We start from the raw sequence: 144,179 nt of genomic DNA, 5'->3' as shown, positions 1-144,179 counted from the left end.
GACAGACTGATGGTATGTAGTAGTACTCAGTCATCATAGCGGATGCAGGGATAAGCTTTTTGAAACCGTACAGATCGAAGGATAATTGGTGGTAAAAAAATAGCATTTGGAAACACACTATAGTTCGGGAGAAATGGGGCAGTAAAAGTTATGGAATAAGAAATATTATTAAAAACAAGAAGACTTACTGGGGCCAGCAGAGAAGCCCTCAGCGGTGTCCTCCTGGTGGTGTTCCTGTCCCGCCGACTGTCCAGTCCCTGTCGGTCTGCCCCTGGGTGCTGATGGACAGGAGAGATATAAGAATTAAGAAAGAGACAAACATTGATGGATGGTGTCAAACAAATACAATATTTTTCAACAACGGTCAAAAAACACTTATGTAAACAACAATTGCAATAACTACATTGACCGATCTCATCTGGTCAACATGTAATATCGTGGGATTCGCAGTTCGACTACTTAAGTTACTATTTATCAACAGTAATCCATTCTTCCATTCTGATTCCAGAAAACTAAGTTACAAGTAAGCCTAAGTATTAGTACAACGTACCACCCAACCTAGCCCACCTATTCCAGGCATGCCAATTGTACATTAAGTATGCATTTCCACTGTATTCCTCAACAATGTGTATGATCCAATCATGGAGGACACATGAACATGACTACATTTTTTGTATACACCAAATTTTGGTTTGATTGATGCTGATCTGCTACTGCTAAGTAACTGCAAGGCCTACCTCCACTCATTGAACAAACTAGAAAAGGTTCTAAAGACTGCCATACTAGCAGCACGTCACGTAACTGAGTGAGGGGGGTCATCACGCATACCACTAACCAATTAGAAGCTCATACAAAGTACCTAAACCTAAGTATCAATCCGCCCCTATCTATTAGTGACAGGACAAAGTAAGGAGTGGACGTGAGTCACTGTAGCATTACGTAACTTAATTTCTCTAAAATAAACTCGTAAAGAATCACGCTAAGCAAGCGCAAACGCAAAGCTGCAAACAAGTAAGATTAGTAGTAGCGCAGAAGAGCACCTGGTTCATAATCACAGAAGACTTTTAAACGTTATTAACCTGGAATGTATTGTAAGCAGCAACATTCTAGCTGGTTGGAAGGAAAAAAAGATATTCGCAATATATAACATAGAGCAGAAGAACAGACACAAAGTTGTAATAATTAAATAGGTACTCACCAAGCCCCGGGACCTCCACTCCTAGCAGGTCCAGCAGGTCCTGCTCACGGTCCAGGATGTCGGACGACCGGTGCGTCAGCTGTGCCTGGGTGCACCGGACCCCAGAGATGCGCGACACTGCCCGGCGCACCTTCCCCCACCGCTGCCGACGCTCCCGGAGGCCGTACCCGGACCCAGGCCTGCCACCTGCTGCCAGGGTTGAGGGGAGGTGGCGCTGCACAAAGAAAATTAGTGCAGCCAACTCCGCCTCCCCAAATAAGGCCCGTGCCTGCACCCCTTGTGGGCGCCGCCTTCCGCAAGGAAGGCGGTCGCGGCTCTGGCTGCGCCGGCGAACAGCCCTGCCCTTGGACATGGTTCTGGGGACGGGGCGGGAAAGAAAAGGTAAAATAAATAAAGGAGTAAAGGAAATAAATAGCGGGCAATACAAAGAGAAAAAGTAGCTAAAAAACAAAAAAAAAGTAGACAAAAACCAAAAATATAGAAGCAGGAAAATAGTTAGAGAAATAATAAGTAATAAAGATCCAAAAAAAGTGGCTATAAACAAAGGATTGAAAAGATTTAGGGAGGATTGAAAATCAGGCCCCAGAACCATGCAATAGAGTGGAAAACAAGATGGCCGCGCCCATTGCGACCACGTGCGCAAGTTCGCGCGATATTTTCTCCCCGAGCAAGCAAAAAGCAATGCGATCAAGTAAAAGCGGTCGCGAACAGGAAATATCGACCGCGAACATGCATTGCGCGACCCGGAACAGGAAGTAAACATCGCGAGAGGGTGGGACAAGTGAAAACAAGATGGCCGCGCCCGTGAGCAACCGCATGGGTAAGTTGGCGACCCGCGATCACGCAAAAAATACCGCAAACAGGCGGCAAAAAACTTCCGCGTCTTCGCGATATTTCCGGCGTGTTTGCGGAGATTTTCTGCATTTTCGCGATAATTTGCGGAAGTTAATTCCGCAAATTCCGCCCACCCCTAATCATAAGCTGCAGAGTAGTGAGTGAACCCTGAAGTGCCGGGGAATGCTGTATCCAGACATCTAGCATGCCTAATTGGTCCGTTATATCTACTATTGCGCCAGCTGCTGCAGAGGGGCTGCAAGGAGGAACCCTAAAGTGATCATAGGCGGGGTCCAAAATGCAATTGAAGTCCCCCACCCCAAATTTGCAGAAGATTCACACCCTAGAGTAGGCGGGAGCCAAGTAAATAGTAGAACTGTGGATCATCGTGGTTGGGACCATATATATTAACTAGTTTCACAGTTAGCCCCTCTTTGTGACATCTAGTGATAAAAAAAACTTCCATTTGGATCTATTTCAATTTCCTGCAGATTAATGCCTGATTTCAAGGTGACCCACTTGAGGACGCATCTGGCGTGTGAAGTAAGCCCAGCTGTACATTGATGGCCCTGTAATTGTCTTGGTGTGAGAATACTATTATTGGGGGTTAGATGTGTCTCTTGTAGTAGTGCAGCATCAACTTGGGGTCTTTTTAGGTATGTGACAACTTTGTGTACCTTTCTATAATCATTTAGGCCTCATACGTTCCATGTCAGGAATCTTACTCTATTGTGTGTATTCTGTTTAGCCTCAGTCAAAACCATTTTGCCTGCAATCTCTGAGATCTGTACCACTGTGTTCATTGCATTGCCATCTAAAGCCTGGTATCACATACCACCCAAAATCGATGTAAAGAACTGCTTCCAAACCCCACGCTATGCATACCCCAACATGGCATAGTTGATAGTCTGCCCTCCACGCCATCAAGCAATCCCTTAACTAAGGAGGTAAACAAAACAACACTGTATGTACACTGTGGGTCACAACCGAGGGCAGGTGCTGCCAGCCTTAAACCCCGTCTGTGGTCTGCCTGTAACTACAGGTATAGAGTATAGTATACCTCCCATGCTATATGACGGATCATGTCTGTTGTGCCTTCCCCAACCTCACCTCCCACCCTGCCAGGCTGCCCTTACCCACCAGCATCTCCCCATTTAGTCAAAAAAGAAGGAAAGGGCACAGTACTACCCCAAACCAGGAGTGTACCAGCTAGTCACTTTGTTCCATGGAGTGCTTTGGGGACGTCATTTCCCAGGCTGACTAATACAAGCCCCATAGAGGGCCCAATGAGACAGATAGATTATCATATTACAGGGGCAAAGTGCAATGGAAATATGAGTCTCAATAGCCTTAGGCCTTACCATGACCAGATAGAAATGGGCTTGTTGTGATACCTCAGCTGAAGGTCTTACAACCGTTCAAAAGCAGCTTGTGTGGCCCTCTGGTCTTTATTGTTTTTCCAAGTTTGGAGCTTCATCCCCTCTGCTAGTGGAAGATCTTGGGGATCCCTTTCAAGACCCAGCACCATCGATTTTTTTAGGAACTGCAGCGCCTGTCTTGGATCGGTGGATACGTGTGATTTTCTGTCCACTTGTATTCGTAGCTTTGCAGGGTACTTCATATTGTATTCCAGATGAAGGTCACGGAGCTTCCTCTTCACTAGTATGAACTGATGGTGAACTTCCTCCACCTGTTGCATAAATTCCAGATTGTGGGAGAGGTCCATGCCCTCGAAGCATTGCGTCTGCAGCTCTCAGGCCTTACAGAGAGTAGCATCTCGATCTCTGTAGTTAGGGAGCTTTGCAATGATAGGATGTGGGGCAGCGCCCAGCACCGGCCTAGGGGCCAGGTTGAGGTGTGCACGCTCAACAATAAACATGGTCGAGAATATGTCTCTGCCCAGAAGAGTAACAAGGAGCTGCTCAACAAAAGTTCTATGTTTGGAATATCAGTAGACTCTGCTAATACCACCATCCTTATGTTATTGCGCCTAGAGCGTGCCTCAAATACTAGGGTTTGGCCTGCACAGAGCGCAGTAGTTTATCCATTTTCGTATGTGGATGTGAACTCAAGTTTAGGTATCTTCCGGATCAGAGGCCCTTTTTTCCATTGTGTCTAGCCTGTCCATATGTTTATCCAGCCGTTTGGCCATCCTGCCAATACGGATGGAAAGTGCGTTGAATTTTCCATTGATTTTAGTCAAGCTATGTTACATGGCAGCCAGGATTTGTTTTAGATCTGAGGCTGCGGATGGAGCACCAGTCTCCGGATTCAGAAGCGTTTTTGCACAGATACTGTTGTGTGGGCATTCTACGCAGCTCAAATTGTAGTTTGGATTGTGACTTTTCAGTTCTCCCCATTGTAAGGTTATTTGAATTTCCACACTGTGAGTGAGCTGCAACTTTTGTAGTGAGGAAGAAGGTCGCAGATCCGCGTAATCAGTGCGCCCATCGATGCACCATAGGGGTTACTTTACAGCATGGTGCCAGTTGTGTGTTATCTCAATTGAACTATGGTAGTGAGGGAAACTATTCCAACAGGAGTTTCCAGTTCCAATAATAGAAGAATTTGGTAAAACCAGGTCTGACTTTGCAGTGAGCAAGTCCCTATAACTCTCACATCTCTTCAGCTGGAAGCCTAAGCAACCACGTCCCAGGGTCTCATTCGTGGAGCTTAAGGGGTTAGCAGATCGGTCACACGATCAACAGGGACAAAGCGACATGCAAGAGTCCTGCTCATTAAGTAGCTGCGAGTTGCATTGCCTGAAATGGGGCCACAAAACACCATTATGCCAAGTTCATGCAGGTTCGCACTACACTGTCTCCTGTTGTGCCTCGCCACCCCTCTCAGCAAGGAGAGACTCAGATTGGGCAAATAAGTTCACAGTGGCCTCATCAGTTTCAGGCACTCACAACACTCAGCACTTCTACACAGCAGTGCCACTCCATTCTACATGTAGACACACTGGTTGTCAAGGCTAATGCAGTGGCAGCCTCCAGTTCAGCAGGGATGGATAAGGTTGCGGTAGATCTCACATCTTCAAGGGCATTCTTCTTTCCATGTTCTTTCAACTGCGGTCACTGCCCTCCTCTCTGGGCTTCACAGAGACAATGCCAACTGCAGTGCACCGGAGTGTGAGCGCTAGGGACAAAACTGCATGCCGGTACTCTTCCCTCCGCGCAGCCGCGGCATGCGTGTTCTAAAGTAGGGGCACTAATGAAGCCATTGTGTCGTGGCTGACACCTTCAACTAGGACCTGCAAAGGCCTCCAGTGCACCCCTCCCTTTCTTCAGCCTAAGGCAGCTGAGATTGAGGTCCAATTTGGGCGTGTAGGAGCGCGGAGAGCCCGGTGGACCCAAGCACCAGTCTCCTACCTTATTTTCTAGCCTCGATCTCGCCACCGACTATGTAGGAGTCCTCCAGCATTTAGCACTAGTGCAGCATCTGCTCCCGGCCCGCCATGAAGAGGTGTGCATTCAGCAGGCACCACAGGCACTGGCATACGCTGCCCCCAATGCAGGGCACCCAGTGGCATGGTAGCATCTGTCGCTGGGGGATCTTAGAGTTGCAGCTGCGACTCTTCTGGTAACACTCGGACACCGCGCAGCCGGGAAAGGGCGCGAGCCCATGGCCCAGCTGAATCGCGGGTCCCCCTCATGGCCACGCATTAAGCCCTTTTATTATCTCACTCCGTCTCCGATATTTTCAAGAAACTGGACGCCAATCCTCGACCATACTCCAGAGCGCAGGGGATGGGGTTTTGTGGTGAGTCTGATAGCAGGGAAGTAGGATCATGAAGGATTTAATGCTGGGCTCGCCGAGCTCTTCGAAAGTGCAGCCATCTTGTAACCAGGCAAGCTCTGATCCCCTTCTGTGGATTAAACCTACTTGCAGTTTGTGGTGGAAGCAGTATGAAACCCATCGTTGATCCCAGAAAGCTACTTGTTTCCGAAAGTAGATAAGATTTTGAATTTATCAAGAGGTTATTTATGTAGCTCCCTCGCACTTTTCCTCAAAGAAACTAACAATTGAAAAAAAAAAAATGGAAATGAGTAGGAAAAAATAGCTTGGTTATGTTTTAATCCGTAATCTTTTGTTACAAAGGTAGACTCAAGAAAGCAATATATCATTTATGTCTAATAGATGCGTCTGGTGGTGGGGATATGTAGAGCTTGTAGGTTCTCAAAAAACATGAAATACCAAAGGCCGACAATTGAGCTGTAGCTTTTAATGATTTCTCATTGTTTTCCATTCATACATCAATTCGTTTGGTAAAATAAAATGATGGAAAAATGGGTATGAAGGGAACCTATGTATTTCTGAAATGCACACAAGGTACTGAGTTTAGGAACAGTGACCATCTGTACACCTCTGAATTTGGAAAATTTCTTTTTTGCACCCTATTTTGAAGCCAAAAATGCAAAGAAATTCAATTAGTGATAACAAATATTCTATTATTCTGTGGTCACACATTTCTCTCACTAAAAACGGAGCCCCATTTGTGAAGTTGGGCCTAGCACCCATGATACAGAACATGATTGGAGACATTATATTTCACCAGCAAAATCAACACTTCTTTTACAATGTATGTACCTGTGGAATTTGAGCCCAGCTTAGCTGCCACCTAGAGAAACCTCCCAAACCCAGACATTTTTGAAAATTAAACACCTCAGAGAGTCCAGATGGGTGTGCAATTTATTGATTCATTGAAGTTTTCTTACCCACACTGCCCTCCAAACCTCAAACTTTGGCAAAAAAAAGACATATTCCTCGCATGAGTGTTACATAAAGTTGCAGTAGCTGGCGATCCACAAAATTCCTTCCACCCAGTGTTCCCACATATCTCCTGATAAAAGTGGCACCACATAGGTTTGCAGGTTGTTCGGGGTAAGAAAACACTGTGAAATATGTGCAAGGCACTCCACTCTGGACTCACCTGGGTGTCTAGCTTTCAGAGATGTTTAGCTTAATTAGGTTTTCCTGGTTGCTGGCTGATCCTATGCTGTAATAGTCCAGCCATTCAATATGGCAAGAGAGAGGAAATTGATATTTATTTATTCTCTGCTGGTTCACATATAAAAAACTATGCATTAAAGAATCAAAAATTTCCTCTTGCTTGCCATGGATGCTTTAGTTCCCAGGGGCAAGGGGGCAAAAAATAGCAGCTGTGCATATCTTGGGGTAACAAAAGGATGCCTGGTAGGGCCAACCACGCCCCCTTCATATATTTTTTGGGACCTTTATTTCTGTAAAACTTCAGTGCCCCAGGAGGAAATTGGGGGACAGATAGACTTAAGTGCCCCTTTTGGGGTGAAGGTATGGCCCGATGCCAGGGTGAGGTACCCCCACCCTTTTTTTGCCCACATGTAAAATCCGTAAATTCTAGTCTGCTTTCTACTCCAGAAATTCTGGGCAAGCCTCCAATTGTGGCAAACCTCCTATTTGCCCCCTGGTGGGTAGAAAACATCTATTTCTCATTCTGGGGTGAGGTTATGGCACCGATACAAGAGTTTATGCCCCCACATTTGTTTGTTTTGGCACCATTTTTTAAATCACTGGTGACTAGTGGGCATTTTTTTTTCCGGGGGTCAAACTTGGGAAATCCCCCAAAATGCCTGGAGCTGCAGAGAGACTTTATTGCACATTTTGGGATGGAAGCAAGGGCCAAGGTCAGGGTGGGCCGTCCCACACTAACACTTTGGTTTTTTTTTAATTTCCCTTGTGTCTAGTGGGCTTTTTGCCCCTATCCCAGCTTAACCCCCAATATGCCTCCCAGGTAACAGAATGACTGTATTGGCCACTTCCTTTTGTGGTGGCTAAATACCAAGATGGACCCCCCCTTCCTTTTTACCCAGTGTAAAATCCCCGGTGTCTAGTGTGCTTCTTTTGCCCAGGGTGTGGATTGTGGGCAAACCCCCAACCTGTCTCTCAGGAGGACATAAAGGCTATACTGCCCATTCAGATTTGGGAGCATAGCCTGATGCTAGGTGGACCTCCACCAACCATTTTTGTTTAGACGTGTGGTAAGGACTGGGTGTCTAGAGGACTTTATTACTGCCCCAGGGGGTAGAATATCTGTATTGTACAACTTTAACCCCTTCAGCGCGGCGCGGATTACCGCGCTGTGCTGAAGGGTTCATGCGCGGGCGGGGCCGTGACGGAGTGGTTCCGTCATCCGCACAGCGCGACCGACGCTCATGACGGAACCACTCCATCACGCGCATCGAAAGGGTTAAGGTAGGGCCATGGCCTTGTGCTGTGGTGGGTTGCCCCATCCCTTTGTTTAATTACATTTAAATCCCTGGTGGAGAGTAGATTTTATACCGCCCCATGGTTAAATTGGGAATATAAAACGCATCTATCCCAGGGGGGGGGGGGTCAGAAAGACTGATATTGCCCATGGCAGGAGCTAAGGCCCATGCCTCGATGAGGCTGGTCCTAGGCAAAAAGAAACCCAGTTAACTAGTGGTCCGGATGTCTTCTTGGTGATCGCCACCTGAGGGTGATTCCCGAGCAGGCATCTATTCATTAGAGGTGCCATTAGAAAGGGGGGTTCTCCACTTTCCAATGATATCCCTCCCATTGAAATAGGTGCTTAGTGGTCTGACATATGTCCCCAAGCATGAATGAGTTTTACTTTCCCTTTGAAGTTCATGAGGTCAGCGTGCCATGAGTGCTGATCGTTATTGAAAAAACAAACTAAAAAACACAGCATTAGGCCTTTAAATGGTAAAAAAAAGAATTCCTGGGAATTACCTGCCCTGGGTGATGTGACCTCAACAGTGCCTGGCAGAGAGTGCTCATGACATCGAGGTCATTTAAATAGCACCTAAGGAGCTAAGTGGGAAGCGGTATCCCTCACTCAAATTGATAGGACCTGAGTCCTTCAGGAGCTATGGGTGATTTTGCAGAGGCTGGTTGTGGCTCTTCATAAGACGAATGTAGTTATGCAGGTGGTCATTGATGGTCCCACATTTTCTGACAATGAAGTGCATGGACCCTCTATGTTGAAGACACTATGTCACACACTGTTAGACCTGACCACCTTTGGAGTTGTATTTCCCCAGACTTTTTGCATTCACAACATTTTTGCTGCACCCATTTTTGTTGGCATTTGGGCTCTGCAAAACAGGAACTAAATGATTGTGCTCTCGCCCTTAAACATGTAACATTGGTGAACACACATTTGGCACATGTACTTTACTTATAAAGTGTGGCATTGGATCGTATAATCTGGTATGAAGTGTTTATAACGTGTTTAAAAGGTGTTGCCTACTGTTTGTTCTGACAAGACCTTTTTGCTTGTTACATTATAGTTACCCCTGACAAAGGGCTTGTCCCAAAATTCATTGGGCCTATACTGTAACAGATGAAATTTGAATCACTACATGAAAGTAGAAATACGTTTGAAGTGGCTTCCTGCATTGTTAGAAATGGGGGTCTCTAGTTGGCAATGGTTTGCACATTTGTCCAAATAGGGGCCCTTCCTTCTCGTCAGGATGAGGGAGATACACTACTGAAATAACTCCTGCTCCCCGACTTGGTAGCTTTGCACAAGCAGTCAGGCTTATCTCAGAGGCAGTGTAGAAAGCATTTGCACATAACCAACAGCAATGCAGTGAAAACACTACAAAAGGACACCACACCAGTTTTAGAAAAATAACCAATACTTTATCTGTGCAAGCAGGACCAAAAACTATAAGAAATCCATCATACCATTCTCAGAAATATCACTATACAAAAATAGACTTGAAATACAGTTCCTTAAAGTGGATAGCTCTGTCCAGGGCTATCACGACATCATGAACAACAAATCCAAACAGTTCTGGCTGACCACGACGTTGCGCCCCAGCTATGGTGTCGGAAAGACCCGCAAAACAGTACTCTCATTGAGCGTTGAAGAGTCGGTGTCTGCAGGCGTCGGTTCTGGAGGTCGGTGGAGGAGTTGTCGGTCCCTTGAAGTCACACTTGTTGCAGATCGAACTCTTTGCGGTTGAAGTCAGGAGTTCTGGCATCGCCAGGCATTGGAGCTGTGATGTAAAGTGCAGCGATTCGGCATATGATGCCCCCATGTCACGGTGCAGGCAGTGGCTTCGTGACAGTCATCCAGTTGCGTCGGTGAGACCAGGGCTGTGGTGCGAAGTGATGCGGTGCTCGTTGCGGTGCTGGGATGTCACAGTGCAAGCAGCAACATAGAAGTTACGGAAGCGCTGTCGTAGGCTGACAAACTGGAGTTGTTGGCGCCGGTGTCAGTAGGCCAAAGCTGCAGAGCGGGATGAGAGTGGTGCATCATATTACCTACGTGCAGTGCCCTTGAACCATGGTGTAAGCAGCGGCGTCAATGTCAGTGTGGAGTGTCATCGTCTCTGATGCCAGGGAGGCAGCATGAAGCGAGGTGGTGCTGAGTGCGGTGCCCACAGGTCGCGGTGCAAGCAGTGGCTTGGTGGCGGCGTCAGGTGGCATCATCGGTGAGACCATGGTTGAGATGAAAAGTGCAGCGGTGCCTTTAGGAAATAGAAAGAGACAAATACAGGAGTAGGACCCGTTAACCCAGGTGAGACTGGGTAAAATTTGCAACAAACAACGTCTCAACTGGAGTTCATTAACCTCTTCTGTGCCCATGACGAGATAGTCTCGTCATGGAGCACGGTCGCGCTGTGCCCATGACGAGACTATCTCGTCATGAACCCCACCCACTAATGAAACGCCCGGCACAGGAGGGGGAAAGGGTGTGGCACTGAAGGGGTTAAGTCAGGACTGTAAAAATGGTGATATACATCCCAAAAAGGGGGAGGGTGGAAACAAACTAAGGGAGACCACAACGAGGAAAGTAAAGTGAAAAGGTTATTATATTGTAAGTAGTTATAACAGCACTACAGAACAATAAATCATACAATGACTATAACACACAAAGTGTTAGTGAACGGCGCAGCGACACAAGGGTGACGAGAGCAGCGTGAATGGTAACAAGGGGTAAGAGGTGTGGTCAAAGTTTACAAAAATTATATACAATGTTTGCTATATTAGGATTCAGACTAAATAGGTTGACCACAACAGTGCCCACGTTCTATGCTGGGTAGTCGACGGCATTTCAACCTGATTAATTTCAGGTCATCATCAGGACAATAGTCAATAGTTTGAAGGTAGTGCTGTATTGAAGGAAGAAGGGAAAGGAGAGTAGATAAGTAACTAAGAGGCTTAAGAGTGAAACATGAAGACGTAAGTACAGGTGTATGATAATTACCTGAACTGGGAAAAAGTCAGTCAGGCATCCGGAAAAGAATGGGTAGGGACCAGTGAATCATAAAAGACCCGTGGGTACACTGAAAGGGGAAAGGATAATGGTGATTGGGGTGCCTAAAAACCTCTGAAGGTACAAAGGTGGCAACCACTGTCAAAGTGTATGCATAATCACCCAAGTAAATTAAATTGCCACAGCGTGATGAGTCTGTGAGGGTTCTGCCGATGCAGGCCGTGTTTAGGAATGCCTGGCGGTCAAGACGATTCTAGAGGATAAGGAAGAGTGAATTAATTTGTTTTAAGGGAAGCATCAAGGCTTGTAAAGTAAATTCTAGGTGAAGGGGTAGGTAGGACTTACTTGAATTGGAAAAGTCAAGCGGGGTCGCCGAATGGCGATTAAATTACTCTGGGGCTGCAATGGTAAACCAAAACCTCTGGGATGCAGCTAGTCAGGACGAATGAAGCGTCTGTGAACACGGGGGGGGTAAAGCTGGCATTTTGTGCAGTTCCAGCCGGTCAGGTGACAACGTCTGAATGGAAGGAAGACTAGACCTGTGGGAAAAAAGGCAGTCATGGTCATTACAGCTCCGTGACCCGTCTAACTTGCCTTTCTCCACATGGCCCCTTGCTGGCCATACCTGTCTTGAGCACAACGTTCTGGATCAACATATGTGATACAGAACACGCAACCTCACAAGTTTAGTGAGACGGGGATGAAGAGGAGGAGGGCTGCCCGGGGACGCCGCATGCCAGGTAAGTGGTTTTAAATGTATTTTTTAATAATGTTTAATTACTTTTTATAATGGGGGTTGGAGGTGGGTGGCATAGTGGAGTTCCACAGAGTTTTTTTCCAACTCCGCGGACCTCCGCGTAGCCCCGCTACGCACACTACGCCTGGGGTTACTAATAAGTAACTCTAAAGCTAAGCCCTAAAGGCTCATAGGGCAGGGTGCATGATGTTTAAAAGTATGGCATGATTACTTATATTTTACATGTCCTGACAGTGAAAAACTCCTAACGTTGTTTTTCACTGTAGAAAGGCTGCCTCTCCTGTTGGACTAGCACTAGGTTACCTAATTACACTTAATAAGTGAAAACGTCAGTTTGGGAACAGATGGAGAAATACTTCCTCCATTCATTTGAAGTATAATTTGAATTCCTCTTACTGGTAAAGTCTGATTATAAGTTACTATTGACACAATGTCACTTCCAGAAAGATGGTATTTTTCTTTCTTAAGCAAATTTGCCTTTCGGACAGTGTCCATGGTCACAAGACTGTGAATGGCACTCTGTGGTGTGATGTGTATTCCTTCCAGACTAGAAACAAAAGGGCCTTGGAAGTAGTCCAGGGTTTTCCTCTCCTGCGTAGGATGGCCTGTGGGGGGTTTACTCAGCCCTGCTTGAGCTTTAAAGGGTAGCCTGATGGTCTTGCCCGCCCCTTCCTGACTTCTAAAGCTAGCAAATACAGGTCACAAATAGGCCTGTCTGCCCTTTGTCACCTTCAACAGCTTACCTTAAACCCAGAATCCCCTGAAGTGACTTTAAGGCCAGTTGACTGACATCCTCTTTAGGGCTACAGGTAGACAATATGATTCCAGAGGCTTCTCTTGCTTCCCAGCTGAGCAGACCCAACTTGAGCTGACCTGGTCCCCTCTGCTGTGGGAGTAAATTCTGACCCTCCAAGTGCTGTCCTTTAGGTCATAGACCCTTGGCTGGAGTCAGAGTGTATTCCTCATTGGTCAACTAAAGGTTTCAAAGAGTCCAACCCTGTGCGATGCAGACCAACACAGGGCCCTGCATTGCAGCACCTCACAGTTCCTGATTGGCAGCTTGATGGACCCAACACAAGATGACAAGACAACAAAAGAGCCTTGCATCGCAGCACCATGCAGCTCCTTATTAGAGACTTGAGGGACCCGATGCAGAGCTTTGCAACATAGCACCACACAACCCCCACACCGAGGACAAAAGGTACAACTCCCATTGGACCACACTGACCCTATATCCTGCCCATGCTCTTTCGCAGTCAGCTTGAACTTGTGACTTTGTCCCAGTCCAGCACGACCAGATACCCACAGTTGGTGCAAATCTTTATCTTAAACTTTAAAAACTCATGACTTCAGATCTACTGTTGCATTGGGTCTTGACTATATTACTGTTTTAGTGTGACATAAATACATGGGTGGTCATGTATGTGTGATAGAAGAGAGAAGACTGGAGTAGCACTTTACTCGAGGTACCTGGGTGTGGGTCGAGGTGTTATATAAAAAAGCATCTGCAGTCTTTTTCCATGAACCCAGGGACTAGCAATCCAGATATGATCCAGATGAGTAATATTGTTACTATCAGGGAAGTGGTGATAAATGTATCACTCAGGATTGGGCCAATGAGATCCTTGTTTTTGGACATGGCTCTCTCTGCAGGATCACTGACAAATATTTTGCCTTTACCCCTCCTGTTTTGCTGAGTTTATTTTTGTTGGCCCAGAACTCTGTGTACTTTACCACTGCTAATCTGTGCTAAAGTGCTTATGCCATCTCTACTTTCTACATGGTAAACTCGGCTTGCACCTAATTGAAACATTTAATTTACTTATAAGCCTTTAGTAAAGAGATAGTACAGGGCCTGTAAATTAAGTGCTACTAGTGGGTCTGTAGCTCTTATTGTGTCAACCACTTCAGTAGCCTTTTTAAATGGCTCTCAGGCCTGCCATTGCACCCTGTGTACAGTTTTAACTGACAATTCAACTCGGCGAAATTAGACCTTTTCCAAGCCAAAAATTCCCTTTTTAATACATATCCGTCACCCCTAGGGTAGGCCCTAAACCACCCAAAGGGCAGGGTGAATTTTATTTAACAAGTTGGACATGCACTTTTAAGTTTTACATATCCTGGTAGTGAAAAACTCACAAAACTCGCACATTCATTTTTTATTACTGTGAGGCCTACCTCTCCTATAGCATAACATTGTGTTTCCTTACTACAGTTAGGAAGTGGTAACTGTGTTTGGGAGCAGTCAGAAATGTCATGTTTGGTATCTAAGGAATTGTAATTTAAAACCCAACGTGATGGCAAATTCAGAAAATGCCTCCTTTAGAAAGTTGCCATTTCCATGTCCTAACCATTTGGTACCTTCAGCCTGTTTCCTCGGCCACATGACTAGGTGTAGTTAGCCTTTGATTATTCCTCTCAAACAGCCACACAATCGATAGATAGATAGATAGATAGATAGATAGATAGATAGATAGATAGATAGATAGATAGATAGATAGATAGATAGATAGAGTATTTTTTAAATTATATTCAATTGTTTCTATTACATAATGCACCCACTAATTTCTGGTGTTGAACATTTCTTTTACATTTATTAAGATATTATTGAATACCAATGTATTTATTTTTTCTGTTGTTTATTTTGTTCATTTTCCAAATACATTTTTCTTACTGTGCTATTTTATCCTAACTTGAAAACATTCTGTCACAGTTTGTGCAAATGGTTTGCATTAATTTAATTCTTTTTAATGTTACCCTTTTTAAATTTAAGAAAAAACTTTCACAGCTCATTTTCTCATTAATGTCAAAATGATAACTTTGTATTTTACACTTTGTATAAAACATTCTTACATTTATTTTTCCTTTTTTAAAATTTAGTCACACACCATGACACTGCCTTTAGCATATAACAGTGGTTAAAGTGTTTACATTATGTAAATAAACACTTTTGAAGCAAGTGGATGTCCAAAGTGCCAGTTCTCATTTTGTGCCTCTTGAAATGTATACTTTCTGTCCTTTAGTATTATGCCTCTTAATGGATCCACGTGCACACCAAAAACAAAAATGAAAGCAAATATTTTTCCAGGTTTGCATGTCTTGTGCAATCACAGAGGCGAGACTTCTGTTTTGATGACCGCAACAGCAATAACGAGATCCGTGAAGCTCGGAAACTTTTTAAAATGTTGTGTATGATATAAAATGAAATGTAATATGTTTGAGGGTAGGGAATATCTAAGTTCAACTAAAACATCACAGACTGAGTGTTACAGGTCAATGTTTTCAGCCTTGAATGATTCATGGGTCTGTGAAGAAAAACAGGACTTCTGGTTGTGCTGGATACACCCATGGCCATTTCCTAGGACCATTTCCTAGGAACCTCTGTAAATGCTTATGGATCATGCAGAGGTTTGATAAATTCTTGAGAATTTATTGTGCTACATTCAAATATTTCTTTATTTTATTGCACATATCATTGCTCCACTTGCTGTAGTAGAGGTCCGGAGCACAGACACAGGAGGGAACATTATTTGGTGTACCTTTGTTTTTGGGGGGACCACACCCTAAACCAGAGCCATAAGGCCTGCAGAACCATTGTAAGGAAATGTTCAGCCATCCCACCATCTGAAAAAGAATTGCCATCAAAATATGTGATTTACACTTTGTTCCACAAGACGCTGAGCAGGAGAGGAGTTGGTAGGGAAAAGAAAATGGAGGTGAGATGAGACACTTCTTGAGAGACTGCATGCCTTCCTTGCTATTTGTTGTGTTGGCTATGTCAATTAGGGGGCATAACATAATTAGAAAGTCACATCAAGGCTCCTACATACACATATCTACTAGTGAATACCATAATTGAACAACAAAATAGCAAATGCTTACTGTTCAGTCTCAGGGACTGGAGGAGGAGATCTCAGGCTGCTGCTCTAGGGTCACGCTGCTCATCCAACAGAGAGAGGTGTCATGTCAGGCTCCATTCAGAGGCCACTGGAGCAGAGTCAGCAAAACCACTGAGACCAGCCAGATGCAAGATGACGTAGAAGCGGAGGAGAAAAAGACAGAAGGAATTGGAGAATTGGGCAGGCAGCATGGGGCAGGCCAGTGGTGAATGTCTATCAAGCTGGGGAGTTCAGAAAGGTGAAGGAGTGCAGGTGGAGCCACTGGCCAGCAAGTAAGTGAAAGTGTATTGTTAAAGCTTGATAAGAATTTACTAAGTGAGAGAAGCAAAGACATTGATAAAAAAGAGCTCTTTAACAAAGTGCAAAGGCTTATAGCATGAGGTGAAACTGATAAGTTTGCAAATTAATTTTCACTTCGCTCTGGGAGAGTAAACAGCTGTCATCCTAAATAACACAAAGAGGTAATTGTAAGGAAAGTCACCAAGACTAACAAACCCTTTAGCAAACCCATAAAAACAAGAAACAAAAGGGTGTTATGAACTGGTAGAAAACGTACCCCCTCCTTAAGATAATTGTTAAGCTGATCTCAGCTAATGATCAACCTCCAGATCTGCCAGTTAAGCAAATATTATCAAGATAGTGAAGTTCAGAAAGAACAACGTGCAAGGTAATATGGATAACTTAAAAAAAGACATGAAGAATTCACAGTCACCTGAGAATATACCAAAATCATTGGAGTAATTGCCTACAGAAATAGAGCCAGATAGGCCTACTAACTCAATACCTGGTACCACAAAAATGTCTAAAGGGTGAGTTGCTAATAGAAGATGAAGATGCCTAACAGCTACTGTACAATGTAAAAAAAACTAGACTTGATGGTCTAATGGGAGCAAGGAAAGCTGAAGACATGGCTGGCACAAACAAATAGCAGAAAGAACTACAGACACCCTAGGAAATATACAGGCTAAGATTCAAGGCACATGGGAGGTCATGAGAAGAGAAAGTCAAGAAAAATCTCCACCGCATTGAGGCAGCTCGATAAAAGTTTGGACGGTAATTTAACCTCCCTGTTTAAGGAATTACTATTTGGGATGAAAAATTTACTTGATAACTCTGAGACGAGTCAAGTAACTAAGGAAGTAGAAAACACACAACATCAATACATTGAAAACCCTGGATAAGGTCTTTACTGAGCCTAAAGAGAGGTTAGAAAATTACACAAGGAGAAACAATGAAAGTATTGAAAACGTTCCTCAGGAGAGTGTGGAAAAGGACTTAACATTTTCGGAGATTTGTCTTATTACGGAAGGAATGTTTAAAGGAGATTATATGACCTGAATTTAGATCAAGAGATCTAAAGAGTTCTCCAAGACCCATTTAGATACAATCCACGGCAGAAAATAAACAGGAAAATAAGTGATCAATTTCTTGACATATACTGACAAAGAACCAATCCTAGCTGTATCACTTAAGGCCAAAGAAAACAGCTAGAAGAACTGTAAATATATCCTCAGATCAAACATTTCCCGAACAACTGAGGATAGGCAATGGGCATTGGAAAGAAGAAAAAGGAATTGCTAGCTCTCGGAGCTAAAGTCCAAATAAGTCTTCCAGCAATGCTGAGAACTATGTGGGACAATTAAATGTACGACATAAGAAGCACGCAAGATGTTGAGGATCTGATTAAATGTATGAAGGGAGGCTAGGAAATAACAGAGAGCAAAATCTATCTCAAGAATGAATTTGGAATAAATAGGGTATACCATAACCAGGTGCCATCTCTAAAATAGGCACTTGAAGAGTGGCAGCATTTGGGAGAAGGGTATCTAATGGGAGGCTCACAGGAGGTGGGGAGCTTTGAGGAGAGAAAAAGAAAAAAAATGGTTCAGTCCTCAAGCTAAGGTATCAACATTTTAGATATCTATAGAGAATAAAGTGATCAATAATGAAAAAGTACATTTTATAATATGGAATTCTAATGAACTTCGGGTAAAAAAGAAGCAGAGACTGGCACTTGCATATTTGAGACAATATGAAGCCCATGTAATACTCCAGGAGACACATCTTCCCAATCAATAATGTAAACTCCTCTTAGAAAAAGTGCAGAGAATATAGCATCTGATTTGATTTGCACCAAACAAACATGCCCTACAAAAGGATAAGCAATTATAATAAAGGGGGATTAAGATTCAAAGTCCTAAATAAATTAGTAAATACATTGGATAGATGGACCATAGAAGAAAATAAGGCATATATTTTCCATTGTTGGTTATACCTGTCTCTTAGGGAACTATTCTTTGAGCTAGCACATTTTGAACTTCCAGTTATAATAGGGGACATCAACATGTTGTTAAATAAGGAGTTTGATAGATTTACAAGATGTCCTAATATGAATACACCCACGGTTTTCAGATTTCAGATGTCTGGAGAAGCCAGGTGGGGAATCAGAGGGGCTACATCTTTCTAAGTAAGATATATGAAAACTTCTCTAGGATAGTTTTTGGCTAGTTGAACTCACATTGAAGGATGGAGTCATAAAGGTAAAGCATATCCAGCCCATATTTCAGACCATGCTGCAGTATGGTTTTAAATCTATTTTCCGGCATCAAATACAAGTTAGAGAGGGACCCTGGGTAGACAAATTATAGCTAAGGAAGAAACGCCTCATTTGATTAGAGGAAACTATAAAGATATTTTCTTAAAACAAATCGAATAGTTGTCATTTGAACATTGTTTGAGAAACATAAGGAGTATCTAAAGAGAATAAGCTCTGAAAAAAATATTAGGTTAATCGAGAGGCAGAACAGTCAATACTACAGAAAATGAGAAACATTGAATTTAAACTAGTAGATACTAAGGTCGATAATTATGACCCGGTTTGCGTTGCTCTTGCAGCACGCAACGAGGTGCAAGAGCGACACAAACCCTAAGTCTGATTTTTGAGCCACACAAAGCCACTTTGCTTGGCTTTGAATGGCTTACAAAATCTGGAGTAATACAATGCAGCACAAATCGCGGTGTTGCTTTACTCTGCAGAAGAGAGGCATTCCATGGGCATTGCGTGGGTGTTCCCACGCAACTTCCATGGTCTGTGATGCATTTACAGATTTACCAAACATGGTAAACCTGGGAACACGTCAAAAAGATTTGCCTCCCCACGAGTGGCATAACAATGCAAAAATATCATTTTTTTCTCCTTGTTACTTCCTCTTTCTGTGTGTGCTGCGTTCTTCAGCACACATAGATAGAGGAATATGTCTCTAAGGATTGTTTTTGTGCATGAAGGCATTAGGTGACTTGCTGCGCTGCTCTGCAGCATCTTGCCATAAATATTGCCTTTAATATTTGGAGTATCAATCCACTTTGATGACAGAACTCAAGTGCATAAAAAATATCTTCAAATTGAGATTAGTGGAGTAGAGTAAAATGGGAAGGGATACATTCCAATATGTGTAATATTAAGAATATGGGGGGGGGGAGAGGTAAATTACAATTGTGATTGAGCAGAATAGAGAGAGTCCGTATTCATATTGGAAGTTGAAAAAATACTGAAACTTACTGAGAGGAAATGCAACATGCATTTTATCCCTTTTCACGTTTTATATAAAGAACAGTGGCTTCATTAACAAACTGTTTGGCAAGTAAGATGTTGCCATCCCTACATGAAATATCTTGATTCGTTATGAGCCAAGCCATTACTGAACTAGAAATGGGGGATATTAGGAAAGATCTTAAGAATGGTAAAACAGCCTTTCTTGGTGGTCTGTCAGGAGAGATATACAAAAAGACAAAGGATGAAATCACCTCAACTTTAAAACAAATATTTAATGCAATTTTAATGTGAAATCTAACTATTCCACCCTCCTGGTAATCGCACAACTTAGACTACATCCCATATAGAAACTTAACCAGATTGATAAAGAAAATAGATAGATTATTAAAAAACTGGTCTAACCTCCTGTTTACTATCTATGGACCAGTAAATCTTACAAAGATGAAGATCCTTCTAAAATTAAACATCTTATTCAATTGTATAACCCTACAATTTGACAACAAAACAATCCTTGAAATCCTTGTAAAATTTGATCTGGCCTTAGAGTATCCGAGAAGAAAATAAGGAAAACATTTAAAACAAAAACAGGGTTAGAACTACCAAAGCTCTTGTTTTATTTTTAGGCCTTCACATTTAAACATTATAGAATGTCATTTCACCTGTATCACACAAGTAGAGGGCAGCTGTTCTTATCTCTTATAAGAAAAATATGTCCAGAAGGAGCAAATTTGTCACACTCAAATATTTTTAATAAGTTTGACTAAAGACTCTTCAAACATATGCTATTATTTGGTATAATATTTAAATTAGATTGGGCATTCCATATTACAGGGTTGAGTCATCTAAATGGGGATCCCCAGAACACTCAACTTTATGGAGGCCTGTATGAATCCCATTTTGAAAAAAGTAGGAATCCTTCATTGGGGAAACTTGATCGATGAATACAAACTCAAAAGTTGGGTCAATTTGGTCCATGACAAAGCTGAGACAATAACAAAATAGAAAATCCTTTCCAATGCAAGCATGGTATGCAACTCAAAAAAAGAGTTATCAGGATCTGACAGGCTTGGAGATAGAATGGGAAAATGTTAACCCAAAAAAAACCGAAAGTAGCAAAATGGTACAACATACTGTGCTGGGCAGATGAAACAAATATGAAGTCACCGGATGCTATTTGGGAATAGTGCTTGCTAAGTTCAGATAAAGAAGAACTATGGCAAGTATCTTTAAGCACTTTGTACACAACTGTTAATTTTGATGCATTGAACAAGAACCCTCAAAAATCAACTAGAAGTCGACGAAATCAAGAGGTGCTATGCAGAAAATGTGGGTCCCAGCTATAAACTACATCCACATGTTTGTAAGTTGTTAGGACCTAAAGATCTACTTGGAAGAAGTAAGTGTGAAATGAACAGCTATTTTTAAATATGAAATAAAGGTACACCAAATCAAATTTAGTTGGAATAGAGGAAAAAGAACAAAAGTATGTCTCTATGAACAAAAGTGAAATGAAATGACTATTCTATTATATGAACTAGTGTGCCATGAGATTGTCAAGAAATTGATTTCACCGAATGCACCTTTAATTGGCTAAGAGGAATTCCTTGGATACGAAGGTGGGACAGCTATACCTCTAGTCAGAATATAATAAGCAAGAAAACACAAATGTGGAGCAAGTATTTTATATGCGTACAAAATAAGGATGATCTTTGCCCCAGTAATAGTCCAAAGATTGCGGCCATATAGATATAAAATGTGGATTGCGTGGAAGGAAAATAAAAACCACTGACATTAGTGCAAAAATGCAATCCTATCTGAGACTGGAGAAAAAAGAGTTAGATACATAAACATTTAGTGGAAATGAGGACTAAAACAGCAAAATGAAGCTGAGCAGGAGTAGCTGAGGAAAGTACACTTTCAAAACATCATTGGTGCACAAGCATCTTACTGCTTGGCAAGAACAGCAAGCAGCTTATTGCTAAGAAAAGGAAGAGCGATGCCGAAGTGAATACATCTTCAACATGGCAGCAAAATATTGTTATGTCCATTTTTGTGTATAGTTTCTCCCATGTTGTATTGTTCTTTTCATTTTTCATTTAAAAGGAGGGGGATATGTTATATCCTGCTTATTTGAATATATGTATCCCAGTTTGGTTTATAAGGATTACCAGGCTGAAGAGCAGATGTACATTATTACCACCCTGCAACCTGAACTTAATAAAGAAATACTTAAAATACAACTCGGCTACGTCTGGCAAAATACAACATATTTTGGGCAAAAAGGATGGGATACTACACTGCTACATTGAATGTTATGTCTTTGCATGTGAGATTACGTATTTGGTTGTTTAGCATAGGTACTCTTACGTGTGGGAGGTCCTATATCTTAGCTGTTCTTTTCGTTTCATTGTCTCACTTCCTTGCATGATGGAAAGGTATGGAGTTTGGTTCCATTTTAATACTACACACTCCCTTGGTGGGTGTTTTCCCACCTTGCTGTTTCTGAGTTACACTACTTTAATTGTGGGTTTTTTAATGGTGTGTAAGTCGCCATGCGCTACATGTCTTGTCTGTTCTGTGTGTAAGTCATCATGCGCTTCACGTCTTGTCTATACAGTGTGTAAGTCACCAAGTGCCACACGTGTACATTGTTTTCTCACCCTATCGTCAGGGGTAGGTTGTGGGTGTTTGTACCATTTACACGTTTCATGTCAAAAACCCTTACAGGAGGGATGACTTTTTCGGTTACATTACCAAGTGTTTTACCCTTTTCATGAGGGGTGTCTCAATGGGTTTCTTAGTCCCATTGTCAGGGTGTATATCTTGTTTCTGACATAAGGAATCCTGTTTACTCTTTTTGTTCCCTTGTTGTTGGCATAGTAATCTCGGGCTGCAGTCCACCCTTTGCTACATGTTACATATTATTCTAAATTGCTTTATTGGGGAGGATGGGTTATATTGCTTGTCAATTTATATTATATTGCTTGTCAATTTATGTATCCTTCCATTCAGGTAGCTTAAGTGGTCAGACTCTCTTGTGATGTTGTATTTTAATTTGCATCCTGGAGTTTTGAACTAATTTCTGCTTATGTAAATTTTTGTGTATAGTTTCTCCCATGTTGTATTGTTCTTTTCATTTTTAATTCTAAAGGAGGGGGATATGTTATATCCTGCTTATTTATTTATATGTATCCCAGTTTACCTATCTCCCAGCTGCTCAGCTTGTGTGAGTGTTGACAGTGGAATGTTGGTGTGACTGTGATGCTTAAAATGTTTGGGTGCCTGTGTGGATGAGTGGTGACAGTTGGAAGATGGCTAAGCAGCAGGCAGGCTGTTCCTGGTGGGGCTGGTGTATAAGAATTACCAGGCTGAAGAGCAGATGTACATTATTACCATCCAGCAACCTGAACTTAATAAATAAATACTTAAAATACAACTTGGCTATGTCTGGTAAGATACAAAAAATATCCCTCCTGGACAGAGGTCAGTTAAAGTGATCATGCAGAAGGACCAAGAAACATTTGATCCCCTTTTACAACTTTAGGCTTGCCTTGTTGTTAGGTGTGCAAAAATGTAATCTTTTCAGAAGAGCAAAGTGGAAGAGCGAGAACAATTCAAGTGCTCCCTTATCAGAAGATGAGAAAAAAATATATATATATTTTTTTTAACCAAGTGTTTCTCCACAGGTCATGTTGTACCTTTGTTTTAGCTTCACCCAAAAAGTAAAAATAGGCTTTGCCTCAGGGCCTGACATCAGAAAGGTTTTGCACCGATGTAAGAAACTGCGTTACTGGTTGAGAGGGGTGAACCCCTACTCAAGCAGAAACCACAATCCTTGTAAGGGTGAATTCACGGGCAAACCCAAAATTAACCTGTGCTCAATCCTCTGGTAGCTTGACACAGAGCAGTCAGGATTCACTAAGAGGCAATGTGTAAAGTATTTTTTTGCAGCATTTCAAACAGTGTTAAAGTGAAAACACAAGAAAATTCCCACATCAATTTAGAAAAATAGAGTACATTTGATGAATAAATCAAGACCAAAAATACAAAAATACAACTGGTAGAACCGGAAATGTGCAAGTTTAATGATTTAATTAAAAATAGCACCAAAAAGCACAAAGTGCCAACTGTGGTTATCTGGATGCAGCAGACCAGGACAAAGTCACTAGTTCCAGCCGTCCGCGATAGAGTGAAGGCCGGCTACAGGGACCCAGTAAGGCTTGCTGAACAAGACTACTATAGATCCTGGTTGCGAAGAGATGTGGAGTCCCTTCTAAAGGTTGTGTTGTGCAGTAGACGTGATACAAGGTACCATCTCACAGTGGTGGTGCTGGGGAGCTGTGAAGTGCGAGGCAATGTCCTTGCATGGAGAAGCATCGTGCAGTGGTGGTTCTGATGAACTGCGTTGGGCAAGGTGATGTAATTTCGTGAAGGTGCGTTAGTTTGGATGGGTGATGCGAAGTCCTTGCATTGGAGAAGTTCATACAGCAGGGTCTATCTGTCTGTTCTGAGGGCGATCCGCTAAGCAGCATAGTGATGCACCAGTTTTGCAGGAGATGCACCACAGAGGAGATGCATTGGTTCCACTGGATCCACAGATGGGCTCGCAGAGCACATTAAGGCCCACTTCCAGGAGTCAAGAATTGGAGTGGCACCAGTTTAGAAGGATAGACTCACTGACGGCAGAGTCCAGGTGTTTGGTTCAAGTTGTTGGAAGCTTGATATGTCCCTGAGGCTTGTGAACAGGAGGCCACCACGCTATCCCTTGGAGGTATTTTGGTCCCTGGGTTTAGATATGCAGGCCCAGTCCTTGTAAACCAGACAAGGGGGCAGCAGGTCAGAACTGCAGGGCAGTAGTCCTTCCTTTGGAGCTTCTAGAGACTTCCACCCTCCAGAGGTGTCAGCCATCCCCTTCCTTCCTGTCCTGACCCCAGCTTATCTCGGGTCACAAAAGACTAGTGAAAAACCCGTTGTGAGTGTGCTATGGCAGGACCTTGGTGACGTGTAAGTGTGGTAGGTGGCAGGCCCCCCCTTGTCAAGTCAGAGTGGCCCACCCTGCCAACCCCTATCTTTTCTTTGTCTTACCAGTTGGGAGCAATACATAAAGACCAACTACCAGCTACACCTAGTCTGTGACCCAGGAACAATCAATCAATCAATCAGGATTCATAAAGCGCGGCTAATCACCCGATAGCATATCCAGGTGCTTGCAGGCCCTAAAGGCTTATTCAAACAGCCAGGTCTTGAGGGCCATTTGTAATCCCAGAAGTGAGGTGGTGGTCCGGAGGAGCGTAGGGAGGCTGTTCGAGGTCTTTGCTGCAATACGGGAGAAAAAACATACTCCACTTCTACTTCGGTAGATGCGGTGGATTAAGGGCAAATTGAAAGCGATGCAGAACATAGTCTTCTTGATGGTTGGTGGAAGTTCAGGCAGTGTTCAATGTAGGCAGGTCCTCTGTTTTGTAGAGCCCTGTGTGCCTGGGTCAGCAGCTTGAATTGGCATCTATTCCATACTGGGAGTCAGTGGAGTGATATGGGTTGGTCGTGGAAGGCTGAGGATGAGTCTGGCTGCGGCTTTCTGTATGGTCCGAAGTCTCTGTAGAAGGTGGGCAGCGATTCCTATGTGGAAGGTATTGTGGTAGTCCAGTCAGCTGGTGATGAGGGCTTGTGTCACGGTGTGTCTCGTATGTAGAGGTAGCCACTTGAAGATCTTACATAGCATGCCAAGAGTGAGGAAGCAGGTGGTTGAAATGGGGTTGATATGTAATTTCATGGGTGAGCTTGTTGTCAATGATGATTCCGAGGTTTCTGGCATGGTTGGAGGGAGTGGATGCGGGTCCTGGGTCTGACGAGCACCAGGAGTTGTTCCATGTGTTGCTGTTGTTGCCAAAGATCAGTACTTTTGTTTTATCTGTGTTCAGCAGCACACAGTTGTTCTTCATCCATTCGGCAATATTTCTCATACATCTGTAGAAGTTATTTCTGGTGTTGGTGGTGTCATTGGTGAGTGACAGGATGAGTTGGGTGTTGTCTGCGTAGGAAATAAAGTTGAGACCATGGGATCTGACGATGTTGGCCAGTGGGGTCATATATGTGTTGAAGAGTGTTGGGCTAAGGGATGAGCCCCGGGCCAATACCACAGGTGAGCCATTCGGATTCAGAGGTGAAAGGTGGGAGAAGAATCATCTGGGCTCTTCCAGTGAGGAAGGAGGTGATCTATTTGAGCGTGTTCCCTCGGATGCCGATGTGGTGGAGTCTTTTGATCAGTGTGTGCTGGGATACGGTGATGAAGGCTGCCGAGATTTCGAGGAGGATCAAAGCAGCTGTTTTCCTCGGGCATGGAGGGTTTGGATGTTGTTGGTGGCTGCGATCAGGGTGGTTTCAGTGCTGTCATTGTTGCAGAAGCTTTATTGGGAGGCACTGAGTAGCTAGTTCTGCTCCAGATGTGTCATGAGTTGATTGTTGATGATCTTTCCCAGTACCTTCACTGGGAATAGGAGCAGGGAGATTGGCCGGTAGTTTTGAGTTTGCTGGGGCTGCAAGAGTGTTTTTGAGAGGTGGTCTGTCTTTGCAGGTTTCCTGGTATTGGGAAATGTTGTGGTGGTGATAGATGTGTTGAGTAGCGTGATGAGTTCCTGGCTGATCCTTTGGTTTCAGAGGTTGAACATGTGGTGCAGGCATGGGTCTGTGGAGTCTGTGGAGCTCCTGAGTCAATGGATTTAATGGTGAGGAGGATGATCCAGGTGCTCAGTGTGTGGTTCATGCAGGTTAGTGGTGGTGAGGTATCTGTTGCAGAAGTCCGTAGGTGTGGGATGAGATACGAAGTTTCTGTATATAGTCGTTAACTTATCGTGGAAGAAGTGGGCGAGCTTGTCTAATATGCAAGATTAACTTACTTGTGTCCCAAAGGGCCTGTACATTAAATGCTACTAGTGGGCCTGCAACACTCATATGTCACCCACTTAAGTAGCTCCTTAAACATGTTCCAGGTCTGCCATTGTCATTGCAGACCGTGTGTGTAGTTTTAAACTGCCATTTCGACTGGGCAAAATAATACTTTTGCCAGGCCCAAACCTTTTTTTTAATACATATAAGTCACCCTTAGGGAAGGTCCTGAACAGCCCAGGGGGCAGGTTGCAGTGTATTTAACAAGTGGGGCATGTACTTCTAAGAATTACACGCCCTATTAATGAAAAAACACTATCATTATTTTTTACTACTGCAAGGCCTACCTCTCCCATAGAATATCATTGGAGTTACCTTATTACATTTTATAGGAGTAAATTCCAAATTGTAACAGGTAACCAGTTCATGTTTTGGGTCTTTGGAATCATAATTTAAATCCTAATTTACGCTGAAGTTAGATTTAAAATTACAGTTCTGAAAATGTCACTTTTATAAAGTTGTCATTTTCTTGCCTTAGCCGTTTGGTGCTTCAGCCTGTCTCTAGGTCACATGACTAGGTGTGGGGGACAGCTGCGCATTGTGTATTCCTCCATGACAGCCACACACAATGGAGAGCTTAGGTGTGATGGGATGGCCATCATTGGGAGGATGAGAGGGAGGAGCTGGACCCAGCTCCGTTACACTTGACAAGTGCACCTCAAAGCATGCTCCTAAAAGCTTATCTCCACTTCAAAGGCACAACTGGGCATAAATATTGGATCTCAGACATCAACTCTTCTATACACTTCTGGACCTGTAGATACTTTGTCAGGAAGAAGGACCGCTGTGCTGCTATAAGGACTGCCATTCTGCTGGACTGCTGCCCTGCTGTGCTTGACTGGATGAGAAGGACTGGACCTGCATCTTTTCAACCCAGAACCCATGTGATTACAAGGACCAGTTGACTGACCTCCTGATTCCTGATCTGAAGCCTCAGGGATACAATAGGTTTCCAACAACATTGGGCCTGCACCTGGACCATAACCTCAGTAAGTCTATCCTACTAAGTGGTGCCACCATAGTCCTGGACCCTTGGAAGTAGGCTTAAGGTGTTGTGCCAGCCTCTGTGGATCCAGCAGAACTGAAGCATCTCCTCTGCTGGGCAGAAGAAATCTGAGCAGAACCAACATTTAACCACTGCTGTGAGGATTGGACCTGTCACAAAGACCTGCATTGCCACCCCAGTCCATCGGAACCACTACTGTGCTACGCCTCCTCAGTGTAGGCGCGTGAATCCTTTGTTGACAGCAGCCTCAATGACGCACTCCGCATAGCAGACATGCAGCTCTTTGGAACTGATGTATCGCTTATGCTGCGTGATGCATCTGTGATATGGATCCACGCAACACTGCGCAAACCAGGATTTAAGGTACTTTGCTGAGTGGGCTTAACTGGGCACTTGTAGCCAGCCCATGCTGCATCGCAGTGGGCCTGAACCTGTGACTTTGTCCCAGTCTGGCACGATCAGACATCCACAATTGGCGCTTTTAGAGCTAATTTCTCAAAAATCTTTAAAATTACATATCTACGGTTTTACTAATTGGATTTTTGTCACTTTGGACTGGCTAACTTGGTGTGGGATCATGTTTGGGTGATGTTTTCACTTTATTGCTGGTTGAAGTGTTGCTCAAATACTTTACATAGTGCCTCTAAGTTAAGTCTGATGGCTCTGCGCCAAGCTACCAGAGGGTTGAGCACAGGTTAATTTATTGTTCGCATGTGCCTCACCCTGACAAGGATAGTGGTTGGTACTTGACTAGGGCTCACATCCCAGTCAACCAACAACCCAATTTCTCACACTGGTGATCAGCAGTGAGGATCAGGACTTGTGTTTGTGCAGTGCAATACAGTGATTTGCTGTACACTACTGTTGGAAATGGCCCTTTCTGCAGGGTCACTCCCAAACATTTTGCTGAATAAGAATTCAAAGCACTTGGAGAACTCTGAGCACTTTACCACTGTTAACCAGTGCTAAAGTGAATGTGCTCTCTCCATAAAACATGGCAACATTGACATATCCACAATTTGCATATTTAATTTACTTATTTAGTCCCTAGTAAAACGCACTATATGTGCCCACGGCCTGTCAAATAAATGCTACTAGTGGACCTGCATCAATGCTGCGTTCCTGGCAAAAGAGGTGGCTGGTCCCCTCCCATTTCCATAGAGCACGGACCCTGCACCAAATTAAAGTAATATGTATCTGCTTCCACTACATACAGGCCCAATGACTTAAATATTAACCAACACAGGTCACCAGGCAATCACGCTATTAAATAGGATTGTGAGGGCTTCCCTATCGGCTGTGATAGTTCGTTTCTTACTAAATAATAACATTTGAGGACTTAAAACATTGCCTGTAAGCGTTTCGATGCTGTGGTGAGAGCTACTGGTCACCTATCAACCACCGGTCCTGATAAGTCCTGTAATGTATTAAAGGCCAAAAACGCATCGACCAACTATTGTTTTCAACCACCGGTCTTGATGAGGCTTGTAATGTATTGAAGGGCGAAATACTTTGACCAACTATTCTTTGGGAAGCCAAATAAGGAGGAAGTTTGACAAATTTTCATGTTGGGAAAGTGCATAATTTAGCACCAAAAAGAAGCTATTTGTTGTTTCTCCAGGCTACTTCTTGGTGGATTATAAACGTTTTGAAGGACAATTACATTCACTAAACATTGTTTCAAATGGCATGGTCGGGATAGGGCAGGAGTGCCCACAGGATGTGTTTGTGTTTTTTGTGATTAGATGAGGGTTTATTTGTACAAATCTGTTATGTTTTTGAATTTTTTTTTATTATTTGTATTCAATTGATAAAATCTTGAACACACTATAAAGAAACCGAAAAAATAAATTGCACCAAAGATCAAGCACAAAGAAATATGGTTTCATTAACTCAGTTTGCCACAACTAACTAGTGTGCTGTCCAAACATATAATAATTGTCTGGTATAGATTGACTTATGGTATATTTTTGGTTCCTGCGCTCTCCAATTTTCTATGGTCATTAGTGGGCCTGAAGCACTGATTTGCCACCCGCTTAAGTAGCCCTTTAAATATGTCTCAGGCCCTCCACTGCAGAGCCTGTATAAGCGGTTTAAACTGCCATGTCAACCCGGCAAGTTAAGCCTCTTGTTAGGCCCAAACCTTCCTTTTCACCCCTAAGGTAGGGCCTGGACAGCCCAAGGGCAGGGTGCAGTGTATTTAAAAAGTAGGATATGGACTTTTAAGATTTACATGTCATGGTAGTGAAATGTGTTTTTCACTACTGTGAGGCCTGCCTGTCTAATCGGATAACATTGGGGATAAATTGTTACATTTAATAAGCTGTAATTACTATTTGAGCTGTCATGTGTATTACCTATGAAATTGTAATGACAAATCTTTTTTAATGGCAAAGTCAAATTTCACATTACAATTTTGAAAATGCCACTTTTAGAAAGTGTCGAATACATAAAAGGAACCTGACTCCTTCAAAACTTTTTACTCTTTTTGCTTTAGAGCAACACTCAAACGACTACCTTTTTTGTTTGTATGGATTATTTATTTAATCATTCCTTTTAGAAATTCAACTATTTTTTATCAAAGATTCAAATGCATGAAATGAGGAGAAACACTTAATTTTCAGTGACATCAAACAATACATCAGACTAATACATAAAACAATTCACTGAAAACATTCAAGGACAAACAGTGAAATAATTCTGAACAACAAACATTATATTTGGTGGAGAAGTGTGGCTCAATGGTTAGAGTGGCAGACCCTGATGCAGAGGTCTGTCCCGGGACAAAGGTTCAATTCCTGCCTCGGCAGCTCTTGGATTCAATTTCCCTGGACCTGATAATTCTCGCCTCGGTGCCTATTCTAATCATGTGTCCCACTCTGCAACTCTGGGCAATAGCTTGCTTAATCTCCACAACGGCCCCCACAGCACTATGATGCCTGGCTTCACCTTGGGGGGTGCCCAGGAGTGGACATCTCAAAGGAAAACCAGGAAGGGTTCCACAGCGGTATGAATACAGTGCTACGAGACCTCAGGGTAGAAGTGTGCTATATAAGTGCAAATACATACATACATTACACATATATGCATCATGTGACTTGGCAAATGACCAAACCTTATCGCTATCCTATATTTTAAGCCAAGGGAAGTACCTAACACAGGGAACTAACTTACGCGTATGTGCGGGGAATAGTTTTCAGTTCAACTCCCTCAAAGAATACAGCGTGTTAATTCACAATTCCTCCGTGTCATAAATAAATGCCAACGCGTATCAAGTCCCAGGCCTGTAGTACTGGGACTCTCGTCAGGGCTTCATCTTAATGGATGTCAATGTATTCTATAAAATAAATGATGCAAAAGAAATGTCAGAAAAAATCTGAAATAATCTACTCTGGAATCCTCCAACTATATGTGGCACTCAACATTAAAAATTACCTGATTTAATTGAGCGCTCACCGACAGCTCGCGTGTTCTAGGTGATCGTGGAACAAATCTTCGCCACTTTGGAATGACAACAGTGTGCCTCATAGCTTAAGCCAATAAGAAGTTTCTTGTGGGTCTATATGACAAATAAGCAGTCACTCCATTTTCTTGCAATTATACATAAAAAATAATCAAGGAAGTTGTATTCTACCTTAATCCTGCCACAAGTATTTCCGGCATAGCAGATTACGCCTCAATGACGTCCCGTTTCCCTAAAATAATCTACACGCATTGTTTAGATGAAAAGCTTGCGGTCTGCTTTACAGAAACGTGCAGTAAAAGCAAAACGGGGCACACTTACTTTTGGTCAATCTAATCACAACCGCCTTTCTTTCAACCGATGTGGAAGTACAGTTAGCTGGCTTGGGGCATTTCGAGTTAGAACTCTATTGAGCGCACAATAGCGCAAATGCTCATAGGAGCCAAAGTTTCAGCCAATACCACTTTGTTTGCTAAAAGGGCATTCTGGAAACTGGAAAGGTGTATTGTGGGACTCGTGGTTTTGTAACAAATGCTATGTTTTAGGAAGCTCTGTCATTCCGTTTAGCCCAGTTACTGCGATATTATATTTTAAAATCAGGTAAGCCTCTTTCTGTAATAGGACGGTGTCAAGGTCCAGTGAACATTTGGTTGTATCTAGGACTGACAACACTGTCCACCTGAAGTCCCTTTCACTATAGGATTTCTCCATAAAATGTTCTACAATGGGAGCGGCTACAACTTTCTTTTTTATTCTAGAACAGTGTTGAGTGATACGCTGATTGATCTGCTGATTTTGTCTTGCCTATATATAACTTAGTGCAAGGACAAAGAATAACATAAACGTTTTGCAACTGGTAAATTCCGAATGTCGCCATTTGATGTCTTTATGTATGAATTCAGATCCTTCAATTGTAGAATCGCACGCCACACAATTTCCACATGTATGGTGGCCGATCACTGGTGAAGTTACCACTAAGATCGTAGGTTGTTTTTAGATCGTGTAGGGAAGATGTCTGCCCTTACAATTTGTTGTCCATTACTCAGAATTTTCTTCATTGCAAAAAGTGGTTTTTGGAATGGGCAGTCTAGATTTTCTAACAAATGTCAATTTTTAAAGCAATTTGTTTAAATTTATTGGCATCTGGCCCAAATGTCGTAACGCAGACCAATCTTTCCAACAGTGGTTTCACTTTCTTTTGAAGTAAATCTTCACGGGGAGTGTACCAGGCTCTTTTTATTGCGTGCTTTAGCAGTTTTTTAGGATATCTTCTCATGATCATCTGATCGCGGATACCAATACAGTTCGACAAATTGTTTTAAAAATTTGGCAACCTCCCAGATCTACCACATTTGTTAAAACTGGGACTGCATCAAAATCCATGGATATTGTGTCAGAACACCCACTCAATGCCCATGAAAAACACCTCCCTCGTGCAATGTAATGCAACGTAGCAATTTGCGCTGCGTTGCATTACTCGAAATTGATGAAGTCACTGAGAGCCACGCAAGGTGGCCTTGTGTGGCTTCATAAATCTAATATTTAATTTGCAGTGCTTTTGCCCCATATTGTTTGAGAGAAGAGCGATGCAAACGGGATCCTAAATATGCCCCTACTTGTCTAACCTGGTGTGGAATCTGTTTGTGTGGTGTTTTGACTGTTTTACTGCTGGAAGTATTGCACAAATACTTTACACATTGCCTCTTAAGTTGAAGCTGACTGTTTTGTGCCAAGCTACTAGAGGGCGAGCACGGGTTAATTTAGGGTGTGTTTGTGACCTACCCTGCCTAGGATTGTGGTTACTGCTTGACGAGGGCTCATTCCCCAGTCAACCATAAACCCAATTTCTAATAACTACCATCATATTTCTGAGAACAATTCAATTTAAATTTTCCATTATTAGCCTTTTCGCTTTTCTAAATTTTATCCCTGACTGTTCTGCTTGAGACCACACCTGCAACGGTGAAATTTGAACTGGCCAACATGGATGCCTAACTGTGACTAGCTCAAGGAGTTCTCCAAGGAGAGGAGAATTGCAGCCAAGACCAGGAAGGTGGAACTCCAAAAAGCATGGAGGGCCTGGGCAGAAGCTCACCAGTCGCTGGTTGGGCAATGAGACAGAAGGGCCTGGTGAAGTCCATCCTGTGATACCAACTGCAGTTGATTGGGAAAGACTTGACCCCTGAAGTAGAGCCACCTGTCACGACAATGAGCACTGTCTCTTCCCACAGCCTGTCCCTGGAGGAACTGGTGGAAAGGAGGGAAGAGAGAGAGTTCAAGCTGCAGAAGGTCCAGTTAAGTATGGAAGAAATTAAACTGTCCATAGAGGCAAAGGAAAGGAACCTGGACTTGGAAGCCATGAAGGCAGAGACAGAAAGAGCCTGCCTCCGAATACATGTTGGAGGTGTTTGACAGCTGGGCTTTGTGCATTCCGTCTAGACAGCCACACACAAAGGAATGGGCCAACCTGGGCAAGATGGGAGGGAGGAATTGACACTTACATCTGAATAGTGTGTGTACTGTCCCCACACAAAGGGCTGTATACCTCCCTATAATGAGTCTAGAACCAGGGCGAGAAGAGCAGGGACTCTGTGAACTTCAAAGGCGTCTCTTTGAAGTCTCCCCAATTTCAAAAGCAAAACTGGGTATAAGTAGTCGACCTCTGACACCACCAACTCAGTACACTTCTGGACCTGTTGATACTCTGCCAGAATGAAGGAAGAAGGGCTGCTGTGCTGCTCAAAGGGCTGTCACTCTGCCGGACTTTGCTGTACTCCTGCTCTGCTGTGCTGACCTGCTGACCTCCTTGCTTGGGAGTGAGAAGGACTGGACCTGCAGCTCTTCAACCCAGAACCAAAGTGACTCCAAGGGCTTGCAAGCTTGCCTCCTGTTTGTAGTCTCAGGGACATCAAATACTTCCAACCCATCTGCCTACAGCACCTGAACTCTGCCATCTGAGTCTTGCCCTGCCAAGTGGTGCCAATACGGTCCTGGTACCTTAGAAGTGGGTATAAAGTGCTGCAACTAACTAAATGCACTCATCTATGCCGTTGCACGCTCGGAAGAGGCAAATTTCCATCTACGCTGATGCATCGCTCCTGCAATGAGGATCGAGGACACCACATATCCATCGATGCATCGCTGCTGCTGCAAGGATAGGGGACATTGCATCTACGATGCTGTGGTGCTTCGCCTCCATTCCCAGCGCATCTCCAACTTTGTGTTGCTCAGAGCTGATGCATCGCCTACATCCTAAGGATCGAAGCTGAAACATCCCCTCCTTTGTTCCTCACTATCTCTTCCTTGATGTCGGCGCAACCACAAACCAAGGTACTGTTTCAGCGGGCCAAGGCCAGTCTCTGTAGCTGACTTACACTCCATCATGATCAGCTGGAACATTTGGATTTGACCCGATCTATCACGAGTAGAGAACCCCGGATGGTACTACATGCTTTTAAGCACAACATTTCAGGTTAATCTTAGAAAATCTATAACTTCAGTTATACTTATTGGATTTTTTAATTTTGGTCTTGTTTTGTTTAATAAATTAGCTCTATTTTTCTAACTAAGTGTGGCATCTTTTTATGTGGTGTTTGAACATTGTCTTTTAAGTTAAGCCCAAAATCTCTGTGCCAAGCTACCAGAGGGTGAGCACAGATAAATGTATGGTGTGTATCTGACTTACCCTGACTAGGATTGCGGTTCCTGCTTGGACAGGGTGCATACTCTGGCAACCAGAAACCCAATTTTTAATGGTTCCTATGCCCCTTCTGAAAAACAGGTAGGAGGTTCCGGTGGACAATGGCCCAGGGCACCCCATTTTCAACCGTGCTGCTTTGAGTGCTCTCAGTAAAGACACAAGCAATGTACTCTGTCTGTCGTAAGAAACATCCTACTGGTAGGACATCTAAAGGGGTGACCAATATGGCCTTAGGGGTAAGTAGTCCTCAGGGGCAGATTATAGATCATGCCATGAACTTCCTTAGTTGGGGGATAAACTAAGAGGGTGAAATGGTGATCTCATAGGGTGGGAGGGATCATTTCCACCACATGAAAGTGAATGGGGCGCCATTCACTGCTCTGAGGAGCACTGGTGCTGGCTAGACCATGATAGTGGAAAGACTAGTTCCCCCAAAGCAGTTATCCAGCCAGGTGTGAAGGGTAAATTAGTACCATGGGTAGTACTTTTTCCACCCTATGGTCCTGGTATCCCTGGAGTTGGGTGAGGAGGTGACCCAGAGGAGACTCATAGTTAGCACCCAAATGCTCATAAACTGCATTATGTGGAATGAGTTACCCAACATGTCAGGAGAAGTAAGAGAGGTGACCGCCCAGTGCACCCAGACAATTCAGCTTCTGGGGGACCACTCCCAAACAGAGGGTACAGGAGCCCCGATGGAGTGGCAGCATGAAGGAGGACTCACCCCCCACCACTCTGAGAAACCACAGGCGTTGGAGAACCCTGGATGGCCTGTGGCCTGGCTCTTCACATTGACATCTGTCAGTGGCCTCTATTGGCTGCTTCCCTTACAGGCACAGTTTTCATTGGGTTGAGATCAGAATTTAATCCAAGAGACGGAGTGGGCCATGTAACTTTGTGTACCATAGTGATACTGTTTGTCTACTGGGATACATCTGTGAGCAAGTTAAGGTTAGATGTTTCACAGATGGTGTCACATGTGAGAAGACTTCCCCATGGGTCAGTTCAGTGGCTCAGGAAGAGCATAGACAGAGGTATACAGTTGAGTTCAGAGAGGCATATAACTGAAAAGTGCCCTTGCATAAAAGGGCCTTTGTACTTGTTTTATTGCCCAAGCAGGGAAGCCCATCAAGATATTGATTAGTCTACGCTGGCTTTTGGCTGAAAGGGGGTTGAATTGTACTTTGCCCTTTCTCCAGGGTCATCCCCAAACTTTTGCAATTCACCCTCCTGTTTTCTGAACCCATTCTTATTGGCTTTTAGGACTGCATGCACTTTACCACTGCTAACCATTGCTAAGGTGCTTGTGCTCTCGCCATAATACATGGAAAGATTGGCTTATATCCCAAATGTCATATTTAAATTACTTATAAGTCCCTAGTAAAGTGCCACCACCTTTGCCTAGGGCCTGTAAATTAAATGCTACTAGTGGGCCTGCCTCACTGTTTGTGCAACCCAGTTAAGTAGCACTTTCAACATGTCTCAGGCCTGCCATTGCAGTTTGTGTGTGTAGAATTTAAACTGCCATTTCAACCTGAAATAGTAAACTTTTTGCTAGTTCCAAACATTCTTTTTTAATACATATAAGTAACCGAGAGGGTAGGCCCTGGGCCACCCAGAGGTCAGGGTGCAATATATTTAAAAAGTAGGGCACAAACTTTTAAGACTGGTAGTGAAAAACTCTTAAATTTGTTTTTTCTCTACTGTAAGGCCTACTACTCCCATAGGATAACGTTATAATTACTTTATTACATTTTATGAGAGTAACATCCAAACGGGAACAAGTGACAAGTTCATGTTTGGTGTCTTTGGAATTGTAATTTAAAATCCTAACTTATGGTGAAGGTGGACTTTAAATGACAATTCTGAAAATGCCACTTGTAGAAAGTTCTGTCAGGTATGACCAGAATATTTCTTATAAATTCAATTCAATTTAAGAACAAGTTATTCTCTACACAAGTTGAATGTGAAAACATTTTCAGGGAACACACAATAAAGGAACAGTAACCACAATGAAATCGGGTTTTCTCAGGGTATTAAGATATTTTATGTAAATGACATCATTTATATATACCCACATATAAGGAGTTTTGTTGCATAAATGGCTGCCAACAGGATGAAAACTTAAGGTGAATTGTGATCAAGTGACATGGTGTGATCAGTGATACAATAAGTGCGTGATATGTACAAAGTGATTAAAATATATACACGTTTGGAAGAGGCCAGAGTAAGCAGAAACACAATGACTCTGCTGCTCTATTCAATTTCTGTGTTTTGCAAGCAGGGCCTTGAACTGGACCGGGAGGTATTGTCGACGTTTCAACCCTATATGCGCGATATTATATGGTCAAGGCGGGTCTTCATCTGGACTGGAGTGGGGGAGAGGGATGGCAGCCTGCAGAGTCAGATAAAACGTGTGTAAAAACATTGCATGTAGAATTGCAGTTTGTTCCAACAGCCACAAACATAGTCGTGGCAACGGTGGTGACAACTCACCAAACGGTAACCGGAGTAATTCCTGGTTAGGCTCAAGTGATTGTTGATCGAGGACCCATCATCTGAATGTCTGGGGGTGATAAAAGTGGCAGTCAGGGTTTGGAAATATTGAACTGCAGTTAAATTATAACAAAGTGAGGTGGTGGAGAATGAATTAAACAACCCCGAGTGGATTGAAAAGGTTTCAATGGAAATTACAGACAAAACGCGCAACTTGGTCGCGTCCTTTTGTGGAGAGAGCTCCTCACGTAAAACTAAGGAGGCAAGCGAAGGGGATCATTAGGATTGATAATGGATATACAATCACATGTGTGGAAATTACAAAAATGAATGTGCCGGTTGATTGCGTCTTGTTTATGGAGAGAGCCCATCAGGTATGACTAAGGGGGCAAGCGAGGGGGATCATAACAATAGATAAGGACTTATGTGAAAACAGCAAACCTAATGCGCCGGTTAAGCTTTAATGGAGATCATGTAAGACTAAGGGGGCAAGCAAAGGGGAGATCAAAGCAATAACCCCGGTACAACCTGGGTAAGAGACTCACCGATGCCGATCTCGTGTTGAGTCAGATGGCTGAATTCCAAAGTCGGGTGATATTACTTGTTCACGTCTGTGAACAAACAAAAGACAAAAGCGCCGGTTACTTGCGCTCCTTTGTTTAGGGATGGTGCGCATATCTCAGTGTAGACATGTGTACCTCACCTGTAGAGATAAATGTTTGTATCAAATCTGGGAATCAAGCACACGGGTAGTAGAGATTCCTGCCGTGCAACTGCATATCGTCGGTCTGCTTGAGCACGTCCGACAGGCAGAAAATAAAGCTGTGAGTGCACCGAGGGGCGTCAGCGTGCACGTCTGGCAGTGACGTGTAGCGTGCAGCAGCTGAGTGCCCGCATGCTTTGTTGCCAGGCAGCACACGCTGGGGTGCCGAGTGAGGCCGTGTTACATGTAAACATAATCACTTACGTCTGCAAGGGCCAGCGATACTGGTATAGATACAAGCCTCATAGAATTGGTGAACATAATGTAAATAAAGGGGCAAAATGAGTCCAGAAACTGAAGGCCGTATCCCGAGATGGACCCACATGAAAGCGGGTGTCTACTCAGAAAGCGGGTGTCAGCACTGACTGAGTGTGCCATGATGTGGTGATTTGTGTATACATAGTATCTCCGGTATTGTGTAAAATCAATTTAAAAGAACCAGCTGGTGTAGTAGATGGTGTGGTTAGCCCGTATGGTGCGTGTCTGCTATTGAAGTGTATCTCATGCTACAGTGATGCGTTTAGACACAGTATCCACAACAGAATGTACAATCAATTGGGAGAGACGATGTGGTCGTTACGTACATTGCAAACAGTAAATCATGTTACATTGATATTCATGGTAAAGCACGTTACATTGTTATTCATGGTGTGATGGTTAATTGGTAAGAATGCACATATATTTAGCGGTGCGGTAGCCTAATCTGGAGCAGACACATTTGAGTTAAATATAGATGGGTATTGCGTGGTATATAAAGACATTTGTGAATAAACTAATAACACCACATAGTGCATGCCTCATGCTACAAGGTTATGGTGGTGTAGCCACATGTTTTAACTAAATGGAATACAAGCGTGCTACCAGCATAAAGACTTTTACAATTGGCCCATTTGTCTTGAGGTCTCTTTGAACTCATTCAATCCCTCCATAACAGTATTAAGGGAATGTATCCACCTGCATTCGTTTCGGTTCAGGGCCACTGACATAGACCCAACCCTTGGAGCAGGGCAGACTTTCTTGGCTACCCACCATTTCATACTTTCTGGTTGGTGGTTCTGTGACAAGAAGTGATCAACTAAAGGGCCACCTGTACCTTGCATCTTATGCGGCTCATGTGTTGTAATATTCTAGCCTCTACTTTCTGGGTGGTCTGAACCGCATAAAGTAGATCACAGGGACAGCAAATCATATATATTAGGCTTGTGCTGTTACAGTTTGTGAAGTTCAGTAGCTTGTGTGTTCTGTTGTTGTGCCTGAAGGTAGATCCCTCCACCGTCAGTGGGCAGGCTTTGCAGTGTCCACATTTGTGGTGACCAATTATGGGTGGCAGGCCCAATTGGCTTCTCAAGTTCGGTGGTTTAGAGGGTTCAAGGTATGCTTGGACCCCATTGTCTTTTATACCCCTGCCCCTCTTAAAAGCAAACAGTGGATCCTCGGTTGTGTGGAGTTCGCTTGCGACAAGATTCCAATATTTCTTCACAATCTTTTTAATGTCGTTGCTTTTGGCGTTGAATGTTGTCACATACACAATATTTTCAGTCTTTTCCGTTTTTTTCACTTGTAGTACTTGATCACGTGGGCAGTACCAGGCACGTTTGCATGTGCATTTCAGCAGTCCTGTATGATAGCCTCTCTCTTTCAGGCGAGTGGTAAGGGTTCCAGTGTCCTTAAAAAAGTCTGTTCTCTGAGTGCAGTTCCTTCTCAGCCTGAGTTATTGACCATAGGGTAAGTTGTCCCTCAGGCTGCGCGGGTGATGTGATTCAAACTTGAGGAGTGTATTCCTTTCAGTAGGTTTGCGGTAGAGATCACAGAACAGACAGCCACCCTCCACTTTGAATGTGAGATCAAGGAAATCAATGACTTTGTTGCTATTGGTCATAGTGAACTGAATGTCACCTGTTCTCATATTAAGCCAGTCATGGAATTACTTGAGATCGTTTTCAGTGCCTGACCAAACCATTTATGACATCGTCTATGTAGCGTTCCCAAACCAAAATCTTAAATTAGCAGGATGGATGCTGTGACAACTTTTATTAACAGAAGGCATTTTGACATAGAGAGGCCATGTGCACTGTCTGATCATTGTGACATGCTGTGAGGGAACAAAAGCCTCCTCACTACACCGAAGATTTGTTGATTGCACAGCTCAAAATAAATACCTCCCTCAAAGGCTCGCTGCCACCTTCTGTGGCCCAGGATGGAAGAAGGTGCACCACATTAATGGGCCTAATGTGTGGTTTGCTCAGACTACCTCTCACCTGAAGCTGCAGCAGTATATTGGGAAAATCAGCCCAGATATATGGAGTTGCTAGATCCACAGATGAAAAAAACGGCTCCCAAGTTGGCCTCTGCCACAGGCCCCTCGGGCACCCGCCCTGCCAATCCGACCATGCTTAGAAATTGCAGAAATGCATCACATAGCCAACATCGCTGCCAAAGCAAGGGGTCTTAGAGCACAGCATCAGTGGGTTATTCAGGTATCTTCTTAAGTGGCATATGCTGAAAGAAGCTGAAGGTTGGCTCATGTTTCTGGAAAAGTTGTATGGTGATTCTTAGAAGTTCATCAAAGTATACCCAGTGAAGCTCTTGCTCCTTTGAATAGAACTGTAGCTGTGCTACCACAAAGTATAATCTATCCATAAAGGTACAATCTGTCTATAGTGCAGATATGTGGTTTAAGAAGGGTACCACCATGAGACTCCATAAATCTTCCCTGAAGCAAGCAATGACTAGGGATCAGAGAAACCGATCGGTGCACTTCTCTAGATACTAAACGAACTCCTTAAGAATTCCACCTCTTGGATAGTGAAGTATGGGGATGAAATAAGGAGGCCCAAATTAGTTTTGTCCAATCAAACTTTACTGCTATGACCTGAATTAAATACAGACAAGAAAAGAGTGAAACTGGTTTTGGCTACAAAGCCTATCGGTGATACATAAGAAACCATGGCAATGGAGGGCAGGGGAGAGTGAAATCAAAAATGCCTAGCCTACTATGTCTAGATGCAAGCACACACATGCATACATACACACACGAAGGTAAAGAAAACACTGGATCTATTAGCATGATTCGGCATTTTTGGCATTCATAAATCACATCATTGAAACATAAAGGCCCTTATGACAAGTTGGCTTGATTTGGGAGATACCAGGGCCAGAATGAATGAATGAATCCAGCTGTCAAATCACTGTACAGATCTAATCATTACAACTATTTTTCCCCGGAATCTGGAATAAGCATTTGAAAGCAGCAATTACTGGATCCTTTTTCACAGTTTTTCACTGATTCCGAGGACAAAGCTACTTGGATTTACCACCAGCTCCGAGCTGGTGGTAAATCTGAAAGGAGGGCAGGGTGGGGCATGAGGTAGGGCTTTAGGAAGGCAAGTGGGTGCCTGGCAGGACCTTTAGTGCATTGAGGGAGCACTGCCAGCTCTCACTCGAGGTTGGTGAAGGTCAGGTGAGGTAGAGAGTGAGCATGTGTGTATACACCTCTGCCTGGAGATCAGACGGTTTTAGTGAGTGCAGATCCACACATGGTGAAACCAGGTCTAGTGTTCACACCCTGTAATTTCAGGTGCTGGAACACTGGGCAACTTGTGACCTGGCAGAACAGTATTCCTACCCCGAGAGGGATATCACTCCTCCAAAGTCCAATGTGTGTTGTTCATGGACAGCCTTGAATGGAAACAAGAATATATTTCTCTGTAAAAAAAAGACTTGTAGTTGTTCAACTAACGAACTCAAGTACTTGTTGTACTTGATAGAGAACATAATATTATCTCGTGATCAATTATTTTTCCACTTCATGGTGAAAATAATTCAAAAATAAGTATTCAGCCGTATAAATACTCTCTTATTGAAGGAGTTTTGTCTTTATCCTTATTAGGTCTCGCCTACGCAGCACGCATGCGCTGCTTAGGAAATAGACCTGAAGCTATCGCTTCTGTTTTTGTTCCTTAAACGTGCACGCGTTCCATTGCCTTCAATGGCAACGCGTGCACGTTTGGCTATTCCCTTGCGGAAGCGAGCTTGAAACCATATGTTTGTAATTAACTTACAAACACATGGTTCCCCTGGCTCGCTCCCGCAAGGGAAACGCTTCGGCCGCATGCCCCTCAACCCTCCCACTTTTACTGCGAGGCGTGCACGCATTTTTTAGTTATTACTTTTGTTTCTCATGCTTGTTTTTTCTTGCTGGAGCACAGTGCAACCAACTGGTAAACAGCGCTTTATAAGCATCACATTCATAGCTTTGACAGTGTGTATGGTGAGGTCACACCTTTGTCACACCGTAACCCGTGATCTGCAGGTTTGAATTCTACTTTCGATCACTTTAGAGTTAGAGAGACAGTTTTTTTTAACGATCTGAGACTAAAAGGCATCTGCTGCTAATTATGAAAAGCCACAACAGACCAATTTCTTCAACACTTTTTGCATGATCAATGTGGAATGAGGCCTATAGTGTCTGCCTCTTACCAGCCCCTTTAAAGCGACAGCCGCTATAAAGTAATGTTTTCCCAGACACAGGTCTTGAATGGGAGCTACTCACCGGAGCAATGGCAAACAAGGGTGTCATTTTGCAGCTGGTCAGTGCACCACCATGCAATCTAGGTGAAGGGCTCTAGAAAAGCTTCTGATCCCAGCTGTCCACACGAGGGGAAGATGATTTTGTACCAGCGTTGTGCTGTTGGCCGTTTGCATAAACAAGCGTACGGCAGTTAAGCCATTGTACAGTTACGTAGTTTGTTTCCGACGTGAACTAGAGTGCTGGCTGTACAGGTCTTGGCAAAGTGGCGTTGTTTGCTTCTGTCTTTGAGATTGTTTTAGGTGCGGACCGTGCCAGCTTATGGATGTTCGCTCCCCCACAAGCCCGCTCTGTAAATCTAATAAATGTGTGGGGGCGGAATGTGTTGTAGAAAAGTTCATGACCCTATTTTGGGCCAGCCCAAGGAAATGTTTGTGTTTCCTTGTATGTCTTTAAGTCACACAGAGACCCAATTCACGAAGTTCACAGTGGTCGGGTCACAAAAGAGTTGTTGAACTAACGCCACAGCAGCCGCATTTGGAACCTCAGAATCGAATGTGAGCCTTCGCATTGACTCAACATTCTGTGATTATTGGCAAATCAGTAAATCACCCTGGGCCTTATGTAGGTGGGCTGGCATTTACCACTTCATAAATACCGAATCATACCGATTCGGTATTTATGAAGTGGTAAATGCTATGTAGGTAATTGGTCGGTAAATATTACCGATTCGGAAAAATTCGGTAATTACCGAATCGGTATTTACCGATTCGGTAATGAGGCATACCTTCCCATTGATGGGAAGGTATGCCTCATTACCGAATCGGTAAATACCGATTCGGTAATGGGGGAGCACATGCAAGGGTGGCAGGGTGTCACATTGACACCCTATTGCACCCCTGATTCGGCCATGTGTGCACATGTGGCACACATACATGCCCTGAGGGCATGTGTGTCTGCCACATTGCACACATCTACGGGCAAAATATTGCATTTACACACATATTCGTCATTTACCACCAACTATTAGTTGGTGGTAAATAACGAATCCCCACACACACCACACAGTCCCCCTACATCTCATTTCTGTATTCGGAATTTACCGAATCGGTAAAATTACCGAATCGGTAATTTTACCGAATCGGTAATTTTACCGATTCGGTAAATTCCGAATACAGAAATTCTCCCCCTACATCTCAAAAGCCAAAATACCGGTCGGTAACGGTATAATTACCGAAAATCGGCCGTTACCGACCGGTATTTGGCTACCTACATGAGGCCCCCTGTGTCTTAAAAATAAATCTGAACATATGTATTGTAATCGGGTGCTCCAGGGTGGAATAAAAAAAAAGCAGTCTGCATTTAAAGAGGAGTACCTAAAGCGTGTAAATAGCCAGTATTTATTTAGCAATTCGGCGTGCTCTGTGAGCGCAAAATCAAATGAAGCTCTTGTCGAATGTGACATAAAGGGATGTTGTACTGAAGAAGGGATTTTTAAAAGACACATCCTGCGCAAATTAATTGTGCTCTTCTACAGGTGTGCTGCTGGTATCATAGTTTTATAGTAAAGAAAAAAACTTTATAGGAAAGCGATCCCTCTATAAAACCCCACTCCCTTCCCCCATGCCCTCCAAAAATACTCAACCACTTTTAAGCAAACCCACACATTAACATTCTACCTCTTCTAACTCTAAAGAAATTGTTTATTTGTGAGCCGTGTCAATGTCGGGAGAGATGTGCACACGTATTTAATAAATCAAGCGGTTTGAAGTAGCTGACGAGTTACACGCAGCGGTTTAAAAACATCAGAAATTTATATATTGGCCTCGATAACTTTTCTCCTTGGGACAGTGTTGGATTGCTGTTACGAAAGCCACTGCCCAACGACCAGCATGGTTTATGTTGCAATGAGTAGTAATTGTTTGGTTTAATATGCTGTTGTGTCTCAAGCACATCCTCATGGATATGGAGCTATAAAAGCCAAGCGCTATCACATGAGGCATGGTCAGCCGAGGCAAATAAACCCTTCAGACGCTGCGGAAGTGTATTTTGTATTAGGAGGAGGAGGATTCTTGCAGGGAAGAGCCAGCCAAAGGTGGTTGCTCTGAGCGGGGCAGGGCGGGGACAGGCACAGCAGACTTCAAGGGAGACGGCTCTTCAAACAGACACTGAGCACCTCACGATTTAAAGAGTTGTAATGCCTTCCCAAAATGCAATTTTTAGCGGTATGCGACGGTCGGAGAAGCACAAGGTAAGTAAAGTGACAGTTGGAGGAGGGTGATTGGGGACGGGAGAAGAACCAATATAAGGACTTGATTTACAGCCATCAGCTGAGCACGTTCGGATGATCAAAAAACACAACAATCCTAATAAGCGAGCAAAGGCAAAAGAAACAAGCATTTGCAATGCAATAGGTCTCGCAATGACATTATTTTGAGCTATTGAAATTGTAAATGGCAATGCCTTAAAAAAATTAAAAGGCATTCTTATTTACAATACCAAAAGCAACACCTATTGCATTGCATAGCACGGTGTCCGTGAAGACGGCACCACGATTATTAAAGTTTAAAAAAAAAAGAGTGTGTTAGGGGGCAGAGAGCATTGGCATAGCCAATAGGTCTCACTTTTGGGAACTTATACATTTTTAGTTATGCAGCACAATATCCTTGGTGCAACAACATCAACTGTTGCATGGCTAAACACTTATAAGGTCCCAAAGGCGAGACCTATTGGCTATGCCAATGCTTGTTTGAATTGTGCACAATCAGGCCATGTACCCTCTTCTGTGTTGCTTTGTCATAATTTTGTAGAATCTTTTTCAGTGTCAAGGTCTGAAGACATAATTATTGCCTTTTACTCCGCAACTGGTACAGGCCATTAAGAAGAGAAATATTTTTCTATGAACATATGCTCCACATGAAGCCACCAGACGAATATTGCCACCACGTTTAACAATGGAAATAGTTAACAAGCATTGCAAAACAACATTTCCCCAAAACGTTTTGCATCGCAGATGTACACTGGGACTTCGTTGTCAAGATAAACGGAAAAAGGAAAAAGAACAAGCATTTGCAATGCAATAGGTCTCGCATTTACGAGACATTGTAAATGACAATGCCTTTTATTTATGTGTTGATTTGTAAAGCATAAATAAAAGGCATTTAACAATGCCAATAGCTTAAACCTCTCGCAAATGTGAGACCTATTGCATTGCAAATGCTTGTTGAAACTTGCGAGTAAATGAAAAACTATCAGGCAACAGTGCAGTTTTTAGGGTTTTTTGTAATTTTGCTCATGCAGTACTTTATACATATATACCGCGCCCCTAAAATTAGTAGGCGTAACAGACTCTGTACAGGAAACTGCACTGATAAAGGGTCTGCAAAGAGCTCGTTCCTACTGAGGATTCCACTGGTCCCGAGGAAATTCAGGACGACACAGTACCCGACCACGACTATCAGCCGGGCTGGGACCAACGACACAACACCGTCTCATGAAATGCGCTCTCGGGAAGGTGGCAGGGTGGCGGGGGCAGGGGCAGGGAGAGGGCATGCATGAAAGCAGGAGCGGTTGTGAACAGGAATGCCAGGGCCCATTATCGTTAGATAATATCATAAACGTGTCTTTACGCAGCTGAGAGGTAGAATGAACAGGATTCGATGTCATGACACAGGATTCGATGTCATGACACAGGATGCCGTCCATCCTCTTTCTTTTAAAACACTTGGCAGGAGACGCAGGAGGTAGGTCACAGCTTGCAAGCTAGCAGGGGCGATATAAGCCCCCTCTCTATCCGCTGTAGCTGGGGGCTGGAGCTAACACTGGGCCTGAAGGGCTAGGAGGCCGGTGCTTGCCAAAGTTGAGATTAGTTGTTTATTGTGTGTTCTGTCTGCAGACAAAAGACCATAACTAACACTTGAATAAAAGCCGTGTCATTGCTGAGGGGTGTGTGGCCGATGCTGGCATGTGAGCAAAGTGCCTAAAGGAGACAGTAACAAGAAAAACAGAATGCAGCTCCACATACGGGAGACCTGGGAGGGGGAGGGCTGCCCACGTATGTGCGGTACCTGTGACTTTTGCGTGCCCAGTGGCGGCCGGTGCGGCCGGTGCAGGCAGCGCCTGTCCCCTTCCGGGGCTCCTGTGATGAAGAGGGAGCCCCGGCGCCAGAGAGGAAGTGCATGAGCTGAAGTGCCAGGTCCCAGGAGGGTGCCCGGGTGAAGAGCGGCAGATAGCAGTGCGGGGCTCCCATGCCTAAGGAGAGAGCCCCGCGTCGTGCTGCCAGAAGTATAGAGGAGCTGGAGTGCTCCGGAAGCGCGCCGCAGCCAGCTGCCGCTTAGGAGGATTCTCCCCGCAGACCGTGTGAGTGGGGTATTCTCCATTTGTCCAGTGGTTGTGCCGATGAAGGCACAGTGTCAATATTTATTTCCTGCGCGGACCCGCAGTAGCCGGCCGCTCCAACGATGGGGCGAGGTTTAGATCAAAAAGTGAAAGTGAAAGTGCATGCTGGCTTGCGAGGACAGAAGGGGGACAGGAGATGTGCACGCCGTGTGGCTGTAAGCGCGTACACAGGCTCCAATCCGCCAAAAGCCTGCGCGTGCCCATCTCCTATCCCACTTCCGAGGCAAGTCAGCAACAATAGATCTCGCTGGCGACAGCGCTTCGCGCTGCATTCGCCAGGCGAGACCTAAAAATCACACACACCTATTGACAACACTGGAAAACAATAAAGAGAGCACATCTCAAATCAACGGTCACATTCGATAGAGAATGTGATTTGTGATGGTCCTGACCACCAAAGAACTGCGTGTGGGGCCTCTAAGCACAGTGCAACATGTCTCAGAAAGCTGATAAAATGGCTGGAAAAGCAATAAGCATATTGTGCTATCTCACCGGTGTCTTCATTTATGTTTTCAACCTATTTTATCTCCTACGCAGCATCAAGTTTGTAAATGATTTGATTTCTAAAATTTACGCATGAACTTCTCTGGAAAATGCTTCCAATAAATCATCACTCCACAATACAAATTGCTCTATCAATTTACATTAATTATCACCGTAAAATGGTCTCTAGGGTGCTATCTTTCTTTTCTTTCAGGAAGCATAAAGCTGCCTAGGTTACAGTGACTTTTTATAGTCATTCTGGTTTGCAAACATATTCGGCTTAAATGAGCCACAGATTTGATGTCTACTTCGTGAATTAATGACATTATGGCAACATACGTCTGCACAATATCTGAACACCCATCTGACTGCATGTACATTCTCTTTCTTTTTCAAATGCAAAGAGAATGCAAACTATATGCCCACGTTACTTGCATGTTGCTGTGGTGATGAATGACCCCCAAAGCATGGTTACCCCGGCAGGCCCCCGTCACATTATCCTGTACCCACAGTGAGACTAATCAGAATATTTTGGCATTCATTTACTGATGACCGAACACATTGTAATGTGTGACTATATCATATTAAAGAGTTCCAATCTAAATATGAGTATCTCGTTATGGTAGCTTTAGATTAATCTTCTCTCACACACCACTGCGGTTTGCCTTTTCGGGCCTGATTCACAAAGCTAACTTACACTTGTGAGTAATTTACACTTTTGAATAAATTTACTGCTTTTTGGCTATTCACAAAATCCAACTGCAAATGTACTCCAAAACTCACGTCTCCATCAACTTGAAGGGCCTGGGGGATACACGTTTGAATAATTTACACATTTTTAGTACGTTTATTACGTTTTGGCTATTCACAAAATCCAAGTGTAAATTTACTTCAAAAGTGTAACTTACACTGAGATTTTGTGAATAGCCAAAAAGTAGTGAACTTACTCAAAAGTGTATAGCCCCCAGGCCCCTCAATATGGTGGAGACATGCATGTTACACTTTTAGAGTAAAGTTCAACTTGTCTTTTGTGAATAGCCAAAAAGTAGTAAACTTACTCAAAAGTACGTTACCTTTGTTAATCAGGCCCTGATTCACAAACCGCACTCTGTAGTACAATGTACAGTTCTAAGAACATATTACAAGGTGTTATTCACAAACTGCGTGCAGAATTTATTCCTCCACAATTACCTACACATATGTGGATGGATTACTCCGCCCTCATTGTAAAGTCTCTGCATATTTAGATATACATTTTAGTAGCAAATGTGGATGGGACAAGAGGGAGTAGCTTTTAAAAGGAGCAGATGTACTCCAAAAGTGGATGGGATTAGGTAGAAGTAAGAGGGTTTTAGGGAGGGCCATTGAGGGCTTTAAGGAAATACATCACCTACCCTACAGGTGTAGGCCAATTGCTATACTCAAGGGATGGAGATATGTAATTAACACTTTTGTAGCATAATTACAGTCTGAGTTTGTGAATCCCGGAAAGTAGTAAACATATTCCAAAGTGTAAGTTACTCAAAAAGTAAACTATCTTTGTAAATCAAGCCCTCTGTGTTTATTGTAGAAACATAGCACCAACACTCTTGGAAACGAATATTGAAATATGTTCAGACAGATCCTCAGGGAACATCTGGATGCAAGGACAAAGACATATCCTTTTATTCATAGATGGATCAACATTGTTTCTCTTTTGAGAGAGAGAGCCAATCCTCTTGATAAAATTTAAAACTGGATATTGCAAAGTACTTAAACAATCCAAGAATATTATAATTAGGTCTAATACTCCAAAAAACCTATGGGAAGATCTCAGATGAGTATCTATGTATAAATGAAAGATAATTAAATTAAAACATTGCTTCTCTTTAAAAAAAAAAAGCAATTGCAGAAGCTTGTGGAGCAGCGTAAATTTAGGCTCCACATTCTATGTATTATTTATGTGCATTTACCTCTAACCCATATATTCACTATGTGAATAACTTCACCCCTTCGATGCGCATGACGGAGCGGTTCCGTCATGCGCATCAGTTGCGCTGTGCGTATGACGGAACCGCTCCGTCATGGCCCCGCCCGCGCAATAGAACCTTCAGCACAGCGCGGTAATCCGCGTCGCACTGAAGGGGTTAACTCATGTGTTTTACCTTAATGAAATTGCAGTAGGCCATCATATTTTAGCATGTTTAGAAATCACATGTAGTTGCACTGAATCAAATAATGATCAATGCAACCGCTCTTACTGAAATTATTTACATTTAATAATAATCATTCAAGTGCTAAAGATTAACAATGCCACAATGTGCTTCAATTTTTATTCTAAAGTTAATTTAGCTAGGTGTTAGGTCTTAGCTGAACATTGCACATTTTAAAGTTTGCCAGTATGCTGTTTTCCTGTTCTTTGCAGGTGCATTATCGGGTTCCTCATTAGTTAGAGAAAGGTTTATTGTTAAGTATTCGACGGATAATGAGGCCTGAGAAAGAAAAGTTGGCAACAGATGCAGAGAGATGACAGTGAGAGGAGCCTCCTGTACCCAGCGTACAAGGAAGATGCAACTTCCAAGGACAAGCAGAATTTTACCCAATTGTGTGGGGATGGGAATCTATGGGGGGGTTCAACAACTCCCAGGAAATGCCATCATGGGATTGGCTCCTGGTGGTGGGAGCGTGATATGAATATTCTAGAATCTCTGATTGTATTTGTAATTAGTGTTCCATAGTTAGGACATATTATCCTGACTCTGAGGAGAGCAGACCTCTGCTCTTTTGTTTCCTCAGAACTGCTACTGTGGTTTGCATTATGCTGACACCTTGTTCTCTTCCCTTTTAGAAACCCCAACTTTAGAAATCCCTAACTCCATTGCATTGCTTAATTTAAAGAAGGTGACTTCCTTAATGGAACACCTAAATTGAATATTTTGCATGCTATACATATTGGTGGTTTCCATTCTGTTTTTCATAATACTGGCATTTAGGATACTTGAGCATATCAATATTTTGATGGTATTGATATATTGTCTTAACCTGTTCTGATTTCAATGAGTTAGGATTTGACTATTATTCGGAAAGTACACCTTTATGTTTGGATATTGTCCTTTCCGTCATTATTATGGAGCCACATGTTTTCACTGTGACTGAAATTCATTACAGCTTTTAGCTCACTCTCAACACTTGAAGTTAACAAGCAAAGGTCCATACGGCCAGTGGAGGATACTGTACAATGATTTACTAAGAGATTGAGATTCAAATATTCCCACTCCATCACTTGCAAAGATAAACTTAAATTCACTTTATTCACATCTTTATATAGGCTTGCTTGTTTAGTCTATATTTTAATCCTGTCTCCCAAATCAGATTAAAAACTCTCAGACTACAACAAAACATATTTTGTTTTATGGCTAATCTACATTTGAAAAATGTTTTGAGTTCAAAACAGAGCGTTTGCTATATAGTTACACATTGGTTTGATAAACGTTATCAAACTGATACATTATTTAACTTTCCAAGGATCAACGGTGCACTGAAATAAATGCTATACCCCAAAACATCTTTGAATCTCAATGAAACTGGTCACCAGTGTTTGAATCATTTCTCTCTTCTACATGGTTGATTTAGGGAGCATGGCACGGAATAGCAGTTCTTAGATGTTGTCCCAGTTAAATCCCGATGAATTTTCAGCAGGAGCCTGGAACACCTGCCAGAGGGGCGTGTTTAGCGCCGGGGGCCCCAATCCGCTCCTGAATGTTCCAAGGAGAGTGTCTCACTGGGAGACCGAGTGCTGAGTCTCTGATCACCCAATTAGGAAGCCAATTTAAAGAGAGGTGTGAAGCCCTTCCAGGTGTTCTGATTGCGATGAAATTCATAACACCCCACCAACTTTTACTCAGTTTGTCTAGTATCACCCAATATTTTTGACAGTCTTTGACTATCGCTGAACTAGGGTTAAGAGGTGTCCATAAAAGTCTAACAACCTATAGCAGTGACTGCACTACTCTCTCTCTCTCTCTGTCTTACAGTGCTTGGTGCCAATAGAAGCCTCATTCGACAAACACCTGCACAGATACAGAATGAGGAAAAGAACAACAACAGGAGCGATGCAGGCGAAAGCACTGGAATGCAATGCACACTGATACCTATATTGATGTACATTTGATATACAAATGTCAATCGTTACGATGGCTCCAAACATACACCGGAATGCCCCTAGTGTATGAGGTGGAGAAATCATAGGAACATGTACAGACATACACGATTTTTACTTTTATGTATGAAGACGACTTTTCATTGCAAATATTTTCCCTGAACAAGTAAAAAACACAAATTAGCATTAATATGTGCTGCATTGCACCCATTTCCCTACCTTTTTTGCATGAAGAATCTCTGTGACTATGTAACTCCACAGGCGTAGGGTTAAGAAAGATAGGTGCAGGCTACCATATTATTATTATTATTTTTATTACTATTGTTAAAAAAGCCTATATAGAGCGCCCAGCTACCCACAGCGAGCTTTCCGTCACTGACAGAACAAGGTGAGGACAAGTGAGAACTTACATTGCTCAGATGAAAAGATACGTTTTCAGCAGTTTCCGAATGCTAAGTATGTTTTTGTCTGATCTAAGATGGATGGGGAGAGAGTTCCAGAGGTTAGAGACTAGGTAGCTGAATGAATGACCCCTGCCTCTTGCTCTACTAATTCTAGAAATGGTCAGTAGGGATAGGTAATTTGATCTCAGCTCTCTGAGGGTACTGTATGGAGTGATCAGATGTGGAAGCATCTATGCATCACAGGAATGCTTTATCCTATGGATGATACATAGAGCCTTAAATTCTATTCTTTCATTTATAGGCAACCAATGAAACTGTGCAAGTGTGAACGTGCTGGTTGCGTATTGGGCATGTGCATCAGTGCTCTGGCTGCAGCATTCTGCACAACCTGCAGCTTTCTGATGACATATGAGGGGCTGCCCAGATAGAGTGAATAACTGTAGTCAAGACGGGAAAGTATCAGGCCTTGAACCAACATTCCATAGGGAGCCATTTGAATGTTTTCCAAAGGGAGCTCAGGAGGCCACAGCAGGTGCCTGCAACCTTTCTTGCCTGATAAGCCATCATCAGATCTTCATCTAGAATGACGCCAAGACTCTTTACTTCAGATTTAAAACCGGGTGCTCCCCCAGGTTTGGGGCCAGAGGAATTGATCCCAGAGTCCCGGATTATTTCCAGTCCCTATTACCTCCAATTTGCCCCCATTTAACTTGAGGCAGATTGTATCCATGCAGCTGGATATCTGTTCCAGACAGGTAATTAGTCTGTCAGAGGTTGGATAACATGCAGGGTGACAACGAGACAATGATCTGGGTGTCATCCTCATAAGATACCATAGTGAAACCTAGGTCACATATGATATCTGATAGTGAGTGGCCATACACATTAAACAGTGTAGGGCTCAACGAGGAGCCCTGCGACCCTTGGCACTCCAATCGGTGTATCTCTTACAAAAAAGGTCCTTCACTAACCTGAAAGCTCCTACTGGCAAGGAACGAGGCTAGCCACTTTAACGATACTGCTGCAATTCCGAATACTTTCTAACACCTGATATAGAATTGAGTGGCAGACCATGTCAAAGACTGTGCTCAATTCCAACAGAATGAGTGCGGCTGACCCATCCTTGTCCAGTGTTCTTGAGGTCCTCGATGGCCAGTAATTAGGCTGTCTCTGTAATGCAACCACATCAGAAACCAGTCTGCGTCTGGTGCAGTAGATTATAGAATCAAAAAGTTGGAGCGAACACTATTTATCAATTTTTCCAAAATGTTACTGACCCCTTGGAAATAGAGAGATAGCTCTGTAATATTCCAACTTGTTGGGATCCAAGGAAAGGTTCTTCCGTAATGAGCGGGTGATCGCATATTTCCACGAGTCTGGAACGCACCCGCTCTCCAAGGATAAGTTGTTAATGACTGTTAAAGCAGATATGATGGTCTCACCTCCTCTCAAAGGGATGGATATAGGCACCAGGCCTAAGGGTTAACTCAATTTAACTATGGTTGCTACCCTTAGGACGTCTTCCTTGGTCAGTTTTGGGAATGTGGAGAGTTCCACCTCAGGCTTTCTGACTGTGACATTTTTACCGTTAGTATGAAGATCTGCTGTCCTTAACAGGGAATCATATATAAGTTTATCCTTTCCTAGGAAATGATTGGCCAACTGCTCATATCATTCCTTAGAGAAAGAAGGGTTAGCCTTCCTAATGTCAGGTTTTTATAAAGGAGTTGACGATAGCATATATTTCTTTGGCAGGATGTGGGGATTGACTAATCCTGTCTGTGAAGTATTTCAGCCTGGCTCTGCAAATTGCATAGCAATACTTTTTAAAGCTTGTTATAAATCTCCTTACATTCCTCATCATACTGGTCACTCCATTTTCTTTTAGTTCTCTTGCATTCTTTCTTCAGCTCTTTTATCTCAGGCGAGTACCTTTTAACACTGATTCTTGCACGGGGAATTCTACAATTCTTCTTAGGAATTAGCAACTCTAGCGTCAGGTTAATTTACTCCTCAAAGTTTGAGTAAGAGACAACCACATCGTTATCTAGTTTGAGGGCGGAATTCTCTATAGCAGTTTCCCAGCATGTAGTGTCCAATTTGGACCTTTGCTTAATAGGTTTCATTAGTGTGCCGTTGGATTTGGGCCCTTCCGTTGTTGGAATAGAAAATGGAATCAACAAATGGTCCTACCAAAGGACTGGCCAAGGGGCCATTACATTATTGGTCAAGACATTTGTGAAAATCAGGTCCATAATATGGCCCTTGGAATGAATCAGGGAGGTGACTAGTTGATCAAGCTGTATTGATACTAAATCCTGTTTGAAGTTGACTACTTGTGAGCATGTGGTGACATCCATATAAAATATTCATATCCCCCAGTAGTGTGAAATTGGCTGCCTGAAGGCTATGTAGTGCTACAATTTCTGGCATGACCTGTATGAATTTTGTGGCAGGTCCTGGAGGGCGATATATAGAGTAAGCCAGAGAAAATTAAAGTGTGCAAGAGTATGATTGAAAAGAGCAGATTTTCACAGTAAGAAATGTCAAGTACAGACAATTTACACTCAAGGTTCTCTTTAAAAATAATAGCCACTTCTCCTATATTCCCTACCGGGTCAGTTCTCACTATTGCGTGGCCGGGAGAGAGCACTCCCACAATGTCTGACCAGCTGTCCTCATTCAGCCATATTTCTATCAAAAAGAGGACTTTGGGCGCTTTTCTTTCAGCAAGATAAATAGCTCAAGACTATGTTTAGGAAGCTACTTACAGTTGGGTAGGAACATTTGCTAGCAAGTAGTAGGCTGTTTAGCGGCTTCCGGAGCTTGCACATTTTCCATGGTGTGGCTCTCAGAATTTCCTCAGTTAACAGCCTAAGTAAATGAGTATTTCCAAAACAGGCATTTACTGGGCATAGTGTCCGCATTCAGGGAGTGATCGCAGTCTTTCTTGGGGAGCTAGTTTAAGTTTTTCAGGGCTTCGGAGGTATAATATAAATGATCTGCTTCAAAACGTGCAGGGATCCTGGCCACTGATGGACGCAGACAGGCACAGATGGGCTTGCCTTTGGCTCGCCGTCAGCATGCCGCGCACCGGACTCCATTGAGTAGAGTTCCCAGCACCAAAGAGCTAGACGGCCAACCAAGATGGGGTCTACACATGTGCTTATCATGAGGAACTGGCACTGAGCAGGGCCAGGGAGAGCCTGTCTCCTAAGATAACCCTGAGCACCAACTCTAAAAGTGTCTTAGTTGGAATCAGCCATGTAAATAAGCGTAAGTGCAAAATATGTGAGCCATATTGTATGTGAGCCACATGTACATATGCTTTGAAATTAGTAGGTTTTACACTTTCCTGGCAGCTTTTTGAATTAGTTCAACTGTTATAAGTCTCTGAAATGAGTGAGTAGTAACATTGTTGTTCCCACTGGCTTATACATTTCTTTATGATTCAGACTCAAGTATTGCTGTCTTTTAGCACTACTAAAGTACACCATTATTGGAGGAGATGCTCTCTAGTTGCTACCTTGCTGGCCTCAGAACCATGCAACTAGGCTCTAAAGTCAACTTCAGTCCTTGACCAATGTAACGTATGTAAGGCGGATTTTTAGAGCACTGATGGTCACCCACGAGGGTATCCAGGCCCTGTGAGGGTATCCAGGCAAAAGACTGCCTGTTTAACGTGAAATGATTGTGTCTCTCCAAATTTCATCTTGTAAATATGTGTAAAGCAATTTAAAAACCAAGTAAACATGTGCTATTCAAATTCCACAATTCAACTCTGCATATCTTCTCATCACATCTGTATTTCCGTAACCTGCTGTCAACAAGACCCCATGCACAATACTATTTTATGTACAGCACCTTATATTTGAGATGGTCCTGCTGTTAAATAAGTGTTCTGCCCCTCCCTGGATTTCTAGGTGAAAGATATATCAAATATCTTTATTTCTTGCACAAGCACTAAACACATTCGATATTTAAAGAAAGAATGAGTGTGAATCATTCCATATTTATCTCTGTACTCACAGATGAGGGGGCAGGGAAACCACTAGTGGTGTGATACACCGAGGTTTTGCTATCAGTAGGTGGAATCTAATTTACTATTAGGAAAAACCTGGCTTACTATTAAATTCCAGGAGTACTATTGGCTTACTGCTAGAAATCAGAATTACTACAAGAGTAATTCACAGCTAAATCTGTGTAATTTGGGCAAGAGGAATGTAAATAGAATAAAACGTTTTTATACAAAATGTATCAAAATATATTCTGTGCGTTAGGTAACATTGATCCTTCTATATTGATCCTTCTATATTGACTGCATAACATAGTACAAAATCGCCTCTGTCTATTACAATTTGGAATGGGATATACATCTGAAGAAGCCCCGATGTTTAAATCCCAGCTCAAATAGGAGTCTCATTTCCTCAGCAACACTTTTTATGTGATGGTTCATGGTCCAGGGTCCAATCTTTGATGACTGGGATCCATATGTGTTTTGGCTTTGGTGTAGGTTATTTGCCAAGTGAGATGGTGAAGATCTCTATCAGAGAGGACCTTTAGTGAGATTACAAAAAAACTAAGGGGCATATCTACAAGGCAGCGATAGAAAATTATCGCCGCTTTTGCGGCCGTTTTCGGCCGAAAAGCGGCGATAATTTTATCGCCTAATTAGCAAGGTCACGCTAACGCGAGAAACCTTGCTTTAGCACACGAAATCTTAACGCCCAGCTTTGCATCTCTAATGAGATGCAAAGTGGGCATTACTGACCTAACTTGACAGAAGAAATGTCGCTAAGCGACATTTCTCCTATCATCAAGCCCCACGCTATGAAGCATAGCAGCAAGAAAAGTAGCAATAACCCGGTTATCGCTACTTTCCTTACGCCTGCTTCAGGACTGACTTGGCATGATATCCTATGGGGGGTGGATATTATGGCTAAATTTGTGAGGCCCTATCAACAAGCTAACGCCACATTTCATGAGATAATCTCACGTTAGGCAGTTAGCGCTAGGATTTTTTTTGCTTTTGAGATAAGCGTTGCTAATAGCACGCTATCTCAGTGATAAAAATCCACGTTAGCCGACGATAATTATCCTAGCGCTAAGTGCGCTTAGCGATAATTATCGCCGGTTGTTGCTGATATGCCCCCATGTATTTCGACCTTCACGCAGGTATTACAGCGTGTTAATAAGAACACTCACCCTGCTTAAAAACTGCATTAATGAAATTCCATAAAACATACTCTCTAATACAAACATAGCACAAATCTCCACCCAGGAGGGAGAGGAATTAAAAACTCCATAGACCTTACATTTCTAAGACTCATCTCTCTGATTACAAATAAAATAGGAACACGGGGGTCCCAGTCCACGAAAAAAGGCATGATCAACTACAAGTTATGGAGTACAACCAGGGTAAAAAGTAAAAAAGGCTTTGAATCCTTTAGACATATGTGCAAGTCCGTCTTTAGTACTCAATGAAGTGGGCAGTCACAATTTCGGTGGGTTAACACTACCTTCCTTACTCCCATTTCTTTATCCAGTTCCACCAGACTAAAAAAACACAGGAGACAAGAAGAACCTGGAATAGAAATGAGAAGACCAGCACCTAAGCCATTCTAAGGGCGGATGTCAGTTCACAGCATTTAGTTAGAACTACTTCCCCCACTACCAGTGCTTCCTCCCATAGGAAGGTGTCACACTAGTTCAGCCTCAATGAAAGAGCAGCTTCAGACTGACTTCACTTGCTCTCACTCAAATATACAAAGCATAGGAACAAAAGATTGAAAAACACTGAAATAAATCACTTCAAAGGCAGTCACAAATTGTCACCTGCATTGGCAATTTAGTGAGTAGGAAGGTGACACGAACACCCACATCATTCATTTAATTCCCATGCTTTTTCCAGTCATCAAACGAGGTGACAGAAATCTCTTACCCCCTTGTTTATCTCCTTGCCAACTTCTCAGTTCGAATAGACAAAAAGTATATACCATGTGGTGATGCAGATGCTCATGCAGATGCCATGGTGCTGCATAGGCACATTTTAGATTCTTTAGGTTTGACTTGCATCCTTCACGGCAAATATACTGCATTCAATAAATAGCCTGAAATGTTTTGATTCATCCTCCTTCTACCATTAGCCTATTTGCCTCTGCAACCTACAAGCATTGGCTTGAGAGATTGGCAATCACATAAATGGTCAGCCCACAGGAGTATTTTAGTCTTCTCTTCTTTGTGTAAACTGTAATGAGTCCATTGGAATGTTTGAGGGACTAATTTACATCTGGAAAGTGCAGTCTGTCATCACACATTTAAATCTTCCACTGACCTATCCATTGAAAACAGGAAATCAATGTGGTTTAAAAAAATGTTTTACACTACAAGAGGAATTATTTGTATTGCTTTTGACAGAATTCGAGTGTGAATATCATACCTACTGCCTATACCAATACTTATTTTAAAATTGACCATAAATCCTGTGTACAGAGGAATTCTTAAGGCTATTTATTTTATTGCGTGGTCAATAAAAACCTTTACACCGAACATGTAACAAAAACAATGCAAATATGAAACACAGCCTAATAAATAAGCTAAAAAGGTCTCATGAAAGTCAGATATACCCGGGATAGTTTATAACGTGCAAATGTCCCTACATAAGAAAACGTGGCAAAGAGACAAGTCCATTTATAAATGTCAATTGTGTACATCATGGCAATTCGAGTTGCTACATATATTTTGGCAAACGAAAGTCAAAACATGGAGCAGCGTTTGCATTGGAAGAAGAAACACACCTAACGAAAAATGGGTTTATCATGAACATTTGAATTGCTGTGGGGCTATATCTGATAAAAAATAAAGAAGTGAAAAGTTGGCCCACCTCTTAGCTTTAAATCTCGAGGGACTCAGCATGCACATGAATATAGATATGAGTCTTAATAATCTAACATTCAGTGCAATGTTTTGCTGGTTCAAGGCTGTTATAACGGTTGCATACATGTTGGAACTTTGAAAGGGCTCCTAATAACAAGGGGCACAGGCATATTACGTGTACAACTATTTCCGGAACATTTCCAAAGAGTCTACAGTTTGCCGCTGGCAGTCGATTTTGCCACTTCAGGATGTGGCCCAGTGTTGTTGGGGTCCCCAGACGGAGGGCCATTAATCCACTCTTTGCCTGTCTAGAATAGTTCATTCCCAGACACAATTGCCTTCCCTGAGGAGTAATAAGAAGCGCTGCCTCAACCATGAAAAGCATCCACTCGGGGGCCCCCACCGGCCCCTGCACCTCTCACATCTACCACAGAGCTGCAGCCGCCATCGCACCCGAACTACAACGCACCATCAAGACCACCTTCAAAACAGGCACCTTCTCAGATGACTGGAAGCACGCAGAAGTCAGACCCTTGCTCAAGAAGCCCACAGCTGACCCCACCGACCTCAAGAACTATCGTCCATCTCGCTCCTCCCCTTCGCAGCCAAAGTTGCAGAGAAAACAGTTAACAGGAAACTGACACGATTCATTGAAGAGAACGCCGTCCTCGACTTGTCCAATCCGGATTCCGAAGCAACCACAGCACATAGACCGCTCTACTCACCGCCATAGATGACATCCGCACCCTCCTGGACCAAGGCCACTCTGTAGCCCTCATCCTACTCGACATATCAGAGGCTTTCGACACCGTCTCCCACCACACACTAGTCTCCAGACTACACGACGCAGGCATACAAGGAACAGCCCTGGACTGGATCCGATCATTCCTCACCGGAAGAAGCCAAAGGAGCAGACTCCCACCCTTCCTCTCTGACCCCATGAAAATCACCAACGGAGTCCCACAGTGTTCATCACTGAGCCCCACCCTCTTCAACATCTACATGGCCCCCTTTGCAGTCATCGTCCGACAACACGGCCTCAACATCGTATCCTACGCCGACGACACCCAGCTCATCCTCTCCCTCACCATAGACCCCACAACTGCCACAACTGCCAAACGCAACTTCCAGAAAGGAATGCAAGACGTTACAGTCTGGATGACCAACAGCTGCCTGAAGCTCAATGCCGAGAAGACAGAAGTCCTCGTCCTCGGTACCACCCCTTCCGCATGAGACAGCACCTGGTGGCCGACTCATCACTCACCATGAACCGACAGGTCAACACCGTCACCTCCAGCTGCTTTAACACCCTCCGCATCCTCCGCAAGACCTTCAAGTGGATCCCCCTGAGTCAAGGAAGACAGTCACCCACGCACTCATTACCATCAGACTGGACTATGGAAACGCACTCTACGCCGGCATCAACAACTCCCTACTCTGCAAACTCCAGACAATACAGAACACCGCCGCCAGACTCATGCTTGGCATCCCCTAACACGAACACATCAGTCAACACCTACAAGTCTCCACTGGCTCCCCGTGGAGAAAAGAGTCACTTTCAAAATCCTCACTCACACTTACAAATGCCTACACAACAGGAGACCTGAATACCTCAACAACAGAATCAACTTCCGCGTACCCAAAAGAAACCTCTGGATCTTCCAACCTTGCACTGGCCGAAACGCCGCGCATCCACAGAGCCAGAGCAGGCAGAAGATCCTTCTCTCACATTGCAGCCAAGACCTGAAACGAGCTACCAGCAGACATCGGACGAGCCCCCTCCCTGAACACCTTCAGGAAGACCCTCAAGACCTGGCTCTTCGGCGGAACAGATCTGCGGACCCCCCCCCCCCCCCACCCCTCAGCACCTTGAGACCCTCAATTCCCTGATTGATTGATTGATTGATTGATTGAAACCATCCAGGTGTGGGACTGCTGGACAAATGTTTCTTTATCAAAGCACTGCTGTTAATTAAAAAAAAAAAAACATTCTGACTAATGTCAAAGGATCATACTTCCCGCATATGTAGATCATCCAAGCAAATTTCCATATATTGGGCATGAACGGCCTTGACCGTCGCTCTCTTTAGCTCATTCCATAATACATCATCCAGTGTACTGGGGCTTGCTGCTCTCAGCTTACACCAAAGCTTGATTAAAGTGGATTTCCTGGCCACAGGTTGCTTAAGGAGTCCAAAGTCTACATGAACCAGGACCGGCAAAGAAAAATTTAGTAGATGAAAGGTACATTAATAAATTCTTACTGTCATGGCATCTGCCAGCTTTACATCAATACCGAGCATGATTTCACTTTCATATGATGGGGCTGGGAATACCTTTGCCTGACCTGAAGAATGGTTCCATGCTTGAGCCCCATACCTTTTTTGCTGATTTCAGGAAAGCAGCCTGAAGGGTGTGGACCTTATTTCCAATGCAATCATTTTGTTTTTTGAAAGGACCCTCTGGAGTCTAATCAGACCCCCAGATATTTATATTCTGGGACTTTCTTGATTTCAGTACCGCCATCTGCCACAGACCCTGCTTATTCAATTTGTTTCCAAAAATGATTATTTTGGGCTTTTTTAAATTGACCTCCAACCTGTTCAGCTCTGTGTATTCAGATAGTGCAGTTATCAGTCTCTGCAGGCCCAAGCTTGTTTGACTCAATAGCACCAGGTCATCGACATAGAGATGGTTAGATATGGATGTATTCCCCATGGATGTATTGGTGAATGGCAATTAACTTAATCCAGCATCTTGGTTCAAATAGAAATAAACAGAATAAAAAGCAGGGGGTCCCAAACGCAACCTTGTTTTTTGCCTTCAACAGTTTTCAGTTTTCTGGAAAATGAACTGCAGTCGCCCACTTTGATACATAGCCATTTGTCTGAATAAAGGAGTTCTATCACTCTCAGGAGCCCCAAGATAGTAGTTTTCACCAAAGGAGTTTCCTTCAGATCGGATCGAATGCTGCATTGAAATCTACGGATCACGCATTCTGTAATGAGTTCATTTGTATGGTGAGGTCTATAACCATAGAGATGGCCATCAGATTCTAGAGTTAGTCCTGCTTTTGACGAAACCCAGTTTTGTTCACGGGAATGTGTTGGGTTCTTTGTTCCAGAGCCCATGGCATCTGCGACCATCACGACAAGCGTCAGGGTGGAACTTGGAATGTCAGGGGAGGCATGGGCAGTTGCTGAGGCAATTTGCTTTGCCCGGTCCATTTGACATATCTTAAAATAAATAATTCTTACCTGGATTTTTGTGAAGCCTCCTCTTTTTAGTGGCGAAGCGAACCCCGGGACCGGCGCAGCAGGCCGTTTAGGTACTGGACAAGAAACATCAGAAGGAGCTGTTGCGGCAGCAGGAGCAGCGTGGGAGCTGTGGCGATTTTAGCACCATGCCATTCTCCTCGTTTCTGTTTGCTGTAGCACATCTTGGTGCTGTTCCTTGTGGATTTGCCAGAAATTTGGCAGTTTGAGCCAGTGTCAAGAAATAGCTAAAAGTTTGGAGACTACGGCGATGGACATGGATCAGATGGTCCTGGAAACCAAGGTTAATGCAGTTGTTGTGGACAATGTATCGAATAAAAGGGAAAAGAAGGTTTACAGACAGAGACATTTGGAATGCTATAGATGTGGCAGTAGAAGTGATTTGGGCAATCCTGCAAGGGACAAGTATTGTGCTAAGTGCAAAAACAAAGGTAATTTTTCAGAGGTGTGCAAATCTAAGCCACTGTATGTCAAGTCTAAACCTAAAAAAGTTATTTCAGTTGAATGCATATCTGAAGGGAATTCAGAGGCGGATAGTGACGAAGAAAATTTGGTCGTGATGGTGGCAGATGCCATGGGCTCTGGAACTCAGAACCCAACAGAATGATTCCTCTGTTATTAGCCCACATCTAAATGTCTTTTAGCAGGAGACCTGTATAAGTAGTTGGCCTCTATGTTGATTAATGCGATTAGCGAGTAGTTATTGGGATTTATGGGACTCCCATTTTTGTGAATTGGATGGAATATTGAGCCCTCCAGGACTCATGGAGCACTTCCATCTGTAAGATGAATCTGTACAGTATTATAAGCCTGTCTGCCTACATAAGTCCTTTTTAAACAGAGCCTGTGGTAGCTCATTCGGGCCTGGTGCACAGTTAGACCATGAGTTGATGATATTTCTCTGAACATCAGTACAGTTATATTTAACCCAGCAAGTCGCTGATTGGGTGTTATCGATCAGCTCATTCCCTCTGGTGTGAAATGCAGTCGTTTCTGAAAACTGAGGAGGTTATTCAATATTGCGCAGGTTACATGTCCACTTTGGACAGCAGTGCGTTACAGGAGGGCTTTCATTATGGCTGCCATGGATGCTGTTTTATAATTAACGTTGTTTTGGCTGCATTCTGTTATACATGGGTAAGCCCCATGAAGTCGAAAAATATGTTGTTCGGTAGCTCACCGACACCTGTTCACAGATGTTTGTATTGTTGGCTCTGCATGGCTCAAGCTCTTTTGTGTTGACTATACACCAGAAATTTGTCATATTCTTAATGTTACTGATGGGAATGATTCTGGCCCAGTAGTCATCGTAAATTGCTTTTTAAGGGCCCAGAGCTCCTTTTTCAATTTACTCCTATGATGGTTAACTTACGCTTTTAGATCTTGGCATAGCGGGTTTGCACTGAGTTGCCTCAGAATCTTATTTATGTTTTTCTTGGAATGCCTCACTTCTAAAGGTAACCACTGTTTTGTCTGTACCTTTAGGACATACCTGTGATTATAATGCTTTATTGGATATTTTATTATGGCGTATCTTGTTAGACCCAACCAGCTGCTTATGGAGTCCTTTAGACCTACATTTTGGAGGATAAAGTTTACACAGCAGTTAGAAATTTCTGGGGCAGTTTCTTTCCCCCTTAGTCTCTTTAAATTCACTGTGTGTTCATCAGCTGGGACTTGGTTGTTTGCTACCAAGTTATTAACTTAGGGAAGATGGTCACTTTCTCGACGCTGATCAGTGCTGGACTGTTGGATCTGGCTAAACAGGGTGACATTCGCTAGAGACAATGATCAGTTATCCTAGTCCATGCTTGCGGGTTGTCTCTGGGGAACCTGCCATTGAGAACCCTAAGGCCTACATAGGTACAACATTGGAGTGTTTTCCCCACTCTGTCAATGTACTTTGTTGGTGGGAGAGCCTGCATTTGAATATTCACTTTTCACATCTTGCATTGGTCTGCCTCTTCTTCTTGAATGTGGAGCAGGTCGAGATTACCATCTCCTGTTAGTCTACCATAACTTCACATAGCTTTTCACTTGCTGATATTTTTTTTTTTGAATGAGGGTTTAAGTAAACATTTATGATAATCGGGGGGGGGATTTCTCCCGCCTTCCAGTATTCCAGGAGTACCACAAGACAACCATACTCTGTGAGTCTAAGGTTAGAAACTTTCACTTTCAGACTGTAACTGATGTAAACAAAAGGCCCCCCTCTGGGCCAGTGAAACTGATTTACTTTGGTGGGCGAGGATATGTACTCAATGTTCTGGGTATACCAGTATACCAATACTGGGTACACCGACCGGACAAGACCCCTTGAAAGAATCAAGGGTAAGCAGGTCCTGGAATAAAATAAACTTAGATTTCTTTTCTGCACATTTTGCCCCCCTTTCACCATCAGAACTAGACCTCCCCAATGAGGCAGCCAAATCCCTCGAGCAAGCTATCAGCCTGACCCTCGACAAAATCACCCCGATAAAACAAGTCAAATGCCCTCATAAACTCTCCCCCTGGTTTACCCCAGACCAAAAAATTGACAAACTAGCTGCCAGAAAGGCAGAACGTAAATGGAGACACACAAGAAATGTTGCGGATAGACAGGACTATAAAATAACACATCGGCGCTATATGGACCACATAGCTGCAGCAAAAAAAAATCTACCTAGGTGATAGAATCAATCAGGCATCCAACTTCCACAAAGAACTGTATAGTATCCTGAAAGAATTCACCAATCCCCCCTCTTGTCAACCAACGCAGATCGCCTCGCAGGAGTGGGTTGACTCCCTTTCAGCCTTCTTTGTGTTCAAAATTAATATCATTCATAGACTCTTTCCCCAACCAACCGGTACACCACCTTCAGAGAGAAACTATGACAATCTCCTCCCACACTCCAACCTTCTTAGAGAATTCCGCTTAGTCACTGAGGATGAAGTCTCAACCACCCTCACAGGGATTAAATCTGGCTCCCCCACAGATCCAGCCTCCTCACAGATTATATCCAAAATCGGACCAGCCCTTTTGCCGAGTCTGACCAAACTATTCAATCGTTCACTATCTCTGTCCACCGTGCCTTCAATCTGGTAAGAGGCCATAGTCAGGCCCATCCTAAAAAAGCCCAATGCTGACCCAAAACAGCACAACAATTACTGGCCAATCTCTCTCCTGCCTTTCTTTGGAAAAGTCCTGGAATCACTGGTAAACAATCAGCTATCCTAACACCTAGAAAGCAACTACCTGCTGGACTCCTCTCAATCTGGGTTCCAGGCTTTCCACAGCACCGAAACGGCCTTATTGGAGATAGTCGATAACATCAGGCTCTCCCTTGACGCCAGACAATCTGCCATCTTGGTCCTACTTGACCTGTCGGCGGCTTTCGACACCATCTCCCATTGCATCCTTTTGGTCTGCATATGGGAGCTTGGTGTTGAGGGCCCTGCATTGAGCTGACTCAGGAGTTACCTGACAGACCGCACATCCAAATTCCAAATAGAAGCCTTCACCTCCAGTAGCCAGCCCATCGACAAGGGCATTCCCCCGGGATCCATTCTAAGCTCCACACGTTTTAATCTGTATCTACCTCCTTTAGCCAAGATAATTAAAGCCCATGGCTTTGGTACAGTGTCGTACACGGACGACACTCAATTGTTAATTACCCTTGGACCTGATCCTAACAACACAAAACACAGATTTAAGCAATGTATGGCAGATATCAATGATTGGATGACAAACAATCATCTCCAACTTAACACTGGTAAATCGGAAATTATACTGTTTGGAAATTCACAAATGTTGTGGACCAATGACTGGTGGCCGTCCACCCTAGGTCCCTGCCCTTCACCTAAGATGGCAGTCCGCAATCTTGGAGTGATAATAGACAATAAACTCTCTATGTCTGATCACATCAATCATGTGGTTCGCACATGCTATGGACTAATGCGTAGCCTCAGAAAAATCTTTAAATGGATCCCATTGTCCTCAAGCATGCCTTTGGTGCAGGGACTAATCATAAGCCGCTTAGACTATGGCAATGCCCTACTAGCATCCATAAATGACGTACATTTAACAAAGCTCCAGGACCTGCAGAATACAGCAGCTAGACTGGTTCTTAACCTCCCCCCTCGCTTGCCCTCGGCCCCCAGCTTGAAGACCCTTCACTGGCTTCCCATCAGAATGCGGATCACCTTTAAATTATGCTGTCTGGTACACAAAACTCTTAACAGAAAAGGGCCTCAATATCGAGCAAAGAAACTAATAAAATATCAACCAACAAGAACCCTTCGATCAGCCAGCACACAACTTTTAACTGCACCAGAACTATGCGCCATCAAGAATGGTGGGAGATCATTCTCCAAAATTTCCCCTACGATATGGAAAACCTTGCCCACACACCTCCGTATGGAAATCGACCTTAAGAAATTCTTCAATCCCTCAAAACCTTGCTATTCTGAGTCCCTTTTCCCCTGACATTTCTCCCTCTCCTCGTTCCCCCTGTTCGTGAGTACAAGCCAGCTGTAGTGCTGCGTGCCTTGTTCTGCTTTGTTCGCGTGTTTCTTGATTCAGTTTTCACGAGAACAAAGCAGAGCGAGAATGCGTTGTTCTTTGAATTCCACAAGCCCGTGCCTTCACAGGATTGATAGATGTGTATATTTAAATGTGCATGCTCGTGGGCATTATCTCGAGCCCATAGCCAGTTAACGAGGGTCGTTGACATTCAAAGGTAGTTATGTACGTTAGCAGTGTATCGTTGTTGGCTGAGAGAGCTAGACGCTTTGAAGACGTCCGGTTGAGCATTTGAATAAATTCGTACTCAATTAATAAATGACTAAGTGTATTTACTACACTTACATTTTGGCGACTTGGAGCTCAACCGGAGCGAATCCACGCAATTTCTTCGTGTTCCTGTTTCCTGTTTTTGATGAGGTGTTTTCTGCACTTATCCTGGATTTGTTCGTCAGGAATTGACCCGCCTCATCCGCTTTCACTACGGAGTATTCTCGATATAATTGGCCAATTTGCATATGCTCTGCCTTCACTTCACGTTATTGGTCATCTCAACTTTCAGTGCGCCTTGGATCTAAAAGTAAAGTATTTCCGGATTTGATTGCTTCCTAATACGCATCTTCCTCAATCACCGTCATCTGGCAAGTCAACAGCGGTGATTTATGAATCTTCACGGAGATAGCGGTAAGAACTTTGCTCAGTTTACATTTGGGGAAGCATCTCCTTAAAGCGAGTGAGTGAATGGTTGGAACTTCCGATTTCGGTCCTCTCTTGCGTAGCGCTCAATGATTAATTAAGCGGTGCTATGCGCAATTGATACTGATCGCGTGCGGATTTGGTGAAGTTAATATACACATATAAAGACATTCGTGCAATAGTCATTTTGTGGGTTGACACGCACGAAGTTTATTTTTTCTTCCGTCTGCGTGTGAGTTCTCAACCTTCTGCGCACAAGATTTATTGACACCAAGAATCTATTTGACTGGCGTGTATAGCAACTTTACGTTTTACCACAATAAGAAGAATTATATGATCTACCAGCCCACAGTTTCTGGATACAAAAGACTCACCTTTTTCAAGAAGTTACAGATATTTCTACGTTGAACAATTTTACTTGACTTTCATTTTCAAGTATCTATATTATTCTCATCTTAACTTAACTTTTCTTTCAGGTTTAACTTTATAGTAAATTTGTTGCAGGTTTTCTGAATATCATTACAAAACATTTACAATGGCTACTCCTGTTACCAGTATTACAGTTAATCCACCTAAAGAATTTTTGTGCACCCCGGGAGATCCTCCTGTTCCGTGGTTACAGTGAAAAGAATATTTTATTAATTATTTATTCACCATTGACCATGCTAATAAATTATCGTCTGACAGGAAAAAGGGTTTATTGATGCACAGTTCAGGACCAGAAGGTTTAAGGGTATATAATAAGTTAAATAAACAAGATATTGCAGGAGATGATAATGTTTTTAACCAAGCTATCAGACAACTGGATAATTATTTTTCTCCTAAAGTTTGTATTGGTGTTACTCGCTTTAAATTTTTTTAAAAGAAAACAACTTAAGGAGGAATATTTTGATGATTTTGTAACAGCACTTCCAAAGTTAGCCATTGACTGTAGATTTGGTGCTATTGAAGAAGAATTAATTAGAGACCAAGTAGTAATGCAAGCTTATGATTCTTCCATTCAGGATAGATTGTGGGTAAATGGTGACAATGCACTCAAAGATGTATTAGCCATTGCCAGAAAGGCAGAATTGTCCGGTAGGTGCGCTAAAGCACTTAAAAAAGAAAATTCTGACGATTCCCAGAATGACACTGTAGCCAGAATTGTTTCTAATAGAAGTAAAGACAAGGTACCTAAATTCGCTGTAAAAACAAAAACTGGGTTAACTAAGAAGGACAAAATATACAAATGTTATCGCTGTGATAGCAAGAACCATTTAGCGAATGACAAAAGTTGCCCTGCTATTAAACAGAGATGTTCTATTTGTAAAAAGATAGGCCATTTCAGCAAAGTTTGTCATGCCAGGGTTTCTGAAAGTGAACAAGTCAAATGTATTGAGGAAACTTATGCTTCTTCCAACAATAAAGATAGTGAAGAGGATTCTTCTAACCCTATGAGTAATGTGGTTCTCAACGTTCTCCATGATGATGATTCCAGGAAACCCATGTGTCACATCTCTTTAGGTGGTGTTAACATCTACATCGCTGCAGATTCCGGTTCCCCTTTCACCATAGTAAATGAGTCAGTGTGGTCAGAAAAATTTGTCATGAAGTTAGGTTCTAAATTATTTATGCTTGATATCGCACCTCTAAGTTATAATGGTGAGCCTATTGATTTACTAGGTTACAGAGAATTGGTATTCAGATTTAAAAACAGAAATGCATTGTGTAAGCTTTATGTATCTAAAAAAGGACCTTCTGTTTTAGGATGGAAATGTAACGCCCTGAACGTCTCAGGATCGTTTAACAGACACGACAATGAGGACGCAACCACTTGTGAAGGGTTAGTTCTTTTAATGAAGGCAAATAAAATACAAAGAACAAACAAAAGTTATAGTCACTGGAATCCTCCAGGCTAAGTACGTTACCAGCCCACAGCACGGATGGTCCTAACCGTCCTCTGCATATACGCCGATCCCGGCGTATGCCAACAGAGGGCAGAAATGAAATGGCCGACAATGCCAATCGGTAGGCTGTGAGGGGCACGAAGAGTGTTGGGGAGAATCGAGGAGTCAGGGAAACACCCAGCCGGGATCTCTACCTGAAGGGAGCAGCCGCTCAACCTCTTCCTCAGACTGCACCGGGACGCGGAGTCACCTCCTGGTGATGCGTCACCGATATCCCAATCACAAGCAAGAAGACTGAACCGAGAGCAGCCGCTCGATCGATCCTGTGGACTTCCGAGTCTGTAACGCGGCAAACACCTCCTGGTGTGCGTTACAGCTGGCAGTCCCTGTGTCTCTGGTCGGGCTGGGAGTTACGACTCCAACCAGCAAAAGCGCCACTGCGCTTGGACTCAGCCGAGTCAAAAAGCGAAGCTCAATGGTTGACCGGTAGAGCTTCCGGGTCCTTCACAGGTGACGATGGGGCAAGACACGGCCCAGGGAGTAACGACTCGACCTACCTCCGTTCTTGCCTTACTGGAGCACCACTCCAGAACACTGCTCTTCACGAAGCAGGTACGTCGGTGTAAACACAATATCCGACAGCCTTGTACCTCCCGGTTCCTCCCTTTATAGGGCGTGTTTTCCTTGAGTTATGTAACAGCTCTCCTGTTTACATAAGGGCGTGTTTCCCTTGAGTTATGTAACAGCTCTCCTGTTTACATAAGGGCGTGTTTCCCTTGAGTTATGTAACAGCTCTCCTGTTTACATAAGGGCGTGTTTCCCTTGAGTTATGTAACAGCTCTCCTGTTTACATAAGGGCGTGTTTCCCTTGAGTTATGTAACAGCTCTCCTGTTTACATAAGGGCGTGTTTCCCTTGTATGACAGGAATTCTTGACAGTACATCCTCCCTCTCAGCGGCTCCCCACGGGTCCAGCGCTGGCAGGAAAACGCCGATGGAACAAGGAGACCAAGCGCGGAGCATGAACCCCTTCAGCCGGTTCCCATGAATGCTCCTCCGGGCCATAGCCTTTCCACGCAACCAGGTACCACAGCTTCCCCCTATGCCATTTGGACGCCCGTATGCCCGACACTTCATACTCCACCTCCGACTCCACGCATACCGGCCTAGGTGTCCCAGACGGCTTGGAGGGTGCTGGTTTGAGCAATGATACATGAAAGACAGGGTGTATCCGCAATGACTGCGGCAAGCACACCTTCACGTTCACGGGACCCATACACTTGGTAATTCGATAGGGGCCCATGTAATTGGGATGGAACACACTGTTCTTTCGAAACCTCATGTTTCTTGTGGATATCCAGACGTAGTCTCTAGTGCGGTACAGTGGCCCGGGCCTTGTCTTCCTATCTGCCGCAGCCTTGTATCTTCTCTTGGCCTCTATTAGGACAGCCCTTGAGCGCATCAACGTGTCTTTTATGTGTGCCACCCTGTCCGCTGTGGCGGGAATCCTGTCCTCTCTGAACGGATGTAGAAATGGCAAGAACCTGGGATGTTGGCCATAGTTGCTATAGAACGGAGATGACTGTGTGGAGCTGTGAGTGGCGTTGTTATAGGCTATCTCTGCAACCCATAGCAAGTCGACCCATTCTTCCCTGCCCTGGTCCACAAAACATCGCAGATACTGTTTGAGCGTTTGGTTCAGGCGCTCGGTTTGGCCGTCCGTTTGAGGGTGGTAGCTGGTGGACAGGGCGGTCTTAACATGCAGCGCAGTGCACCAAGTCTTCCAGAATTGCGCAGTAAACTGCGACCCCCGGTCCGACACGATCACCCCAGGTAATCCATGCAGTCGTACCACATTCTTTAGGAGTAGTGACGCCAATTCCCCGGCCGTAGGGACTCTCTTGCAGGGGATGAAGTGCCCCATTTTCGTCAAGTAATCCACCACCACCAGTATTGCCGTCATCCCCTGGTCTACCGGTAGGCCCACCACGAAGTCCAGTGATATGCTATCCCATGGTCTATCCGGGGTCGGAAGTGGATGTAAGAGCCCTTGGGTTCGGCCATGGTCGGCCTTCATGGTAGCACACGTAGAACACTCCTGTCCCCACCTCCTGACATCCACTCTCATGGTTGGCCACCAGAAATGCCGTCCCATGCTAGCCACCGTTTTTTCAAAGCCCAAATGACCTGCGCATGGAGAGTCATGGCACCAGATGAATGCTTGTTTCCTTAGCCTAGGCGTGGGTATCAATAGGCACCTGCCCTTCAGGGGTATCCCATCCTTCAGCCAGGCCCGGACTGGTGCTTTCGGGCACCGGGCAATCCCCCGGTAGGCTGGATGGGGTGGGGGCTGGTTTTCCAATAGGGGGCCGGTTTTGTGGCTGGGGGGCCGATTTTCAGTCCGACCGTCGTGGGACCGTGAGACTGTCTGACTCTCAGTCCGACAGACTGAAGTCAGTCAGACTTTCAAGTTCCCAGCAAAAGCAAGACTACTACTCCGACCGAGTCCGCTCTCTGAGTGCAGCTGCAGGGAAAACAGCAGCAAGCCTGATTGACCCGTGCAGTGTGCAAGTGGAACCGAACTTTCAGGAGGAGGAGGTGCCTCTGCGCAGCGCGCAGAATGATGCACTGACTCCTCCTCCGCCGCGTCTGCGCGCCTCTCTAGGGTGCGGCTGATGTCATCCCCGCATGCGCATTGGGCCTTGCGCGATTTAAACTGCGCGCCTGCCTGCAGCATCGGGAGTGACGACGAGCAGAGGTCCGCACTTCTTGATCTTGGGCGGCCATAATTTAATTATTTTATCCTAGGCTAGCCCGCCGACGTAGCCCCCCTGTGTCTACAGACTGCCACCAACAGCAGGTGAGTACGTAACGTTTTTCTGGCACCAAATTAATTAATATGACATTGATTCATCATGGTGGGTGGCACAAACAGTTGGCGGGCGTCGCGCCTCGTGCAGTGGTGGTGACGGGTGGTGGTCTCGAGATTCCATTACCGTGTATGCACAGCTCTGTCCTCTGTGTACATGCTGAGGCCTCTCGCCTGCTAGCGCCTTGTTTAACCTTCACTGAGCTACCCATTCCAGCTCAGCCTGAGTTGTGCGCTCAGCTTCTCACGGGACCTTCGCGGGTGCAGGCAATAAATCAAAATGTGTAATTATGATGATGAATCAATCATCATCATGATTACAATTTTTGATTTGGTGGCGCGCATGGTGCGGGCGGGCAGGCCGCGATTAAAGTAGGAGAATTTAACTAAGCTAATGCAACAGGCTGGCTGGCTGCTTTTTTCGTTCTCCTACTTTAATCACGGCCTAGGTATGGGTTTGATTAATATTAGTGATCAGCAGTTGCTGTAACTAAGGGATTGGGCATGAAATCTGTAGGCTGCACCGAGCTATTTTTGATCTTAGTTTGAGAAACTATTCAGTGAGATGCAGACACACTTTAATGTGGTAAATCACTGGCAGAGCTATGCATGAAACCTTTTTCCTGGGCATTTAATCTCACTGCTTTCCTTTGATCCATACCCCATGTCTAAACCTTTCCCATGTCAACTCCTCCTTTCTGTCCCTCAAAACTTACACCTGTTTGTATCTCTTCATATTTTCGTCTCCCTTTCTCTCCTTTGCCAAGTCTGTCTTACTCCCCCCTATTCAGTCTCTTCCCCCTTTTTTTCCTCTCTCTACCTACGCTCAGTTGCTTTTCTTAATTCTCTTCCTCTTGAATTTATAGGGGTTCTTTCGTCTCTTTTCCCCATCTTTACCTCTCACTGCCTCCTGCTTCTGCATCACTGTACCTTCCTTCCATCTCATTGGCGACTGGTGGCTCGGAATTTCGTAGCTATTTGTTTCTGTTTTTACACGAATACAATGAATAAAATCGTGTTTCTGTGCCATCACAATACTTTTGCAATGTCTTCTCTCCCCCTTTTGAGCGGTATGTCAAGTCATACATTTCCCTATCTCGTTTACAATTGAACAGGGAACCCGCTGGCCGCACACAATAAATTAACTGATTGGTAAGGTTGGCAGCGTGTGATCGCGCCCCAGAGCTTGCTCTCGGTTTGCCAAACAAGTGACCTACTGTATAATCAAGGCCCAGGAGGAGCGCGTGCGCTGCTGCTGGTCCCCTGTGCGCACCGGTATTCTCCCTGTCTAAGGAGAAGCTCCAGTCCTCCAGGAGAGAAAACTGAGAAATGCTGGAATACCATAACGACGAGTACCGGCCCATTTAAAACACAGGTCATGATGACCAGTCGGCAGGGTTTCTTGACCCTAGGCCATCATTGTAGTACAACTGTACCCAGCGGTGCATCCTGTAAACCTGACCCCATGGTGTCCATTGAAATTGCCATATCAATCATGGGCCTTAGTGATAACTCCTAACAGTGAAATCTACTTATTTTTGACTAAAAACCGGAGGTAATCGTATGATCACACATTTGTTTTGCACTTTGAGGAGCAAAGGAAAGTGAGGCTGACAAATGTGATGTAAAAAAAGTTGTCTGTTACTTTGGATCTGCTGCAGTTTACAACAAGTTTTGAAATGCTGACTCGGAGGGGTCCAAGTTTGGTCCAGGAAGGCTGGATCCTTGGCTGGTGTTGGGATAAGCACAGACTGTGTAATGCGTTTCATTTCAGACTCGGTGGATGTGCATTTATCTCATGTCAATAACCTTAAAACGTCTCTATGACTATGGACCTTTTCGGTTAAGTGTTGCCTGCTGTCAATATTGGGACGTGCTCTGTCTAGCATGCATGTTGCCCCATAGGTGGCTGAAGTGGAGCCAGTCGGGGTGGAGAGCCTACTTGAGTGTGGGTAGCAGTGACTTCGTTTGGAGAGCCGATCATGCAGAGAATGAGAAGGCTACTGTGATTGCTGCCTCAGCCTCTCGGGACTGCAGGGGGATGGGGGGGGGGGGCGGCCGGGGCCACCGAAAGTAAATCACAGGCCCAATTAAAAAATGTTTAGATGTTTAGATTACTCCTCTCAAAATCGGAATGCTTGTATTAAAAATGCAGAAATGGCTGCTGTGTTGTGGTCGCAAATTAAACTCAGAAGCTACATAAACGTGATTTGCCTCAGTAGTTCAGCTGATGGGGAAGAAAGATGCTTGTGCGACCAGATACCGTACGGTGGCTGTAATAATGGCAGGCCAGGCTTAGACATACAGGTGTTTCACTGCGTAGAAGGGGTGGGGAATGAGAGATTGGGAGGTAATGTGTTTTTGTTAGTGTGTGAGAGCGAGACAGAGGTGCAAATCTGTGTTTGTGTGTGACAGCGAGACAAAGTATGTATGTATTTACATGTGTGCAAAAGCCATATTGTTTCTGTTCGTATGTTTGAGTGGGAAGCAGAAACACGCATACACAATGGGGGTGTGTGCGTGCAAGCGAGAGTGTGGGTGTGAGAGAGAAGATTAAGGGGAGACTGTGTGAGAGGGAGAAACAGAGACATACGAATTGATTTTTTTTCGTTCTTTGGCTAGGGGGTTAGTTTACCTCTGTAAATACCCTTATATGTCACCTTCCACATTCTGCCTAAAGTGGTATTGAAAAGTGTGCCCATACCCTTAAAATAGTGCAGCACATGAACCTACAAGCAGGTTTTTTATAGTTACACACGGTTACATGAAACGCTTCGACAGCCACAGTCCCCAAATGTGAAGTGTATGTGTGTGGGTCTTCCTGGGAGGTCGTGCCACTAGACAATGCACACACTGCAGGAGTGAAAGCGACCAGAGAATGTTTACTAACATGGTGCACTCCATGAGACTGCATGCAGTGTTCACTATTTTGATATGAAAACGTTTAACAGCCAGACATGCCCCCAAACATGCAGTCATGAGTTGTCACTTCAAAGCAGCTGAACATATGTACTTATCCTTCCTTCTAGAACAACTATGCCATAACAGAGTGGCCATGCATGTGATTGCCCATGTATAGTCTTTGTGACATGTCTTGTTTGCTGTGGGTACCCGTTTCTATCAGAGAAACCACAAAATGTTACTGACTGGCAGGCATATGGGAGAGAGAACTGCCTTCCCAGCAATTCTAGCGCCTACACATTCTAACTTCTACCTGCTGCAAGTGCGTTTTTTGCTGAGAACGCCGCCCAACCAAACTCCTGGTGAAAGAGCACACTGGGGGAGTGGGTGGAGGGGGAGCTCATTCGCACTGCCTTCTACGTCTATAGAAACGCAGGGGCCATGCCCTGCTGCAGGCTGGAAGGTCTGCTGTCACGCGCATCTGTTGGGCACACGGTACTGCGGACGCATTCAAAGGTGTAAACTGTACACAAGCACTCTCGCGCCTGCCAGTACAAATCCCCGTGCCAGGGACTCTGCTCACTACAGAAGATGTCTTGAAATGCCGCACCTCCAGCCTGCGCAAGATCTGACTGACCCATCCACCTTTCGATGTCTGTAATTGTGGCATGGGAGGAGGGGGGGGGGGGCACTCTCTCCCCGCCGCATATCTGATGGAACCTCGTGCATATAACGAACACCCCAGCGTGCCCTGTCCTTACTGCAGGGGTGAGCCTGTTTTTGCCAATTCACTCTGATCCCACGAGGCACACAAGTCAAACTGTGATCGCTTTGGCAATTCCGACAAAATAAAACAAATGGCTTGTATTTTTTTTTCTTGCATTGTGAGCAGCCCTCCTTTTAAATGTACCTTTTTAGAGAGTGGCTGCCTGACTGTACACCCAGCAGGTACAAGCAAATCTCCTTAAAAAGGAGGGAGGTTCCCGCTATTATCACATTGCCACTAATTAATCTCCAAAACGCCTCTCGCAAGAGTAGTAACGCAAGATCTGGGCTTGGCGCGTGTGCTCGCCGTTGTGTTCAACCAGGACTTCTCTGTGATGCAGACGTGACCTCAATTTCCTATTATCACAGGTGCATTACATATCTTATAAAAGGTGGCTCCAAGCTTATGGGAGGCCCCACCGGATACACCCATCGCACAATAACGCACTAGCTGGAGTTTGTGAGCCCACGGTTGTGCCGATTCCAGTGTATAAAACATCTGTATGGTCTAGAGCGCCTTATTCGTTTTTATAGCAGCTTTATATTTCCTTGTCATATGAATGCATTTTTAATGCCGGCGTTCCTGGAATATTGAAAACCTAAAACACAAAAAAGAACTATGTTTTGGAAGGCACACCTCTTATATTTCGTAGCACTGTCCCTGGACAGCATGAAAAGATCTCATCGGTTTATTTTGATTGCAAGTTTCATCTACATTCAGGGGAAGAAACCACAAAAAGGCAAGTACAAAAGGGTCAGAGACAAAGAGAAGGGACCGAGAGTGAAACAAAAAGCGAAAATCAAGGTGGAAGAGAGATGAAAGTAAGAAGAAAAGACAAATGCGGACAAAAAAGGGAACAGTGTGATCGCTCTCGCGCCCTCTCTCTCTCGCGCTCTCTCTGGCTCCATCACGCGCTCTCTATTTATCCCTCTCAATCTCTCTCTCTATACCTGTCCCCCTATCGCTCTGTCACTCTCGCCCCCTCTCTCTCCCGCCCCCTCTCTCTCCCTCGTCCTGATGTTCTTTAAGGTCATCATCTACTATTTACTGTGCTTTGAAAGTTGATACAATTTGAATATGTAATGAAAAATGTGCTGTAAAATTCACCATTTTGGTATGTCGTTTTCCCAAATTTTCTTGGAGACCATGCCCCCCCCCCAACCCCCCCTAGTGGCGGTCGGGCGCGCTCGCGACGCGCCGGACGGGGGCTGGTCTGGCAAAATTTGCCAGGGCTGCTTTCAGTTCCCAGTCCGGCCCTGCCTTCAGCTGCCATTCTCTGTGACTGAGGAGCCACCTCCGCCATGCGAATGACCTGATCCCTCTCTTTATTCCCCTCAGGAAAGTATCCGGTTGGATAACCCCCAATACCATCCTCGGGGAAATGATGGAACGCTCGGTTGCAGGCAATGGTTCCTTAACTGCAGATTGACGGGACAGGGCGTCCGCCTTCCGGTTTTCCGTCCCCGGCCGATATGTGATGCGGAAGTTGAACCCCGCAAAGAAGATCATCCACCGCAGCTGCCTGGGAGAAAGGTGTCTAGTGGCCGTCATGAACTGTAGGTTCCGATGGTCCGTGTACACCGATACCACATGTCTTGCCCCCATCAACCAATGCCTCCATTCGGTGAAGGCGTCCTTGATTGCGAGAAGCTCCTTCTCCGCAATATGGTAGTTGCGTTCGGCGTCGTTCAGTTTGCGGGACATGTACGCAACGGGATGAAGCACCCCTGTGTCGTGGTTGCGTTGGGACAAGATAGCCCCCAGCGCCACATCCGACGCGTCCGCTTCCACCACGTAGGGGAGATCCGGATCGGGGTGAGCCAACACCGGCGCCTTACCAAAGGCGCTTTTCAGGGCCTCAAAGGCTTTGTTCGCTTCAGGGGACCAGACAAACTCCTTGGACTTCCTCAGTAGCTGTGTGATTGGGGCCACCACTCCTGAAAATCCATCTATAAACCGCCTGTAAAAGTTGGCGAAGCCAATGAAACTTTGGACGTCCTTCACGCTTTGGGGCACCGGCCATTCTTTCACCGCCTTGATCTTTCGTTCTGCCATCTCCTGTCCCTCTGGACTCAGCATCACTCCGAGGAATTCCACGGATGTGACGTGGAAGTCAGACTTGCTGAGTTTACAAAACAGCATGTTTTCCCTCAGCTTTTGGAGCACAGCTTTGACGTGGTGTACGTGCTCCTCCACACTGGACGAATAGATGAGGATGTCGTCGATATATACGACCACGTAGATATCCAACTCCTCTCTGAATACCTCATTCAAAAAGTACTGAAAGGCTGCCGGGGCGTTGCACAGACCGAACGGCATGACGAGGTACTCAAAAAGGCCGAACCTGGTCTTAAAGGCGGTCTTCCACTCGTCTCCGTCCCTCATGCGCACCAGATGGTATGCCCCTTTCAAATCCAACTTGGTGTAGATACGAGCTTTCTTGACCTGTTCCAGAAGTACACTGATGAGAGGCAAGGGGTACCGATTTTTTATGGTTATCGCATTCAATGCCCTAAAGTCCACACAGGCTCTCAGCTCCCCATTAGCCTTCGGGATGAAGAAGAGTGGCGAGGCGGCCGGAGACTTGGACGGGCGGATGAATCCTAGCTTGAGGAGTTTATCCAGGTACCCCCGGAGATGCACGTTTTCAGGCTCCGTCAGGGCATACAGCCTGCCGCTGGGAACGCTGGCCCCTGGCACCAGGTCGATCTGGCAGTCAAACTGTCTATGTGGTGGTAGCACTTCCGCCTTCACCTCATCAAATACATCCTCAAAACTGTGATAAGCCTGGGGGAGAGCCACATCTTTTTCTGCCGCTGTAGCCACCGTCTGACTCCCGCTCTCATCTGCGTCAAGGGATTCCGTTCTTATTCCACAATGCAGGATGCAATACGGTGACGTCATTTCGATGCGATGTGTTGGCCAATCCACAAAGGGGTTGTGTTTCTGTAGCCACGGCAATCCCAATATGACGCCATATTGGGGCGCTCGGATGATGTTAAAATCGATTTGTTCCAAATGGTTCCTCCCATATCTCATCGGAAGGACCCCCGTGTGCTGTCCGATGGGCCCCGTCACCAATCCCCTTCCGTCTACCGCATAGACGTCTTCGGGTACTGCTTTGGGAAGAAGCACTAGCCCTAGCCTGCATGCCTCGTTGTGGTCCATAAACATGCCAGTGGCCCCTGAATCCACCATGGCCACAACGGGTATCCACTGGTCATGCACTCCCACGTGCACCGTGATAAACAGGTGTCGTTGTCCCTTAGTGACCGAGTTGGAAAGTGAAGGGATGGATGAGTGACTCCGAGATGCCACTTCTCTGGTCTTGGAGTCCTCTAGTTTTCCGCCGGTATGTCCACCACGGCTGTTACCGACCGGTTGGCCCGATAACGTGACGTCTTCGGTTTGGCAGGGCATTCACGTACGTAGTGGCCTTTTTTGCCACAATATAGGCACAATCCTTGTTTACGGCGTGACTCTTTCTCCGTGGCTGTGAGGCTCGCTCGTATTGCGCTGATGTCCATGGGTTCTCCCTTGGATGCGGTGGAAGTTTCAGGACTTCCCACCGTCACATAGGATGGAAGGGATTTTCCTTTTCTCCCATGATCCCCCTTTCTTTCACTTAGCCTATGTTCCAGCCGTAATACCAGGTTGATAAGGCCCTCACATGTCTTGGGTTGAGGGTCAATATGAGCCACGGCGTCCTTGAGCTCATCGCACAGCCCTTGATGGAAGAGCGCCGTCTGTTTAGCAACAGGCCACTTGGTTTCCGCAACCAGCCTTCGGAACGCGTTGAGATACTGCACCAGGTCGTTGGATCCCTGTCTCAACTCAAGCATTTCACGGTCCGCCGTGTACGAGTCAGCCCTTCTGTCGAATACCTTCAGGAATTCCTCGCGAAAAGCACCCCAATCACATAAGAGGGGGTCGTCCCTGCTCACCAGAGGTACGGCCCATTGTGCCGCGTTTCCAGCCAAATAGGATATAAGGAAAGCCACACGAGCCTGACTCGTGGGGAACGCCTTTGGTTTGCACGATAAATGTAGCGCCACTTGTGTGAGGAATACCTGCACTGTGTTAGGATCCCCACTGTACCTCTCTGGTGTTGCCAAGGGGATGGCTACCGGCATTTCCACTACTACCGCAGGGGTCTGGTTCGTGAGGGAGGTGCTGGGCGTGAGCGGGTCCAATTGGATAGCATCCAGTCTGGCTTTTACATCGGCTGTTTCTTGCCTAGAGGCAGCCACTTCAACTTGCATGGCCGCTAAAGCAGCCAGCACATCATCAAGTGTTGCCATGTCTGTTATCGACCGGGAGACAGTTAGTGTTATTAAGGTCGGATATTTTGTAACGCCCTGAACGTCTCAGGATCGTTTAACAGACACGACAATGAGGACGCAACCACTTGTGAAGGGTTAGTTCTTTTAATGAAGGTAAATAAAATACAAAGAACAAACAAAAGTTATAGTCACTGGAATCCTCCAGGCTAAGTACGTTACCAGCCCACAGCACGGATGGTCCTAACCGTCCTCTGCATATACGCCGATCCCGGCGTATGCCAACAGAGGGCAGAAATGAAATGGCCGACAATGCCAATCGGTAGGCTGTGAGGGGCACGAAGAGTGTTGGGGAGAATCGAGGAGTCAGGGAAACACCCAGCCGGGATCTCTACATGAAGGGAGCAGCCACTCAACCTCTTCCTCAGACTGCACCGGGACGCGGAGTCACCTCCTGGTGATGCGTCACAGATACCCCAATCACAAGCAAGAAGACTGAACCGAGAGCAGCCGCTCGATCGATCCTGTGGACTTCCGAGTCTGTAACGCGGCAAACACCTCCTGGTGTGCGTTACAGCTGGCAGTCCCTGTGTCTCTGGTCGGGCTGGGAGTTACGACTCCAACCAGCAAAAGCGCCACTGCGCTTGGACTCAGCCGAGTCAAAAAGCGAAGCTCAATGGTTGACCGGTAGAGCTTCCGGGTCCTTCACAGGTGACGATGGGGCAAGACACGGCCCAGGGAGTAACGACTCGACCTACCTCCGTCCTTGCCTTACTGGAGCACCACTCCGGAACACTGCTCTTCACGAAGCAGGTACGTCGGTGTAAACACAATATCCGACAGCCTTGTACCTCCCGGTTCCTCCCTTTATAGGGCGTGTTTTCCTTGAGTTATGTAACAGCTCTCCTGTTTACATAAGGGCGTGTTTCCCTTGAGTTATGTAACAGCTCTCCTGTTTACATAAGGGCGTGTTTCCCTTGTATGACAGGAATTCTTGACAGGAAAGACCAAAGAAAACTTGACATAATTTTAGACCCTAATGGAATTGAACAGGTTCTTGTAGTAAATGAAGGGGAATCCCTAAAGAAAGTACTATACAATAAGTTTCTGGAAGTGTGTTCTGGCAAGCTAGGAAAAATTGAAGGTTTTGAACATCTTATTCGTCTCAAACCTGACGCTTGTCCAAAAGTTCATAAAATACGCAATATTCCTTTTTCAGTTAGAGAAGAAGTTGAGAAGGAACTTAAATGCTTAGTTGATAAAGGGGTTATTCAACCTGTTGAAGCCTCATTGTGGGTTTCTCCATTGGTCGCAGCCAGGAAATCCAATGGAAAACTCAGATTATGCATTGACTTAAGACATTTGAATGACAACATTTTAGTTGACCAGTTTCCACTTCCTAAAATTAATGAGATGATCACTAAATGCAAAGTAATGACAATTTTTTCAACAATTGATTTATCTCAAGCTTACCATCAGATTCCCTTAGTTGATTCGTGCAAACATTTAACAGCATTTATATCTCACATTGGATTTTTCCAATACACAAGGATGCCTTTCGGCCTTGCTTCTGCCACTGCTGTGTTTCAGCGGTTGATGTTTAAAATATTTGGGCATTTAAACTATGCGCTTATATTTCAAGATGATATTCTGATAATGGGCAAAGATAGCCAAGAGCACAAAGAAAGATTATTTCATGTTATGTCCTTGTTAAAAAAATATGGTCTAACTATTGAACCTTCCAAATGTGAATTTGCTTCAAACGTTGTATCTTACCTAGACCATGAAATTAGCGCCTCTGGTATTCACCCCAAGACTAAATTGGTTTCTACAATATCTGATGCCCTTAGTCCAAAAAACAAAGATGAAATCAAATCCTTTTTAGGGTTAGTAGAGTTTTTCTCAAAATTTGTAAGAAACTTTTCTAGTAGAACGTTTCATATTAGAGAACTTCTTAAATCAAAGAGTACATTCTCTTGGAGTGATCTATGCCAAGAGGAGTTTACTGATATAAAAAATGCAATAGTTTCAGCTCCTGCACTTCAAGGTTTTGACCCGATGGGAAAAAATATAATCACCACAGATGCAAGTGGTACAGGGATTGGCGCAGTTTTTTCACAGGTAGATAAGAATCGTACAGAATAGATTGTAGCTTATGTTTCAAGATCATTGTCTCCAGCTGAAACTCATTATGCAGTAATTAAACGGGAAACTCTTGCTTGTGTTTGGGCTTTAGAGCATTTTCGCACTTTCATATGGGGAAATGAGGTTACTATCAAGTGCGACCATAAACCATTGGTTAAAGTCTTAAAAAATGTAGGTATGATAAATGTGTCTTCTAGGTTAGCTCGTATCTCAATGAGACTTTTTGATTTTTTATACAAGGTTGAATATCTACCTGGAAAAAAAAGAACGCTGTAGCTGATTTTCTGTCACGATTTCCAGTCCGATTGGTAAAGAATAAGGATGAGCTGATGGACAATGTGCAAGTTGCGCTACTTTGGGATCACGGTATGGAAGCGTTAAAAAAAAGAGTGGGTTGAGGCTCTTTCCAATGATAACTGTTTGAGGGAAGTTTTGAAATCGGTCATTGGTGGTTGGCCTCGTAAGCCTGATGCAAATTAGATCAAACCTTTTTGGGAGGTCAGGAACGAATTGTCCTGTTTAGAGGGTATTTTAATGAGAGGTGACAAGATTGTTCCCCCATCAACCTTGAGAGAGAAGATTCTTGCTTTGTGCCATGAAGGACATTTTGGAATTTATAAAACAAAGTGTATTGTAAAGAGTAGGTTCTGGTGGCCAGGTTTGGATATTTCTGTAGAAAGGTAAATAAGAGATTGTGATTTATGTTCTAATGCAGACAAAACTCTCAAAACTCTTAGACCTCCAAGGAGTGATTTTTTATGTCCTGGTGCACCTTGGGAAAGTCTTGCGGTGGATATCATGGGTCCTATTGGTGATTCAGAAAAAGATATCATCTCCATGATGGATGTTTTTTCTAAATGGCCCGTACTCAAGATTATTAAAAAGGTTGATACAGAATCTGTAATTAGATTTTTTGATGAAGTATTCACATCTGAAGGTATTCCAGCTAACATTATTAGTGATAACGGTGTACAATTCACTTCAGAAACCATGACTCATTACTTATTCAAGTGTGGTATTACTCACAAAACCAATTCTTTGTATAATCCAAGTGGCAATGGTTTAATTGAAAGGTATAATAGGGTTTTAAAAGGCGCCATTCAATTAGCTTGCCAAAATGGTGTTCCCTGGGAAATGCAAATCTTTAAAACCTTATGGGCATACAGAGTTGCCATTGCTGATTCAACTAAGTTTTCTCCTTTTGAGCTCATGAGAGGAAGAAAACCGAGGGGTAAATGGTACACTGGGTGGATTAAAAACTCTTCAAGTGAGGTTAAAAATAACTTATCCATCAATCATGGTGAATACAAAAAATTCTATGATATCAAACATGGTACAAAAGACGTCAACATTTCTGTTGGTCAATGGGTTCGAGTCAAAAAACCAGGTTTTACGAAGAAGGCAGTCAGCAAATTTTTTCCACCCCAACGCATTGTAGCTTTAAGAAAAAATGCAGTTGTGTTGGATGATGGGAAGTGTTGGAACCTGAAGAGAGTTGCATTGTGCAGCCCTCCCAAACTTAACATTACTGCTCAATCCAGTAAATCTGTTGGAATTCCTCGTCAACATCGTGATGTTAAAATTACAAATGATCAACATATTTCATCACAAAATGGGAATGTCAATGTTAGACCTAAGGGAATTGTCAAACGACCTGTTTCTTTGGAAGATTATATATGTGATTGAATTATTGTTGTTCTGTGTAAAGGAGGAGCTGTGTAGTGTCGCGTGCCTTGTTCTGCTTTGTTCGCGTGTTTCTTGACTCAGTTTTCACGAGAACAAAGCAGAGCGAGAACGCGTTGTTCTTTGAATTCCACAAGCCCGTGCCTTCACAGGATTGATAGATGTGTATATTTAAATGTGCATGCTCGTGGGCATTATCTCGAGCCCATAGCCAGTTAACGAGGGTCGTTGACATTCAAAGGAAGTTATGTACGTTAGCAGTGTATCGTTGTTGGCTGAGAGAGCTAGACGCTTTGAAGACGTCCGGTTGAGCATTTGAATAAATTCGTACTTAATGAATAAATGACTAAGTGTATTTACTACACCAGCGCTATGAGACCTAAGGGTGATATATGCCAAAATACCAATACCAATGTACCCTATTAACGGTACTGGAGTTTGCGATCAGGTTTCTTGGAGGACTATAAAATGAAATTGTTGCCAGTAAATAATAAGGTCCTTTTCATCAATTTTACTGCCTAGGCCCCAAGATTTCATGAACAAATCTTTAATTCCATTAATTCTTGCGACCAGGGAACAGCCAATCTAATTCAACTGTGACTAAGATTTATAGATACTGCTCCTGCAAGCTGGTTTCACTCAGATTTTTGGCAGCTTCATTGAATAGCCCGGTAACTGGTCACTACTTTTTGTAGGCTGGGGCTACTCTCACCTAGAACGGCAGACGATAATAGCATGGAGGCCAATTTGTGACCTCCCTGTCAGAAGAACTTATGTTTTGCTAATGGTGGAGGGTATGCATTCCGAGAGAACCAGCTGATCTTTAGGCTCCAGTTCCTAAGGGTGGATTTGTCCATATATGCCAGTTTAGCATGGATGTACGAGGAAAAGGTGGCAATGGTGGGCTCAGCTTGCTGCAGATCATGTAGTTGCATGAACTGTATGACAGCTATATCTCCCGATCTTATATCTGCCAGCTCTGGTGTATCCGTCAGCAGTCTGAGGATATTAGTTCGTTAGCACAACCTGGCTGACCCTTGTTTTGTATTCGGAATACCATAGTATTTTATCTTGTTGAGGGGTAAATGACTGGTCATGATGTTACACGTAAGTACTATTTGATTTTGCTTCCTTTTGAGGCCGTGAGCCCTCAATGAGTCGTGATGTAGAATTTGACACTACTCTTGTCACCTTGACATATCTGCCTACAGTCGCTTTATCTGGACCTTGAGTGGGATCACTATTTAGGGTGTCAGGAGGTGGTTCTTATTATTAAGCAATGTTCCTATGGATATTATAGGCTGGTTGTGGTGTTTACCCACTCTGTTTGGGTTTCAAAGGTCACTAATGCAGCTACTACCGCTGACGAGGTCTAACGTAGAGCTACATACTCATTGTGATGGACTTCTGCCTTCTGCTGGACTTTAGACTGTCTTTTGTTGGCTGCATTTCCTGTCTTTAGATCCTCCATGAATGCTTGCCTTTTCTCGTTCTTGGGAATCAGCTCCTTTGGGCTCTCTTTGGTGAAAATGGGATATAACTTCCCCATGCTCTGTGCCGTAGCTGGCATTTGTAGTCTATTTCTGCCCTTGTGAAGTTTCTTTCTCTCCTGCTTAATCGAGAGTGTTCCTTGGTGGTGGACTGGCTAGGAATGATCTGATGAACTCTGTGGCTGGTTCCCTCAGCAGTTTGCTCTTCCACCCTGGTGGGGTGAGTCCTCTTCACTGTTTCCTTCTGTTGGGTTTTCTCCTTTGTGGATTGTGCTGGGCTTATTGGGGGTTCAGTGATGATTTAGGATTCTTTAAAATTTCTATCCAATGATTTTCAGCTTGGACACTTATTTTATTCCACTTTTACCTCCAAAACGTGTTTGTTTCTGAACTGCTGAAAAATCTTGTGGTTAGTCCTAGGTCTGACTTGGGGCTCATTTGAATCTGCCCAGCTTTACTTCCTCGAGGAGGCGTTTCATTATGCTATAATGTGTGCTCAACGTATCCTGTACAGTGGAACATCTAGAGGAAGTTGCTTGCACTGCACGATTCGTGGCCTGAGCTCTTACAATAAGTGAGTTGAGTAGTTTTAGCTTGTCGTTTATTCCCGCTATAAAACCAGCCAGTGTATTAAGCTGCTTGACTTGAATATCCATATTGTCGGAATGGCAGTTCATTGCTACAACTATTACCTGCTTATATTCAGAAGAGCTTGCCCCATGGGGTTATTGGACAGCTTGTCAGATTTTGCGTTTCCTCCCTTTGTTGGTGGTGAGCCAGGCAGCTTTGACTACACATGCGAGAGAGGTCTTGTTTATGGGTGGTCGCCGGTTCATTTGTCCATTGTATCCGGGCTTTCCTTTCGAGTGATGCTCAGAGGAGCCATGTTCCTATTGGTGGAGTTATTCATTCTTGGCCACAAAGGGCTTCGGGCAATAAGTACGTCCACAGGCCAAAGTGGGGTAAAAGGCCGCTTTATTGGACAGGTAGGCAAATCAATACATAATCATATACAATTCAGGCCTCACTAATACATATTCCAAACTATCACCCCCGCCCCTAAGAATTTTCCCCAACAACAAACTTCCCCAACATTGTTCGGCCTAATCCTCCTCCCCAAACCCCTATCTACATCACCTGCCTACCTCTTGCCTCCAACCTCGCTCCCTTGCTTCCCTCTGTCCGAAGCTATTCCTAATGCCCCCAACCCTTCCTGCCTGTCTTGATCTCCTCCAACTATGCCACCTGTCCAAGCGACAACCACAAAACATCAAGAAACATTTTTTTTTTTTTTTTTGTACAACCGGCGGAAATTAATGTAACTCATTTGAAGAAACAGAAAAGGGGGTGGGCGGGCGGGCCAAAAATTACCGACCCTACCTTGCCGCCGTCACAAGCAAGTGCACAACGGGGAATTTTCGCTCTTGGCGCTCGCGCTACCAGTGTCAGCCAATAGAAATTTGCCTCCTGTCCTGGGCCATACTAAGTGCCCGAAGCTGCCCGGGGGTGGACAATCTTCGAATGCCACCCCCAGGAGCCCACATCGGGCAATAAGTACGTCCACAGGCCAAAGTGGGGTAAAAGGCCGCTTGATTGGACAGGTAGGCAAATCAATACATAATCATATACAATTCAGGCCTCACTAATACATATTCCAAACTATCACCCCCCGCCCCTAAGAATTTTCCCCAACAACAAACTTCCCCAACATTGTTCGGCCTAATCCTCCTCCCCAAACCCCTATCTACATCACCTGCCTACCTCTTGCCTCCAACCTCGCTCCCTTGCTTCCCTCTGTCCGAAGCTATTCCTAATGCCCCCAACCCTTCCTGCCTGTCTTGATCTCCTCCAACTCTGCCACCAGGAAAAACCCTAACCCAGGTGTTTTTCCTGCCCCCCCCCATTGGAAAGGAATTCCATTGTTATCTGGACCCTTGTCATCAATTGAATAAAATTACCACTACTGTCGCCAAACAGGTGAAACCAGTTATTATTTCGTGAAACAGTGCTATATCTATATTCACACAAAACACACACTGTCGCCAAACAGGTGAAACCAGTTAATATTTCATGAAGCAGTGCCATGTCTGTATGCACACAAAACCCACACTGTCGCCAAACAGGTCATAACGTATTTTCCATATATACAAAGACCCTACCACAAACCTCTAAGGATTTTTTTTTTTTTTTTTTGGGGGGGTTAAGGGAGGAGAGGATGTTAAAAAAAAAAAAAGGGGGGGGGTGAGTGTAATCAATAAAAACCTGAAAGACCTGTGTATCTATTTAATGAAACAGTGATGCTGTCGCTCCAACAGCGAATTATCGATACCATGTTTGTATTTGCAGAATTTTAGGGATCATCTCTTTAAGTTTAATATATAAAGTTCATTACCAATAAATTATCAATGGACGCCATCATGGCTAAAGAATTGGTAGTCCTCTTTTGTGATTTCATCATGAAAGAGCCAATAAATTCCATTACCACAACAAAAATTTGATGTAGATATCGTTGAACTTTCTTTCTTGCTCTTTCAACTGCCATACATCTCCGCGCCCCTCTACAAATTCTGCGTGGCATTAATGCTGTTAACACTGGCTGTGCTTTGAAACCAGGTCTTTGATAAAAGTTCTAAATTTGTCTTCATCTCTAATAGTAATCCAAGACCTGATAACTGCACTAAATTCATTTTCCCCCAAGTGAAACAAAACAACATCGTGTTTAATCTTACAAGAAAGCTCGCTCATCAAAGGCATTAGCTGACCCCACTTCCTGCCACTCTCCCCGAACCATGACACAGACACTTCTTCAGAACTAAACCCAAATTCTTCCCGAAGTGCCTTTTCACTGATTGTTCTGCTGCCCATTTAATGAACGAATGTCCAATTATCCGAACTTGTCGTTGTGACAGTAAGAAACCTGCCACCAAACCTGAAAAGAAAAAACAATTAATATCCTTGCTTATGAACTCCAGACTCTAATTCTCTAATATAACGTAAGCAACAATCTGAGGAACAGGGCCCTAGGTTATTGACCTCACTGAGAAAAAAGGCCCAGCTAATAACTTCTGAAGCCGCACCAATGGCGAACAAGTGTGTACCAAAAGTTGAGAGGGTTTTTTTTTTTTTATTTTTTTTTTACGACTTCTTCAAGATTGACAGCGATTGGGAAGCTTTTAGCCGCGATCCAACTAGATGCCTAAAACCAAATTATTGAAATTGCACCTCCAACTACTAGAAAATCTAACCAAGCTTATTTGGGGCGCAGTGGTCCACCTATGCTTGTAATATTACCCTTGAAACTTTAACCGCTTGATCTGTTTTAGCACGTTCCAGAAAATACATAGAGATGATCGGACCAGATAAACGTTCTGTAATTGAGATCATCATTGTGAGCATTGTCTAACTCTCTATCCTGAACGCCCCAAAAAAGAGTCAAGTCATGCATAGCTTGAACAAACGATATTCAAATGTAGAAAAACAAATCTCTTATAAACTAAATGTGATATTATACCATAATTTTAAAGAAATTGGCTCTCTTTGCATGTTGTCCTTTCTTTTTGTCTTTGCCCAACCCTGCAGGATTCTCCTACCCATCTGCCCTGGTGACGGCTCGTAACCCCAACAATTTGTTACTTTTTGCGGATGAGTTTTCGATGAGCTGATGAGCAGTCAGTTCAACCAATCCCATAACTCGCTGGGTACCTGAGTGTTACGTAAATCTGATCTGGGCGCCAAAAAACGAAATATCTCCCACTGAAAATGAAATATGGCATCTGCGTTGTTATTTACCTGTCCCGCAATGTGTTTATCCTTGCAAATCATGTTAAACTTGAAAACATCCTAGCAGAAATGTTTGTAACAACTTTAACAACTGCCTATCCTTGGCTTTCTGCCCATTTACTAAATCCACTACAGTTTCATTATCAACATTGAACATCACCGTTCTATTTACCAACCTCAAACCTTAGACAGCCTAAGTAACTATCAATCGGAAAACAACTCCAGGAATGCTATGCTGTTCCTTTCTGCTACCCATCTGGCTAGCCACTGCTCTGGGCACCATTTTCCTCCCAAAATAGGCCGACACCGTTAGCACCAGAAGCCTCGGAGAATAACTGCATCAGCCAAACCAAAATCCTCAATCAACGACCAGATTGTGACACTGTTAAATCTTTCAAGAACCATAACCACACCTCAAAATCGGCCCGCATGCTGGCAATTATAATAATTCTATGATGTGGAAGTTAAATGCCTGACATGGAAAAAACCCCAGATACCTACAAAAGTTCTGCCTGCCCGTATGACTCTGCAGGTAAAGCTCAAATGGCCTAGTAAACGTTGAACTTCAGACTGTCAATTTGTCCACTTGTCCTGCATATTCCAAGAAAATGGTCAGTTCAATTATCTTATTCTCAGGGAGCCTGGCTCCCATAACTGGTATCTATTTCGATGCCGGTATGTTAAACAGCAACTAGGGCCTTCTGCTTTATCTTCCGCTAGAGAAAATCCCCTATGTCTTCCGCAAACACTGTAAAATCTCTCTGCCTTTCCATACCGCTGGGAAACCGCAGCTCCCAAGAATAACATTATTATCAAAACAGTGCCTCAAGTCACTGTGTCCTGTTCGAAAGGAAAACTGCACTGATCAATATCCGAATGCTGACTTGATGTCACCTCTCGCTAATTCAGAAACCTCTCCTATAATTCTTATTGTTTCTAATGCCGTATCTACAAAATTGAATTTGACCATGGAGCCTTCCCTTGCCATAAAGTTGTTCACAGAGGCACCTTGAGACCATGATAGATATTGGATCATCCTGAATTCCCCTTTTGTTTTCTTAGGCACCACGCCTAATAGAGAAACTATGAGATTGCCCTAACTGCCATGAATCGAAAGGATCTGTCATCCTCCTTTCTATCCCTCTGTCAACAACTTCCTACTTCCGATGTATGGAAAGTCATCAACGGACCTTAAATTTCTTGGAAAACTGCGACATCTAGGCCACTGATATCCCAGATTAAGCCCTTCCCTGAAAAACCCCATTCCAGTAATGTGGCTTATGTGTGGCATGATAAACTATTAAGTATCTAAATAAATTGTCAACCTTAACTAGAGTAGAAGCCCGTGTTTCCAGATTGAAAGTCCAAAAACCCCTTCCCTTGTTTGGAACCCCCCCCCCCCCCCCCTCCTCAATTGGATTGCTCTCCGAAACAATTGCATAATGGTGTGCTTCCCACACCATCTTGAGCACTCGTGCTTATATCTTCAACGGTTTTTGCGCCAAATCCCTAATTGAAAATCCAGCGGGCGCCAGATGCGAAAGTTTGTGGTCTATTCCAACTACCCCCCCTTACCCCCCAGGGTGAGTCTGCTTCTGAAAAGGCCGCTTAGTAACCACTAAGCCACTTGCCGTATACATGGATGGAGGAGGCCGTTGAGGGTACATCCATTGAAACCAGCGTTCATTATGTACTTCCCCCCCATGGCTTATCTGGGATTAAAAATATAGTCTGGCGCCAAACTCCTCGTCGTAATGTAACCAGGCGTAACCCCCAAATGTTGTGGAAGCTTTCTTTATTGTGTCTAAGTATGAAAAATTGGCAACTGACTATCGGTGAACTTTTCGCAGTATATGCTCACGAAAATCAAGAAAGCTGATGTCGATGTATCTATATTGGTTGGCACCCTTGGTCTTTACGCCAACTCCCACGCTTCCTACCTTGAAACTTCTTTTGCTTGTGTTTCCCTATACAGAAATTTAAAACACAGCAATAAAAATCCCCTTCCAATCTTTTCCTTTGTAGCCTTAGTTAAATGAGCACCCAATGGCATCGACAAACCCATGTAAGGTAAGTGCCCCAAATTCGATGTGTTTAATACCTCACCTTCAGCTTCATAACTCCTATCCGAGCTTACCGTAACTTTCACCTTATCATCTGACATCTCATCATCTTTAACAACTTGACTAGCTGTATTTTGTAATGTGACTTTATTACGTTCACTGTCCGTTTCTACCCTCTTATCTGCACGTAGACTTTTGTGAGAAAATTGTGTGTGCACCTCACCTGAGCTTGTATATATATGTTCTTCCATCAAAAGCCTTTTCTTCATCCCCTTATTTGATGTCCTGTACTGATTCTGCTCCGAGCACCTTCCCTTTCTTTGTCCTGTGAAAAATAAGTTCTGGAGACATGTTTAGCAAGCCCCCCCCCCCCCTTTCTGTAAAGATTCCTGAAAGCCTTGTAATAGCATGCCTCCATCAATAATTCTTCTTCTTCCAAAGGTTCATTATCATGCTCCGCTATAAAACTACCTACCACCCCAATATTCCCTACTCTACCACCCCTCCTACTGCCCCCCCACTTGAATGCTCCCCGCCTCCTATACCCCCATCATATACTTTCCAATTAATAGCCTGTGCGTAGTGAGCCCCTTTCCGTGCCTCCAACGGCGTGGGAAATTTCATTTGAAAAATTCCCCTCATCTCTGCTTCTTACGTTGCAGGACGCTAGAGGCCTGACCGAGCTGTCCCCTACTGCCCCTTCTTGCGCTTGGCAGTATCTCGCCCTCGTTGGCTGCAAAAACGCTAATCCCCTATGTCTTCCGCAAACACTGTAAAATCTCTCTGCCTTTCCATACCGCTGGGAAACCGCAGCTCCCAAGAATAACATTATTATCAAAACAGTGCCTCAAGTCACTGTGTCCTGTTCGAAAGGAAAACTGCACTGATCAATATCCGAATGCTGACTTGATGTCACCTCTCGCTAATTCAGAAACCTCTCCTATAATTCTTATTGTTTCTAATGCCGTATCTACAAAATTGAATTTGACCATGGAGCCTTCCCTTGCCATAAAGTTGTTCACAGAGGCACCTTGAGACCATGATAGATATTGGATCATCCTGAATTCCCCTTTTGTTTTCTTAGGCACCACGCCTAATAGAGAAACTATGAGATTGCCCTAACTGCCATGAATCGAAAGGATCTGTCATCCTCCTTTCTATCCCTCTGTCAACAACTTCCTACTTCCGATGTATGGAAAGTCATCAACGGACCTTAAATTTCTTGGAAAACTGCGACATCTAGGCCACTGATATCCCAGATTAAGCCCTTCCCTGAAAAACCCCATTCCAGTAATGTGGCTTATGTGTGGCATGATAAACTATTAAGTATCTAAATAAATTGTCAACCTTAACTAGAGTAGAAGCCCGTGTTTCCAGATTGAAAGTCCAAAAACCCCTTCCCTTGTTTGGAACCCCCCCCCCCCTCCTCAATTGGATTGCTCTCCGAAACAATTGCATAATGGTGTGCTTCCCACACCATCTTGAGCACTCGTGCTTATATCTTCAAGGGTTTTTGCGCCAAATCCCTAATTGAAAATCCAGCGGGCGCCAGATGCGAAAGTTTGTGGTCTATTCCAACTACCCCCCCTTACCCCCCAGGGTGAGTCTGCTTCTGAAAAGGCCGCTTAGTAACCACTAAGCCACTTGCCGTATACATGGATGGAGGAGGCCGTTGAGGGTACATCCATTGAAACCAGCGTTCATTATGTACTTCCCCCCCATGGCTTATCTGGGATTAAAAATATAGTCTGGCGCCAAACTCCTCGTCGTAATGTAACCAGGCGTAACCCCCAAATGTTGTGGAAGCTTTCTTTATTGTGTCTAAGTATGAAAAATTGGCAACTGACTATCGGTGAACTTTTCGCAGTATATGCTCACGAAAATCAAGAAAGCTGATGTCGATGTATCTATATTGGTTGGCACCCTTGGTCTTTACGCCAACTCCCACGCTTCCTACCTTGAAACTTCTTTTGCTTGTGTTTCCCTATACAGAAATTTAAAACACAGCAATAAAAATCCCCTTCCAATCTTTTCCTTTGTAGCCTTAGTTAAATGAGCACCCAATGGCATCGACAAACCCATGTAAGGTAAGTGCCCCAAATTCGATGTGTTTAATACCTCACCTTCAGCTTCATAACTCCTATCCGAGCTTACCGTAACTTTCACCTTATCATCTGACATCTCATCATCTTTAACAACTTGACTAGCTGTATTTTGTAATGTGACTTTATTACGTTCACTGTCCGTTTCTACCCTCTTATCTGCACGTAGACTTTTGTGAGAAAATTGTGTGTGCACCTCACCTGAGCTTGTATATATATGTTCTTCCATCAAAAGCCTTTTCTTCATCCCCTTATTTGATGTCCTGTACTGATTCTGCTCCGAGCACCTTCCCTTTCTTTGTCCTGTGAAAAATAAGTTCTGGAGACATGTTTAGCAAGCCCCCCCCCCCCTTTCTGTAAAGATTCCTGAAAGCCTTGTAATAGCATGCCTCCATCAATAATTCTTCTTCTTCCAAAGGTTCATTATCATGCTCCGCTATAAAACTACCTACCACCCCAATATTCCCTACTCTACCACCCCTCCTACTGCCCCCCCACTTGAATGCTCCCCGCCTCCTATACCCCCATCATATACTTTCCAATTAATAGCCTGTGCGTAGTGAGCCCCTTTCCGATCCTCCAACGGCGTGGGAAATTTCATTTGAAAAATTCCCCTCATCTCTGCTTCTTACGTTGCAGGACGCTAGAGGCCTGACCGAGCTGTCCCCTACTGCCCCTTCTTGCGCTTGGCAGTATCTCGCCCTCGTTGGCTGCAAAAACGCTAATCCCCTATGTCTTCCGCAAACACTGTAAAATCTCTCTGCCTTTCCATACCGCTGGGAAACCGCAGCTCCCAAGAATAACATTATTATCAAAACAGTGCCTCAAGTCACTGTGTCCTGTTCGAAAGGAAAACTGCACTGATCAATATCCGAATGCTGACTTGATGTCACCTCTCGCTAATTCAGAAACCTCTCCTATAATTCTTATTGTTTCTAATGCCGTATCTACAAAATTGAATTTGACCATGGAGCCTTCCCTTGCCATAAAGTTGTTCACAGAGGCACCTTGAGACCATGATAGATATTGGATCATCCTGAATTCCCCTTTTGTTTTCTTAGGCACCACGCCTAATAGAGAAACTATGAGATTGCCCTAACTGCCATGAATCGAAAGGATCTGTCATCCTCCTTTCTATCCCTCTGTCAACAACTTCCTACTTCCGATGTATGGAAAGTCATCAACGGACCTTAAATTTCTTGGAAAACTGCGACATCTAGGCCACTGATATCCCAGATTAAGCCCTTCCCTGAAAAACCCCATTCCAGTAATGTGGCTTATGTGTGGCATGATAAACTATTAAGTATCTAAATAAATTGTCAACCTTAACTAGAGTAGAAGCCCGTGTTTCCAGATTGAAAGTCCAAAAACCCCTTCCCTTGTTTGGAACCCCCCCCCCCCCTCCTCAATTGGATTGCTCTCCGAAACAATTGCATAATGGTGTGCTTCCCACACCATCTTGAGCACTCGTGCTTATATCTTCAAGGGTTTTTGCGCCAAATCCCTAATTGAAAATCCAGCGGGCGCCAGATGCGAAAGTTTGTGGTCTATTCCAACTACCCCCCCTTACCCCCCAGGGTGAGTCTGCTTCTGAAAAGGCCGCTTAGTAACCACTAAGCCACTTGCCGTATACATGGATGGAGGAGGCCGTTGAGGGTACATCCATTGAAACCAGCGTTCATTATGTACTTCCCCCCCATGGCTTATCTGGGATTAAAAATATAGTCTGGCGCCAAACTCCTCGTCGTAATGTAACCAGGCGTAACCCCCAAATGTTGTGGAAGCTTTCTTTATTGTGTCTAAGTATGAAAAATTGGCAACTGACTATCGGTGAACTTTTCGCAGTATATGCTCACGAAAATCAAGAAAGCTGATGTCAATGTATCTATATTGGTTGGCACCCTTGGTCTTTACGCCAACTCCCACGCTTCCTACCTTGAAACTTCTTTTGCTTGTGTTTCCCTATACAGAAATTTAAAACACAGCAATAAAAATCCCCTTCCAATCTTTTCCTTTGTAGCCTTAGTTAAATGAGCACCCAATGGCATCGACAAACCCATGTAAGGTAAGTGCCCCAAATTCGATGTGTTTAATACCTCACCTTCAGCTTCATAACTCCTATCCGAGCTTACCGTAACTTTCACCTTATCATCTGACATCTCATCATCTTTAACAACTTGACTAGCTGTATTTTGTAATGTGACTTTATTACGTTCACTGTCCGTTTCTACCCTCTTATCTGCACGTAGACTTTTGTGAGAAAATTGTGTGTGCGCCTCACCTGAGCTTGTATATATATGTTCTTCCATCAAAAGCCTTTTCTTCATCCCCTTATTTGATGTCCTGTACTGATTCTGCTCCGAGCACCTTCCCTTTCTTTGTCCTGTGAAAAATAAGTTCTGGAGACATGTTTAGCAAGCCCCCCCCCCCTTTCTGTAAAGATTCCTGAAAGCCTTGTAATAGCATGCCTCCATCAATAATTCTTCTTCTTCCAAAGGTTCATTATCATGCTCCGCTATAAAACTACCTACCACCCCAATATTCCCTACTCTACCACCCCTCCTACTGCCCTCCACTTGAATGCTCCCCGCCTCCTATACCCCCATCATATACTTTCCAATTAATAGCCTGTGCGTAGTGAGCCCCTTTCCGTGCCTCCAACGACGTGGGAAATTTCATTTGAAAAATTCCCCTCATCTCTGCTTCTTACGTTGCAGGACGCTAGAGGCCTGACCGAGCTGTCCCCTACTGCCCCTTCTTGCGCTTGGCAGTATCTCGCCCTCGTTGGCTGCAAAAACGCTTGACTTTGCAGCAGCCGGATATCTGTTCTCCTTTAATTTTAATCATCTAAATTCATATGAATCTCTTCCGGAATCCCCACCCATTGTCCATCCTGTGCTGATTTTATTGCGCAAATCTCCTAACTGACCTCTGTCCTGCTGTGTATGTCAAGGGCAAAAAACTTTTCCGCTATATGCAACTGCATGCTTGAAAAAATATCTGCGTCGTTCTTAAACTGCTTGGACAATGTACTTTTACATCTAAAAACCATTGATTTAGTTTTGGACGTTGCAATAGAAAACACCCCCCCTCACTAGATATTATGCACGACAAACAACTATCGGTGGACAGCCCGACTCTCAATTCCTTATTTTTTAAAATGTTGTTTGCCAAATAGAAATACATACTATTTCTCTCCACACCTTTGCTGTTTTGAAAGGTAGGGCTATGCAGTTGCCATGATTATCCACTAGATGGAGTATTCTCCCTTTTTTTTTTTTTTTTGCATATCTATATAGCGCGAACTTGCCCCGAAGGTATTGGAGTGCTTTACATGGCACCATATTTAAATTACACATTCAGGCACAGGGAGATTAAATGATTTGCCCAGAATGTGGACCCGACCTCAGGGCTCGAACCCTGGTTTCTTGCACCATGAGGCGGCCGAGACGACTAGCGTTGCTTTCACTTCAATGCAGGGACTGGAACAGGCATTGCGCGTGTGCGTGGCCTCCCCCCTCATTAGACAATGCTGGTGACTCTTTTGGCTGACACCCAGTGAAGGCGTTGGTGAGTAATAGAGTAATAACGCACGCAGCGCTTCCCGAATGAAAACGGCCGCCTCGTAATGAACGAGGTTCATAGAAATACAATATTAAAACAAAGCCGCCAAAAATTACCGACCCTACCTTGCCGCCGTCACAAGCAAGTGCGCAACGGGGAATTTTCGCTCTTGGCGCTCGCGCTACCAGTGTCAGCCAATAGAAATTTGCCTCCTGTCCTGGGCCATACTAAGTGCCCGAAGCTGCCCGGGGGTGGACAATCTTCGAATGCCACCCCCAGGAGCCCACATTTTAACAATGCGCCTCTTCTACTTTTTGCATGGAGGAGCTGAAGGAGTCTGTTTCTCTTTAGGGGTATGAGGTAGATGGTTTCTCCATTAGTTTTCACCTGGTGGCTGCCAGATGGCTGGAATGAACTCTGCTTGAGGCCTGGACCAGGGCCAGAGCAGCTAGCAGAGCGCGGGTGCTGGCAGTGGTGTTGTGACAGCCCCCCCCCCCGCTTTTGCAACTTAAGCTGGGGTGGTGTTGAAACTCACAGTTATTTATGAGCCTAGCCCTGCAGACAGAAGCTCTTAAAAATACGGGACACTAATAACAGAGGTCAAGCAAGGAAAGGTAATAACAAAAAAGAAATGAAGAGGAAAAGATAGGGAAAAAGAGAGAGAGGACTGGAAGGAAGAGTGAAATGAAGGACATATGAAAATAAGGAAGAAACCGGTATGAGAAGGAAGGGTAAAAATGATGAAAGGATGGATGCAAGGGCGAATGGAGTGATGGATGTAAGGATAAAACGATATTTGCATGAATGAGAGTAAGAAAGTGGCTGGAATGATAAAAGTCTGGATGAATGGGTGAATGGATGAGTGGTCACGTAGACGGAGGTGTGGAAGGATGAATAGCTGAATTGATAAAAGGAGGGTGAATTGGTGGAGGGATTAAGAAGAATGGATGAATCAATGGATTAATGAATGGATAGATAGATAAAAAGGATTTATGAATGTTTGGTAGTGTGAGCGGAAGGATGGATGGATGGAAAACTAATAACGAAAGGGTGGATGGATGAATGGTGAAAGGATGGATGAATGTATGAAAAGATGGATAGGTGGATGCGGGAAACATCCTTTACCACGCAACCATTACAACGCGGTATGGTTACATCGTGGTTTTAACAACGCAAGTCGTTACACCGACTTGCACTGGAGGGCGCTGTAGGATAAGGAATAGTGTGAATTACTTTCCAACACCTTCCCTACTGTACGTAGACTGTACGTAGACTGGAGTTGGAATAGTAATTCACACTATTCCTATGTCCACCGCGATGTAACATACCGCGTTGTAATGGTACGCGTTGTTACATCATACATCCGGTGGATGCATACCTGAAAGGCTTAAAGATGAACGGAAGGCGTTAATAAGGGACCTCATCTAGAGTGGGTAGGGCTTGCTCGCATCTCTCACCCAATTCGAGGTATGGATCAAAGTGGGGAGTATTTTAATTTGCTGGCTTCTCTCTTGGTCGCTGGAGTCGGTTTGCAGGAGTCGGGGCAGCATCAGTGGCTGGGGCCGGAGAGTGAGCTCACAATGATTGCCTCGCTCTGGCCTCCCTCAGCACTGGGGCGCGGCACACCTCGTCCAACCCTGCCCAATCAGCCTGGGTCACCTGGGGCTGCCGCTACCACGCTCGCCTTCGTACCCGCACGCTATTCCGCTTTGGCTCTATGCTCCAGCGTTTCTAGTACTCTGAGGCCTTCACACCGACTCCACTCTCACGGCAGCCGCACGGCGCTTCGCCTGGGCACCCAGAGATGTTCGGAGTGTGAGCAGCAGCTATTCCAGGGGCAAGGAATAGTGGAGCAGGGCGCTTCACTCCCTCCAAAGCTTCGCCCTCATCTCACTGTGGCTGCTTCTGTCGCTCCAGCCCAATGGTTTGCACTCACAACTTCAACCACAATTCTCCACAGAAAGGAGAGTGACACTTTCATGGCCCCTTCTATTCGTGACTCGTAATGAATCGCAAAAGCCTTTTTACCAGTCAGAAAGAATGTTATGGCTCGTAAAATCTTTTTTTATACATTTTTATAAGCTGTTTTGCCGAGGCAAACCCTGTGGTTTTGCTAATCACATGCTTTTTGACCGCAAATCACATTTGCAAATGAGAACCTTTGTCATTTGAAGAGATAACGAAACTGGGGGAAATGATACTAAAAGTATATTTTGTGAAGGAATCTGCACAAAGCAAAGGAACTGCAATTAAAATGCTGGCGATCTGCATGCATAGTTGTGATTTATGCTCGGTATTCTTTCCCCATTGTCTCAGTCTATTGACTCCCCTTGAAGGTTCATTTGAATGAAAACGTGAATTCAGAAGCTTACAGTTGATATTAGTCCGTGACTTTTCTGAGCGTTCAGGGATTTTTCGCAGACACATGAATAATAAACCATTTTAATATGCACCGACACTTGAAAGCTCCATATATCAAAAACCAATATGCGGTAATTAGGACATTATATAAAAAATAAAACATAAACTAAGAAGCAGTATTAATGCAAGTCTCTGTGCATCAGTCAGCAACAATGATTTATTTAAAAGATAAATGTATTTATCTAAAGTAAATGCCTTAAATAATTTATCATCCAGTGTCTGTAATAAAGCCAAGAGGGTGTGCTAACGAAAAATGCTTCATTTGCTTTCTACTTCAAACTTTAAGATAGTTAGTAGTCAATAAGTGAACAACAAGGAAATAGGGGGTCTAGGGCACAAAGTAGACATCCTATATTGCATCCACTCACCAGGCCACGAAGCATTCAGCATATTATGAACCAGATTTTGTAGAACGAAGACTTTCGAAACTCCTCATGGATATAAATATGGATATATATATATCATTTGTCTGAAAAAAACAAAAGGTGACAGGGACGTGGGTGCGGCCAGGCAAGATGGCGGAGTAGACGTGTCAGCCGGCGCTCCCGACAACACAGTCATCATCCTTCCACATCCTGAGTGATCCTGCTGGGGATTTGTTCCTAGGTAGATCTCCACGATCACAGCAATGCCCTGCGGTGTGCCAGAAAGCCCTGTCCCACAGCCCGGAGTGGTTTCAGCGCATTGATGTCAGCGCAGCCCTAGTGAAGTGGGCCGGCATGATTTTCTCTGCGGAAATAAGGGAGGTCCATGGCCCAGTCAGAAAAACAGCGAATGCCTCTGCGGTGATCAGCGGCACAACTGGTGGCCTGGCAGGTCTATTCGCCTGAGAGGTATTCTACGGGTGCAAGGGAGGAACAGATCCTCCCGAACTATGCAGCGGATTGGAGACGTAAATGTGAAGCAATGAGTGAGAGCTCCTCTGTATGCGACAGAGAGACCTTGGCTTCCAGCCAATGGGCGGGCCGGTGAAGTTTTTGGGCCTGAAAGGACCTGCTGAGTGAAAACCGGGCAGGGCCGTAGAGTGAAGGGGTCTGGCCGACGATGACCTGAAAGATGCGGTGAAGGCCTGCGTGGATCCTGCAGGAGAGGGATCTCCACCTGCTGGGTCCCGACAGGAGATCAATGGGTCGCAGAGACCATCCGCCGCCAGCCTACCTGAGGTGAGGAGACTGCAGTGAATGGGGGGAGATGTGAGGGAAAGGCATGGGCACCCCTGCCTGTGACAATACTAGTGCAAGCTGTCTGAACCCCAGTAGTGGAGAACCCTGAGGCTGAGACTAGAGCAGGAGACAACTATGAGTGAGGAAGTCTCCAGCTTTGGCCCCCTGAAGTAGACCTGTGCAGCGACGCAAGTAAGGAGGAGCTACTGCATCACCCCTGAGGTTTTTATTACAAGAGGACTAGCCTGTGTTGGAAACAACATATAGAGACACCGGCTACTATATCTTTTTGTGGCACCTGAATGGTGTTTCTTTCTAACCTCTTGAGCTGTGCTCTGGGCCTAGCACACTGTGTGGGATGGATGTTCTGGAGCCCGTAAGGGATGTGCAGAGTCCAGGGCTGTTGGGCAGATTATATGCCTACACCAAATTGGCAGAGCCTAGAGAGACACTGTGGTGGTGAAGAGCCTGACGTGGTGCTTACCACCATCCCTAATCTGGTTGCTCCTGGTCCTTGGTGGTTACTGCCATACAACACCTGATGATGGTAAAAGAGAAGGGAAATCGAGTGGCCCACATTAACAAAATCCTTAATTATGCACAACCAGTCCCTCCTGGACAGGAAGCCCAGGTGGTGACCCCAGATGGTGGTGAAGAGACAGCACCACAAACTGTGGAGGTGGCCCCCTCCCTTGCAGTCTTGCTAACTAAGGTAGAAAACTCATGGGACGGGATGGTCCATGAGACTGACTGTGTCGCAATAGATGTTACCCTTCTGTGAGCTGATCTATATAAGGTATCAGAACGCATTACCACTACAGGACAAAATCAGAGTACCCTACAGGTGGTGATAAAAACACTCCATGACACTGTTATTTATCTTCAGAAATAGGCAGTTTGCCTAAAGGACCGCATGAAGGACTCCGAGGGGAGGTCCGGCAGAAATAATGTGCATTTTGTGGGATTCCCAGAGGGGCACACTGTCAAACTCTTCTTGGAGGACTGGATCAAGCACCTCTCTAATTTCTTTACAATTGAGTGAGCACACAAGGCCCTTGCGCCTCCACCCAGACCTGGTGCACCACCTTAAGCAATCATAGCACGGTTGTTCAACTTCCGGGATAGGTTTGCAATCCTACAAGCCACTCGAACATGGGGTCCTTTGTTGCTTGAGGGACATCTTATATCCATATATCCTGACTAGCTCCAATAGGTGTAAGATCAAAAGAAAACTTTCATGTCAGTGAAAAAGCATCTCTGAGAACTAAATATAGCCTTTTCTTCCAGGCCAAACTAAGAGTTGAACACCAAGGAAAAGTACTTTTCTACTTTTCGGCTATAGTGAAATACACAAGATGATGGACGGAATGTTGCACATTGGCAAAATATTCACCCCCAGTAACAGATCTGGGTTTAATCCATCGTTATTTTCCTCACCACGCCACCCCAGTTCAGACATGGCCATATGCAAATCAGTCTTGATCCTGTGCCTCATGGGAACAGTCCAGCCCAAACTGCCAAGCCATGTCTTCCCTGGACCGGAATCAAGCATCCTAGGACCGGTTTCGGGGTTTCACCCCTCTTCAGCCAGGATAGCTTGACTCCAGTGGCGTAGTGAGCACTGGACCCACGTCTGGGCATACCCTTCCCACATAGGGTGAACAGCACAACACACAAGATGAAGGACGGAATGTTGCACATTGGCAAAACATTCACCCCCAGTCACAGATCTGGGTTCAATCCATCATTATTTTGCTCACCAGGCCACCCCAGTTCAGACATGGCCATATGCAAATCAGTCTTGATCCTGTGCCTCATGGGAACAGTCCAGCCCGAACTGCCAAGCCATGTCTTCCCTGGACCGGAATCAAGCATCCTAGGACCGGTTTCGGGGTTTCACCCCTCTTCAGCCAGGAAAGCTTGACTCCAGTGGCGTGGTGAGCACGGGACGCACATCTGGACATACCCTTCCCACATAGGGCAAACAGCAAAACACACAAGATGATGGACGGAATGTTGCACATTGGCAAAACATTCACCCCCAGTCACAGATCTGGGTTTAATCCATCGTTTTTTGCTCACCACGCCACCCCAGTTCAGACATGGCCATATGCAAATCAGTCTTGATCCTGTGCCTCATGGGAACAGTCCAGCCCAAACTGCCAAGCCATGTCTTCCCTGGACCGGAATCAAGCATCCTAGGACCGGTTTCGGGGTTTCAACCCTCTTCAGCCAGGATAGCTTGACTCCAGTGGCGTAGTGAGCACTGGACCCACGTCTGGGCATACCCTTCCCACATAGGGTGAACAGCAAAACACACAAGATGATGGACGGAATGTTGCACATAGGCAAAACATTCACCCCCAGTCACAGATCTGGGTTCAATCCATCATTATTTTGCTCACCAGGCCACCCCAGTTCAGACATGGCCATATGCAAATCAGTCTTGATCCTGTGCCTCATGGGAACAGTCCAGCCCGAACTGCCAAGCCATGTCTTCCCTGGACCGGAATCAAGCATCCTAGGACCGGTTTCGGGGTTTCACCCCTCTTCAGCCAGGAAAGCTTGACTCCAGTGGCGTGGTGAGCACGGGACCCACGTCTGGACATACGCTTCCCACATAGGGCGAAAAGCAAAACACACAAGATGATGGACGGAATGTTGCACATTGGCAAAACATTCACCCCCAGTCACAGATCTGGGTTTAATCCATCGTTTTTTGCTCACCACGCCACCCCAGTTCAGACATGGCCATATGCAAATCAGTCTTGATCCTGTGCCTCATGGGAACAGTCCAGCCCAAACTGCCAAGCCATGTCTTCCCTGGACCGGAATCAAGCATCCTGGGACCGGTTTCGGGGTTTCACCCCTCTTCAGCCAAGATAGCTTGACTCCAGTGGCGTAGTGAGCACTGGACCCACGTCTGGGCATACCCTTCTCACATAGGGTGAACAGCAAAACACACAAGATGAAGGACGGAATGTTGCACATTGGCAAAACATTCACCCCCAGTCACAGATCTGGGTTCAATCCATCATTATTTTGCTCACCAGGCCACCCCAGTTCAGACATGGCCATATGCAAATCAGTCTTGATCCTGTGCCTCATGGGAACAGTCCAGCCCGAACTGCCAAGCCATGTCTTCCCTGGACCGGAATCAAGCATCCTAGGACCGGTTTCGGGGTTTCACCCCTCTTCAGCCAGGAAAGCTTGACTCCAGTGGCGTGGTGAGCACGGGACCCACGTCTGGACATACCCTTCCCACATAGGGCGAACAGCAAAACACACAAGATGATGGACGGAATGTTGCACATTGGCAAAACATTCACCCCCAGTCACAGATCTGGGTTTAATCCATCGTTTTTTGCTCACCACGCCACCCCAGTTCAGACATGGCCATATGCAAATCAGTCTTGATCCTGTGCCTCATGGGAACAGTCCAGCCCAAACTGCCAAGCCATGTCTTCCCTGGACCGGAATCAAGCATCCTAGGACCGGTTTCGGGGTTTCACCCCTCTTCAGCCAGGATAGCTTGACTCCAGTGGCGTAGTGAGCACTGGACCCACGTCTGGGCATACCCTTCCCACATAGGGTGAACAGCAAAACACACAAGATGATGGACGGAATGTTGCACATTGGCAAAACATTCACCCCCAGTCACAGATCTGGGTTCAATCCATCATTATTTTGCTCACCAGGCCACCCCAGTTCAGACATGGCCATATGCAAATCAGTCTTGATCCTGTGCCTCATGGGAACAGTCCAGCCCAAACTGCCAAGCCAGGTCTTCCCTGGACCGGAATCAAGCATCCTAGGACCGGTTTCGGGGTTTCACCCCTCTTCAGCCAGGAAAGCTTGACTCCAGTGGCGTGGTGAGCACGGGACCCACGTCTGGACATACCCTTCCCACATAGGGCGAAAAGCAAAACACACAAAATGATGGACGGGATGTTGCACATTGGCAAAACATTCACCCCTAGTCACAGATCTGGGTTTAATCCATCGTTTTTTGCTCACCATGCCACCCCAGTTCAGACATGGCCATTTGCAAATCAGTCTTGATCCTGTGCCTCATGGGAACAGTCCAGCCCGAACTGCCAAGCCATATCTTCCCTGGACCGGAATCAAGCATCCTAGGACCGGTTTCGGGGTTTTACCCCTCTTCAGCCAGGATAGCTTGACTCCAGTGGCGTAGTGAGCACAAGACCCACATCTGGGCATACCCTTCCCACATAGGGCGAACAGCAAAACACACAAGATGACTTTTCGGCTATAGTGGCCAGTGACTGGTTGGACTCCAGGGGAAACTTTTGTGATCAGCTGGTATCCCAGATGGGGTTCACTCAGCAATCAGCATTGGACCGCTCTGGACATGGCTCAAGACAACTGAGCCAGTGGAAGACTCGAAGAACTAATGTGGGCACAGAGAGGATCAGTGTTTGCTTGAATGGTACTCTACAGGCCACTGACGTGGTCCTGAATTCAGATGTGGCCTCCCAGGAACAGCTGGGTGACCAAGAACAACCTGAGAAGGTGTCGTCCTGAGGCTGTGACACGTTTTCTGCACACTTTATGGTGACTGGGCTAACTCTACAGGACCTAGACCTGAGGTGCTATGAATGAGGCTGCAGACTCTACAATGGTTTGAGGGGAGGCAATGTAGAACTGTGTACAGGACATATAATGTGCTTTGATGTCGCTAGTTGTGAATTTTACAAAAATGCTGTTATGTATGCATGTCTGGGTGGAAGTGAGGGGGTTTGCCTCAAAGATGTGTGATCTGTGTTGGTGGGAGGGCTTTACCCCCTAGAAGCGGATGGCTTAAATCCTTCAACAATGAAGTAGCACATTTGGGAAAGTAGACTATAGAAAAGTAGAAACTGGTGGCAGAACATTCCAAAATAACAATGACTTCACTAGAGGGACACAGCCCGATTGTGCTTCCAATGAAGGAGCAGTGCAAGAGGAGATAACTGGATGCCTAGGGTGGCCACATCCCTTCAAAATAAGGAAACACTGAGTACCCATCAGTGGTACCCATCAAAACAGAGATTGCAATGGTGCATGAGCCTTGAATACGGGGCACTGATTTTGATGTAGTGGAGGAGGGCAAAGTGAGACAACCAGAATTACTGGAGCTTTTGGAAAGGTATCCCCTCCGCACCCAATTAGAGGTCAGTAGTCCAGAACAGAGGAGCCATAAACGCTACAAAAGTATGCTAAGAACTGAGTCTGGAGAAGGGTGCCAGCTGGAATTAGACTACTAGATGGGCCCACTTAAATAAGCACAGAGGAAAGTGGAAAGAGAAGGAGCTAGTTCACAAATATGGGAGAAGGTAGTCCCAGTCACCTCTTGTAGTACAAGATTGTGAAATAAAATGGTCATTCCTGAACAGTGTGTCAAGATTCAGAGTAATACATTGCTTATTCCTGCCTGACACATCTCCAGCAGCTGCAGTCTATCCCCAACACTCACTCTTAGCTTGCTCTGCCCAGCGAATGGTTACACTGAAGGATCAGCTCAACCAAGCAGGAGAAAGAGGATGTGCAAGAAAGACATGATGGTGTGTGCCTGTCACAAGTAGTCCTCCTGGGGTTTTCTTGCCCTTGTCCTATTTTATTCTCACCCCTTCTTTTGGGATTCAAGGTGCATGTGCTTCAGCTACAGTGTTAAAGGCAATGGGAAATAAAGCGATTAACTTTTCTCCAGTCTAACCCTAAGATCTATTTTATATGTGCCAGACAACCTCATTTTCGACTTCGTAATGGATACTCTCCTGTTTCCCACCTCTCTTATGCTTCCCACTGAAGATTCTTCATACTGTTTCCTCACTAAAGAAAACAAAGATAGACAGATATTAGTGTGGCTTGCCTTCTCTGAAAAATTACCCCGCCAAACACCTTGGTCTCTAGCTACCTGGTTGTTTCCCTTTATTTCATGGAATGACCAAACCATGTTTGTATATCACAATGCTGAAAGCTCAACTTATTCTCACTTACTCCTTGAATTGCTCACCTACTTTAAAAAGCTCTATCTGTCTTGAACAACCCATATGAAAAAGGGTTAGTTGTATAAAGCTTTGATCAGTCTTGTAATCTCTCTTCCACTCTGCATGACAGTTCTTTACTTTAGTTAAACTGAGCCCAATTAAATAAAAACATTCTTGTCTTTCTTTATCGTTACAGAATAACTAACTGGTGAATGACATCCGTAGAGTTTGGCACCTAAAAACAGCCAAGTTATGTTCTAGGCACCAGTGCCTTACCTTAAAGTTTGAGAGATGATGTTTTCTGAATTTTACTAATCTTGTTGTTTTAAGGTCCAGATTCACTTTGATTGAGCGACAGCTGTGAAGGAGATAAAAAAGGTAAGCAGCATCAAAGGATGTGATGCATGGTATGCCAAGAGCTCCCTCTCTTCCAAGTGTCTGGTTGCAAGAAGGAGGTGGAACCAGTGCATGGCTTAAATAATCAAGCCATGCCTAACATATTTGCCAGAACTCTGAAATTATGCAATCTCATGAGACTTCCTTTTTGTCCTTGAAGATTAAATCTGCACAATCAAGCCCCAAAACCACATTCCACTGACTGCTCCCCAGAAAGGTCCCCTTCTTCTCAGACTTCCGAGGACAGCGGTATTGCAAATTAACATTGGATCACAAGGCAGGACGACAAGTGATTCTGACATTATACCACCACCCAGGATCCTCCCCACAGGTTTCAGCTTGTCATGGTGACACCAGGAAAACTGTTGTAACAAGTGTGGAACATGTATATTACCAGCAAGTTCTAAAATCAATTTTTGAACCCATATCTTTTCCAGTCAATTAGATAATTAAGTTCCACTCTCATTCTTTGTGAGTCTAAAATAGCGTAAACCTCAAACTCTATCTGAACTGGATTACGGTGTGTTAGGACTTCTGTATCTTTCTCCACTGGTTTTCTGTACTGAGACATGCAACACTGGGTGTACTTGAAGTGTATTGGGTATGTTCAATTTTATCACTACTGGTTCTATTACTTTATCAATTGTAAAAGGACCAAAGGATTTGGGTTGGAATTCCTTTGACCCTTTAAAGTAAAAGTGCTTAGTGGATAACCATATAGAATCTCCAGAATGAATATCTGGGGCCACAAAGTGACGTTTGTCAGCATACATTTTGGATGATTGTTCAGCTACTTCAATATATAATAATAATAATATCTTCTTTATTCGTTTTTTTTTTCACAATGAAAAACCATAAAAGGAACATGTTGAGCATAGAAATACATGTTAAAACAAGAGTAATATTACAAGATTAAAATTAAAATTGGAATTCACACCGTTACAAAATCGTATATCCTACAAATAAGGACTCTCGTAATATCATTACATCATCAGGGCTTAGGACCAGCATGAATTTTACAGATTTTTCCTATGCTTTATAATACATTTTAGAAAGTTAAGAACGAGATAACACACCAGTTCAATATATTCCATAGCTAGTTTGTGAATTTAAGTGTTTACCAAATGCTCTTTTGCTGGACAGTTAGAACATCGAGATCATATGTCCCAATCAATGATTTGGTGACGAAAACCATAAGTACAAAAGAAGGGGAAAAATCCAAAGGAGGTATGGGTGGCATTGTTATAAGCAAACTCCCCTAACCACAACAAAGATTCCACCCAACTAGTACAGTCCTGGAGCAGTTAGCCATTTTAACTTTTGCTCCAAACCTTGGTTCACCCTGTTGGCTTGACCATGCATCTGCGGATAGTAACTAGACAATAACGGAGCATCAATTTTCATCCACTCACAACAGTTGTTTGCCAAAAACATGACATAAACTGCGAGCCTGATCTGTGACTAAGACTGGGGTATTTCCAATGTAACCATACACGGGTTGTTGGAATATTGTTATCAATTTCTGGGTAGATGCTGTCTCTTTTAGAGAAAAAAATGCACCATCTTCATTAGATAGTGCACAAATTCTGAGATCATGTTGAATCCCCCACTATCTTTAGGCAGCTCTGTGATAAAATCAAGGGACGCAGTGTGCCAGGGTATGAGTGGAAGTTGGAGACAAGTTCCACAAGTGGCTACTAATTCACTTGCATCTTGGCACATGGATGTTCCCAAAAAATGGCATCGCGAAACATTTTCCTTCTATTATAAAATGAAATTTCTGCAGCTTTGGATGCTCTTTTGCGTCTTTAGATCAGTCGCCATCATGGGAGATTAAACCAGAGTCGAAAATATGCCGACTATGCCGTCCATTCCAGGAGTCAATAACTCATTTGCTCTGTATATGCCCTACAGTACTGGAAGACCGCAGAAGATTGCTTAGGTTCCTATGGCTAAGTAGGGGACATGGATATTACCATCTGCCGTCAGTTTCCTATTGAACTATGAGCAGCAGCAAGATGATCATAAAACTGTTAAAATCTTTGGGGTGTGTGGAGAAGCAACTAAAAATAAATTCAGAACCCCAAACTGAAGAAGGGGAGGAGGAACCTTAAACCTTAGTAGTCTTAAAAAATTAGTCTCAAATAAACAGGCTGTACTGCTTTCTTTTTAACCAAAGGCAATTTTGTTAAGTCATTAGCTTTTTATCAAATTGTATTTTAACCATTTTTACCAGTGAGCAAACCTGAGGATGAACTATGAATTACTTGTCAAATTATGAAGACTTGAGAAAAATTGTGACAATAGCTATCATTCTGATTTTATTTGAAACTAATGCACTTTGACAGACTTCATTGTCTAAATAAAGTATTTTTTTAATTTGAATTTGTATAGGTTTCCCTCTTCCTGGATGTCCCACTAGGGGTGAAGTATGACTCCAGCCTAAGACCACCATCTGACTTCTGAATTGAAAACAAGGAGGCAGGACTGTGGTGTGGCATAAATACTCATGGTGCACCAAAGATGTCCACTATAACTTCGAGATTATGTAATCTCAGAAGATTGCTAAATTGTTCTTGTAGTTGAAATCTGCAAGCTGTCCCCCTAAACCTCCTGCCACTGACTACTCCCCAGAAAAGCCCAACGTCTTCTCTGCTATCCACGCACAGTGTTATTGGTTCACCCAGGAGAGTGACAAGTGATTCCAACATACTGGAAGCAGCCTGAGATGACTAAACTACAAGAATACACAGAGTTGGCCTCGGACCATGAACTGTTTGGGCTGGGAATGCAGTGAGGATATAGAACAGAAGACCCTTGCGCTGAGCCATCGGTAGGAAAAATGTGGCCTACACCCAGAGACTTGACACCCAATGGGGGTAAACCAAGGCAGTTTGAATTATTGATTCTTGATGTGGGTCTGTTAGAAATGGCGATTTCTGGTTGGCTAAGGCTTGCGCCAAAGCCAGGCAGAAACCACCACTCTAGTCAGGGCTGGGGAGTTACACGCCAAAGATAACCCCTGCTCACCCCCTTGGTAGCTTGGCACGAGCAGACAGGCTTATCCCTGAGGCAAGGTGTAAAGCGTTTGCGCGCGCACCCAGCAACAACACCCAAGGCCCACCACAAAGGAAACTCCACACAAGGTATTCTATAAAAATAGCCTTTGTATTATACACAACACATTAGATAAAAACACACACTTTACAATGTGCCAACAGGCACGGGCAGAATTTACAAGGGATTATTTGTACAGGGGACAGGGCCACAGGGACCACTGTCAAGAATTAGCACTGTTAGATATTTAGCACTTAGCACCAAATATAAAATTACTGTAGCACAAGATACACATATAACACAACCAGTAACCACTGGTAACATGTAAGCATCACCTACGCAACCCTAACCACCTTAGGAGAATGTCACGCAGGGAACTAGAACCTCACTAGCACCACCTGTACTAGGAGAAAACAAACAACCACCTAAGTATCACAATACCTGTAGGGGAAAACACACATTACACATGATGCATAAAACATTCAGAGGTGCTAGGAAAGAACATTAGCGAGAAACTCTCATGAGCCACCACCTGTGGCAGTCCCTAGGCCAACTGGCCTTGTCCAAGCTAGGGCGCCCTGTCCCAGTAAGGCTGCGCCAGCTGCGCAAGCCAAAAGCGTAAGGATCCCAACCTAAACGTTGCAGCTGCCCACTAAGTGCTGGGCAGCTGTAGACCTGAGCGTGGGCACCACTGTGCCCTTGGAACACCAATCGCCGTCACTCGTGGAGCCTCTCTGGGCCCTGCCAAAAGAATGCCCCCTAGAGCCTTTCAGGGCCCTAAACGTTACTGTGGTCAAGGGGGGAGTGGCCCGCTGCCATCTGGGGCCACTCGATCGCTGAAGAAGTGCCCCCGGACCGTCGGAGCGTATTCGCGCTCTGTCCCTCAAGAAATGCCCCCCCTCGTTGGAGTCCCTCACGGGGCTCGAGGACACTGACACCACGTTGGAGCCCCGCGGAGCTCTAGACACACTGTGGGCCCGTTGGAGCGCACCAGCGCTCAAGGAAAATAATGCGGGCCCCGTTGGAGCTCAGGAGCTCTATCCCCAGGCGGCCCCCACTCACCGGGACTCTCCAGCGTGGGGCGGATCCTCCTCGGGGCCTTCCTCCTTCTCCGGCACCACTCTCGTCCGGATCCAGCGCGGGGTGGGCTCCCGCCTGGATGCCTCGATACTCCTCCTGGGCTGCAACCACGCGGGGCTCCCTCCGCTAACGGGAGCCCCGGACACTTCCTCGTTGCGCCGCCTCTCCTTCCGCCTGAGGCCCCGCCCACGTCCTAGTCAGTGCTGCCTGACTTCCGGGGATTCGGCCCGGGCTGCAGCGGTGATCTTCCCGGCGATAAGAGGGGTGAGCTCCCTCGATAGGTGCGATGTACGGCGGGGTGGGCACCCGCCGTAAGAGTACTCAAATAAGCGGGGTGGGCACCCGCAAGCAGAATCAAAGCGCTCACAGCGCTACAAAGCCAAACAGCGCTCCCAGCGCTATAAAGTCCATAAAGCGCTCCCAGGCGCTACAAGTAAATACAAGCGCTCCCAGGCGCTTAGGGATACCAAGTCCAGCCAAAAAGTCTTTCAAAGAGCAGGGGGCAAAGACTGGGCCCAGAGCCAGCTCACAGGGCCCTCCAGCAGGGAGGCAGTCCCCAGTGGCGGTCTCTCCTGGCGCCCAGCAGCAGCAGGCCCCCCCTCAAGTGGATCCTGCAAGAGAACAAATTGTAAGGGGACACAGCCCCTTTTTATACAGTAAAAGTCTTTGTCTGAAGGTGCAGGGAAGGGGCAAATCAGTTATAACAGGTTCCTGAGCACTTTGTTTTGCTCAGCCCCTCTCCCTATTCACTGGCAGGGCTAGGGTCATCAGACGCACCACAGGGGCCGGCGCCAGCATTGTGTGGGGAAAGCCCTGTCCTATTCAGGACCCGGGTGTACTCCTCCCCAGCCATCAGTATGCTAACTCCCTATTCACTACTGGGCGACTCCTCCTGACTCTGGGGATTTCCCTAACCCGTCACGTGACCTCCACCAGCCAATCACCAGACAAGCCACACATTTCATACTGCACACCGAAGTGCCCACTTCTAGAAGTGGCACTTCCACACTAGGTACATGCACGCCGCACACATCATCGCGCAGCATTCAATCACACGAGTCCGCACATACCAAACTCGGGCCTGCACACCCTACGCATCAGGAACTACCAGGACACATACATTCCCCCATGCATTCCTATGGGAGGGCAGGCCAACCTCACAACACGCACGCACTTTACCCTGGGACACAGCGGTAAAGTGCGCAGAAACCCAAAAAATCACTACACCCAGTCACCAATAAAAAGCAAAAAGTTTCGGGGTGAACCTGCCAGAAGGGCCGGGTCCAACACAAACCCCTTCCAGCCAAAACGCAGGGCAGACCAATCACCACCGTGATGGTCTTCCCTGCTTTGGGCGATAAAACACGGACGCAGGCCCGCAACGGCAGGGACACTCTCCGGTTTTACGCCACTCTGAACCCACGTGGTTCCCTCTGGAAAAACCCGGCGGACCAACTGGGCTACCCCACTGGTACTCCTCAGCTGTCCGCGGCCAGGACCAGGCCCTAGGCCATCTAGGCACCACTGGTCCTTGCCTAACCACAGAGTGGGGGGCAGTAACCCCTGGCACATAGTGACCATTTTCCACTCTTCCCCTCATCAGGTCTGTTCTAAACATCCACTGATCTTCCAGCCCAGGGTCTGAACCCTCAAGCTGACCAACAGTCACGGGTGAGGCTCTCCTCCCCCTACCTCTCCTTCTAGGGTTCCGTCCTCTCCTCCTCTGAGAGGCACCCTCAGAAATCAACTTTCCCACCAGCCCAGGACCTCTCCCTGAGAACTGGTCTACCAACCTAGGGTTTAACCCCTCAGGTTGCACCGGGGTCAGAGGTGGGCTCTTCCACCCTCTGCACCCCCTTCCAGAGTCCTGCTCCCTACCAACTGGGGCGGTACCTCCGGAAGAAGAACCGGTCAGGACACTGGTTACAGTCATCCTACCCTTCAGGTCAGGCTGATCCTGAACCTGGCCTCCCAACCTCTGGTCTAGAACCTTTGGTGGAATACTGGCCTGGCACTCCAGGACTTCTGGGGACTCACACAGTATCCCCCCAAGAGTAACATATGCCTCATATGTTGCATGACAGTCTGCCTGGTGCAGATCTCCCGTCCCCTGTCCACCTGACTGTGCGCGAAGATCCCCCAGGACAGACGTGTGGTCGCCATGGTCACTTCTAGGCGACTCAGCCCTCCCGGCTGGTCCCTGACCCACTGGATCCTCCACCGGGGAACACAGCCCCATGCCACTCCTCTCACTGGACTTCTGTACCCTCCCTTCTGGAGCGGTACTGCCTGACACCAGAACCACTGGAGCTCTACTTACAGAGACTCCCGGTTCTCCATACACTGGGAGATCCTCCTCAAGTGGCCTAACAGGACAGCCTAGGCCCCCTACCTGGTGTTCCCTGAAGAAACCATCCAGGCTCTGAGACTGGGTTTCGGGCCTCTGGGGACTCAAAGTCACCCACTCACTCCTACTCCGCAGAGATAGGCCGTGAGCCCCTACACCCCTCTCACTACTTTGGGACCTAGCTGGGCTACTCTGAACCTCTACCCCCATCCAAGACGGGAAGATCCCTGAGCCACTGCTATTGGAAGCACTCTCCCATACCTCATCAGAACCTTGGGCACCCTCTAAACGGTCTGTTTCCTCTGCCAGCTCCCATGGGCAAAAAGAGCCATACCTCAACAGGTGTTGGCGCAACCCGGGATAACAACTACCAAGCAGCTGCTCCTTGATAACCAGAGCATACAGTCCATCAAAAGCCCGTTTCGTGTTTACCCTTAACCAATCATCCAGTGCATCCTCACATTCACCCACAAACTTGCCCCAAGACTGATGAGGCAGTTTCTTACTGCCCCTGAATTTCAACCTACATTCCTCCTCTTGGAAAACAGGTACCATACTCTGGGAAGTGGGAATGGGACTCTCTGCACTGGCCTCTCTATCGCTGCCACCACTGGACTCTACCCTCACTGGTGAATCCAGAAAACTACCACTGCGCTCTGGGGACAACTTACCCTCCAGAGCTAATCTCTCCCTGGCGAAGGCCCTCTCAGCCTCCGCCATCCTCTATTCCGCCAAGACCCTCTCGGTCTCACTCTCCTTCTCCTCCACCCCCAGCTGCGCCATCGCCTTGGCATGCTCTAACCTGAGCTTCTCTATGGCCAGCTGATGCTCCCTCTCTTCCCTCCTATCTATCCACTCCTCTGGGGACAGGGAAAGGGATGGGGTGCTGCTCCTGACACTGGACCCAGCAAGGGACTCCCTATCTATGGGGTCTTCACTGTCTACCGGCGTCCCTGTCAGGTAACCTTCCTCCTCTTCTGAATCTTCAGGGCTCCCCACAGACCCACCACCCTCTCGCCGTGCGGCCCGGGCCCTATCTTCCTCGCTGCGCTCTCGCTCCCACTCATCCTTTTGCCATAGGATCAGGTTGTCCCTCAGTTTGGACTGGGTATCTGACTCACCCACCTCTATGTCTCTCTCTTCACAGAACCTTACCAACTCCAACCTACTGTATCTAAACAGACCACAGAAATTAAAAGCAGGCTCCATTTTGGCGGACGTTCTTGAGAAGAGTTTAACACAAGGAACCTGAGTGTCTGAGCTAACACAGGAGTACATAATTTACAAAGGACACCTTTAGGAGAAGAAATACTGGAACTCAAAAACAATAATCCCTAAAATGTGATTTATCTAATGCAGAGTTTTGTGGTGTAGCCAGTCGCTGCTGCGGTACAGCGCAAACGCAAGTCCAAATCCCACCGCTGATCACCAATGTTAGAAATGGCGATTTCTGGTTGGCTAAGGCTTGCGCCAAAGCCAGGCAGAAACCACCACTCTAGTCAGGGCTGGGGAGTTACACGCCAAAGATAACCCCTGCTCACCCCCTTGGTAGCTTGGCACGAGCAGACAGGCTTATCCCTGAGGCAAGGTGTAAAGCGTTTGCGCGCGCACCCAGCAACAACACCCAAGGCCCACCACAACGGAAACTCCACACAAGGTATTCTATAAAAATAGCCTTTGTATTATACACAACACATTAGATAAAAACACACACTTTACAATGTGCCAACAGGCACGGGCAGAATTTACAAGGGATTATTTGTACAGGGGACAGGGCCACAGGGACCACTGTCAAGAATTAGCACTGTTAGATATTTAGCACTTAGCACCAAATATAAAATTACTGTAGCACAAGATACACATATAACACAACCAGTAACCACTGGTAACATGTAAGCATCACCTACGCAACCCTAACCACCTTAGGAGAATGTCACGCAGGGAACTAGAACCTCACTAGCACCACCTGTACTAGGAGAAAACAAACAACCACCTAAGTATCACAATACCTGTAGGGGAAAACACACATTACACATGATGCATAAAACATTCAGAGGTGCAGAACATGGCACATGACGCATAAACTCATTCAGAGGTGCCGGGCAGGTAAACACATGATGCATAAAACATTCAGTGGTGTTCTGAAAGAAAACACATGATGCAGAAACTACATTCAGCGGTGTCATAAAAAGAAACACATGATGCATAAAACATTCAGAGGTGCTAGGAAAGAACATTAGCGAGAAACTCTCATGAGCCACCACCTGTGGCAGTCCCTAGGCCAACTGGCCTTGTCCAAGCTAGGGCGCCCTGTCCCAGTAAGGCTGCGCCAGCTGCGCAAGCTAAAAGCGTAAGGATCCCAACCTAAACGTTGCAGCTGCCCACTAAGTGCTGGGCAGCTGTAGACCTGAGCGTGGGCACCACTGTGCCCTTGGAACACCAATCGCCGTCACTCGTGGAGCCTCTCTGGACCCTGCCAAAAGAATGCCCCCTAGAGCCTTTCAGGGCCCTAAAAGTTACTGTGGGCAAGGGGGGAGTGGCCCGCTGCCATCTGGGGCCACTCGATCGCTGAAGAAGTGCCCCCGGACCGTCGGAGCGTATTCGCGCTCTGTCTCTCAAGAAATGCCCCCCCTCGTTGGAGTCCCTCACGGGGCTCGAGGACACTGACACCACGTTGGAGCCCCGCGGAGCTCTAGACACACTGTGGGCCCGTTGGAGCGCACCAGCGCTCAAGGAAAATAATGCGGGCCCCGTTGGAGCTCAGGAGCTCTATCCCCAGGCGGCCCCCACTCACCGGGATTCTCCAGCACGGGGTGGATCCTCCTCGGGGCCTTCCTCCTTCTCCGGCACCACTCTCGTCCGGATCCAGCGCGGGGTGGGCTCCCGCCTGGATGCCTCGATACTCCTCCTGGGCTGCAACCACGCGGGGCTCCCTTCGCTCACGGGAGCCCCGGTCACTTCCTCGTTGCGCCGCCTCTCCTTCCGCCTGAGGCCCCGCCCACGTCCTAGTCAGCGCTGCCTGACTTCCGGGGCTTTGGCCCGGGCTGCAGCGGTGATCTTCCCAGCGATAAGAGGGGTGAGCTCCCTCGATAGGTGCGATGTACGGCGGGGTGGGCACCCGCCGTAAGAGTACTCAAATAAGCGGGGTGGGCACACGCAAGCAAAATCAAAGCGCTCACAGCGCTACAAAGCCAAACAGCGCTCCCAGCGCTATAAAGCCCAAAAAGCGCTCCCAGGCGCTACAAGTAAATACAAGCGCTCCCAGGCGCTTAGGGATACCAAGTCCAGCCAAAAAGTCTTTCAAAGAGCAGGGGGGCAAAGACTGGGCCCAGAGCCAGCTCACAGGGCCCTCCAGCAGGGAGGCAGTCCCCAGTGGCGGTCTCTCCTGGCGCCCAGCAGCAGCAGGCCCCCCCCCTCAAGTGGATCCTGCAAGAGAACAAATTGTAAGGGGACACAGCCCCTTTTTATACAGTAAAAGTCTTTGTCTGAAGGTGCAGGGAAGGGGCGAACCAGTTACAACAGGTTCCTGAGAACTTTGTTTTGCTCAGCCCCTCTCCCTATTCACTGGCAGGGCTAGGGTCATCAGACGCACCACAGGGGCCGGCGCCAGCATTGTGTGGGGAAAGCCCTGTCCTATTCAGGACCCGGGTGTACTCCTCCCCAGCCATCAGTATGCTAACTCCCTATTCACTACTGGGCGACTCCTCCTGACTCTGGGGATTTCCCTAACCCGTCACGTGACCTCCACCAGCCAATCACCAGACAAGCCACACATTTCATACTGCACACCGAAGTGCCCACTTCTAGAAGTGGCACTTCCACACTAGGTACATGCACGCCGCACACATCATCGCGCAGCATTCAATCACACGAGTCCGCACATACCAAACACGGGCCTGCACACCCCACGCATCAGAAACTACCAGGACACATACATTCCCCCATGCATTCCTATGGGAGGGCAGGCCAACCTCACAACACGCACGCACTTTACCCTGGGACACAGCGGTAAAGTGCGCAGAAACCCCAAAAATTCACTACACCCAGTCACCAATAAAAAGCAAAAAGTTTCGGGGTGAACCTGCCAGAAGGGCCGGGTCCAACAGGGTCCATCGCTAAAGTTGGGCATAACCGAAACTCCCAAACCAACAGTTACAATGACAATGGGTTCAGCCAAATGGAAATTGTAGATGATGGACCAGTTGTCCCACGAGTGCAGGTGATAAACACACCAGTCTGACACTTGCCAACCAGGTCATGGGTGATCACATAAGGGACCCAACAACTACAAAGGAGGATAAACAGTACTGAATTGGGCAAGCCTAAGTTTGTCAAGGAGCAAAGAGTCAGCTGAATACATTGGGCTTTCAGATTAGGGAACCTCAAGAATCAAAGCAAGATGTAAATGATGACCGCTCCCACCCACTACTTGACAAACAGGATAACGTGTTAGATGGTATTGGGGCCATAGAAAAACCCTAGCTAGCAACATTTATTCAATGTTATAGTATTACTGCTGCTGGAAGATGACCAGAAGAAGCTGGTAGATCAGATCAACAAAATTTAAAATTTGAAATTTAAAATTTGGGGGAAAAGCTGCATATTTCCTCCTGGAATGTGGCTGGGCGCACATTGTTGCCGTTGGCCTCTTGGCTGCTCCTCGGCTGCCTCCACGATCGTTCCCGCTGCTCCTCTCCGTCTCTCTCTCTCTCTTCTTCTGCGCTCTCTGATCCGTCTTCTGAGAGCTGTGACAGGACTGCGCCAATGCCGACATCAGAGGCATCTGTCTGTAAGATAAAGGGGCGTTTGTAGTCTGGATAAACCAAAACAGGGCTGCTGGTGATTGCCGCTTTCAATTTCCTGAAGGCCTCTAAGACTGAGCTGGAGGGTGAGCTTAGGGCGTGTTTAGGGGTGTCCTTTTTTAGAAGGTCGGTAAGGGGGGCAGCTATTTCTGAGTACTGAGGGATGAACCTTCTAGAGTAACCCAAGAGGCCTAAAAATGCCCTCATTTCTTTTTTGGTAGTGGGAAGGGGCGTTTTGGTGATGACCACTGCCCTTGTTTGTTGTATGTTCCCACCCTACGGAACATCAAAATATCAGATGCTAATGAATTTGAAAGATTAACAGTGATGTGAAACCAGTGAAGTACCTTATTTTTTAACTGAACAAAGGATTAAAGCTACGTGGTGCCAAACGAGGAGCTTAGCACAACAATAAGATGGAACATAATCAGTCATGTTATGTTGTATAGCACACTAATTATCCGAGAGGGCATCTAGGCGCAAGTAAGCACTCCAAACCCATTTTTTCTGACCTGGAGGAAAAGAACCTGGAGATAAGTAGTATCCCACACATACTCTCCCTGGCCGGAGAGATGCATTTCAGACCACCAGCCGGGCAAATAGAATAGCGGAGCCAAGAAAGTTCTGCCACACCGTGTGCAGATGCCACTTAACAGCAGCAGCACTAAATGTACAGCTCAACCAAAATGCTGGCACCTGCACTACCGTGGTAGACTCTCCACCAAAAGTACCCATGGCCAGCACAGAGAGCCCCGCAGGCCAAAACTATTAGCTGAGGAGACACCGCCACTCAGGCAGCCGAGATTTGCCCCTCCCAGCCAGAGGAAGGCACCGCACGGCGCAGACCACTGGCCAGACGCAAGCAATGTGAACACAATTGTCAAAGTGAGACCATCAAAGCATCTCACTAGGCCCTAATGAACTCACAAACACCAAACACAATTACATGGAGACATGGCCCCAAAGGCATTGAAGTGCTGTCCAAGAGCACCAGACCACGTTCGCAACACGAGGTCTGACCAATGCCCATAAGCATAAGGAAATAGAAATATTGGTTTACCCTGAAGAGCCAACACCAGGATTCAAATCTTCAACCCAGGTCCAAAGATAGCAGCCCTGACCAACAGGCCACAACACTGAATTAAGAGACATCAAGAGCTCCCAATGCCGTCCTTAGGTTTATTTCAAGTGGAACCCTATAAGAATGGCTGTTTAATGAGTAGTTGACGAATTGAATTGGGCTGAATGGGGGAGATCCTCTTCAATAGCCATGTTGGTGCTGGTCACACTGATGTTTCAGTGGGTTTGAAAATGCAAAGTAATTACTAATATGTCCATAATACTAGGAGGCTCCAGAACAAAAGGAATAACTGCAGAAAGAATGGAAGAAACAAAATCTGATGGGGCCGGAAGCTTATAAGTCACCTCTAATTCCACACTGATTGTGCTTATTTTGCTGATGAAAAGGGGATTCAAGCTCTCACAAAACTCTGCAGTGGAACCTAACTTGGGATGAAATGAGGTGGGGAGACAGCATCGTTTATCAAATTGAATAATGCATAAAATTTGTTAGCATCCTGATAACTTTTGTGAGCCGACTACCTTTTTGGCTTTAAGAAATGTTTTATGTACTCCTTGTTGATCCTTATATATTCAGCCCGGTCAACTGGTTGCTTATGTTTCTTCCATGACCATCGCAGCCACCAACAACATTACCACCATTACGTCACAATTATTAACATTATCACTGCTGCCATTACTACCAAACCATTACCAAGACTATTACTATCACCATGGTTACCATCACAACTATTACCAAAACAACAAAAACATAATGACCACCATGATCACTATCAACACTATTATTTTCACCATTACTATCATCATTACCTGCAACACCACAATTACCTCCAGTATCACCACCATCACCAGTGTCACTATTGCTATAGGTACAACCACTAACATTACCACTGCCATTATCACCACCATTACCAGCTTTAGCTTTACCACTGCCTCCATTACCCATACTGGAGTCAAATTTCGGTAGGTTAAATCTGACAGAATTTAATATCGAAAGAATTCTGGGTAAGTTCTGCAACATGTGGATTTTGGTGCTATAAGTACTAAAATATGCACGACATTCCCCCAAAACTCAAGTGTTAATTTTTGCACTTGATAAATTCTGACCCCTTTGTCATGAGGGTCTTACTTGACAGAAGATCTTTACAGAACTAAGAAAGTGAAACACTTTTGTCCTCCTCATGAGTAGCCCAGTATTCGCTAAAATAATTATCACACTTGATGAAATCCGACCTCCATGGGTTTGGATTTTATTAGATGTGATAATTATCACCTAATCCAAGTTTTGTCTTTAAAATGGTGCATAACATGCGGATGTTATGCTTACCAACAGAAAAATAAATGTCCTGGCATTTACGGGGTAAATTTTCCACTCTTTTAACTTCTTCTCGTTTCGACCTGCCGAAACTTAACCAGGTGAGAACTCTGCTGTGCCCGTTAATTACCAGGTACGACAAACATCACAACACTCATAGCAGAGATTACTATTTTAGCTAGGGAGAGAGGACGCACTGCATTCTGGTACCACTGTAGATTAAAGCAGTGTCGGCATGGTAAACAGGTATTTAAGATGTCAATAACATGCTCAATAAGTGCTGCCTGTCTTAATCATGTCTTGATTAGTGAGTGCGTCTGCAGAGCTAAAAAAAAACACTAACCTTGAAAATGAAGAAAAATAGTAACAGATATTAATTTTGAAAATAAAGAATATTCTTGATCCTAATGATGACAGCTAAATTCATGGCAGGCCCAATCTCATTAACACCGAAAAAGTATATCATATGGAACTAATTGGGCAGAAGGGCTGTTTGCTAATGATGAATGGTGTGTCTGCCATTTCGTCATTGCTTTTATCATGCAGTGGCCATCATTTTTGACATTAGTTAAATATCGTTCATCGCCAATGAAAGAAAACCTTCGAATACATCAGGTTTTCAGAAGAAGGACTAGTAAGCAACTAGAAAAAAATATTTGTTCAAATATATAGCATAGTTTTCCATGTTCTCATACGGATTGCATCCTGATAATTATAAGTATGTACCATTCAGCGACCATGCTTCAAAAGCATCTACAATGTGAATATCAAATTCCTTGTAAAAATATCTTTATAAACTGAAATATTATGCACACATCTGAGGAGTCGAGAATCATTTACCAAAACAATACATATGGTAAGCTATATGAGAGCCTATCATTAGTTTATGCCGGTTGATCCAACAAGGTGTTCTCTACTGTGGGTCTGAGGTTCCCTTAAAACTTTACACCCCGAAAAGTCACCTCAAAAGCACACTCACGGCTGGGATAGTGTTAAACCTCAATTTAATGAGGCCATACATTGCAAACCAACATATCAAAAATACAGTCAACTAAGGAAAGATAGGCTCAATAATTGATCGGAATTAGAACACTTCGAAAGATATATACAAAAATGTAAAAGGTACAATACAGACATTGCAAAGTGCAGATGCATAAAGTCATTGCCATGAAAGTCATAAGCAATACATTACAGAATAACAGGCAAATTCAATAATAGAGTAAGTCTCAATGAGTAAAATCAGTAAGCAATCAGACAGCATTCCTAGTAGAATTGGAAAGTCATCATAGGGATTCTGGCTCCAAGCCAGGATCCACGGTTTATATAGGAAACCTTCTCATAGAATAAAATGGAAAGGGCAGATTCATCATGGTGTGAGTAGAAGATAAATAACAAATTGGAACAATTAAATTAAAGAGCATCATACGGCCTCACCATCTAACAATATCCCACCTCATGATTATTGAGTCAGTCCCTTCCATGGCAATGTCATCCAGAGATGTTGGAACTAACTATTTACGAAACAACAATAAACTATTGTGAATGAATGTAATACTGCGGGCAGGCAGAAGAACCTTGAGTAACAGGTCATCTGACATTCGTTTGAGAGGCAATAGCATCAAGTCAGTGTATGCATGTGAATTTGAGTGTTGACTACTATTCTGCACATTGTTAATAATGCACAAATAATGGACGAATAATAGCTGTACAAAAACTTTAACACTATAGTGCCCTGTGGAAATAAAATCTTAGATTGTATCATTTCTTGTTGTGCGATGTCCCACAAAGCTGAACTATTTGGGTACCATACATTCTCAGTTGCAGCTTCTAAACAATGGACGCTGTTTTCTCTGGCTGTGGATTCTGAGTCCTATGTTTGGCACATTAGTAAACAGTGGCCAATATATATGCATATATAAAGTATATATATATATATATATATATATATATATATATATATATATATATATATATTATCTACTGGCGGTCGCCAGTAGATAGTTATAGTTAGGACCGTGTTTCCATAGGAAATCTCAAAATTCTATTTTGAATAACTTTGGCGCCGGTTGACGAATCCTCGCGAAATTTTCAAAACTAATGGGGCGCTACGCTCCGCTCCTACCCTGAAAGTCTCGGGGGGATTCGTCAAGCGGGGGCTGAGAAAAAAGGGGGATCCCAAAACACGTTTTCCCCATGCATTTTTCCATAGGACCTTTAGTCCGAGCTACAGCCCGAACGGCTGAACAGAATAATGTGAAATTTGGCAGAGAGGTAGCCCTCAGGTCAGGGATGTGCCTTTTGAAGGTCTTGTGTAAATCTGTTCAGTATTTCCTGAGAAAATAGCATTTAAATCAATATATATATCTATGGGCGCGCTCCGTACGCTTACGGTAAGCTTACCGCACGCGTACGGTGCGGTGCGCGAGCGCGATTCTGATTGGTTGTTAGATCAAAGTAAACATTCGAATCGGTCGAAACCAGGAAGTGTCGGCCGCCATTTTGTCTCTCGCAGTCTGAGGGGGTGAAAAACAAAGATGGATAACGTGAAAAGGGGGCAGGCTGGACAGTTCCTGACCCCCTAGCCTTTGTCAGGGGGTCTCAGAAGGACCCCCAAGGGCAAAAAATTAATTTTAATTTTTTTTTCAAAAAATCACCGAATGCGCGCAGCGTACGCGCACGGCGTAAACGGAGAAATTCCGCGAGGAAAAATTCCGCGAACTTCGCGTAATTACGCGTACCGTGCGTGCACGGCAAAAAAAAATTTGCAAAAAGGAAAGCTTAAAAAAAAATAAAAAAAATTGTGAGGTAAGGTTGGCTCTTAAAAGAGCCGTTGGGTTAATACAGGGATGGAGGAAAGAAAGAATGGGAATATTATGAGCGTCTACAAACGTGCTGGTCTATCTTATTGTTAATAAGGGGAACACTGGTCTCCCCAAAAACAATAAGACCAGAACACGTTATACACCTCATTACAACCCTCCCAAATCGAGGGTTAACGTCCGGAGGAGCAGAAGAAGGTGATGCTCCCACCTCAGAGGAAGGGCTCAGCTGAGCTGCCGATGATGTACTCGGCTGAGCTTCTGAGGTTGGGCTCTGGTGACCTACTGAAGAGTTTTCTCCAGTATGTCGAGCAAAGGTCCTGGGATGTCTATCCCTAAGGTGTCTCATCATAGAGTGATTTCCAAAGGAATACTTCTTCCTTGGATTTCCTCTAGATAAAACACGGTCACAAAGTGTGCAAGTGACCAATGGAGCATTGACCTTTTTCTCCCCCTCTGGAAAAGTAAAATACTCCCATACAAAAGAATTCTTTTGTTTCCTCCTTCTCTGGATGATGGTGGTGCTGCTAGCCTCACTCTCAGAAGAGGTCTGCTGTTCTGCCATTGTATCTCAATGTCAATTCAGCTCCTTCTCCTAGGGGATCTCAAGCAGTAATGAGGGGAATGGGTGTGGTGTGGGAAGTTTCTGGAACTGAAAGTAGTTTCAACCAATGAAAAGTGTTCTTTGTGGATCACATGACCTACCGTGCGCGCTCCGTAAGCTTACGGTACGCGCTCGCAAACAAATATGCATGCGCAAACGTGACGCTTACGGAGCGCTTACGGAGCACGTACGTAAGACGCACTCGCGCATGCGCATTACACGCCCCTGCGTAACCGCGACGTTGCTTCCGCGTGTACGTATCACGTAAGCGCGCTGTACTTATGACGTGCGGAGCGCGTAGCGTCAGCTTACCGTACGCGCATCCTATCACGTAAGCGCACCGTACTTATGACGTACGGAGCGCGTAGCGTCAGCTTACCGTACGCGCACGGAAAAAAATGCATAAAAAAAAAAAATAACCATTCCATAATGCAGGATATAGTACATATATTATTTTATACATAGGTTTACAAAAAATCTCAAAAAAAAATTTGCATTTAAAAAACCGTACAAATTCACTGAAAAAACCATAGGTTTCACACACGTTATAGTTAGGAATTAGCATTTAAAAAACCTTGCAAATTCACTGAAAAAACCATAGGTTTCACACATGTTATAGTTAGCTGGACATTTCACTCATAAAAAACCAATGAAATTCCCCCGTTATAGTTAGTGCAGGCAACTATAACTCACGCGACCGCAATCCTCTGCTGATGACGTCAGATATTACATCACTGATGACATATGTGTCTTTCTGAAAAAAAAAATGTAATATATGTATAGCTAAACATGAATGGAAGAAGACATGGGTAAATAAGTGTCTAAATACAGTGATGTAATATCTGACGTCATCAGCAGAGGATTGTGGTCGCGTGAGTTATAGTTGCCTGCACTAACTATAACGGGGGAATTTCATTGGTTTTTTATGAGTGAAATGTCCAGCTAACTATAACATGTGTGAAACCTATGGTTTTTTCAGTGAATATATATATATATATATATATTTATATATTTTCACTGAAAAAAAACACAGGTTTCAGGGAAGTTATAGTTAGTTGGACATTTCACTCGTATAAAACTAGAGAAATGTGGCCGCTATACTTAGTAGAGCTAACTATAACTCACGCCCCCGCAGTGCACTCCTGATGATGTCACATATTACATCACTCATGACTGGTCAGTGACATCACTGATGACATCTCAAATGACATCACTGATTACATCATCCACTTGTTCCTCGCATTTCCTAATTAACATTTGATCCGGGGAGGTGGCGGTCACCCAGGTCTTCTGGGGGGTCACCAGGCCCCCACACATTATTTAAGGTGGCGGCCCACGGGATGCAGGGTTGCCGTGTGGGAACCCCCCGCATACATACAAACCAATGTCTGGGGAAAGTGGCGGTCCCGGGGCATTCCTAAGCCCTATAAGGGGGCCCATTTTACCCCCCCTATTTCACAGGCATGCCTCACAGGACCTGGCCCACCCAGAGTTAATTTAAAAATAAGTGCAGAAGTCGGTGCTTGTTTTTTTCTCTATTTTTACAGCAAATTCACAAATATCGCAATACTTTTTATTTTTTTACCTTTCGGGGTCCCTCTGGGTCCCCAGGACCAACTTTATGTGGTCAGCGTATTCCTTTCCTGTTGAAGCCAAGTCCCAAGAGGGCTGCCAACACTTCTTCATTAAAGTGTTGGGAGCCAATCAGAGCTCTGCATCCCCCTGAGATTAATTGCGAAGAAGCTACAGATATCACTAACTGAAGTCTCCTAAATTTCTCAACAACTACTGAATGGATTTACACCAAATAACAGAAAGCACAATCTGCCGACCAAAAGCTAGCTTTCTGGCAAATATGGTGTAATCCATCTAGCATGTTTGGGCTGTAGTCGTGTTCAAAGGTCCTATGGAAATTAACATGGTGAAGTGCACTTAATTGATACTCCTTTTTCTAGGATATATATATATCCTAGAAGGTTGTATATAGGTAGGTCAATGTGTGACAAAGGTTATGACCATTTGTTATTTATCACCATATGAGAGTTGTGTTTACATTCGAAACATTTATGCAATGCCTGTTTTTTATGACATGGTCTAGGACGGATATAAGGCTTCGGTATATACCAATGAGGGTATAGAACAAAACCAAGGCAACATGACCACAGATCTATATGCATTAACCCCTTTAGTTCAATCTTGTCAGGAGAGATGCACTTTACAAAGTATAGAGTTTTAATAGCAATTTCGCACATCAGCGAGGGGACGCAGTATTCAGCTGCTATCATTTATTGCACTTGAGCAGTTATATCCACTTGTCACAAAGTAATTGTTCTCTTAGTGTATCCAATTGTTAGTGCGCCATATTAAAGATACTAGGAGTGGCAAGTAGGGTGTATACATGTTGCACTTTAATTAAGGAGAATTCCACCTTACATATGATGGAGTCTTAACAGCAATTTTTGCAAGCTAGCGAGGGGCTGCAATATTTGGCAGCTTTCAATTACATCATTTGAGAAGTTACACCACCCAGTAAAAGTTCTCCAGGTCATCCACTTATCAGTACGCCAATATAATGACTCCAGGAGGACTTAATTTTTCTCCTAAATCGTTCTCCAGGGTGTAGTAACGTTTTTGTTGGTTTATCTTGGTGTTGCAATCTAGCAAGGATGCATTGAAGCCTATTTTTACGGTTTTGCATAACTATATTGTACAGTTATATAGCTATCTATCCCTTTATGACCAATCACAGTACTGTATATTTGTGGAAGGATCATTGTATTTATTAATTCCTGAATTGAATGTGAAGTAAAACAACAGGATCCAAGGATGAGACATTATGATGTTAATTCAAGGTCATAGTCTGTTGTCCAAGACCATACCTGTGTGAGGTCACAAGGTGTGTGTAAAATTTAAAATGGTGGATTCGCAGCGCATTTCATTATGTGAGCAAGCCCAGTGTGGTGGGTGAAACGCTTCATCCTGTCATGGACACAAATAAATACTAAACAAAGCACAAACCTTGGAGCCCCGTACTTGCGTTGCAGCGCATGGGGAATTGTTTTGTGTATATATATATATTCACTTAAAAAACCATAGGTTTCACACATGTTATAGTTAGCTGGACATTTCACTCGTAAAAAACCATTGAAATTCCCCCGTTATAGTTAGTTCAGATAACTATAACTCGCGCGCCCGCAATCCACTGCTGATGACGTCACATATTACATCACTCATGACATGGTCAGTGGCATCACTCATGACATCACTGATGACATCATCCTTGTGATAGAGTGGCGGTATGTATGTTTTATTATATTTTTTATATATTTATTTAAAAATAAGCTACCTATTTATATAGTTATAGATTGACTGTATCCTGAATATGGAATGGCTCGTTTAAAATGTTTTATTGGGTTTTTTTTTACGGTTTTTCACCGTGCGCGCATGGTGCACGCACGGTGCGCGCACCCTGCGATTTTTGGAAAAAAAAATAAACTGTTTTCTTCACCCTTCGGGGTCCTTCAGGGTCCCCCTGACAAAGGCTACGGGGTCAGGAACTCTCTACCCTGCCCCCTTTTCACGTTCTCCACCTTTCTTTTTCACTGTCACACACAAAACACACAAAATGGCGTCCGACACTTCCTGATTTCGACCGATTCGAATGTTGACTGACATGTAACCACCAATCAGAATTACACTCACGCATAAAATATTTTTAAACTAATTCTCTTGTCTCTGACCTAATTATAATAACCGTTGGTTGTATTAGATTGGTCTCCATAGACAAGTTGAAACAATATTATCAAATATATGATCAGCAAGACTATTGGAATATATCAGAACATAGATTGATTGTTTGGGTAGGTTAAACTGTTTGGGGTGTTTGTTTCCCACCATTATATCGATAAGATCAATAAGATAGTATATATATATATATATATATATATATATATATATATATATATATATATATATATATATATACATATTATCTACTGGCGGTCGCCAGTAGATAGTTATAGTTAGGACCGTGTTTCCATAGGAAATCCGCAACATTCTATTTGGAATAACTTTGGCGCCGGTTGACGAATCCTCGCGAAATTTTCAAAATAGGTGGGGCGCTCCGCTCCGCTCCTACCCTGAAAGTCTCGGGGGGATTCATCAAGCGGGGGCTGAGACAAAAAAGGGGGGGCCCAAAACGCGTTTTCCCCATGCAATTTTCCATAGGGACCTTTAGTCCAAGGTACAGCCCGAACGGCTGAACAGAATTACTTGAAATTTGGCAGAGAGGTAGTCCTCAGGTCAGGGAAGTGTCAATCTGTTCAGTAGTTCCTGAGAAAATCAAAAGTAAAATCATATACATATGTGGGCGGAGCCTAACCACACATCTCATCCTGAGACCTGATTGGCTGTCAGCACTTCATCCAAGAAGTGTTGGCAGCCATCTTGGGACCAATATACATGATAGCACCTCATTAAAAAGCATTGCAGTTAACAGAAGGTTTTAAGACTTTAGTTACATTATAAATCATTTGTTGATGGTACCATACTCATTTTAGGAACTGTGGTATGTTCTAAGATGATTTCACCATGTGAAAAAGCCTTCTGCTGGGATATCATGATTGAGAGAAAAATATTTTCTCATGCTTTTCCCACAGAGGTTTGGAAGGTGATCTATAAGCTAAACTGAGAGCATATTTTCTGTAAATTCACATTATCTTTCTCAGTCATGTGAGAATGAAGTCTGACATTCTCAGTAAAACATGTACATCCAACAAGGGCAGAGACTGTCAGTTGATTCCTTTGTGTTCTACTGCAGCTTCCCAGAGTGTTCTAAAGAACAACTAGAGCGCTAACAGTCCTACTTATGACAAACGTATTGCACACCTGAAGCCATCTTGATTGGATTAACATGGTAACTCTAAAAACATTTAATTTAAAAAGGAACAACGTGAGGGGGTTCATTTTGCCATAGAAAGTATGATTAGTGCTGCAGAAAGAAAAATTAGGGCACATTTTGAGTGACTTCTCAAATCCTCTTCTATTTCTTTAAAAATCTTCTGACATGCAGACTGAAACATGCACTTTCAATACCAGCAGCAGACTTCCCTGGTGAGCAGTAGCTTTACTACAGTGATCTAATAAGCAACTAGAGTGCTAACATTCTGAATTATCTGGCAAATGTGTGACACATCTGAATGACTTCATGATGGAATCAAAGTAAAAACTGAAAGTATTTCCTACTGAGGAGACTGTAGTAAATGAGGAGATTAGGAAACTTTATAACAAATAAGTCTCCCAAAATGGCCACCAGAGACAAAAGAGCCCAAATGTAGCACAAATATCACCCAGATGTAGCCCAAGTATAGACCAATTACAGAATGTCCCAGAGTGTTCACTAGAGCGCTAACAGTCTTACTTATTACAAAAGTTTGGCACACCTGAAGCCATCTTGATTGGAATAAAGTGGTAACACTCAAAACATTTAATTTAAAAATGAACAAAATGAGCGGGTTCATTTTGCCATAGAAATTATGATTAGTGCGGCAGAAAGAAAAATTAGGGCCCATTTTGACTTCTCAAATACTCTTCTATTTCATAAAAACATTCTGACATGCAGACTGAAACATGCCCTTTGAATACCAGAAGCAGACTTCCCTGGTAAGCAGTAGCTTTACTACAGTGATCTAATGAGCAACTAGAGTGCTAACATTCAGAATTTATGGCAAATGTGTGACACATCTGAATGTCTTCTTGATGGAACCAAAGTAAAAAATTGAAAGTATTTCCTACTGAAGAGACTGCAGTAAATGAAGAAATTAGGAAACTTCATATCAAATAAATCTCCCAAGATGGCCACCAGAGACACTAGAGCCCAAATGTAGCCCAAATATCACCCAGATGTAGCCCAAGTATAGCCCAATGACAGAATGTCCCAGAGTGTTCTAACGAACAACTAGAGCGCTAACAGTCTTACTTATGACAAAAGTATGGCATACCTGAAGCTATCTTGATTGGAATAAAGTGGTAACACTTAAAACATTTAATTTACAAAGGGAAAAAATGAGGGGGTTCATTTTCCCATAGAAATATTATGATTAGTGCTGCAGAAAGAAAAATTAGGGCACATTTTGACTTCTCAAATCCTCTTCTATTTCATAAAAATATTCTGACATGCAGACTGAAACATGCACTTTGAATACCAGCAACAGACTTCCCTGTTGAGCAGTAGCTTTACTACAGTGATCTAATGATCAACTAGAGTGCTAACATTCATTCAGAATTCATGGCAAATGTGTGACACATCTGAATGCCTTTTTGATGGAACCAAAGTAAAAAACTGAAAGAATTTCATACTGAGGAGACTGCAGTAAATAATGAAACTAGGAAACTTCATAACAAATAAATCTCCCAAGATGGCCACCAGAGACAAAAGAGCCCAAATGTAGCCCAAATATCACCCAGATGTAGCCCAACTATAGCCCAATGACAGAATGTCCCAGAGTGTTCTTAAGAACAACTAGAGCGCTTACTGTCTTACTTATGACAAAAGTATGGCACACCTGAAGCCATCTTGATTGGAATAAACTGGTAACACTTAAAACATTTAATTTAAAAAGGAACACAATGAGGGGGTTCATTTTGCCATAGAAATTATGATTAGTGCTGAAGAAAGAAAAATTAGGGCACATTTTGAGTGACTTCTCAAATCCTCTTCTATTTCATTAAAAAATTCTTATGCAGACTGAAACATGCACTTTTAATACCAGCAGCAGACTTCCGTGGTGAGCAGTAGCTTTACTACAGTGATCTAATGAGCAACTAGAGTGCTAACATTCAGAATTTATGGCAAATGTGTGACATATCTGAATACCTTCTTGATGGAATCAAAGTAAAAAACTGAAAGCATTTCCTACTGAGGAGACTGTAGTAAATGAGGAAATTAGGAAACTTCATAACAAATAAATCCCCCAAGATGGCCACCAGAGACAAAAGAGCCCAAATGCAGCACAAATATCACCCAGATGTAGCCACATTTAGCCCAATGACAGAAGTGTGCAAAATACTTATTTTTTGTGTATTTGCAGTTTTATATAGTGCAGACTTGTCAGGTATTGGAGTACTTTACATGAGCATTGGTTACATCACACAAGATCAAATTCATTTTGGTTGTAGACATGGGGAAGATTAAGTGATTTGACCAGAATCACAGAATGTTGAGTTGAAGTAGAAACTCCAACCTGGTTCCCCAGTTGCAAAGTCTGCAGCTCTGGTAGTAACACCACATCCTCTCCCCTAAGTGCAACATTTAATCAAGTGGTCAACTGGATAAAAAAAACATAAAGATTACAAATAATTTAAAAGTTCTTGTCGCAATATGAAAACTCAGAAAATATGTCCTCATTTTAGTTTTTTAGAGCACTAACCATATTTGTGATGCAAATAAGACCCTCTCATATATGTAATTTCTAAAGGAAATGCTCTGGGTATTACAGTTTTGATTACATCAAGATGACTCCAGGCGTTCCACACTTTTGTTATAAATATAGAATGTTAGCAATCTAGTTGTTCATTGGGATACTGTTGAGAGGCAAAGGCCAGGGGCACGGACTCTGAAAATTGAAGGCAGGTAGGAGAGTGCAGAGGCAACAATTTGACCACACTAGGCAGGCAGGAAGGGCAGTGTCAGCACAACAGACTATGGAGGGCAGTAGAAAGGGGGGCAGGGGCAACAAACCAAAAATACAGGACTGGCAAAAGAGGCTGTGGCAATATAATAGACCATTGTGGGCAGAAGGAAGAGGCAGTGGTAGTACAACCATACATGCCAACAGACCTGTTTCAGCCAGACGTTTCCTGGCTGAAACAGGTCTGTTGGCATGTTTTTTATGCTCAAATGGGCTTTATTTGATCTGTCTCCTGTCTACAATCTCCTCTTTTTCAATGTAACTCAAAGGGGAAAATCAATACCCCAGTTTTTTTCAAAATCTCCCTCTTACCAAGTTCAAAATGTTCGCAAGTATGGTACATTGGATCATGGTAGGCAGGAGGAATTGGGGTAGGGACATGGACTCGGATAACAGAGGACAGGAGGGACATGGAGAGGTGCACCAAACTGACCCTACAGGGCAGGCATCAGGGTATGCAGCAGCACAATACACCACACAGGGCATGCTGGACAGGAGTGCAGCACAACAATCCATAGAAAGCAATAGGGAGGGGACAGGACCATGCACATGGACAACAGAGAACAGAGGGGAAAGAGGCAATGGTAGCTAGCTGACCATAATGGACAGACAGGAGAGAAAGCTGCAGCATGACAGACCATAAAGGGCAGGAGGGACGGATCAGGGGCATTACAATGGAACAGACAAGCCAGGAGGGAGGGAATAGGGGTCTGCACATGGAAACAGAGGGCTGGGGGCAAGGGGGCAGGGCAGGAGCAGCAAGATGACCATGGAGGTCAGGCAGGATGGGCACTAGAAACAAGACACACAATGGAGAGCAACAGTGAGACTATGATGCCATACACACAGACCATGGAGGGAAGGTGGGAGTGGGTCAGGGGCAGCTAGCTGACCACACAGGGAAGGTGGGAGGGGCCATGGCAGCACAGAAGACCATGCATGGCAAGCGGGAGGGTTAGTGGCAGCACAATGGCTATGATGGGCAAGAAGGATGGTGCAGGGGCAAGCACAAAGGACCATGGAGGATAGAAGGGAGGGTCAGGACCTGGGCACAGACAAGAGAGTTCAGGGGAAGGGGCCTCACAACATACCGCACGGGGCAGGCAGGAGGAGCAGTTGCAGCACAACAGACCAGGGAGGGCAGAAGGGTGTGGCAGTAAAATGGACCATGGAGGACAGGAGGAAGGGGATAGGGGCATGGCATGTGGACAGGCAGGGTGGAGGTGGCAGGGACAGGTTACAGTCATCTGACAATGCTAGGCAGGTGGGAGGGGAGTGGCAGCTCAACAGAACACTCAGATTAGATAGGAGAGGCAGGTCCATGGAACATGGTGGGCAAAAAGGATGGAGCAGGGGCATGCACAAAGACATCGGAGAGCAGGGGGAAGGAGAATAGGGGCAGCAAGCTAAGCACAGAGGCTAAGCTGGAGGTCAATGATGGGCCATAGAATTGGGCAATGGAGGGCAGGAGGAGTGGACTGGTACATCATGCTAAATGGAGGGCAGTGGCAGCACATCAGACCATGCATGGCAGGAGGGAGGAGGCTAGTCCATGGATTCAGACAACAGAGGATAGGGAGGAGGCGGATGGGGCAGCAAGCTAACTGTTCAGAGAAGGTGGGTATTAGGAACTTTATTGTTTTTAAAATGTGTGTCTGTGCGAACTACTTAAAATATGAACAAGTATGCAGCATAATCTCACTTTTATTCAGGAAGAAGAGGACGTTTGTGACTGTGACTCCGGGCTCACTTGGCAGAAACACCCCCTGACCCTCCACCCCCCATCGCAAAATGTAATGACCATGAAAAGGGTAGGTGGACGTAGTGTTATATAGAACATAGTCCTGAGAGCACGATTGAAAATGAAAACTAGATATAGTACATGGTATAAACTATGCACCAAAAAGTGTGATATAAGATGAACTGGGGCTTGAAATATAATATGCAATTCATTGTGCGCAGTGACAGATTCATTGGAGAGCGCGAGATAGCACAGGCACTAGCGTGTGCTATGCGATATGCGCCTTGGAGTGTAATATTCACAGGGCAGTGTTGTGTAACCTAACTAGTCTCTAAAGTTGTAATATAAAATATGTGCTGGGGAGTGTAACGTTGCATATGCACTGTGACAAAGATATGGATCCCAGATTGTAATATGTATGGCATAGCACTGTGCGTTATAACATAGGCCTCGAGAAAGGCACGTTAGATGGGGCAATATAACCCGTGCAAAGGCAAGTGTGGCATGACTTATTCACGGGGTGGTGTTACAGTGCACATGGGCTAGAAAGTGACATAGCATACGCACTAGCTGGTGGAATACAACACAGAGGTGTGTGGCACTTGGCGGGCCCTGGTGGGTGTAACACAGCATTGGGCTCAGCCAGGAGCACGCTGTGACTCTCAAGTGAGGTTCGCCTCCTTTCAAGAGAGTAGAATAAAAAGTATTACACATCCGGCAGTGGGTGTGTGTTTTATTAACCGTGAGGGGGGTTTCTTGCATAGTTTGGTTGAATTTTTGTCGAATCCCCTTTTAATGGCTTGGTGTGCGTGTGTATTAAATGTGCCCGTCAATAGCTACCCATGTTTGTATAAATAAACGTCAAGGGTGTCTACTTGGAAAGTACCCACCGGCAGGGACGGCGGGATTAGGCACGGTAGGGCGTCAGACACATCAGAGCTTCACTAGCGGTGTAAATACATCCCACGTGGATTCATTGTATGCATAGTCACCTTTTAATGAATATCACGCAAATCGTCATGGTGATACGTACATACGGTTTGTCCAGCATGTCCTAGGTGTTTCTATAAATATATATTTTTTTAAAATAATAAAAAACAAAGGCCGGCCCCGAGGGATGGGGTCCCCGGGGCCATAAGTGGCCTGAGGAGGGGGGCAACGCAGCCCCCCTCCTAAAGATTTTTTTAAAAAAGGCCATGACCCTGGGGTTGGGGTCCCCGGGGCCGATTAAGGCCTTGGGAGGGGGGCCACGTGGCCCCCTTCCATATTTATTTATTTCAACCAAAAAATTTAGGGTGCAGGCCCTGGGGGATGGGGTCCCCAGGGCCAATAAATTAGAATAAGAAGGGGGGCCACAAAGCCCTCCTTAAAAAAATAAAATAAATAAAAGACCGGCATCGCGCCGGAGGCCACGCCCCTTCCTTGCAGCACTCTGCAAACGTACCCCCTGGCCAGTTGTAAGTTGGGGAATTAATTCCCCTTCAATACTGAGGTTCCCTGAGGGCCAACTAGCCCAACAGGTATCTCCAGTATGCGCCAGTGAGATGCGTTGCAGACAGGTGTTTTGAGGCCACGCCCCTTTTTACAACTCTATGCAACACAGCTCTGTGGCGCTTACTGGAGGTACCCAGTGGGCTAGTTTGACCCTAGGGACCCTTAGGATTCAAGGGGACTTAATCTCTCAACTTAGAACGGCCACAGGGCGTGTTTACACAGTGGTGAAGGGAGGGGACAGAGCCTGAGGTGATGTGTGCAAACCCGCCCTGTCGCGCGTTTTAAGTTGGGGAAATAATTCCCTTTCAATCCTGAGGGACCCTGGTGGCCAACTAGCCCACCAGGTGCTCCCAGTAAGCGCCACTGCTCTGCGTTGCAGAGAGGTGGTGCAGGCAGTGCCCCTTTTTACACCTCTCTGCAATGGTGCTTACTGGACATACCTAGTGGGCTATTTTGCCCCTAGGGACCCTCAGGATTCAAGGGGACTTAATATCCCAACTTAAAACGGCCACAGGGCGTGTTTACACAGTGGGGAAGGGAGGGGAAGGGACCTGAGGTGACGTGTGCAAACACGCCCTATGGCGCGTTTTAAGTTGGGGAAATAATTCCCCTTCAATCCAGAGGGCCCCTGGGGGCCAACTAGCCCACCGGGTGCTTCCAGTAAGCGCCACTGAGCTGCGTTGCAGAGAGGTGGTCTAGGCCGTGCCCCTCTTTACATTTCTCTGCAACGCAGCTCTGTAGCGCTTACTGGAGGTACCTAGTGGTCTAGTTGGAACTTAGAGACCCTCAGGATTCAAGGGGACTTAATCTCCCAACTTAAAACGGCCACAGGGCATGTTTACACAGTGGGGAAGGGAGGGGACAGGGCCTGAGGTGACGTGTGCAAACACGCCCTGTGGCCCGTTTTAAGAGGTAGTTTTAATCCCCTGCCCTATTATATACTAGGGGCTTACAGAGGAGGTCATGCTAATCACAGGGGGACCCCAACGCATAGTGTTCCCTGGTGCATGGAGGTGTTTGCACTGTATTCTAAGTGTCTTTTAACATAGCACTGGCTCTAGGACTGGTTAGTCAGGCTCAGTTACCACCAGTATCCATCTGAAAAAGTTGAGGGTACAGGATGATTTTGCTACAAGGCTTCTTTCTGCTCTTCTGTTTGTTCTTTCTGCACGTTATACTTCTTCCTGCACTTTTCTTCGTCTTTGAGGACTTCTGTTGCTTCTTTCTGCATTTCTTTTTTTTCTTTCTGTGCGTTTTTCCTTCTTTCTTCACATGTCCTATCTCTGTAGGCATAGTTAGAAATTAGCATTTAAAAAACCTTTGAAATTCACTGAAAAAACCATAGGTTTCAGGCACGTTATAGTTAGGAATTAGCATTTAAAAAACCTTAAAAATTCACTAAAAAACCATACGTTTCAGGGGCGTTATAGTTAGCTGGACTTTTCACTCATATAGAACCATTGAAATTCCCCCGTCATAGTTAGTTCAGCTAACTATAACTCGCGCGCCCGCAATGCACTGCTGATGACGTCAAATATTACATCACTCATGACATGGTCATTGACATCACTCATGACATCACTGATGACATCTCAAACTAAAATTTTCAAAACAATGGACATACCAATACCAGTTACAACAACCTATTCAGTAATTCTAAGATCCACATACACATGCACTCATTCACCAACAGTCCTATACAGTTACTCATACATGTACTCACACATCATATGTACTCATACACCTATACATCCTGTTACACAATGCCACTCATCCATAGAGTTACTCACGCACATAGTCACTCATGCTAATAAAGAATCAAACATCCATTTACTTGCATAGACAGTTATGCACACACCACCACACTTACTTCAACAGAAACTTACTTGTTAGAATCCGGGTTCTCTGGTTGGCACAGGTAGGTACTTGTGACAAGCAGGGAACCTTTCCTCTAGTCAGGGTAAATGGTTACACTACTAAAACAACCCCTTTCTCACACTCTAGGTAGCTTGGCGCGAGCAGACAAGGCTTATCTCAGAGCGTTATAGGTTAAGCATTTGTGAACACATACAGTAACCAAGTGACAACACTACAAATGGACGCCACACAGGTATTTATATTAAAAATAGGGATTCTTTATATAGGATTATCACAAGACCATTAAACGATTAAAAATACACAATACGGTTGCTTAGTTGGTAGAAGATTGCTTAGTTTCTCTTAAGTTCTTAAATGCGACACTTTAAGTCAATGTACCTTAGATGCGACACGCAGGGCAACGAAAGTGTTGCAGCGATGCAGATGCGTTGAAGTTCTTGGTGCAAAAGAAATAAAGACGGGATCTTCCAGATGCGTTACGCTTCTCCGATGTTGTGAGAAGGCTCGACTCGATGCGTCAGCTACAGCGGCGTCACCTTTGGCGAGATGCGACGACAGCGGCCTTGGCAGCGTCACTCTTCTCCGACGTTGCGAGACGCTTCCGCTCGATGAGATGCTGCAGCGGCGACACCCCTTCTGCGAGATGCGACGACAGCGGCACGCTTCTCCGTGGATGTGAGGCGCTTTTCTGGTTGCGGTGCAATGTGACAACTACAATGGCTGCGATGGCGACACGCTTCCTCCTCGATGCGAGACTCTTCTCTCGATGTGGTGCAATGCGACAGCTATGATGGCTGCGATGGCGACGCGCTTCTTCGGCGTTGCGAGACACTTCCAGAATGATGCGAGACGCTTCCGCTCGATGCGATGCTGCAGCGGCGACACTCTCTGCGAGATGCGACGGCAACAGCTCCGACGGCGGCACGCTTCTCTTCCTTGCATCGCACTTCCAGCTCCTTGCGACACGAAGTCCCTCAGAAGGCCCAACAACAACAGCAGGCACTTCCAAAGAGACTCTGGGGAGCGGGGGTGAAGACTTCGTTCAGGGGCAAGCTCAGTTCAAGCCCTTGGAGATCTTTTCAAAGCACAAGTTGAAGCAAAGTCTTTAGTAGTCTTTCTCCTCTCCTTCAGCAGCAAGGCAACCACTGCAGGCAAATCCCCCAGGTCAGGGACAGTTACTCCTCCTACAGCTTTCCCAGTTCCTTCTCCTCTGGCAGAGGTTCTTCTTATTTCAGCAGGATCTCATTTCTTGGGAGCAGGGTCCCAATACTTATACCCCTAATTCCTTTGTTCCTCTGGGGTTGAGGGGCCTTTGCCCAGTCCAAACCAGTTCTTGAGCAGTCTGTTGACATGACTCTGCCTTTCTATTCAGGGTGCAGGGCAGAGCCATCAGCCGCTCTGCAGGAGGTGGAGCCAGCATTGTGGTAGCAGAGCACAACCCTATTCAGAGCCCAGGTGTACTCCTCCCACCCATCTGACTGCCAATGTTCCTATTCACCACCAGGCTACCTAGCCCTGCCGCTCTGGGTTTCCCCAGCCCAGTCACTCACACAACCAGACAGGCAGATACACATCATAGCAGAGGCGGGCTGAAATGGTCAAGCAAGCAAATACCAACTTTCTAAAAGTGGTATTTGCAAACATAGAATATTAAAATAAACTTTACTAAAATATGTATTTTATTATTCTGAGTTCAGGCATACTAAACTCGAAATTCTACCATGTCCCCTGGGTCTGTTAGGATCATAGGATGTAACAATTCTAACAGCCCATTCTGGCCTATGGAGAACAGGTAGCCTTACAATAGTGAAAAACGAAAATGGCTGTAATTCACTATTAGGACATGCCACACACATCAGGGCTTGTCCTACCTTATGCTTACAATGCACCCTGCCCTTGGGCCTACCATAGGGGTGACTGATATGCAGTTAAGGGAAGGTTTAAGGACTGGCAAGTGTGTGCACTTACCCAGTCAGCATGACAGTACGAGACTGCACACAGGTTCTGCAATGGCAGACCTTAGATACATTTTACCAGGCTGCTTCTGTGGGTGGCACAACCAGTGCTGCAAGCCCACCAGCAGCATTTGTATTTACAAGCCCTGGGCACTCCTGGTGCACTTTACTGGGGTCTGACAGTAAACCAAATAAGCCAATCATGGAATCCAACCAACATATACATTTTAAATAGGGAGCACCTGCACTGTGGCACTGGTTGGCAGTGGCACAGTGCTCTGAGCAGCTAACACCAGCAAAACACATGAGGCACAGTGACAAAAAAAGTGGAAGGGAGACTCACGCCAAGGAGCCAGGTCTAACATTACTCATACTTAGTCTTTTAAACAATCACTTATAGCAACATAAGTGAGAGACTGATACAGATATTTACATATTTAAACATTACTCACTAAGCCATGTATTCACTAAGATACACTTAATCAGTCAGTTATACAATCAATTTTTCAAAAACAAATCATCCATTTAGACACTTATAGACCCATTTATTCTTCCATCGACCTTGAGATATACATATATAAAATATATGTAATTTTCAGAACAACACACATTCACTGGATGATGTCATCAGTGATGTCATCAGTGATGTCATTTGAGATGTCATCAGTGATGTCATGAGTGATGTCACTGACCATGTCATGAGTGATGTAATATGTGACGTCATCAGCAGTGCAGCGCTGGCGCGCAAGTTATGGTTAGCTGAACTAACTATAACGAGGGAATTTCAATGGTTTTGTACGAGTGAAAGGTCCAGCTAATAATAACGCCCCTGAAACCTATGCTTTTTTCAGTGAATATATATATATATATATATATATTACCTACTGGCGGTCGCCAGTAGGTAGTTATAGTTAGGACAGTGTTTCCATAGGAAATCTCAAAATTCTATTTTGAATAACTTTGGCGCCGGTTGACGAATCCTCGCGAAATTTTCAAAACTAATGGGGCGCTCCGCTCAGCTCCTACCCTGAAAGTCTCGGGGTGATTCGTCAAGCGGGGGCCGAGAAAAAAGGGGGGTCCCAAAACGCGTTTTCCCCATGTATTTTTCCATAGGGACTTTAGTCGCAGCTACAGCCCGAACGGCTGAACAGAATTATGTGAAATTTGGCAGAGAGGTAGCCATAAGGTCCATGAAGTGCCTTTTGCAGGTTTGGTGTAAATCTGTTCAGTATTTCCTGAGAAATTAGCATTTAAATCAATATATATATCTGTAAGCGCGCAGCGTGCGCGCACTCAGCAAGTACTGTGCGCGCACCTTGCCGTGCACGAGCGCACTTCTGATTGGTTGTTAGATGTCAGTAAACATTCGAATCGGTGGAAATCAGGAAGCGGCAGCCGCCATTTTGTCTCTCGCATAAAGAGGGGGTGATAAACAAAGGTGGAGAACTTGAAAAGGGGGCAGAGTGGGGAGATATTGACCCACTAGGCATTGTAAGGGGGTCACAGTAGGACCTTGTAGGGCAAAAAAAAAAGATTTATATTTTGAAAAAAAATATCGCCGAGTGCGCGCACCCAGCGCGCACCCGAAATTTTTTTAAAAACAAAAAAATTAAAAAAAATTCGCAATTAAGTAAAAAGATATAAGGTGGCTCTAAAAAGAGCCCTTGTGTTTATTGTGTGTTTTTTGGTACCTACAAGTAAGTACCGATGCAGAGTCTAAAGTTCAAGAGGAAGACTCTGTTGCCTTCATCAGTGAAGTGTACACCATCTCCTCTATAAATGTCTTGCATGTTGTAATGCAAGTTGTTGTGGTATATAGAACCCATACCATAGTCTCTGAGGAAAGCAGAAATAGATTTGTTGACGTGCTTCCTTGCTTTGTCAATCTGCGGACAAAATTGGTTGGACCAGTTCCACTTTTGCCTTTGGCATATGTTAGAATATACAAAGGCAGTTTGTGGAAAAAGCGACATCAATTGCACAAAGGTGTCCTTAATAAGCATTTCCAGACCTACCCCAGTTAAAGTGCCTAGGTCAGTACCACCACAGTGCACAATAATAAGGTTAGACTGTGGGAGATGTAGAAAGGTTTTCACCAAAGGCATTAATTGGTGCCACTTTAACCCTCTCTGACCAATCCATTTAATGTCTACATTTGGCAAAGCAAGGTCTCTCACCATACCTCTTTTTTCTGCAAATTTTTCACTCCAGAAGACATAGCTATGACCTACAATCCACACTGTGAACATCTTCCAAGGAGATCTGGATGCACTCAGGAGGTGTCTTTCAGTAGAAAGGCAATATGAAATGAAAGACAGTTGTAAAATGGAGGCATACATATTTTTTTAAATAAAAAGAACTCATTGGCTGTTTCAAACCATTCTACACTAAAAAAACTATGCTGTATGTTTACATTTTTAAAAGCATCTTTTGGATTGGTTCAGAAAAATGTGTAATGATTCCCAATTGATTTTCAAGCAACGTTTGCCTTATGATTTACCCAATTCTTATTTAATTTTTCTGAAACCTAAATTTTGAAAACTAAAAACTGCATCTGAACAAAGCATTTTTTGTATTTTTAAAGGATTAAAATTGAAGATATCACTTAAAAAGGATTTTAAAATTACTATTTGGCCTAAAGGTATAGTAATAAAAACAATTGTGGACTCCTTTGACAGAAATTATTTTGGCATGTGTGCTTTTGCGACAAGGTTTAAAGACGGTTTGTCTAGAAATGTTTTATTCATCTAGAGAAGTAGTTGTAATATATATGTAATATTTCTAACAAGGTATATTTTAGTGAAGATTTGGGGCTTTTTTTAAGCAATCTTTCAGATTGTTTTTTTTTTGCCCGCTGTTAAATGATGAATACAATTGTTTTCACTATTATAAGTGAAAAATAAAAAATTCTGAAAACAGCAAAAAAAGGGCAAAAAATTGCTTAGTAAAATATGTAAAAACATGTAATGCTTTTTGTAATGTATGATTGAATATTAATACATTTTTTCTTTTTTTTGCAGAACTGGAAAAAAAAATTTAAAAAAAATTCTGTTCCCTTGCAAAATACTTGAAAAATTTTTTTAGAATGTTTTTTTTTTTTTAAAAAAATAAGTGAAAAATATTAGTATTACTCAATCCTCCCTTTTCATGCTTCCATTTCTTCACCTCTTTATGAACATTAAATTTAAAAAAAAACAAAAAAAATTTTCAAAAAACCCTTGGGTGCGCGCACCTCAAAAAAAAATACAAAAAAAATCCCTCCCAAAAAATTTTTGGGGGTTTAGTTTATAAGTGGCTCTTAAAAGAGCCCTTGAGTTAATGGAGGGAAACAGGAAGAGAAAAACTAAAAAAAAGAAAAAACATCTATGGCTTACTGCACTCATGGGCATCAAATTTTCTCTGAATGAGATCAAGACTGGTCTCACCCACAGAAATAAATTTACCGCAATCAGTGCAGCGTGTGGACAACCTAGCCAAACAAGGTGGTCCAAAAAGAGGTGTGGAAGAAGGCAAAGGCACCACTGCAGAAGAAGTGCTCGGCTGAGCTGCCGAAGATGTGCTCGGCTGAGCTGCTGCAGATGTCGTCGGTAGAGCAGGTGGAGGGTTTGCTCCAGAAGCTCGACGAAAAGTCACTGGATGCATTTTGTCAACATGCCTCAACATAGTGTGAATGCTAAAAGAATACTTCTTATTAGGATTCCCACGTGACAAGACTTTTTGACAAAGTACACAAGTCACTTTAGGTGCATTTACCTTCTTTAGTCCTTCAGGAAAAGTGAAAAACTGCCATATAAAGCTGTCTTTCTGCTTCCTGTTCCTCTGCCTCTCAAGAGTGTCCTGGTCACTGTCTGAAGATGGTTGCTGTTCAGCCATTGTCTCTCAACAACAGAATAGCTCCTTCTCCAAAGCAATGAGAACTAATAATGAGGAGAGTAGGTGTGGTTTGGGAAGAATCTGGAACTGAAAGTACTTCTAACCAATCAAAAGTGATGATTCTTGATCACATGACTTGCCATGAGGGGATTGGGTGTGGTGTTGAAACAATTAGAAACTGAAAGTAATGATAACCAATAAGAAGTGCTGTTTTATTATGCATAAACCCGAGGTGCGCGCACTGCGCAAGCTCCGAGCGCGCACCTCGTGATTGCGTATGCGCGAACGCGTAGGAGCGCATATGCATACGTCATATGCGCGTACCTAGCGCGCATACGTTGAACACGCGTATACGCGATCGTTATTGCACGTAATTTTAGCGTATGCAGAAGTAAACCGCGTGGAGCGCGTAGGACGCACGCACGCATGCGTACGTACGAACGCATACGTACTGGGTGCGCGCTCCCAGCGCGCACTATAACATATATTTGCGTACGTAAATAACGTACGACGGTATTCATAAAAAACTTACGAAATTGTACTAGGAGCGCGCCCAGAGCGCGCACCCCAAGAATTTATATAAAAAAAAAAAAAAGTGGAGAAAAATTAATTGCAAAAATTATAAAAAATAATCAACTTTATCCTAATTGAAATTTTTAAAAAAAAAACAAAAACAAATAAAAAGATACAGATAATATATAAATGAATACATAGGAATTTTATTTTTATTAAAAATATTTTTTAATAATTAAATAATACAAAAATTAGCATTTAAAAAACCGTACAAATTCACTGAAAAAACCAAAGGTTTCACACACGTTATAGTTAGGAATTAGCATTTAAAAAACCTTGCAAATTCACTGAAAAAACCATAGGTTTCACACATGTTATAGTTAGCTGGACATTTCACTCGTGAAAAACCAATGAAATTCCCCCGTTATAGTTAGTTCAGCTAACTATAACTCGCGCACCCGCAATCCACTGCTGATGACGTCACATATTACATCACTCATGACATGGTCAGTGACATCACTCATGACATCACTGATGACATCTCAAATGACATCACTGATGACATCACTGATGACATCATCCTTGTGATAGAGTGGCAGACCTCCTCTCACCCTAATATAACAATTGATACAAACATTCAAAAATAGAGACTAAAATTTACAAAATATTGGACATACCAATACCAGTTACAACAATCTCTTCAGTGATTCTAAGATCCACATACACATCCACTCATTCACCAACAGTCCTGTACAGTCACTCATACATGTACTCACTCATATGTACTCATACACCTATACATCCTGTTACACAATGCCACTCATCCACAGAGTTACTCATACACATAGTCACTCATGCTAATAAAGAATCAAACATACATTTACTTGCATATACACTTATACACACACCACCACACTTACTTCTACGGAAACTTACACATACTTAGTCTTTTAAACAATCACTTATAGAAACACATACTTATTCATACAGGAACTCTTTCAATCTCTCACTCTCACATATACTCACTTATATACACCAATAGTCACATATACTAGTTTAAAACATTTACTCATAAAGACACTATTGAGAAAGTCATTCACTCACTAACACACCCTTACACATACTCATCCACCCATACAGTCCTGCACACATGCTGTCTTCAACACATACAGTGAGTCACTCATTCATGCACCTATGCACTACGTAATACCCCCTACCGAACCATGCAGACACTCAGACTGATACTCAAAATTCCAACTAATAACCTAT

This window comes from Triturus cristatus, chromosome 2_2, assembly GCF_964204655.1.
Source record: "Triturus cristatus chromosome 2_2, aTriCri1.1, whole genome shotgun sequence".
Lineage (NCBI taxonomy): Eukaryota > Metazoa > Chordata > Amphibia > Caudata > Salamandridae > Triturus > Triturus cristatus.
The sequence above is the reverse complement of the archived record's forward strand: the minus strand, read 5'-3'. Positions refer to the sequence as shown.